Raw genomic sequence first — 126,793 nt, 5'->3', positions numbered from 1 at the left:
ACAGGTAATTTTATAAATCAGTGTCTTGGGAGCTAACCTTATCACATTGACTGTTAGAGGATTTTACAGATGTTATACTTGGTGGAGAAAGTTGATACCTTAATAGCAGAAGTTGAGAAGTGCCTTCAATCCAGACAGATCAGAGTTTGTGACTCAGTGCCTGTACTTAATAGCTGTGTTACTCTGGGTAAGTTGCTTCACTTCTGTGCCTTATCTGTACAACAGATAATAATTAGTGCCTACTTCCTAAAGCATAAACAAATGTATACAAAGTGTCCCCTGCTTAGTGAGAATTCAGTAGGTTGCAGTTACTGGTATTAGTAATACTGTGGCTAGTAGTAGTCAACAAATGAAAATACAGGAAAGAGCATTCCAGGCAAAACCAACAACTCATACAAAAGGACCTGAGGAGTAAGAAAGATTAGATTGTTGGTTAGTGATCATGCAGAACTGAGCAGGGATCATATCACAGAAGTCCTTACAAGGCATGTTAAAGGATTAGACTTTTTCTTGAGGGCAATAGAAAGTTACTACAGGGTTTTAAAAAGTCAATGACATGATCACATTTCCCTTTAGAAGAAAAATTTTGATCCTTCTAAGAACGTATAAGGAAAGTAAAGAAGAAGATGGGTTATCACGATTTTGTAGATGAACCAAGACTTAGAGTTATACAAAATTACCAGCTGAAAATTGCAAAACCAGGACTTTAACTCAGAACTTCCAATTACAAAACATGCACTTTAATTCACTACACATTTTGCCATTTCTAAATGAAAGTTTACATTCATTGATGGGTTGGAAGGTGGTGTCTTATGGTGAGACAGCAGAAGTTCATTAAGTTCATACCAAATTAAGCATGTCATTCATGCTTAATGAATTTCAAACCTTTACTGAGAATCTACTATATATTATACTACATACCAATCAAGTTCTGTTCTAGACTCCAAAATACAAAAATGTGTAAGGTATAACCTATCCCCAAGAGTTACTGAGAACAATGAGGGAAATGCCAAAAATGAAGTAAATCATTCCTCAGAACCACATTTGACAAAGTTTCCTATTAAATCCTCTGGACAAGATGGAAGAAAGTAGGCTGGGATACTACAGCTAGGTGACTTTAGTACTCTAATTAGTCATAAAGTGTTGATAAAGATGATTTTGGAGCTCCCTGAACAATATCCAAAGAGTATTAATAAACTGATCTATTTCAACGTGGCCATTACCATCTTCTTGTGGACTCTACCCTTAGCCTGCTTTTATGAAAAAAAGTGTTATCTACTGCCTAGATGAAGAAATAGACAGCATATTTAGCAGATCTGCAATATGTTATAAAACCGGTGGTGATAGATAATTTAATAAACAGCAGATTAGGATTTGTAAATCTCCATTAGCTGGAAAAATTGACTAGTGCTAACAAAACCTGAATTAAATTGGGGAAAACAGGGCTGTCGCTTTAATATGCTGTTGATGCAATCTCTTCCTCCACCCCACTTCATTCCAGTCATGTTTGCAGTGTTTTTTTCAAAAGCCCTTTAAAATGTGCATTGCCTTTGAAATAATTATTATTCTACTTGGCAAATAATTCCTAAGAAAATAACTAAGAAATTTTATGTTCCCATGTACTCATTGCAATATTACATGTGAAAGCTAAAAGAAAAAGTTGTAAACAACCTAAATTCTAAAAACAAGGGGAATGGTTAAATATTGAACTATTTAACCATTAAAAATTATAGCATTGGAAATGTACAACAGTGCTTATAATGCAATGTAAATATTTAACATAAAATTATATATGCTGTGTTACTGTGATGATGTAAACAACTTAAAAACTGTAATAGAAATGAAGATTCAAGTAACTGCCTCAGAACATTAACAGTGGTTTTACTGAGGTGGGAAGATGACAAAGTAGGTATTTCCTTTTTTTTCCTCTACTTCTCAAATTTGTATCACAACATGATTATTTCTATAACAGAAAAATAAGCATTAAAATTTAACTTAATTCTGAGGAGTCCATGGATGCTTGTTAATTTGTACTCTGTATTTTGGGTTTTTTTCTTTCATATTAATTTTATGAAGACAATTGGACACTCATTGTTGGCCATTTCTTCAAATTTTCATTAGTCTAGTGTTTCTCAAAGTATAGTTCATGGAAGGCTGGTTCAAAATCATATTACTTGGTATTACACAAAGAAAGGTTCTATTGTTGAGAAAGTTTGGGAAACACTGAATTACACTTTATTTACCTCGAGCCTTTTTCTGAGCCTTTAATATGATGTGCTATAATTCTCTATTTTTAAGTATATTTTATTGATTATGCTATTACAGTTTTCCCAGTTTCTGCCCCTTTATGCCCCCTCCACCCTGCACCCCCCAACCCTCCAGCATCCCCGCACTTAGTTCATGTCCATGGGTTGTACATATGAGTTCTTTGAGTTCTCTGTTTCCTATACCATTTTTGACCTCTCCCCATCTATTTTATGCCTACCAATTATACTTCTTTTCTGTACCTTTCCCCCCTATTCCTCCCTTCCCACCTCCACTGAAGTCCCTCCATGTGATGTCCATTTCTCTGATTCTGTTCCTGTTCTAGTTGTTTGCTTAGTTTTTGCTTTCGTTGTTTTTTTCTTTTAGGTTCATTTGTTGATAGCTATGAGTTTGTTGTCATTTTACTGTTCATATTTTTTATCTTTTTCTCAGATAAGTCCCTTTAACATTTTGTATAATAAGGGCTTGGTGATAATGAACTCCTTTAACTTGACCTTCTCTGGGAAGCACTTTATCTGCCCTTCCATTCTAAATGAAAGCTTTGCTGGATAGAGTAATCTTGGATGTAGGTCCTTGCCTTTCATGTCTTTGAATACTTCTTTCCAGCCTCTTCTTGCCTGCAAGATTTCTTTTGAGAAATCAGCTGATAGCCTTATGGGAACTGTTTTGTAGGTAACTCCCCTTTTCTCTTGCTTTGAGGATTATCTCTTTATCTTTAATCTTGGGTAGATGTGCCTTGGTGTGTTCCTTTTTGGGTCCAACTTCTTTGGGCTTCCTGGACTTCCTAAAAGTCTGTTTCCTTCACCAGATTGGGGAAATTTTCCTTCATTATTTGTTCATATAAGTTTTCAACTTGTTGCTCTTGTTCTTCTCCTTCTGGCACCCCTATAATTAGGATATTGGAACATTTCAGGTTGTCCCAGAGGTTCCTCAGCCTCTCTTCATTTTTTTGGATTCTTATTTCTTCATTCTCTTCTGGTTGGATGTTTATTTCTTCCTTTTGTTCCAAATCATTGCTTTGAGTCCTGGTTTCCTTCCTGTCACTGTTGGTTCCCTGAATATTTTGTTTTGTTTCATTTTGGGTATTTTTCATTTGTTTCTTCATTTTTTGACCAAGCTCAATCAGTTCTGTGAGCATTTTGATTACCAGGGCTTTAAATTCTCCATCAGATAGGTTGGCTACCTCCTCATCACTTAGCCTCTTTCTGAAGCTTTTCTCTGTTCTTTCATTTGGGCCCTATTTCTTTGTCTTGGTGCACGGGTCTGGTTGTTCTAGTTGACTGTTTCTTTAATTCCTTGGTTGTTGGACTTCCATACAGTTCAATTTTCTATCAGTCCTGGTTGTTTTTTGTTTTTAAATTCTTGTTGTCCTCCTTTTGATTGTGCAAGAAGGGACAGTGAGTCTATCTACACCTCCATCTTGGCCAGAAGACAACAAGAATAAAATGTATTGCTACTCAACCAAGGAAGGAGTCCTGGTGCGCTCCATGGCTACTCAGCAGTTTCCTACTGAAGCCTGGAGCACTCAGCCTGCCACTGACAACTGGTCTGCAGCCCTGACTGCTCAGGCCACTGAATGGGTAGGAACAACCACCAAGTGGTCCTAAACTACTGTTTAATGTTGGGAACTGCCCTGCCTGGTTTCAGAAGCTGTAACTCCCACCTACCCACCCCCACACACACACCCCCCCCACCATGGCTAAGGCTGAGTGACAGACCTTGGGACCACAAGCCACCACAAAGGAGACAAAGCTTATCTCTCTAGCAGGGGCACCCACTGCCTCTGCCCCTTTTACTTCACCCTGCCTGGCCCCTAGTGCATGATCCGTTAGCCAATGGTGGGTAAGATTCCTCAAGGGAGGGACAACCTAAAACAGGTACAATCATGGGGGGGGGGCCCAGGGAAGGATTTGGGGGGCTATAGCAAAAGAGGGTGATAGACCCTCGCCCCTCAGCTTTGACATAGTCTGAGTTCTCATTCTGTCTGTAAGAAGTCTCCTAATCTCTTGGCTGCCTTACTTCCCCTGCCTAATTTAAGCCTGAAACAATGCCGGAGGGTGGCACAGCCCTGTGCTGGAAAGGGCAGGTTCCCTGGGGCAATCAGGCCTAAGAAAGAATACAAAAAATCCTGTGAAACCTGCTTTGCTAAGAATGCTCTCAATTAAATGATAAGGGTCAGAGCAGAAAATGAGTTTGTTTCCCAAAGTTTTATAACCCTTTAGCTAACAGACCCTGACTCAAAATAAGCCGTAGTAGTTCTTTGTATGCTATCTATTGTTTGCTTGATCATTACTGCCTGACAATGATTAATGAGCTTTACCTGTATTCCTGTGCAAATTGAACCCAATAAAAGCCCACTAGGGAAAAGGCTCTTGACCCTTGTCCTTTGAGAGATCAGCCACCTTTCCTCCCCAAGCAGATCATGTCTTGGTAGAGGCATGGCGGCCGGAGGGGAGGGCCCTGCGGACAGAGCCCCTCCACAGTTCAGCAAACACTTAAACAGGAATTGGAAATAAGGATGGTGGAAAATAAAGTTTCTTAAAAAAAAACTTACAGTCCTGACTGCCCTGTGTCAGTGGCTTGGGTGTTGTTTCACAAACCCAAAAGTCACTGGTTGATTCCCAGTCAGGGTACATGCCTGGGTTGCAGGCCAGGTCCCCAGTTGGAGGTGTACAAGAGGTAACCAGTTGTTTCTCTCCCTTCTCCTCTCTTTAAAAATAAATAAATAAAAATTTTTAAAAAAAAAACCTTTCAGGCCCTGGCCAGGTGGCTCAGTTTATTGGAGCATTGTCCTGTGTGCACTTAAAAGGTTCCAGGTTTGATCCCAGCTTAGGGCACATACCTAGATATCAGGTTTAATCCCCAGTTGGAGTGTATAGGGGAGGCAACCAGTAGATGTTTCTCTTTACCTCTCTCCCCCCCACCCCTTCCTCCCTTTTTTCCTCTCTCTAAAAATCAAAAACCATATCCTTGAATGAGAATTTTTAAACAAAGCGATCTGAATCAGAGGCTGAGCTTCCAGTCAAGATGGTGACAGGCAGACATGGCTTGCCACTTCACACAAGCACATCAAAATTACAACTACAATATAGAACAACCATCACTCAGGAATGTCAGAAATTGAGATGAATGGAAGTCTGACAACTACAGAATTGAGGAAAACATGTCCATCCACACTGGTAGGAGGGGTGCAGATATGGAACAGGCTGGCCTTACACCCACATGAATAAAAATTCAGGAGGGCCCTGGCTGGTGCAGCTCAGCAGGTTGAGTGCTGGCCTGTGAACCAAAGGGTCTCCAGTTCAATTCCTAGTCAGGGCATAAGCCGGGGCCCCTGTAGGGGGCACGTGAGAGGCAACCATACATTGATGTTTTTCTCCCTCTCTTTCTTCCTCCCCCCTGTATAAAATTTGGGAGGGATATCTCAGGAGTAAAGAATCCTAGACTGACACCATGCCCCCCAGACCAGGTTTCCAGTGCCAGGAAGATAAGTCCCCACAACTGGCTGCAAAAGCCAGCAGGGATTGAGTCAGTGGAGGAGGCTGCTGGAGCCCTAAGGAGTTCCTCTTAGGGATCCCACACAGATTCACCCACTCAGACTCACTCCCTCTGAGCTCCAGCACAAGGGTGGCAGCTTGAAGAACACCAGTGGCATACAGGGAGAGAGACTGAAGTATCTGGCATCAGGTCAAGCAGAGACCATTGTCCCTTTGCTGAGCCCTCTTCCCCACAAAGCTGGTAGGCTCATGGCATATCTGAAACCACATCAACCTGGCTAACACTAGGTGACCCACCTTGGAGATCCACAGAGGCTCTACAACCAAATTACAAGCCCACCCAAGCTGCTTTTCCATACAAATGGCTGGTCTTGGTTTCTAACTCCTATCTAACAAGCAACAGCTGGCTTCAGAGCCCTAGTGGCAGCCAACTTAGACTCACAGCTTGGCTTTACCTGGGAATCTCCAAGCCCAGCACAGGTAACAGCCATCTAAGATTGCTTTACAGCTCAGGCAGGGTGCCTCAGGCAAAACAGGAGGGAGCTGACCCTGGCCTGCACCACCTAGGAAACCCCAAGGCCAGCACACCCAGTGGACAGCTATAGAACATGTCAAACCACAACCACCCTGCCCTTGCACAGCTGATCCTCCACAGATGGCGGAGGCTGGTGGTCATAGCCAGTCTTTGCAGCTGACTGGCATGGATAAATTCCTCCCACTGATCTGCCAACAGCAACCAAGGCTCAACTACAAGAAGAGGGTGTACTCAGCCCACACAGAGCGTGCACCTTGAGTACCCAGCTTGGGTGGTAGTGGAGGCTGTGCCACTGTACCCTGCATGACACCTACTACATTAGGCACACTACCAAGACACAAAGTAAAAGCACCTCTACCTAATACATAGAAACAAACACGGGGATACTGCCAAAATGAGGACACAAAGAAACATGGCCCAAATAAAAACAGATCAGACCCCCAGAAAAAGAGCTACATGAAATGTAAATAAGTAATCTATTAGATGCAAAGTTCAAAACACTGTTTATAAGGATACTCAAGGAACTTAGCGAGGTCCTCAGCAGCATAAAATAGATCCAGTCAGAATGAAGTATACACTAATTGAAATAAAGAAGAATTTACAGGGAAGCAACAATAGAGTGGATGAAGCTGAGAATCAAATCAATGATTTGGAACATAAGGAAGCAAAAAACAAACAAACAGAACAACCAGAAGAAAAAGAAATAAAAAAAGTTTAGTTTAAACTTAAACTAAAAGAACTTTAAACAGCCTCTGGGATAGCTTTAAGAGGTCCAATGTTCACCTCATATGGGTGCCAGAAGGAGAAGAGAAAGAGCAAGAAATTGGAAATCTATCTGAAAAAAATAGTGACAGAAAACTTCCCTAATTTGGTGAAGGAAATAAACATGCAAGTCCAGGAAGTGCAGAGTCCCAATTATGATGGATGCAGAGGTCCACTTCAAGAGACATCATTATTAAAAAGCCAAAGGTTAAAGATAGACCTTTTAAAAGCAAGAGAAAAGAAATTAGTTGCCAGAAAGTTGCCAGATGGGGGGGGGTGTAGAGAATGGGTGAAGAGGTGTGGGGACTAAGAAGTACAAGTAGGTAGTTACAGAATAGCCATGGGGATGTGAAGTACAGTATAAGAAATAAAGTAGCCAAAGAATTTATAGGCATGACCCCTGGACATGAACAATGGTGGGGGGATTGCCTGAGGGAGTAGGGGATGCTGGTGGAAAGGGGTAAAGGGGGAAAAATCAGTACAACTATAACAGCATAATCAAAATATAATTTTAAAAACTCTGGTTAAATTAAGAAAAAAGATGATATTTGTATCAATCAGAGAAGCACTGACCACTGTGAATGGTGAAGAATAGATCTTACACAATTGGGGGCATCTAAGCAGTGCTGGTGTTTGCATCTGGTACAGAGCTGAAGCCACTATGGGTTGGCCTATCCAACGATAACAAATGCGTGCTGAATGTGATTAAGAACAGGACAAGCTGGAACCTAAAAGGATAACTGGAATTTGTGAGGAAGAACTGGAAACCCCATGTGTTTCTCACTGAGTTCAGTGGTTGTCATGGTGTTGCACCTGTTCTTGGCCCAAGAATCATAAAAATTGAAAGAAACTAAAAGAACTTCAGGCCCTGGAAGTTCTCCACACCAAAAGGGTGGCTTGCCAATCAGTGGCCATAATGCCTAATGCCCTTCTCCTTCCAAATTACATGCACATTCCTCTTGTGCTCAGCACTAATGAAGAACCATACTGGGAAATAAATTTTGCTAAATATAAGTTCCAGTTTAGCTAATTTGACATAGAACAAAGCCGCCACAGTCCTTGACATGTCAACTTGGTATCTGTGCATGCTTTTCCTTTAACTTGGAAATAAAGATGATAGCAAAGTGTGGTTCCAGCCAACATGATCAGCTAACCATAAACTCAAAACAAGCAAATTCACTCCTAACTGAATTACACATTCTCTTGTTGATATCCTTACTATTAACATAGATTGTGTTAAATGGCAGGGGAATCAGAAGGGAGAGGAAAAGTTTGTTTAATATACACAAATATATTCAAATCAAAAGAAATTGCTATTCCAACCTTGTTTGTTCAACTTAATCTCACATGGTCATGGCTGTTTATATTACTGCCTCCCTCCATTACCAATTCTTTATTCCCCTGGCCTCAGCAAGCACCTTTTGCTGTTCATGACTTCTTATCTATTGAGGTGACCCAAACCTTCATTCCTGAGAGGTCTGGACCTCTAGCAGTCCTGCCTATATTGGGTAGTTATAGTTTGCTATTGGCTTTAATCAATGGGTAGGGGAATACTATGAAATGCCCCAGGGTATCTCCTGCATTCTGAGCATACTCCCTAGCTGTTTGTATAGTACCAATACAATTTCCCCTGATAGCTAGGATCAGTCACCGGAGCTACTACATTCATTCCTTTCTTTGATTTGCAAGAATGAAAAGCTAAATATGGTCAGCTGCTGTCTCAACCCCTAATTCAATGGATCAGTTAACATGTGCCCTTATTACCAATGCAAACAGTAATTAATATTTTTAAATATAATCAGGTCAGAGAACTAATCTAAATAATCTAGAACAATACAGCTAATCCATCCATAAGATTCCATTTCCTTTCTGCTTGACAAACCACACCCAAAACAGTGTTTGACCACTATAGCAGTCATTGATTTCTCCTCATGAACCCACAATTTTGGTAGTGTTTGTCAGGAATTGCTCATCTCTGCCCCCATGCAGTCAGCTAGGACAGCTTGTCTGGGAACTTGGGATCTACAATTTAAAATTTATTTGTTTTTAATTTTTTCCATCACCATTTATCCACCCTATACCTTCTTCTACCTCCACCCACACCCCTTGGGAATCCACTTTCAAGATATCTCACTCACATGGCTGGCAAGTTGTTGCTAGTTGTCATATGGGGAAACCACTCAGGATTGTGGGCCAAGGGTCTCCATTCTGTTCTACCATATCTCAACCTGGGCTGCTTGGGCTCCCTCATAGCTGGTTGTCTGGGTTCCCAGAGTATGTGTCTGATATGAATTGGGAAGAAATTGCATGGTCTTTTGTAACTGAGACTAGGAAGCTGCACAGAATCACTTACACTACACTCTGTCTAGGAAGCAGGTTTCCACTCACCCAGATTCAAGGCTAGGAAATTACTTTTTGATGAGGTTTCTAGGAGAGCATGTGGGATGGGATATATTGTTGAAACCATCTTTGGAAAATATAATCTGCTACAATATGCTACTTTAAAAATCAGGAATCAGCACTGCCCAGGTAGCTCTGATGGTTGGAGCATTGTCCTTATATGCCAAGGTTGTAGGTTCGATCCCTAGTCAGGGCACATACAAGAATCAACCAATGAATAGCACAACAAATCAATGTCTCTCTATCTCTCTCCCTCTTACTCCCCCCAAATCAATCAATAAATGGAAAACCAGGAATCAAAAAATTGCAAGTAAAAGGATTGAAAATATGTATAACAACACAATAAGAAGTACTTCCAGAGACAAAGCAGGACATTTCAAATTGATAATTTAAAGTCACTAATAAGATTTAATAGTTCTAAATTTGTGTATATATATATATATATATATATATATATATATATATATAATATACAAGGTCTTTCCATAAAGTATACAGCCATGTACTATGAAAAATAGAGACATTTATTGAAGAAGATACAAGAAGACAATGATGTCTCTGTACCCTTCAAAGTAGGCACCCTGGCACCTCACACAGTTCTCTCAATCTCCATCAGCTGCCCCGTCGTAGTTTCCTAAATCTCATCAATGGTCTGAAATCTCTTCCCTCTCAAAGGTGATTTTAGTTTGGGGAAAAGCCAGAAGTCACAGGGCGCCAAATCTGGGCTGTAGGGGGACTGAGTCACCTGTATGATTTGGTGTTTTGCCAAAAAAACTCTGCATAGATGTGATAACATGAGTGGTTGCATTGTCGTGATGAAGCTGCCAATCACCAGTTGCCCATACCTGCAGGCTTTTGAATCATCCAAATACTTTCTGCAGAGTAATGTTCAAGCTTAATGCAAAGTTTGATACAGATTCATTGCTCTACTTGCTTAGTCATTTTGAATGTGACAGCCACACAGTACACATATTCACCCAATGGCATCTACAACCCCCACGGACTAGTGCAGTGAAGTCATCATTGTTCCCACATGCGCATTCCAGTTCACTCTCCTTGGCTGCCAGGTTACATCAATGTTGCACAAACCATTCTTGTTATATTAACAATGGCTGGACTTTTTCTGGACAGACCTCGTATACTCAAAATATGTAATATAAATTGTCCAAACTGAAAGGAGAATATAGAGAAATCCCCATTCAAAATGGGAAATTTTGAACACATATCTCAATAAGTGATAGACCAAGCAGGCAAAATCAGTAAGGATACACAAAATGTAAATTTGATGAACCAATTTGCCCTGTTAGGTACTTCACCTGCAGTAGCAAAATATATATATTCTTTCCAAGTGCATACAGAACATTTATAAAACTGACCATATGCTGAGCTATAAAGCAGCTCTCATCTCACTGAATTTCAAAGAATTGAAATTATATATTGTCTCTAATCACAAATTTAAACTAAAAGTCAGTCACAACAATATCTATAAAAGGGTAAACCAAATGTATACCTTCAGTCTGATCTCTTGATGTGTATGTCATTATTACTTGAATTTTCACAGATATTTCAACCATACCATGTCTAAACCACATTCTCACTATTTCTCCAAACTTCTTCCTCTGCCAGCCTTCCTATCTTAGTAAAGGGCATCTCCAAACAGCCAGTTTCTTAGGACAGAAAACTGAAAGTCATCCTGGGCACTCCTTCTCCCTACCTCCCTTCACCCTACCTTCAAAATACACCAACTCTCTTCTCTTCCCCTCCACTATCATGGCTTTTGTTCATATAACCATCACCTCTATCCTAGAAGATTGTGTTGGCTTCCTACTTTAACTTCTACAATTCTTTCTCCAAAGAAACACCAATCAACATTTAAAATATATAAATTGTCAAAGGGTACAAAATTCCAGTTATAATTTGAATAATTTCGTGGATCTAATATTCAATGTAGTAACTGTAGTTAATAATACTTTGTTACATGCTTGAAAATTGCTAAGGGTGTAGCTCTTAATTGTTTTCACAACACACAAAAAAATGTAATTATGTGAGGTGATAGATGTGTTAGCTAACCTAATTGTGGTACTCATTTTACTATATACATGTATCAAATCACATTGTACACCTTAAACTAACACAGTCTTATACATCAATTATACCTTAATACAGCTGGGGGAAAATAAATAAAAAGTAAATATTGTAACTGGAGGATCAAATTACACCCCCCCCCCCGCACTCCCATTAAAATCTTCATTCATCTCACATGGAATTCAATATGTCTCTAAACTCCTCGAACCTGTGGAGGCCTAAATGATATGATACATTCTCTAGCTCATTTCCTGTTAGTATAGCCCCTTGGCTTTATTTGAGTTTCTTGGCACACCAAACTTTTGTATTCAGGGTCTTCATACACACCATTTCCTCTGCCTAGAATGCAGCCTCCCACCCTCACCTCAACACACATATACTTTGTCTAATTAACTTGTACAAATCCTAGATCTCAGTTTAAATCTCCTTAGGGAGTCCTTCCCTTACCATCCTATTTAAATTAGGTCTTCATTATATAATCTTTCATTAACACCCTACATTTTCTTCCTTTAAGCATACATTATAATTTGTAATTACAAGTTATTTGTTTAATATTTGTCTATCCTCCTTGGCTATAAGCTCCATTAGGGCAAGAACTGTTTCTGTGTAGCTCAGCAATTGGTAAACAAAAAGCTCTTGATAAATATTTGTTGACTGAATGAATAAATAGCATAATGTCTAATTAAAATTAAAGCAGCCTACTAAAAGTATGGTATAGGATTAGAAGAAAATAATCTCTGCTCCTACTATTATCTTTTGGTCTTCATGTCAGTATTGTTTGTGAGCTGAGTGCCAAATATTTTGCCTTTTCTCAGCCTGACAATACTTACTATCAGTTGAATTATAGACTCTTCAATATTAAAAACCTGTCTAGAGCTAGAGTAGCCATATGGGTGAAAAATAGAGAAGTTGTGACCTGCTAAGTTTATATAGTATGTGAATGATACACCAGCTCTTGCAATAATGGCTATACCAGTGATTTTTTTTCACTAGGAAGTAGCAAAGAGCTGCAGGAAAGGGGAGAAAGCATGAAATTGTAAATGCTAACTACACTAATAAAAATATTTTAGGACACAATTTTTACTGCTATAATATTTCAAACTATTTTGAAGTCTGTTTAGTAAATACTGACTTTCTGAAGAAAGAATTTTTAGATGTTATTATATAATAATTGAGCATTTCAATATTTTTAAACTACCTATAGGAATATATGACAACTTTATTAATTTAAGATATTTTAGAACATCTTTATACTAAAAAATTACTATGTAAATTGGATTATTATATTCCATCAAGTATAAGGAGCTATTGATTATAAGAAACACTGCTATTTTATGTAATACTAACAAAACAGTCTTCTTACCATTTCAAATTTTTATTTTATACACATCATTAGAGCTCTTTTAGACTTATTTAGACATGTTTTTCTTTAAATTATATACACTCTTAGCCTACATAAAAAGGAAAATAAAAGCAAACTTAGCACCTATTTATGATAAAAACTGAGCAAAGTGGGAATAGACAAATCATACCTCAATATAATGAAGGCCATATATGACAAACCCACAGCCAAACTCATATGCAAAGGGCAAAAACTAAAAGCGTTTCCCTTAAGATCAGAAACAAGACAACAGTGCCCACTTTTGCCACTCCTATTCAATGTAGCACTGGAAGTCCTAGCCACAGCAATCAAACAAGATGAAGCAATAAAAGGCATCCAGATTGGAAAGGAAGAAGTAAAACTGTCATTATTTGCAGATGATATGATACTGTGTATAAAGAACCCTACAGATTCCACACACAAAAAAAAACACTAGAATTGATAAATAAATTCAGTAAAGTAGCAGGATACAAAATTAATATTCAGAAATTGATGGTATTTTTTTAAGATTTTATTTATTTATTTTATAGAGAGGGGAAGGGAGGGAGAAAGAGAAGGAGAGAAGCATCACTGTGCAACTCTCCCATGCCACCTACTGGGGACCAGGTGGGTAACCCAGGCATGTGTCCCAACTGAGAATCAAACTGGTCACCCCTTGGCTCACAGATCCATTTGAAATCTACTAAGCTATGCCAGCTGGGGCCTCAGGGCAGAAGTTTTTATATACCAATAATGAACTATCAGAAAAAGAAAGAAAAAAAACTAAGAAAACCATCCCATTTACAACTGTATTTTTTAAAAAGGGGGTCTTGAGTGGTGTAGCTCAGTGGGTTGGGCATTATCCCACAAATGAAAGATCTACTGTTCAATTCCCAGTCAGGGTACATGCCTGGGTTGCAGGCCAGGTTCCTGGTTGGGGGTGAGTGAGAGGCAACAAATCTATCCATGTGTTTCTTGCACATCAATGTTTCTCTTTCTCTCTTTCTCCCTCGCTTCCCCTCCCTATAAAGAAATAAATAAATAAAGTCTTAAAAAAAAAGAAAAAGAAAGTACCTAGGAATAAATTTAATCAAAGGAGTAAAAGACCTATACTCAGAAAATTGTAAGATACTGAAGAAAGAAATTGAAGATACAAACAAGTGGGAGCATATACCATGTTCATGAATAGAAATAATTAACAACATTAAAATACCCATGCCACCCTGGTTGGGGTGGCTCAGTTGGTTGGAGCAGCATTTTGTAAACCTAAAGGTTGTGGATTTCATCTCCAGTTCAACCTCCTTGGTCAGAGCATGTACAGGATGCAACTAGTCAATGTTTCTCATGTTGATGTCTCTCTCTTTCTCTCTCCCCCTTTCTCTATCTCTAAAAGCAACAACAAAAAATGTCCTTGGCTGAGGATTTTAAAAATAATAATAATAAAATGTCCATACTGTCTAAAGCAATTTATAGATTTAATGGAATTCCTATCAAAATACCAATGGCATATTTACAGAACTATAACTAATAATCCAAAAATTTATATGGGACCATGAAAGACCTGAATGGCCTCAGCAGTCTTGAGAAAGAAGAACAAAGTTAATGGTATCACACTACCTGATATCAAACTATACTACAAGGCCATAGTAATCAAAACAGCCTGGTGTTGGCATAAGAACAGGTATATAGATCAATGGGACAGAATAGAGAGCCAAGAAATGAGCCCATATTTATATGGCCAATTAATATTGGGCAAAGGAGGTAAGAACATACAATGGGATAAATACAGTCTATTCAATAAATGGTATTGGGGAAATTGGACAGACATGTGCAAAAATTTGAAACAAAACCACATTCTTAGACCATACACAAGAAAAAACGCTTGTGAGTTTGGTCCCCAGTCAGGGCACATACAAGAATCAACTAATAAATGTGTAAATAAGTGAAACAATGAAATGTTTCTTTTTCTCTCTCAAATCAATTAAAAATATTTTAATGGATTAAATACTTACATGTAAGACTCAAAACCATAAAACTCCTAGAAGAAAACATAGGCAGTAAAAACTCAGATATTTCTCACAGCAATATTTTTTCCAGTATATCCCCTCAGGCATAGGAAACAAAAGAAAAAAAAAAAACATGGGACTACATCAAACTAAAAAGTTTTTTCACTGCAAAGGAAACCCTCAACAAAATGAAAAGTCAGTCTACTGAATGGGGGAACATATTTTCCAGTGATATATCTGATAAGGGGTTAATATCTAAAATTTGTAAAGAAGTCATACAAGTCAACACCAGAAAAACAACCCAATTAAGGAGTAGGCAGGAGACCTGAATAGACACTTCTCCAAGGAAGACACACAAGTAGCCAATAAACATATGAAAAGTTACTCAACATCACTAATTACCAGAGAAATGCAAAATAAAACCACCTCACACCTGTCAGAATGGCGATCATCAATAAATCAACAAACAACAAGTGTTGGCGAGGACATGGAGAAAAGGGAACCCTCATGCACTATTAGTGGGAATGCAGACTGGTGCAGCCACTGTAGAAAACAATATGGAGGTTCCTCAAGAAATTTAAAATGGAGTTGCCTTATGACCTAGAGATGCCACTTCTGGGAATATATCTGAAGAAACACTGGTTCAAAAGAATATATGCACCCCTGTGTATTCATTGCAACATTAATTACAATAGCCAAGATTTGGAAGCAGCCCAAGTACCTCAATAAATGAGTGGATAAAACAGCTGTGGTACATTTACACGTTGGAATACTATTCAGCCATAAAAAAGAAAGAAATCCTACCTTTTGCAACAGCATGGATGGACCTGGAGAGTATCATGTTTACTGAAATGAGCCAGTCAGAAAAAGACAAATACCATATGATTTCACTTATATGTAGAATCTAATGGACAAAATAAACTAACAAACAACATAGATACAGACTCATAAATACAGAGAACAGACTGACAGCTGTCAGAAGGGAGGAGGGTTGGGGGGCTGGGTGAAAAAGGTGAAGGGATTAAGCAAAAAAATAATTCATAGACACAGACAACAGTATGGTGATTATTAGAAGGGAAGGGGGTAGGGAAGGTAGAAGAGTGAAAAAGTGATAAATGGTGATGGAAAGAAACTTGATTTGGTTGGTGAACACACAATACAATATACAGATGATGTGTTATAGAATTATACTCTTGAAACATAATTCTATTAACCAATGTAATCCCAATAAATTAAATAAAAACCTGAAAAATAAATAAATAAAAACAAAAAATTGAACTGACTTATGACCCAGTGATTCTACTTCTTGGAATATATCCAAAGAAACCTGAAACAATAATTCAAAAGAATATACGCACCCCTATGTTCATTGAAGCATTATTTATAACAGCCAAGATACGGAAGCTAGGAAACATGGAAGTAGCCCAAGTGCCTATCAGTAGATGAGGAGATAAAAATCTGTGATACATTTACACATGGAATACTACTCACCAGAAGAAGAAAGAAGAAAGAAAGAAAGAAGAGAAAAGAAAAGAAAAGAAAGAGAAAGGGAGAAATCTTACCTTTTGCAACAGCATGGATGGACCTAGAGGGTATTACGCTAAATTAAATAAGTCAGACAGAGAAAGACAAACAGCACACAATTTCACTAGTACATGGGATCTAACGAACAAAACAAAAACAGACTCATAGATACAGAGGACAGACTGACAGCTGTCAGAGGGAAATGGAAGGGCTGGGTGAAAAAAGGTGAAGTGATTAAGCAGTACAAATTGGTAGTTACAGAATAGTCACAGAGATAGAGATTACAAAATAAAGAACATAGTCAATAGCATCAAGATAAATATGTATGGGGCCAAGTGGGTACTTGAGGCAGTGGGGAGACCACTGTGTAAAACACATGATTTTCTAACCGCTTTACATCTGAAACTGATACAGAATAATATTGAATATAAAATGTAATTGAAACATAAAAAAATTAATTAAAAACAAATAAAAATAATAAAAGACAATTTAAAAAAGAAAAGAAAAACTATGTTTATTTAGACCTTAGGATATTGCCATTTTTTTCTAATAAATGAAAGGAGTCTTTCACGGCAAAAAAAACAACTGACAGTATTCATTGTCAAATACAAAATTCAAGCTTTCAAGCAAAAATTGGAATTTTAGAAAATGTATATCCACCTCTATGAACTTCACAACTTTTAAACACTTCCCATACAATAAATGGTGGCTTTAATTAATATGATGTCTTATATTATATAATGAAATGTGTCAATATTTAGAATATCTGCATAATTCAATAAATCAATATTTCCCTCATAAAAATCAAAGCTTTAATCTGTTTGGTAATAGTCTCTTATTAGGATATTTATGGAAAATTAAATACCTTAAAACATCAAAGAGAGGAAAATTAATTGGTTATTTTTTCTTAAATTTCTTCACTTTTAGATCCCAAGTCTTCTGAATCACTTCCTGTCTCAGAGTTGTGTGTGTCTGTGGTTTTTCCACCTAGCACTTAAAAAACTCTGGGAATTTAGATTTGGATTTTTTAAAAAAGATTTTATACATTAACTTTTAGAGAGAGGGGAAGGGAGAGGGAAAGAGAGAAAGAGAAACATCAATGCGTGAGAGAACCTCCATGGGCTGCCTCTGGCACATGCCTCAACAGGGATGTAAGCCGCAACCCAGACACAAGCCCGGACTGGGACTCAGATCGGTGACCTTCGATCCATGGAGGATGCCCGACAGACCAAGCCATGCCAGGCAGGGCTAGATTTAGATTTTTAAAAGGAATTTTTTTCTCTGACTTTTTAATTTGATCTCCCAACCAACAAATCAAATATTTTTCTTGAAAAGCATATAAATCACCTCCTTAGAACTAAGAAAATGTATATCTATCTAACTAAACAAAATTTCAAAGTCAAAATGAAAACAGTATAATTATTAGGCAAGTGACTAGGGGGTGGATGGGGAATTTCTATCACTGAAGGGAAAGTGTTTGGTGCTAGAACTGATACTATTACACATATATACCCTCAATTTGCAGGACCAGCTTAGCTTTAAATGGTTGGCTTTTAATTTATAGATAGGAAGAAAAGGAGAAAGAGAAAGAAAAAAGAAAGGGAGAAAGAAATGAAGAAAGGAAAAAAGAGAGCGAAGATTCATGGCCCTTTGTTTTTCTTTGTCTACTTTGAAATTAAGTTTTATTTGAAATAAGCCAGTTGGTGAAAAGCAAATACCATATAATCTCACTTATAAGAGGAATCTAGTAAACAAAATAAACTAACAAGCAAAATAGAACCAGAGATATGGAAACAGGAAACAGACTGACAGCTGCCAGAGTGGAGATGGGAGGGGATAATGGTGGGAAGAAGGGGAAGGGGCTAGTCAAAGAACCTGTATGAATGACCCATGGGCATGGACAACACTGTGGGGATGGACTGTGGGAGCAGGGAGTGGGCTGAGTGGAGGAGGGCAACAGGAGAAAAAGTGGGACACCTGTAATAGAATAACAATTAAAAAATAAAAAATCAAAGCTAAAACTTTATACACCCTTTTAAAAACATGAAAATTCAAAACTTATTAGGCAAGTCAATCACACAAAGTTGTTTGCAGCAGTAATTAAAGAAGTGGTAAAATTTTACCAGTGTGAAATGTCACAGAATTCAAATCACAACTTGGGTCTTCTTCAATGATTCAAGTTCCCTCACAATAAGGTCTGGTCAGTTTTAAGATAAAATTCCTCCTCTGGATATTCTATTCTCAATCAAGTCCTTCTTCATCACTACCACATGATAGGACAGCTGGCTATGATGGTGATACCACAATGGTTGTTCAAGTCTTTGGCCATCTTTATGTGGCTATTCATGCCCCAGCCTGTAACCCAGCTGTTCTTGACAAGCCAATATTTACTGTTTATCTTATCTGCTCCTTCAAAGTCAAAGCCACCCACCAGAATGCCATGATCCAGGTGTTCGCTGCTACAGTCTGGATCGTAATAAATGCCTTCTTTATAGAATTTGAAGGTATCCTGGACTGCATCTATACTAACAAGATGGATTTGATAACTGCCACTGCCCTCAAAAGGGACTTCTCCCACTTACGGGTGTCCACAAAGCCAATGCCATTGGCAGCAGAATATTCAGGCTCATATTTGCAAGATTCAGCCTTTGCATAATACCAGGCTTCTTCTCAGTCTAGCCCTCATTGTCCATTATGGAAAGCATAAGCCTTATAGTCACCATTGCAGCCCTCCTGGTCTTGAGACTGAGAGCAGACCACTAGGTTCTGCTCACCAAGTGGAATAAGTTTGCACATTTTTCAGAATATCTGTCCTTCCAGGGCACCAGTTGCACTAAAAGTCCAACAAAAATCACGCAGCCCCTGGCCCTTCACAGAAGTTACATAGCCTTTCTCTCTTCAGTCCAGAAATGAAGGGCTCTCTGCAAGGAAAGTTTCTCAGAATACCATGTATTCCCCTTACTGTGCTTCTGGTGTTGAAGGCCAGTCTAAAATCTTCATTGACCATGTCACCAAAAGCATTTGTTGTCATGGTGAAGCTGTTTCCTTCAGCTGTATTTCTGACTGTGCAGTTTAGTCATTCCCATATTCTCTCGCAGTGCTCTCCTCTATACTTCTTCATTCACTCCACATTGTTCCCTGTGTGTGGCTGCCTGCTGGTGTATCATTGTGCATCTAAACTTCCATCAACTTTTGGGCAGTCAGAAAGAGTGAAGGATTCATGTTTTAACAACTGGCAGCAGGCACAGCTGCACAGGTGCAGTCAGCTGGTGTGGGTCCATGGGTGTCCAAGGCCCACCACTACATTTTTGAAGTCTTAACCCTCAGCTTAGATTTGAAAACTCAGCCTAAGCTTAACAGTCTGTCCCTTGTTACCAAAGGGACAGAAATGGCTTTAGCTTCAGAAAGGGAATGGAACTGATAAGATGAACATTCTATGCTTTTCTATGCACCACTCTGTTAAATATCCAGAAATAGCCTGTGTTTACTCTCAGTCTTCTATTGTCTTTCAAGTGAACATTGTACCCCAACTTGGAGAGTAAACTTCTGATCTATCCATGGAAGATGAGTGTGTGTGGATGGGGAAAAATATTGGTGTGGTTTTATAAATATGCAAAATCTGTGTAGTAAATTTTTTATGTAAAGGTAATATTGGTTGCAATATTTTTGAAAATTTACTTGTCATTTTAACTCTTAAAATGGCTTTTTCTTGCCATTCACAATTCATTAGTCATTTTGACTTTCATCCCCATACCTATTAGTTGAGAATTTTAAGTCCCCAAAATATCCCAAGTCCAAAATACAAATAAATGTTATCAATGAATTTAAACATTTCAAAGGTAGTCCCTGGTGACTTAGAGTTCAAATTTTACTTTGTAGAAGAGCATGCTGGGTATTAACAGAAGTAAAAACACACAATACTGAAAACATTCTGGTTGATACTAATAATCATTACTAATAACTGTTTTTCTGGAAGAAATTCCAGGCAGCCTTTCTTCAGCTTAACTCATGGCTATAATTTAGTTGGTAAAATGATGTTGCAAAGTTCATTCATCCAGCAGCCATTTATTGAAAATATACTATACATCAACTGTGTGCGATACAACACCATAGCCACCAGCCACACTACTGAGCACTTGAAAGATGGCTAGTGTGATTGAGCATTTAATTTTTTTTACTTATTTAATTTTAGTAAATTTAAAGTTAGGAAATGATACTCAATTCAGTTATTGGAAGACTTTTAAGCATGTTTGGAACAACTTGGGAGTGCAAATCTACTTTTTAACTCTAAATTATATGAAGTGCAAGTATAGTTCAAGTATTTACAATAAAAACTTAGCACTTTTTCCAAATTCAGAGGTACTGTAAGTGTAAAATACGCACTAGCTTTTGAAGATTCAGTGCAAAAATCACTGAAATATCTCATTAATATACTGATTACATACTGAAATGATAATATTTTTATATTTGGGGTTAAATAAAATCTCTTATTAAAATTAATTTTACCTGTTTCTTTTCATCTTTGAAACATGTGGCTACTGAAAATTTTTAAACAACATATGTGGCTTGCATTATATTGCTATTGGACAGCTCTGTGCTAGAGACCAGAGATAGAGTTGAAAATGATGTTGTCTATTCCTTGATCTCAAGAAGCCTATGACTTCATTTTTTAAATTTTAATTGTTGTTCAAGTACAGTTTTCTACCTTTTACCCCCATCCCAGCCCAACACCCCCAGTCCTCCCCACCTCCCTCTCGTTTCCACCTCCCCCCTTGTTATTGTCTATGTGTCCTTTTAAAAAAAAAAGATTTTATTTATTTATCTCTAGAGGGGAAGTGAAGGAGAGAGGAAGAGAAATATCAAAGTATGGTTGCCTCTAGTGCGTCCCCTGCTGGGAACTGGCCTGCAGCCCAGGCATGTGCCCTGAATGGGAATCGAACTGTGATCCTTTGGTCTGCAGGCCTGCACTCAGTCCACTGAGCTACACCAGCCAGGGCTGTCCATGTGTCCTTTATACTTGTTCCTGCAAACCCTTCCCCCTTTCTCCAGAAATTCCCTCCCCTCTCCCCTCTGGTCACTGCCAGCCTGTTCTCAATTTCAGTGTCTTTGGTTATATTTTGCTTGTCTGTTTGTTTTGTTGATTAGGTTCCTGTTAAAGGTGAGATATATGGTATTTGTCTTTCACTGCCTGGCTTATTTTGTTTAGCATAATGTTTTCCAATTGCATCCATGCTGCATCCATTCAATTGCATCCATTCAATTTTGATTAGCCTGAGCTATTCTCACCATCTTCTTTAGCCATTCGTCATCCTGTACAGCCCAACTGGTACCCAAATACTTGTGTGTGCCATTGAGCCTAAAGATTGATGTATTGAGCTGGCCTGGAGGACCACAGAATTTTCATCCGGCAACTATGGCCCAATTTGTCTGTAACCTTGCAGAGAAGGCCCCAATGCTGGTAAATGCTGCTGTGACTTACTCAAAACCTCGACTGGCCACATTTTGGCACTATGCCAAGGTTGAGCTGATTCCTCCAACTCCTGCTGAGATCCCAACAGCTATACAGAGCTTGAAAAAAATAGTCAATAGTGCTCAAACTGGTAGCTTCAAACAGCTCACAGTTAAGGAAGCTGTGCTGAATGGTTTGGTGGCCACTGAGGTGTGGATGTGGTTTTACATTGGCGAAATCATAGGCAAGCGTGGCATCATTGGCTATAATGTTTGAAGATCAACCTTTAACATCTATTTCTTTTCGGTTATTATTTGAATGTTCTTGGACCATGAATAATCAGAATGGTATTTGAATTAAAAAAAGATATTTCAAAATCAGTGTTTTCTATATCAAACACTTCATGGAAAGGTCAATTTCTCTTGATATTAGGTTGGGTTGTCTTTTGTTTTAATAACGTTAATACAACCTTTAACGGGAACCTAAACAACAAAACAAACACACAAGCAAAATATAACCAAAGACACTGAAACACAGAACAGGCTGACAGTGACCAGAGGGGAGAGGGGAGGGAATTTCAGGGGAAAAGGGCAGGGTTTACAGGAACAAGCATAAAGAACACATGGACAAAAACTAGGTGGGGGATGGAAGTGGGAGGGAGGTGTGGAGGGCTGGTGGGGGTGGGCTGCAATGGGAGTAAAAGACAGAAAACTGTACTTGAACAACGATTAAAATAAAATAAAACCTTAATACAGCTCTAAAAAAATTGATGTATTGATGAGTCAACACAAATACATTCATCTTACTAAAATAAATCAATCCAAAGGAAATTTATACTGATGCTAAAATAAAAGCCATTTTTACATACTATTACTAACATATTCTCATTGTTCTTTATTTTCAACACATTCCAACTTTCGTCCTTTCATAGAATTTAATGATACCCTGCTTGACCCAAGTTCCACACATTTCTGAACTTATTAAGATTTGAAAGTAGTCTAAAGAAAGGAGACTTTATTAGGTATCTATTAGTGCTTAACAGATCACCCAAATATTTAGCAGCCGAAAACAAGGAGCAGTTGTTATACCACAGTTCCTCAGGGTGAGGAATCTGGGTGTGGCTTAAGTGAATTCATCTGGCTCAGAGGCTCCCGCGGATTTTGATTAAAGCCAGGCCTGCAGGACCCACCTGGGAGGATCACCTTCTAAACTCACATTCTGTGGCTGTCATCAGGCCTCGTGTCCTCACTGGCTGTTGGCCAGAGACATTTTTTTTGTCAAATGGATCTCCTCATGAGGAAGCTCACAATATGGTGTTGGACTTCCCTCGGAGCAGGTGAATGAGAGGGGGTAGAGGGTAAGAAAGATAAAAGCCTTCATCTTTCTGTAACCTAACCTCGGAGATGTTATCCTGTCACTTTTGCCGTTTTTGTGCATGTTAGAATTGACTCATCAGATCCAGCCTACAGTCAAGAGAGGTAATTACACAAGGGCATGGATACTAGGAGGCGGGGATCCTTGGGACCTTTTAAAGGCTGCCTACCACAGGGAACAAACTAGTCGTGAACCATTTCAACTTTAACCCAAATCGGATAATGAACCCTTAAGTAAGAGTGATTGAAGCAAAGAAAGTCTTTAGTTAAAGCAACTCTTTTTAAATGGTTAACCGTAAATCTGGAGATATAATCAAATGTCTTGATACCTATGTATGTATATAGTGTAGTACTAACCGAAGACATTTGGTTATTGTTTGCTGGAATGCTGGGACTTTTAGGATTATGTTCATAGTATTTGAGGAAGAAATATATGAAATATGGTCCATCTCTAAAATCACAATTGTGACATTGAAATTCTCTGAAACTTGGGAGGTGAAAGAGGGCAAAGAGGGAATAAATGGGGGTGGAAGGAGACTGTGCAGATGATGTGTTATAGAACTGTACACTTGAAACCTATATGGTATCATTAACCAACATCACTCAATACATTCAATTTAAAAATTCTCCAAAACTTGTATTTCTTAAAACCTATAGCCAGAAGTGCTCAGGAACAGTTTTGTTCTTGGCAAGTGATGGTCACTCACCCTTAAAGACTTTCCCTTGTAACTGTCAAAGTTTAAGCCTTCCTACTGTTTTTTCCTAGAATGAAAACGTGCTGCTCTGAGAATGACACCCAATTCCCATTTCAAAGTAAAGCCCTTATGTAAAATCGCCCCCCCTCCTTTTGTTTAACTAACTCATCTTTCATTATACCCCAAGAGGAGTTTTCCATGATGACCTGACTCCTCCACTGATCTCAAGATGACGTAACAGTCATCTTGATTGATAGCAGAGCCTTTATATTTCTCTCTGTCAAAATACATTTGACCTTCCCCTTCCTTTAAAAGTCTGCTGAGGCTCACTTTCCAGATTAACTCCAGAAGATCATTCTTCACACAAATCTAATTAGACTTGATTAAGGAGCAGACCAGGGAGGGGTTGAGAGTTGCTGTTAGTTTGGTGTATCAAAATTTAAGATTTCATAGGTAAAGGATTTTCAAGAAGTGATCATAGAAATGAACTAGTAAATTGTGAAGAAAAGACTGGCAGTAGCTAAGAAGAATATATAGTGTACTAGATTTTAATTTTAAAAAATGGTTTGAAGAAGTAGTGGGCAAAATAAAGACTGGCCTGTGTGAATTATTGTGACATCTTCTCATCTCCTGATGCCAAATCTGTGAACTATGATCTTAAATACACATTGCAGCCAGCCTGAGCTTCTCTTGGATAAGTAAGCTTGCAAGTCTGGGAAAGTGCAAAAATAACTTTTTAGATGGTAAAAAATTAATGTCAAATTATAGTGTTAATCTTTTTCTACAGATCTTATGATAGGTTTTGTAATCATTGTTACAGTTTCTATATTTTATTCATCATTTGAAATATTTGATATGTAAGAAAATCTTACATTTTAAACTTATCTTTTTATGTGGTGGGTATGTACACATATTTAACAAATTGAATTCATAAATAATGTTTATTTTTTAAATCTACAAGTTTTACCTCATTATGCACATAAATACTCAAAAAAGTTTGATTAGACTTTATTAGGTATTTGAAGTGCTACAGAGGAATACATTTACTAAATGTGTGACTTATGGTTTGAAATGCCTAAGAGAATTTGATAAAAGTGTTAAATGTAGCCCTGGCTGGTGTAGCTCAGTGGATTGAGCGCAGGCTGCAAACCAAAGCATCGCAGGTTCGATTCCCAGTCAGGGCACATGCCTGGGTTGCAGGCCATGGCCCCCAGCAACCGCACATTGATGTTTCTCTCTCTCTTTCTCCCTCCCTTCCCTCTCTAAAAATAAATAAATAAAATCTTTTTTAAAAAAGTGTTCAATTTCCCAAAATTAAAAAAAAGTTAAATGTTTAGAGAGATTTAATAATAAATATTAAGTTAATAATTTAAATTTATAAGATCATTATTAATCAGTTACAAGTAAAAGGTTGTCTTTTAAATTTATGGACAAATTATATCAGATTTATAAATAAAATAAGATGTGTAAGTTGAGCTCAGAAGCTTTGAAAAAATTAAATCCTAAAATTTGCAATGATAACTGAATATTAACTAAAATAAAAAGAGCAGTAAAATGCCCAACAACACGGATTGGTTACATAAATTATGACTCATCCATATTATGGAATTTTTAACTATTAAGAATTACTTTGTGGAAAAATCAACATGGACATTTGATTTTTGGAAAAACAAGCTATGAACAAGCATATATAAGATGATCCTATTTTTCAATACTAATTTTTTTAAATCTACATGTATGTGTACATACATATATAGAGAAAAATCTGGATGGACTCAGATTGGTCATAATTACTAGTTAGTATTCATAGGTATTTGTGTATGACTGTACTTCCCAGTTTTTTTTGTATTAAACATGTATATTTTTATTCTATTTAAAAGAGAAAAAAGAGGTAATGGTGTGTAAGTAGCAATGAAGAGCTAGGAGGATACCCACATTCCAGGCTCCAGTATATATACTCATGTACTATTATACTATCTAGTTGATATGTCAACTGAATTCACAGGACTCCTATTCAAATATTTCCTTTGCTTGACCCTTATTTTAAGAAAAACATAAAGCTTTGTATTATTTTTAAAACTTTGAATTTTAAAAAAATAACATGGAAGCATTGCGCCTATGGTTGCCATTGAAAATATATCACGATTTGTGAAGGGAGATATGTGTGCAACTGAGATGCTGGAGAGATGTTCATGAAATGGATGGTCATGCACTCATGGCTGTGTAGCCCCTAAGCTTCATGAGGGTAAGAATCTAGATAAAATGTTTCACTTGTAGGGCTAAGGCAAGATGTTCCATTCAACCCTCACACAAACTTACTCTTCTCTCTTGTGATTTTTCCCCCATATTATTCCTCCTGGTTGTTTCCTGCACCTTTTAACAGCTCATTTTTATAATAGCTGTCATTAGTATCACAACCTCTGGAAACAAAATTTTACACTCGGGTGTTCATAACTAGTATTCTAAGGCTCTAGACAATGGGGGGCTGCCTTCCTTAGAGTGTCGTCATGAGGAATATATTAGGTACCATGATAGGCATGACTCTGGCACACTTCAAAGAATGATTGGCATTCTCTCAACTTCTAAATGGTAGCCTATGCCTCATCCTCCAAAATTTTTCAGTCCATGCCATTTACTTTTTCTAGAATTATTTTTCTCCACCAATTTCCAGGGGAAATCAGGTGCACTTAGAAACCATTCCAGATTTCTCCCATTTTACCATTGCTTTACAGAAATTTCTGCCTTGCATCCAAGATTCTTTGAAAAAGCAGCTATAGCATCATGACTTTGTGTCCTTGAACAGTGCCTCACCCAAACTGATATTTTGCAAACTTAAAATCACCAACTTTTTTTTTAACTTTGCAATAATCAAACTATAAGTGAAAGGTAATGCATTAGGTCTGGATAATTGGAAGTCTCACTAGCTCACATTTCTTTCCATCACCAGCCAAGTTCCTGTCTCACTTAACTCATGCCTCTTCCTCTAGCTATGACCTAAGACAGACACTTAAAGACTTTTTAAACTTTTAACTGTGGCAAAATGCACATAACATGGAACTGAGCCCTTCTGCCATTTCACAGTGCACACAGTTCAGCAGTGCTCAGCAGACCCACATTGCTGTGAAACTGCTGCCACAGCCAGTCCCAGAACTCCTTCTGTCCTGCAAAACTGCATCTCTGTCCCCATTAACAACCACTCTCTATTCTCTCTCTGTCAGCCTCTGGAAACCCCCATTCTATTTTCTGTCTGTGTGAATTCGACTACTCTAGGTGTCCCATATAAACAGAATTATATGGTTTTTGTGACTGGCTTCCTTCACTTAGTATGTCCTCAAGGTTCATTCATGTTGCAGCATTTCAGAATTTCCTCCCTTTTTAAGGATGCATAATGTTCCATTACATGTATCTACCACATTTTGTTTATCCATTCGTTCAATTTTGTTTATCCGTTTATCTGTGGATGGGCACCCGGGCCGCTCGCATCTTTGGGCTATTGTGAATAATGTTGCTATAAATATGGATGCACAAATATATATCTTCACAACACAGCTTTTAATTCTTTTGGGTAGATACCCAGAAGTGGAACTGCTGGATCACATGGGAGTTTTATTTCTTATTTTTTTGAGAAGCTGTCATACTGTTTTCCATAGAGGCTGCACCATAGGACACACTTTTAAACAAGTTTCTGTCTTGCCCTGGGAGGGGGATCATTTTACTGCAGATGAGAGCCAAGTAAAAGGATTGTATGTCCAAAAATGAACACTGTCAATTTTCATACTTTATTGGCAAATTATTACAAGCATGGAGTTTCTGGAATTTAGAAACAATATAAACCATTTGATCTGTTCACCTCATTTGAAGGTTACGTCCAGTGGGAGGTGGAAAAGATGAGGCTTGTGAAAGTCAAAGCGCTAGATAACTGAAGAGTCAGAATGGGCATTCTGAGCTTTCCAAACTTCAACTTACTGCACTTGAAATATTATGCGATGAAGAAAAAGCATTAGGGAGTGGATTATTCAGACCGACTTCTGGGACATACTGTATTTTGCTTTTGTTTCTTTAGCTGGTCATCAGCCTGCCGAATTGCCTAGGTTGACAGTGAAACCGAGCCTGCTTTTCTTGCTGCCACTGCTGACCCGGCCCCGGGATTGTAGAAGATGGTGAGGAAGACAAAGTAGACCAGTGGTCAGTTAAGATCCACCCAGAGTGGATCGAAACCCTCTGTTAGCCTTCGCACTGGCCAGGGTTGCAGGTGTAGCCGGATTTAGCTCCCATTCTGGGTCCTCAAGGACCCCGCGCGCGCACGCAAGGAGGAAGCTTTCTGGTTCTCTGATATCCCAAAGAGGTTGTTCAGGGACTCATGGAGCCTCCTCCCCAACCAGAGTCGCTGAGCCTATATAACTGCCTTGGTAGTGCGGTGCCCAATCCCCGCCACCACCGCCGCCGGGAGCCCCAGGCTCCGTGGAGCCGCAGGCTGCGGACACCGGGCACGTGGGCTCGGCAGCGGCCGCTGCGCAGCGCCAGGCTCCCGCTCCTGGCTCGGCCCAACCTCTGCGCTCCCGCCCGCCTCGGCCCCTGTCAGTACTAAGAGAGATCCAGCCCCTTTCCACTTTGCACCAGTCCGAGGGAATTTGCGGTCAGTGACGCGTATCCTTAAGAGTCACCTGCGGTGCTGGGCGCGCCGCTGTGGCAGCATCACAGGGCTGGGCCGGTACGGCCTGGGGACCCCGGGCTCCGGAGGCCATGCCGGCGTTGGCGCGCCTCCGCGGCCGGCTGCCGCTGTTCGGTAAGGCCCCCGCTCGCCCACTCGCAGCCCCCCGCAGTCCCGGCGCGGCCTCAGCCCCCGGCTGCACAGTCGCTGGCTCACGCCTGGCCATCCCCTCCGCGCGCGCCTCCCAGCGCCTTCCCGGGCTCCCGCGCCCCTCCCCTCTGTCACGCTCTCCTACTCTCCCCAGGATGGCCCAAGGACCCCACCCTGCCCACCCCATGCCCTCCTGCCTCCTCTCTAAAGTCGCTGACCCGCTCGGACGGCGCCCCGCCGCCAGGACTCTGCAGGCGGCCTCGCTGAGGATCTGCCCGGGGCAGGGGGCTGGGCCGCCCCACCGCCTTCGCTCCTTCCTGCCGCCGGGTGGGCTGGCTCGCTCAGGTGCTGGGCCCTCCACCCGCTGTCTGCCACCCCAAGGGTTGCGCCAGGTGGCTCCGGACCTTGATGGGACCGACCCAGGATCCTGTAGGCTCCTGGATGGTGTCTTGAACTTTTCCCGGGGGGAGGGGGGGGTATGTATGGAGTGAGCTCTAGCAAATTCGCCCGCCTTCTCTCCCAAAGCGAGTCATTCCGAACAACAACCCCTTCCCGTGACGAATTTCAGTTGGATTAAAGATTCAGTTACTTGGGGAATATTATGCAAACAAGATTTACATATTAAGACTCTAGCTGCTCCTTCCTTCGCTATTCAATTTTTATTCTGGCATTAAAACCCGAGGGAGTTTTCAAGGACTCTGCCAAAAAAAAAAAAAAAAAAAATCCCCAAACAAACAAGAAAACCCCAATCCATTCGATGTACTTCATCTGTTTGCAAAGGTGGGAGGGTTGCCGGAGTTTCGGGTGAAGGAGACAGTTCTGAGAGCCCAGGAGCCTCAGATCCCTGTCCTCGTTCTGCGGTCTTAGAATTGGCAGGCACTGCTCCCAAATTCTAAGGTTCTCCCTTAAAGTCTCTGTGCAGGAATTATGTCCAATAGTTTTTGTTACAAATAATTCAGAATAACAGTAAGAAATGTGACCTAAGGGGCAAAATGTGGGGGGGAAAGAGTTGTATTTCTTGAGAGAAAGAGTTGTAAACATTTTTACTAATTGGTAAATGTGTACACTTGAAATGTATAGTACAGTATGTTTTTCAGTCTATGAATACAAAAAGTTAACTTTCCGTTAAGTATAATGCTAGGGAGTTTTTCAGTGGCCTACAAAGATTTTTGAAAAGTATAAAGATTATGATTTACAGCTATATTTAATCTGTATTGAGTTATTTAGGAAAGGGCCCCCAAATTTCTACATCTCTGCAGATTTTGGTAAATGATATATAATGTGCATATAGCAAATATGCACAAGTCTTAACAGTACAACTCCATTAGCTTTTATTATGTATGTACCCACATAATCATTGGATCAAGATATAGAACAATTCTAGCCCAGCCCTATCTCCGTCACTATCCTGCAAAAGTAGCCACTGTTTTGACTTCTGATATCATCAGTTCGCCTGTTTTTGAACTTCATGTAAACCAGATTGCCAACCATTATGTTCTCTTTTATGTTCAGCTTCTTTTCATTCAATCATTCAATGATTATGAGACTCAACTTTGTTCTCAGTAGCAATGGTCATTTTTTAAAATTGTTGGGTGCTATTCCTCGGTATGGATTTACTGTACAATTTTCTTTATCCATTCTATTGAAGAACATGTAGGTTGTTTTCAATTTTGTGTGCTATGCATAATACTGCTGTGAACTTTTTAAAACATGTTTTTAGTGTACACAACACCCATTTCTCCTAGGATGATACCTGCGAGTAGAATTCCTGGATTATAAGGGAAGGCATATGTTCAGTTTTGCCAGATACTATCCAGCAGTTTCCCAGAGTGGTCATACCAGTGTACACTTCTACTCGCAGCATACGGGAGTTCCAGGTCCTCACATCTTTGCCAACACTCAGTATTACAGATTTTCTTGAATCAAGAAGCACAAAGTAAGATGCTAAAAAGTAAGGGCTTTAAAAAAGCTTTAAATTCCTTGAATTATAAGAAGCAACCACCATTTCCCTTATATTATAAACTACCTTTTATGAGTAATAATGACGTTTTCTAAGTAGTGTGTAAAGAATGGAAGAGTACTCACCATGACTTAACTGTTTTGTGTGCTGATACTGGATAAGAAGGGGAGAAATTCAATATTTTAGTAACTGTGATGTAATTTATCTCACTAGTGTCAGAAAATTCATATTCAGAGCCTTGAATTACACATTTCAGTTGCTATCTTTTGTCCTTGTTGTTTATCCTACTTTACTTGCCTTCTTGTGAGCTGCTAGCCTCAGGAGGAGGTAGAGGGAAGAGATACTAGGCCCAGGTTGGTCTAGGCTGAATAAGACGCCAGACCTGGTGACCTGATATTTAAGGTCCTTTCAATTGTAAAAGTCTAGTTTGAATTGGTGCCTTTATACTCATTTAGATGCCTATTCATTTCTCTGTAGGTACTGTACATCTGTCTATAATAAATGATCCTCTTGAGTTTAATTGTGAACTTGCCTTCCATTAGAAAATGGCTCTACTTTTTATAACTTAAAAGACACTTTTGGTAACTCTTAAGTATCAGTAAATATTTTGTTGTTATTGTTGTTCTTGAATTCTGCCATTTAAATGAAAAACAACCAGGTAATGAGATAGTAAAGTGAAGGAGGACCACTCACTTACATCCCAGGGAAGAATTCAGATAAGAAAGACAAGAAGGAAGCATGCATAAGAAAGAAATTTTCTCTTTGACAAGTTTTTATTGAAAACCTATTCCTGTGCTAGGCACAAGGGGTATAGAGATGAAAAGGGGTGGGGGGGGGAAGGGGCACTTACTAGAAATCATGAATTCCATTCTATTTAAGTAAATGCATGGACAATGGCCTATCTCTAGGGGAAAGCATTTGAACCTGTAGCTTGCTTTTATTTAGTTCAACCTTCCAACATAGTTCTTGTGACCATTCAATAGCCATAGACAAAAAATAGCATGCTTCAGTGAAGGAAGCTTCAACCAGGTCAGAACAGGAATCCAGGTTTCTTGTCCCCTAAAACTACATAAACACATCCTGGTCCAGTGAAGACTATAGTTAATGGTTATGGGAAAGAAATCACTCTTCCATTTCTAATGAAACAAATGGGCTGTTCCATAATTATGACCATCTTTTAGGTTGGGGACAAAGTTTCCAAATGTTCTTTGAACAAATGTGTTGACTACGTTTTATTCCCAGAGAGCATTTCTGCTGACTGGAGAAGCCCACGGAATGGCTCAGCCGTATTACTTTCTGCACATCTCTTGTCCTCCTTATCTTGTCATTCTCTAATGAAACTCAGAAAGCATGGCACAGAAGTGCTTACATTCAGTGTTGAAGATTACAATCTTGCTGACTCCTCAAATACCCACCAGATACTGCCTTAACCTTTTGGGTCAAGATTCTGATTTGACAAAAAGCAAATAATCTTCAAAGTATTCTATTTTGTCATTTTTCTGGATGTTGAAAGAGACCTTGCAGAGAATAGGGGTAAGAGGAGTAAGACATTGGAGAGGGGCTATTGAGGGGCTTAAAACTAGCTTTGCCTGCTTTACCATTTAATTTGCTCAGCATTGTCTTGCCTCTATGCTGTATCCTTCATTCACTCTGAAATAGCAAACTCTTATGAATCTCACAGTAGGTGGTTTGTTTGAGTGGAGCTCTTGGTTTTCACCAGATGACTTTGTGATCTCAAGATTTTCACCCTGATTTCCAAAATAAGCTTTCGCCACTTCTCAGGTAGCCAGAGTTATGTCTTTCTGTCTTTCTGGGTTCTATGAGCCTTACATGTAGGTGATTTCATTACCTTTGGTTGATACCTTTTACAGGTGTATCATTAGTGGTCCTCAAGGGATGAAAGCTGTGGTTGCACTTGCTGATGGTCGTTAATTTGAATCATGCATTTCTGTTCTAAGGGTACCAACACATGTGGAGGAAATTTAAAAATAATATAAAGTACACACACAGTGTTCTTTTGTGGCTAGAAGAATTGCATAAGACTCTAAAAGAGGAACTATTGTTATTTTTTAGGTTAAACAGTAAAAATATTTTTTTACTGCTGTCATTATAAGTCAATTGGTAGCCAAGGATCCTCCATAAAATTATTTACAATCCCAATTAAAATAGGATATTATTATTTCTTTAAACTATTATGTTTTAGTTATAAGATATCCACTGAATTCATTCTTCAAATGCATTGCTGTTTGAGTTCAGATTTTCCTAATGTGAGGGATTCTCTTTTGGGAGGGATGCAGGTAGGACTAACAACATGGGAATTTCTCTGCACTCAAGTTCCTCATTTGTAAACAAAAAAAGGAGACAAGCAGTATCTTAGTCCTTCATCAGATAATGCCTATAAAGCACAGCTGTGTTCCTCTTCAGACAGGTGTTTTGCAGAAAGAGAAATGTACAAAATCTGGAGCAGTCATTAGGATTTAGAGTCACAGGACTTTCCTCCTTCCCTTTTTAGACATGTTGAGCATCGACTATGTCCAGGACTTGTGTTAAGTGCCACATAGAAATGGTTTCTTCCCTCCAAGAACTCACAGTCTAATGGGGGTGTCAGCAGAAAAGGGTCAGGAATATAAAAGGAAAACAGCAGTGCAGTTTTAAATATAGGCACAGAGGTGGAGCCTCTGACTAGACTAGGAAAATAAGGCAAGGCTTTCAAGAAGTAACACCAGAGCCAGCACTAGAAAGCTAAGTACAGGTTGACAGGGAAAGGGAGGATAAGGAGATTCCAGGCAAAGAAAACTATACAGAGGTAAGGAACATGAAGTAGACAGAAAACTGTAATTCCCTTCCTGGTTGCTGGGACTCGATGTATAAGGCCTCCAGGAAGACAGCAGCTATCATTTACTAAGTTGTGACTCAGAAAATTGCCTGCAGACTGTTCAATGGTTAGCATTTAAAGAATTCAGGATTGCCAGAGGCTCAGTCTGTCCTTTGTGAGGAATGTTGTAGTGATGTGATAAGGAACTTGGACTTTAGCATGAAGACCAAGAGTCTCTGGATGGAATTCAGTGGTCTATTGTATCTCTCAGGGTGTGTGTCTGTGTATGTGTATACATGGTATTATTTTGGAAAGAAGCAGCCAATGAATGCATAAATAAGTAGACCAACAAACTGATGTTTCTCTCTCTCCCCTGCTTCTTCTCTTTCTAAAAAAAAAATAAATAATTTTGAAGAATTTTTATTGAGCTTAATCTGTAGTCCCCTGCCCCTTTACTTTGGCCAGTGGTGGGGCTAAAACTCCCACTCTCTTATCACGTGGTCTTTCTGGTGACCAGCCCCATCTTAAGGCTATGTAGGGGCCCCACCCTAAGTTACCACATTAGCATAAACTCAGTGGTGCTCTGAAGGTGACCCTTATGAATAATAAAAGACACTCTGTCACTCAGGAAATTGAGGGTCTTTGGAGTTTTGTGCCAGGAACCAGGGCTAAGACCAAAAGTACCATACTAGTCTACTGCTCTTTTTAACTTGAGGAGGAAAAAGGGTCCCAAAGAGGTTAAATGACTTGTTGAAATTCAAAATTATCAAAGTGAATAAACCTCATGAGAGGGACTTGGGACTCAGGTCTTCTGTCTTACCCAGTTATCTTTGTGCCTCACAGAGGACTCTGGCAGGAGGATGTGTGAATGAGGTGCCCTGACTTCCTGTGATTTGTTTTGTAATGCCTAAATCCATCACTCTTTTCAATGGAGTAGATTTTACTTTTACCAGAAATTTTATTTTAAATTCATGCCAAATATTTTTCTCCACCCGCCCCATCCCCACCCCAGTCCTGTCCCTTTAAAGCAGATGACTGCTGGAGTGCTTTTCCAATTCTACAGTTGTCCTCCCTGTTCAGAATGGGTTTAGAACTGGACTCTGGGAAGTGCTCCTAGGGTTTAGGAATGGATTCCCAGGAAGAGCCTATCAATGGTGGCAAATTCTTCCTCTGGCTTTTCTTTTTTTTTTTTTAAGCAGGTTTACTGTGGTACGATTTTCATATAGCAAGTTTTACCTTCTTCAGTGTATGGTTCCACTCATTTAACTAACACATATAGTCACATAACTACCACCACTAGCAAGATACAGAACATGTCCATTTTCTGCCAGACTCCCCTTTTACCCCTTTCTAGTCAACCCCTGTGCCCACTCCCACCCCAACAACCAGTAATCTCTATTCTGTCCTTGCCACTTTTCTTTTTCCAGAATGTCTGTAAGTGAAATTTAACAATATGCAGCCTTTTGGGCATGTTTCTTTTACATAGCACAATTCTTTGAGATTTATCAACGTTGTTATGTACTCAGTATATTTTTATGTATATCAATATATTTTCCATTTCTATTGCTGAGTAGTATTCCATTGTATGGATGTTCATCGATTAACCAGCTGATGTTCATTTGTTTGCTTCTAGTTTCTGGCAGTTATGAATAAAGCAGCTACAAATATTTGAGTATAGGTCTGGGGCAAGGGTGGGCTTTAATTTTTCTTTGGTAAATACCCAGGAATGGTATTGTATTACTGCACTGGATTCCAGTCTTTCAGAATAATTGTACCATTCAGAATCATTGTCGGCACTTGGTATGGTCAGTTTTTTGGTTTTGTGTTTTAGCCATTCTAAAAGTGGGGTAGTGATGTCATTGTGGCTATAATTTGCATTTGCCTAATGACTAATAATGTTGATCATCTTTTTGTGTGTTTAATTGCCATCCTATTTATTTTTTAAAGCTTTTATTTATGTTTTTAGAGATAGGGGAAGGGAGGAAGAAAGAGAAGGAGAGAAACATCCCTTTGTTGCGTCTCCCATAACCCCAACCAGGGAGCTGACCCAAAACCCAAAACTCTGGCTTGGAATCCAACCTGTGACCTTTTAGTTCACAGGCCAACGCTCAATCCACTGAGCCATAACAGCCAGGGTGTGTGCCATCCTATACTTTGGTGAAGTGTTTCCTAAAATCTTTTGCCCATTTTTTTTTTAAATCAGGATGTTTGTTTTTTATTAGTTTTTTGTGTATTCTGGAGGCAAGTCCTTTATCAAATATGTGTTTTGAAAATACTTTCTCCCAATTTATGACTTGCCTTTTCAATTTTTAAATAGTCTCTTTTGAAGAGCATAAATTATTCATTTTGATGAAGCCCACTAGTGGAAAAAAATTAGCTGTAGGCTGAACACTGCTCTGGTCCCACCCAAAAGCTTAAACACAAGAAACAAAATGTTTACAATGAGCTTAACTGAATCTCAGAGAAAAAGTTCAAGAATATTTAACAGAATACAAAAACCAGGTAAAAACTAGGTAAAATTCACCATGCAATGTACATCATGGTGACTATATGAAATTTGAAAGTTGCTAAGAGTAGATCTTAAAAGTTCTTATCACAAGAAAAAAATTGTAACTATGTGAGGTGATGGATATTAAACTTATTGCGTAACTATGTCTCAAATATACATATGCCAAATCATTACATTTTACATTATACATACCTTAACCTTATACAATGTTACATGTTGATAATGTCTCAACAAAACTGGGGATGGTGGTGAACTCTCAAAACTCAATCATAAGAAAATAAACAACCTAATTTAAGCATCACAGTGCAGCAACATGGGTTGTCCTGTCCTGGTGAACACCTAAGGCTCTGCCCCTTACTATATAACAGGCGTGCCCAGACAAAAAAAAATGGCCCAAATGAAAGAACAAATCAAAGCTTCAGAAAAAATATAACTAAGCAACGAAGAGATAGCCAACTTATCAGATGCACAGTTCAAAACACTGGTAATCAGGATGCTCACAGAATTGGTTAAGTATGGTTGCAAATTAGATGGAAAAATGAAGGTTATGCTAAGTAAAATAAAGGAAAATGTACAGGGAACCAACAGTGAGAGTAAGGAAACTGGGACTCAAATCAATGGTGTGGACCAGAAAGAAGGAAAAAAAATTCAACCAGAACAGAATGAAGAAATAAGAATTCAAAAAAATGAGGAGAGGCTTAGGAACCTCCAGGACATCTTTAAAGGTCCCAACATCTGAATCATAGGGGTGCCAGAAGAGAAGAGGAAGAACAAGAAATTGAAAATTTATTTGAACAAATAATGAAGGAGAACTTCTCAGTCTGGCAAAGGAAATAGACATCCAGGAAGTCCAGGAAGCTCAGAGGGTCCCAAAGAAGTTGGACCCAAGGAAACACACACCAAGGCACATCATAATTACATTAGCCAAGATTAAAGAGGAGAGAATCTTAAATGTAGCAAGAGAAAAGGAGACAGTTACCTACAAAGGAGTTCTCATAAGACTGTCAGCTGATTTCTCGAAAGAAATCTTGCAGGCAAGAAGGGGCTGGAAAGAAGTGTTCCAAGTCATGGAAGTCAAGGACCTACATCCCAGATTGCTTTATCCAGCAAAAGTTTCATTTAGAATGGAAGGGCAGATAAAGTGCTTCTCAGATAACGTCAAGTTAAAAGAGTTCATCATCACCCAGCCCTTATTATATGAAATGTTAAAGGGATTTATCTAAGAAAAAGAAGATAAAAATATGAACAGTAAAATGACAACAAACTCACAGTTATTAACAACTGAATCTAAGAGAAAAACAAAAACAAACTAAGCAAACATCTAGAACAGGAACAGAACCACAGAAATGGAGATCACATGGAGGGTTAGCAACAGGGGAGTGGGAGGGGGTGAGAGGAGGAAAAGATACAGAGAATAAGTAGCACAAATTGTAGGTAGAAGATAGACAGGGGAAGTTAAGAGAAGTATAGGAAATATTGAAGCCAAAGAACTTATAGATAGGACCCATGGACATGAACTAAAGGGAGGGAATGGGGGTGGGAAGGGGTGTGGAGGATGGAGAGGAATCAAGTGGGGAAAATGGGACAACTGTAATAGTATAATCAATAAAACGTGTTTTTAAAAAAAGAAAATAACCCAATTTAAAAGGACTTGATTTGGGTAAAGCATATGAACAGACACACTATGAAAGAATATATAGGAAGCCATGTAATTACCTGAAAGGACGCTTCACATCATTAGTAGAAAAATGCAAATTAAGATGACAAAGAGATATAATACACCTATTAGAATGGCTAAAATTAAAAATTCTCATTATACCAAGTGTTGGTGAGGATGTTGCACCACTAGAAGCTACTAGTAGAAATAGAAAGTGATACAACCTCTTTGGAGAACAGTTTGGTACTTTCTTAAAAAGTTACAGATACCTCACATATGACTTAGGTATCTACTCCTTGGTATTTACTCAAGAAGAATGAAAGCATATGTCCACACCGAGACTTTTATACAGATGTTCATAGTGCTTTATTAATAAGATCTTCCAAATAGAAACAATCCAAATTCTATCCACAGATGAATGAGTTAAAATATTGTGTTGTATCTGAATAATAGACTACTACCAACAATTGAAAGGAATGAAATGCTGATTATATTCAATATGGGCCAAGCTCAAAAACAAAACAAAATGAAACAGTGAAAGAAGCCAGACTTCCTTCCAAAAAGAAACAAAAAAAGAGTTCATACTGTATGATTCCATCTGTACAAAATTCTAGAAGTTAAAACTGTAGTGACTGAAAGGAGATGGGATGTTGCTTGGGCATGGGTGTGTAGGGTGGGTAGGAGAGAGGGATTACAAAGAAGCATGCAGAAACTTTTTGGGGTGATGTCTGGATTCAATATTTTGATTGGTGATGGTTTTACAGATATATGTGTTCGTGGGTATTTATGTCAAAAGTTATCAAATTACACACTTTAAATATGCTTAATTTATTCTATGTCAGTTATACTGAATACAACTTTAAAAAAGCATAGGGGGAAAATAATATTTGGGAATAAGGTAGGAAAGTATCCTTCCTTCCTTCTTCTCCCCCTCCCCTTCCTTCCCCTCCCCTCCCCTCTCCTCCCCTCTCTCTGCCCTTGCCCTTGCAGTTATGCTCATTTAGTTTCCTTTAAAAGACTAGGAGCTCTCTTAAGAGAAATAAAAATGCATAATGCCTAGACACTAATGTGGTTGTAAATAAAACAATTACCTTCTCACCTTCCAATTCACAACATAAAATGGTATAGCACCCCTGGAAAACAAGAAGGCAGTGCATACCAAGAACCGTTGAAATATATTTATGTCCTTGATCCACTTATTCCGCCTCTGGAAATTTATACTAAGGAAATAATATTTTTAAAGTGAAAGGCTTAGTGCAGTATTTTAAAAGGCAGGGGAAAACAGTCAAATGCAAACAAGGGAACGATTGGGTCATTTTATATCCACTAAAGGAATGCAAATCGATTACACAAAGAATTGTAAAAAATGCTTATATTGTGTTTAAGTCAGAATATAAAATTATTTCTACTCTATCAATACAATTAATTGAAAAGTATGTACAAATTAGGAAAGGTTCTAGAGAAATGAAAATGATTACATTTGTTAGGACATCAGGATTTAGAGTAAATTTTTACTTCTAGTTTCACTAATATTGGTATAATGTGTATTCTTTAACAAAGAATAAAATAATAAAGACAGATTAAAACAAACCAGTAAATGTATCTTAACATGTAGTTCCCGTAGCTGAAATACTGAGATTGTAAAACAGATTACAAGGTACGAAGGTGGCTGAGCCCATACACTTACCTCCTGTCTACCAATAGTTCACTCAAATGATAGTAAAAGAAAAAAATTAAGACATAAACATAACATGACAGAGATAATGGGGATGGAGAAAATAAAATTTTGAAAGCATTAAAGTGCATGAAGAAAGCTGAATCATAAGGTGGAGTTGAGAAAGCTGAGAAGCAACCTGATTTTCACTGCAGGACCCCAAAAGAGTATAAGTTGTCAGCACCAGCTCCCACAGTGTGGGCAGCAGGCAAGAGAGAGAAGGGTCCTCTCTGGGGAAGCTGACCAGCCCCTCAGAAAACCTCAAGATAACTGTAGGGAGAAGATCAGGCAGCAGGTCACACCATGTACACTGAGCTTACACAATCATTTTGTGCTGCATTATTATACATGAGCAAACTGTCAAGGATCATCACTTATTTGGGGAAAACATCCCTATAATAGGAGAATGGAAGTAAAAGAGAAGGAATCAAGGAAATAATTCAAAGGAAACTTCTCTAAAGAGAAGGATATGAGTTTCTAGATTGAAAAGGCCCACTGAATATCTAATACTGCACATGAATATAGAGTTCCAAAAAAGCACATACTCTTGAAAGTTGTAGTGCACAAAGATCGACAAGCATCTGTAAAGGAGAAGAAATGGTTTGTACACAATCAGCTCCTCAGTTGACCAGTCTCTTTTCAAGTGCTTAATACTCACATGTACCTAATGACAACCACCTAGAACAGCACAGATAAAGAGTATTTCCATCGCTGCAGAACATTCTGCTGAACAGCACTGATCTAAGTGCCTCTGCTCCTGATGTAGAGTTAAGACTCACCCTTCTGAAATTGTATTTCCTGCATACTTTCCTGCTGGCCACTCGTCCTTGATTACCTTTTGTTGTGTTGTTTTGTTGCAAGCTAAGTACATAATTTTCTTTTTAAGGTGTGCACGTATCAACATCATTGTTTTTATTTTGTTTTACAGTTGTTTTTTCAGCAACGATATTTGAGACTATTACAAATCAAGATCTGCCTGTGATCAAGTGTGTTTTAATCAATCATAAGAACAGAGATTCATCAGTGGGGATAACATCATCATATCCCACGGTAAAGTAATATTAATATTATAAATTTAACTACTTTCTGTGTAATCTATTGATACCTACAATGGCTATATAGGCCTTTCTTTTCATGTATTTGAGTATATTATGTACTCATATCTGGGGCATATGAGCATCTACACTCACTGCTACCTGGCATTCCATTCCATCAAGTCAAGTTCTCTTCCAGTTTGGTTTCAGGAAGGACACTGATGCTCAGCATGAATAAGTAACAGGAATTTCCCTTTCTTTTTAAAGAGAATCCAGATTTCTCTCTCAAGCCTGAGTCTCCATATTCTAACTACCTCCTGGATATAGATAAAGAAATTTTCCATTTGCTTGTTAAAATTCACCTCCATAATTCCTTCTACTTCTATTTCCCCAAATCCGCTCCCATTCTTGTATTAACTGATTTCTATGTATGGCCCTGTCTTATTCGCAGGCTTGAAGGCTTAGTGCTACTTTGGAGTACCTAGTGTCCTTTGCTTTCACATGTGATCAGTTACCAAACCTTGTCAATATCCATTTTTCACTCGTTCTCATCTAGTCACCTCAGATTCTCTAAATCGCACTGTCACTTCCCTAATTCGAGCCCTCATTAACCCCATCTTAATCTCAGTCATATCCTACGTGGCTTCTCCCTTTCGCAGGTCATCTCAGATGAGATGTCAGACTCTTCTTGAAGCACAGCTCCGTCTCCTGCTGCCCACGTACAGACCGTACAGACTGTCAGTGACCTCACTCAGATTAATGTACAAATTGCTCCATAATCTGGCTCTGGCTCCTTCAGATTCCAGTCTCTGTTTTCATTACTCTTCTCCTTCTTACTATTAATCTAACATAACCTAGGTATTTATGCAAATAAAGGAAGCTTAAATGATAGACAACTGAGAATATTAGAAGCCTATGTGCAATAAAAAGCGAACCTAAATTAGTCAATTCTGTGGACATTTCCAGTTAAGGACTTATGCAAATACAGAGTCACTATTTTCTTTTGCATAGGTGAACATGTAATCACATGATACGATAACCTATGTGCCCCTCAAATCAGAGATATTAGAAATATTCTAAAATTTTTGAATCAATGTCAAATAGGTTTTAATGACATTCTACATGAATAAAAACACCTACTTTACTGTATGATTTTTTTTATGCCAGAAGCATGATTGATTTCAATTTTTAAATAGCTATTGGTATCATAACACAGTGACTTATTAACATTATTTGCATACATAGCATTTAAGTGCAGACAAAAAATTAATATTATTTCTATAGTGTTTTAAACTTTTAGTGTCTTTTCAACATCAGAAAATAAATGCACACATTTAAGTGTTTTCTTATAGCACAATCTTTTTTGTAAACTTTTTATTTTATTTTCAGAGAGAGGAGAAGGGAGGGAGAAAGAGAGGGAGAGAAACATTGATTGGTTGCCTCTTGAACACTCCCAACTAGGGACCTGGCCTACAACCCAGGCATGTGGTATGACTAGAATTGAACTGGCGACCTTTTGTTTTGTTTTGGTGACCTTTTGGTTCAGCGGCCTTTTGGTTCTCAGGCAGGCATTCAATCCATTGAGCCATGCTAGCCAGGGCTAAAACACAGTCTTAAAAGAAATGAATGATGATTGGTTTTGGTTGCTAGTATTAAGTCCTGCATTATTTTTTTCATGTAGTATAAATTATATTTTTATGCAATATTCAGGATTATATTGAGACCCAGTAGTTCTTAAACAACATTAAACAAACAACCATAGGAATTCTAACTGTGGCAAAGATGAACAGTCCTCATCATGCATGTTCATTTCCTTGAAGCTGAAGCTGCTGCATTTGGGCATTTCTCCACTTCAATGTGGAGTGGAATGTCCTAGGGTGTCTGTAGCTTTGCATTTATTTATTTATTTAATCTTTATTGTATTTTTTCCATTACCATTTAGTCTCCTTATTCCCTCTTCCCCCCAGCAATCACCACACTGTTGCCCATGTCCATGAGCCCTTTTTCCTTTTTGCTTAATCCCTCCACACCTCACCCTCTACCTTCCACCGCACCACTAGCTGTCATCCTGCTCTCCATCTATGAATCTATCTCCATTTTCCTTGCTAGTTCAGTTTGTTCATTAGATTCTACATATGAGTGAAATAGTATGTCATTTGTTTTTCTGTGACTGGCTTATTTCACTTGGCATTATGTTCTTCAGGGCCACCCATGCTGTTGCAAAGGGTAAAATTTTCTCCTTTTGCATGGGTGAGTAGTATTCCATTGTGGTAATGTCCCATAGTTGTTTTATGCATTCTTCTACTGATAGACACTTGGGCTGCTTCTGTATCTTGGCAATTGTAAATAATGCTGCAATGAACTTGTGGTGCTTATGTTCTTTCAAATTAGTGTTTGGGGTTCTTTTGGATATATTCCCAAAAGTGGAATCTCTGGGTCAAAGACAGATCCATTTTTAATTTTTTAAGATATCTCCCTACTGCTTTCCACAGTGGTTACACCAGTCTGCATTCCCACAAACAGTGAAAAAGGGTTCCCCTTTCCCCACATCCTTACCAGCACTTGTTGTTTGTTGATTGATGATAACCATTCTAACAGTTGTGAGGTGGTATCTCATTGTGGTTTTAATTTGCATTTCTTTGATGATTAGTGATGTTGAACATCTTCTCATATTTCTATTGGCTCTCTGTATGTCCTCCTTGGAGAAGAAGGGCCTCTATTCAAGTCCTTTGCCCATTTTTTAATTGGATTGTTAGGGGAGTTTTTTGGTGTTGAGTTTTGTAAGTACTTTATACATTTTGGATATTAACCTCTTATCAGATATATTGGTGAATATGTTCTCCCATTCTCTGGGTTCTCTTTTTATTTTGTTGATGATTTCCTTTGCTGTGCAAAAGTTTTTTAGTTTGATGTAGTTCCATTTGTTTATTTTTTCTTTTGTTTCCCTTGCCTGGGGAAATTGCTCTGATAGAAAATTGCTATGAGCAATGTCCAAGATTTTGCTGCCTATGTTTTCTTCTATGATTTTTATGATTTGGGGTCTAACATTTACATCTTTGACCCATTTTGAATTTATTTCTGATTGTGTTGTAAGAAGGTGGCCCAGTGTCACTTTTCTGCACGTATCTGTCCAATTTACCCAACACCATTTATTGAATAAACTGTCTTCAGTCCATTGTATGTGCTTGCTTCCTCTGTCAAATATTAATTGACTATTAAGGTGTGGGTTTATTTCTGGGCTCTCTATTCTGTTCCCTTGATTGATGTATCTGTTTTTATGCCAGTACCATGCTGTTTTGATTACTATGGCCTTATAGTACAGTTAGTGTGATTCCTCCAACTTTGTTCTTCTTTCTCAGCATCTCAGGATGCTATTGCTATGTGGGGCCTTTTGAGATTCCATATAAATTTTGAAATATTTGCTCTAGTTCTGTGAAATATGTCATTGGAGTCTTGATAGGAATTGCATTGAATCTTTTGATTGCTTTGGGTAGTATGGACATGTTTGGGTAGTATGTAGCTGATGTTGTACCAACCTTGAATTCCCAGAATAAATCCCACATGATCATGGCTCATGATCTTTTTGACGCATTACTGTATTTGGTTTGCTAATATTTTGTTGAGGCCTTTAGCATCTATGTTCATCAGGAATATTGATATATAATTTTCTTTCTTTGTAGTGTCTTTGTCTAGTTTTGGAATTAAGATCATGTAAATGAGTTTGGTAGCCTTCCCTCCTCTTGAATTTTATGAAATAGTTTGAGAGGGAAAAGTGTTAGTTCTTGTCAGAATGTTTGGTAAAATTCACCTGTGAAGCCAACCTGTCTGGGCTTCTGTTTCTCAAGTTTTTCAATTACTGTTTCAATATCACTAGGTATAATCTGTCTATTCAGATTCTCTGATTCTTCCTTACTTCGTTTTGGAAGACTAAAATTCCATTTCATCCAGGATGTCCAGTTTGTTGGCATATAATTGTTCATAATATTTTCTTACAATTCTTTGTATTTCTCTGGTGTCAGTTGTTATTTCTCCTCTTTCAATTTTTATTTTATTTATTTAGATTCTTTCCCTTCTTTTTGTTGATGAATCTGGTTAAAAGTGTGTCAATCTTGTCTATCTTTTCAAAGAACCAGCTTTTACATTCATTGATCTTTTGGTTTTTTAGACTCTATTTCATTTATTTCTGCTCTGATCTTTATTATTTTCTTCCCTCTACTCACTTTTTTTAAAAAAGGGATTTCTATTTATTCCACAGTTCACAGTTCTCAGGTGAGACATCTTTCTGGAAACATTATAGTCCAAGGGTGTTTTGAATAACCAAACACTCTTTAGTAGACAAAACTTGCCCATGTAAACATCCTTGGCTATGTTACCAGTATATCCTGTACCCAAAATAAGATGCTGTTACTATTCCCACAATCCACCTAATAGTTGTTTAAAATCTGAATATTTTCATCATTTTTTATTTTTGTTTGAAGATTAAGATGTTGTGTGCTGGGTTTCTCCACTGCAAAGTTACTTTCTTTGTAATTAACAGATATTTGAGGGGAGACAGAAATATCCTTTTTCTCCTCCAATTTTCACCTGCTGATTTTAGCTGCCATTGATGGACTTTGTCTACAATTACTACTGTGATGTTTGCCTGAGGGTGATTTTTTCTTCCCCCTCATTCCCTCTACATGTATTAATTGGCATTTTTCTGTGAGGAATAGCTATCCCTTCTCTGGTTTTTTTATTTATTCAATTATTTATTTATATCAGTATGGACTCATATGGATATTTATTTTATTCTATGGGTGCTAACCCAAAACTGTCATTTTTGTTTTGTTGTACAAATGGCCCCGCATATGGCCATTGAGACCTACTTCAGGTTGGCCTGTGTCCCCTCAGCACGTCCTCTTCTTTTTTCAAGCGCTTCCTTACATTTCAGCACTACAACATAATTGAGGCTCACCTTGTGTTTTTCTGGCCTCAGCCCTGGAGTTAACTACTTCTCCAAGGAGCACTGGTTTCTTGGAGGACAGTATTTAGAAACCAAGATCTGAGAGCTGGAAGTACTCATTGCTACTGGGATGTCATTGCTTCTAGTTCCTCTCAGCTGGCAGAGCTAGGAAATGTATGTATGTATACTAACCCCACACATACTATATTAATATTTATCTCTATTGTGTCTGCATCTATCTGTGTGTTATCTGTCTGTCTACCTATCTATCAATCATCTATTATCTATCTCTCCATCTATCACCATAGGTCAAGCTGATAACTCTGATTTTAATTTGGCACCAGTGTTCATTACAGCTTTCCCTCTTTCTTTAATTATATTTCTCTTGGACAGTAAGAAACCTAGCTCTCATTATCTATAATACTTACTTATGTATTCAACCCAAGCATATGCATAAAGTAGTTTCAGAATCATTAATCCACATCCTAATGAGAAGCAGGCATCCTAATTAGAATACTGTATTTGTGTTTCAGTTATTTTTGTCTTTAACCTTATTGTATCCAAATTGTTATTTTCCAAAGTTCCCTAGGTTAATTCTTTACTCTCCTACCCCCTTCACTATGGCTATGTTATTATTTATTTGTTACACATTAAATTTATTTGGTTTGTGTTCCATTCTGAGTTCCTCTCATATCCTGGTTGGTGTTAACTATTATTTTTATAAGTATATGAAACATGATTATGGTTCTAAAAACAAAGCAATATAAAAAGGTATACTCAGAGACGTATCCCTCCCCCCATCTTTATCACCAAGTTTCCATCTTTTTTCTAGTTACTTCCTGTACTTAACTAATTCCTTTAGAATTTTATTGTTATTACTGTATTTCTTGTGCACAATTAAGCAGATACATGTATATTTTCTTATATCTCCTTCTTTTTTGTATGAAGTGTAGCATACTTGAAAGTAGATACTTTTTGTCCTTAGCTTTCTTTACCTTACAGTATATCCAGGAAATCGCTTCACATCAGCATGCAGAGACCGTTCTTTTTCTTCATTACAGCTCTGTAGGTCTCCATTGTACGAGTGTGCCATAGTTTATTCGACCACTCTCCTATGTATGAGCATTTAGGGTGTTTCTAATATTGTACAGTTACAAGTGACACTATAGTTAATTGTTGGAGGTATATTTCTAGAAGTGGGATTGCTGGTTCAAATAGTGAGTGCACATATAGTTTTATCAGGTATTGCCAAATTCCCCTCTAGAAGGGTTGTAGCAGTTTGTAATCCTCCAGCAATGTATGAAAGTAACCGTTTCCTCACAACCTCACCAACACAATGCATTGTCCTACTTTAAAATCTGTGCCAGTCTGATAGATGAGAAGCGATAGTTCAGTGTTGTTTCAATTTATATTTCTCTAATTATAGGCATGGCTGAGCATTTTTTCATATGTTAAAGGACCGTTCTTTATATTTTGTGTGTGAACTGTCTATTCATTTCATTTCCCCATTTTTCTACTCTGTTTTTTGTCCTGTGTCACTCAATTTTTAAAACGTATTTATATCTTAGGGGTATTTGTCCTTTATTTGTAATATATATTGCAAATACTTTCTTCAAGTACATCAGGTTTTTAAAAATTTTATTCAATACCCATCTTTTAAGATTTAGCTCCATTGCTGGACTTCAGTGAGGCATGCCCACCACCCCAGCTTGGAAGCTACCTATCCCTCCGCTGAATTCTCAGAGCACTTAATTTTACCTTTTAAAGTAGTCGGTACCTTTTTATGGTTGGCATTCTATTTCAGTTTTACTTCAGTTTATTAGTAGACTCAAAAATCTTTAAGGCCCTGGCTAGTGTGGCTCATTTGGTTGAGCATCATTCTGCAAAACAAAAGGTCACTGGTTCAATTCCCAGTCAGGGCACATGGTTGGGTTGCAGGTTTGGTTCCCCATTAGGGTTTGTGTGAGAGGCAACTGATCCGTGTTTCTCTCTCACTTCAATGTTTTTCTCCCTTTCTTTCTCCCTCCCTTTGCCTCTCTCTAAAACTAAATGAATAAAATCTTTAAAAAAAAAAACCTCTTTAAGGACAAGATCAGTATCTTTTCTTTCTGGTTTCATAGAGTGCCTGGCAGGTGGTTGAGCACTTACCAGATATTAATTACATGAATTTATCTGATACTACTGAATAAGTGAACAAATAAAACCAGAAACATGGTTTGTGACCAATAGCAGAAGAGCTACCTTGCTCTTCACCTGAAGAAGCTTTAGTCTATGTGTGTGCATGACATGTACTACATGTTAGAGGGTGGGGGTTAGGGTTCCAGAAGCAGAGGCTGCTACCCCATCCTCCTCTCAGTATATCTCAATTTTTTGAAGCAGACAAGGAGTGTGGTGGTGGCAGTGAGCCTATAGGGAATATCTGCCCAGAAAATAGTTTAGCTTTAAATTCTCTTTAACACAGATACCAATTTATTATTACTATGTAGATTCTTATGTTCATATATTACAAATTTTGTGATTCTTGTCTGTATATTAATTTGCTAAAGCTGTCATAACTAAGATTCACAGTCTGGGTGACTTAAACTACAGAAGCTCATTGTTTCATAGTTCTGGAGGCTGGAAGTCTGAAATCTGGATGTCAGCAGGGTTGGTTCTTTCTGAGGGCAGAGTGGGAAGGCTCTGCTCCAGGCCTCTCTCCTGGGCTCGTAGGTGACCATCTTCATGCTCACATGGCATTCTCCCTGAGTGTCTATCTTCTCCTAATTTCCTTAAAAAAGATTTTATCCATTTACTTTTAGAGAGAGGGGAAGGGAGGAAGAAAGAGAAGGAGAGAAACCTCAATGTAAGAGGGAAACATTGATTGGTTGCCTCCCATGTGCCCCAACTTGGGGGACTGGGGCAACAACCCAGGCATGTGGCCTCACTGGGAATCAAGCTGGTGACCTTTTGCTTTGGGGGGACGTTGCTTGACCAACTGAGCCATGCTGGTCAGAGCCAAATATCTTCTTTTTATAAGGACACCAGTCATACTGGATTAGAGCCCTCCCTAAAGGCCCCATTTTAACTTGATTACTTCTGTAAAGATGTTATTGCAAAATAAGGTCACATTCAAAGGTCCTGGGGGTTAGGACTTCCACATACGAATTTGGGTGGGGGCACAACATTCAGCCCATGAGAGCCTATAAAACATTTTAGAAATGTAGCTTAAAATTCTCTCTCCTTTTTTAGAGAATTATAATTAATGGAATTTTCAGTCAGCAATATGTTCTCAAGGGGTGTTATTGCAGCATATCGACATGTATGTATCAATATTTGGTAAAGGTTTCAAATAAGAGGCTGCATTCAACATGCACTTGTGCCCTTTCTGGTGTGGCTGAGTGGGTTGAGCACTGGCCTGGGAACTGAAAGGTTGCCAGTTCAGTTCCGGTCAGGGCACATGCCTGTGTTTCAGGCCAGGTCCCCAGTTGGTAGAGGCGACCGATCAGTGTTTCGTCTGTAACACAGGCATCAGAACCCCCAGAAGACCTTGGCTGTGCCTTGAGGCCTGCGAGTGCGGAGGAGGCAGTCTATGAAGCAGCCGCTGTAGAAGTAGACAAGTCTGCGTCCATCACACTGCAAGTGCTGGTCACCACCCCAGGGAACATTTCCTGTCTCTGGGTCTTTAAACGCAACTCCCTGAATTGCCAACCACGTTTTGATTTACAAAACAGGTAAGGGAGGGGTGTGGATGTGCAACCATAAAGATTTATGGCAGAACACTTTTTTGACATAAAAATAGTTTTTGCTTCATTTAGAGTTTATTTGTAAATTTCTGTACATACCTACTATAACTCTTATCTCCAGTGAAATAATGAACTAAAAATATAGTTAGGGCATGGATGTATGGCATTATATATTTGTTAAAACCCTAGGATGTACAACACAAAGAGTGAAGCCTAATGTAAACTATGAACTTTAGTTAATGTAAATAATGGATTATCAACTGTAGCAAATATACCACACCTACCAAGATGTTAATAATAAGGAAACTGGGGGAGGAGGGTGCGGGGAGTTGGTAGGCAGAAGGATGTATGTGGAATTTCTCTGTACTTTCTGCTCAATTTTTCTTTAAATCTAACATTGCTCTAAACAAGTCTATTAATTTAAAAAATTATACATAGATATATAGGTAAGTATAGTTAGGGCCTATAAGCTAGGGCAAAGCAGTGAGTAGGCTGGTGAAATATAAAATGAATAGTGAAAAGACTATTTGGGATTTTTAAAGTGTCTTGGTTTTTAATTATCTTAAAGATAAAAAAGTTGGAGAGTTTTCATTACATTCTAGTTCAAGTAGCAAGAAGCTTCTTTCTGGGAAATGCTTGGGAAAAGAACATCTAGTTTTATCTCTTGCCTCACAACATGACGAACAGAATGGAAATGTGATATCCACAAAATGTTTTAGCAAGAAATTGATCTCTGTGTGAGGAACATCAGTCTCATGATCCAGAAAAATATCTTAGCCACTCTTTGTGCATTGACATCCAAGCCTGTGTCTAGCTGTCCTGGTTGCTGTTACCTGCCGGCCCTGTCCTCTTGCTGAGATCAGATGGGGGCAGGAAGCAAGGGGCACGGATATCTAAATGTCCAGTTAATCATTCTAAGACTGCCTTTCTCTCTAATTCCTGGAGATCTTTTGGTGCCCAAGAGCTGTAGAAAAGATACTGTCTTTCGAAAACAAAATGACAGTAAATGACACCCAAATGACATAATAGGGGGACATCTCTGTGGTGGACTTGTTCCAAGTATTTCTATTGTTTCTTTAAGTTCATGCAAACTCTTAAGTAATTTTCAGGACAGTGACTATAATTCTGAATTCTGGTTCTAAATCTTTGAACACATTCATTTTCTTTTCCTCTTTTGAGACTGTATTACTCACTTCTGTTTTTTGGTTACCTTTATCTCTGGGTTGAACCAAAACACTCTTGTATTAAGAAGTTTGGCTTCAAGAAATGATCTGGTAATCTTATTAAAATTTGATGCCAGTGATTGATACCAAAAAGCAAAGTAAAAAAGTAGGGTTCTTTTCACTCTGTGAGAGGGGGCCTTTTTTGCTTTAGAATGGGCAGCCTTGTTGTTAGCCAAAGTCATAGGTAGGTCTTATGTGGATTAGTTAACTTAGTAACAAAACATTTTTAGAAACTTTTTCACAAATCATATGGGGAAAGGGAATGGTTCAGAGAAAGAAGGCCCATCACAAAAATATCTGTAGAAACAAGTCAAATGCATATATAACCCAGTAATTTGCTGTCTATATGAGTTACACTCTGCCGCCTGGAGCTCTGAGGCAGGACTTCTCTGATATGAGGTACATTTGAATGCTCTGGGGGTCTTGTTACAATGCAGATTCTGGCTCAGTAGGTGTGGGTGATGCCTGAGATTCTGCATCTCTATCAACCCCCAGCTGATGCAAACTCAGGGAAAGACCGCACTATGCGTAGTAAAGATCTAAATGTCAGAAAGTGTCCATTTAAATCCAACATTACTTAACAAACTGCTAGAGAAATGCTTCAAGCTTTAATGAGAATGAGTATTGCCAAACACACACCAAAGCTGTTTCTTTGAAGTGAATGCCACTAGCCAAATTTATTTTTACCGAATATCTGAAGAGTTAAAACTACAAACATTGAGGCATCTTCCTCCTTATGTCTATGTGGTATGTCAGTGTCATTATTACTTCATAGAAAAATGTCTTGTGTCAGGTTTTGGCTGAATTCTCTTATTTAGAGAGGCACAGACTGTCTTTCTCAGTGTATCTTGCTTACACAGTGGTCTGGTTCTGAAAATGGGAACTGAGTCTGGGGGCCAGGCGACTGGGCCAGTGTGACTGTGAAGGGTGTTTTGTCACAGAAGGGAACGGCCTGCTTGCCACAGCCAGTGGGAGTGCGCCCTGCACATTTGTGGTTTTGGATGGAAGATTTCCCTCCAATGGGCTTGGAAAGCATGAGGTGAAGGTGCTGGAATGGAAGTCCTTCACTTTCAAGGGAGAGGCTGGTTAAAAATCAAAATCAAAGTAACAGGGCCCCGGCTGAGTGCTGGGCACAGGACAGAAGCTGTGTTCTCCACAGAGCAGCAGTCCACGCCACAGTCAGAGGCAGAATGTGGGAGACAGCCGACAGGCTTCTGACTCAGTATGAAATATTTTGTTTTTAGTTTCACACATTTTACAAAATAACCAGTTCTCTTTCTTGCTTTTTCAGAGGCGTTGTTTCCATGTTCATTTTGAAAATGACAGAAACACAAGCTGGAGAATACCTACTTTATATTCAGGGTGCTGTGACCAATTATACTATATTGTTTACAGTGAGTATAAGAAGTAAGTGCACCTCGCTACTAGGTCTCCACCATAGATGATGATACTGTGTGGAACTCATGAGTTTTTCCTAGATGCTCTGCACACAATATGCAGGTTTCCCTCAATGTGTGGTTGAATTGATTGAATTCAGTTCAATCATCCATATAATCTATTGAGACTCTCTGATGGGACCCATGGAGTACCAGAGTCAGCATTCTGAGAAACCCAGGCCATCCTCTTTTCAGTGACAGATGGCGGACAGGGAAGAAATGGAAAACATTTTGATCTTGGAATCAGAAGACCTGGGTTCTTATTCTGGATCTGCTGTTATCACCTCTGGCAGGTCACTTAGTCACCCTGAGCCTCAATTTCTATATCTGTAAAAAAGGGATAAAAATACATGCCTCATACACTGTAAGATCTTAAAGCGAGCAATCCATCGTCTCTGAGACTGCGCCTGCTCTTTCCAGTATGGTAGCCACTGGCCACACATGTTTGTCAAACACTTGAAATGTGACCAGTGTGACTGAGGAACTGAAGTTTTAATTTTATTTAACGTGAATAAATTAAAATTTTAATTTAAAATGCTGAATCTAGCTAGTGGCTGCTGTATGTATACAAATGCCTGATCACTCTGCAAACTGTAAGGAATAATCTAAATGTTCTTAACCAGAGAGGTAACTGTGTGGCAGAATCATTACCTGTGTATGTCTTCTGCCTTCTCGTTTCCTCTTAATTGCATACCAGCCTAGTAAGCGTGCAGTTGCACGGTACACACACTGAACGCTTTACTTCCTGTGACAGACAGCACTAGAGGCAGGTGCATTCCCACAGGTCCTACTGCTCTTAGGGGCCAGGGCGGGCCTCCCAAAATTCTGAGTCTGCGCCACAGTAAGTGAAGATCCCTGGTACACATTGGTAGGACTTGTTGGGGCCCCCTCTTCCTTGTCAGTGACTAGAAGGCACCAAGCCCAGGTGTGGTCTGCATGAGTCTGGCCCGCAGATGTGCCGAGGCTCAGGATCAGCCTCTGTGACAGTGTTCTGCGCGTACCCTCTCCATCCTCACAGTGATCCCGCCTACACATAGGAGAGAGAATGGACACACCGAGAGGTGTGATGAAGGGCACAGTTAGAGCTGAGTTTAGCCAGGTCTGTACTTCCTGCACCACACTGCACAGGGCTTGCAGTCAAAGCTGCTGACAGCAACAGCACTTTGGGTTCCCAGAAGTGTCATGTTACTGGCATTAGGGATGGGCTGTAGGCTCTAAAGTTATCCTGTAAGGCAAAAATTAGGTTAAGTCAAAATTAGCCATATTTGTTCTGAAAAGCCCTTCCACTACTCTGAGATTTATGGAATCAGAGCCTTAAAAGCTCAAAAGACAAGAACTACCTTCTGTTGCTCTTTGAGTTTGGTCTTGTTCTCTGTTCCCTCCCTGATCCCTGACCCCCTTCTGTGGGACAGTGACTCCGTGTGCCTCCAGATGGAAGAAAATAAGAGATTTCTTGCTTGTTTTCATTCTTTCTCTCAGTGTTAATATTTGAATTTGTTTAAGGTAAGTGGGCATCTGCTGTGTCTGTAATACTTCACATATCTTCTTTTCCCTTAAGACTTACAGAAATTTTAACAGCCATCCAAATACATTGTAATCTGTTTTTAGCATTCACCTGAGGGGCAAGGTTCAAAAGAACCAGGTGAGACTTGGCAACAGTCAGTGTGAAAAAGAAAAGAGGGTTTCGTGAACCACAGGTTCTGTGTTAACTGCCAGCATGGTGTGGTCGGTAAAAAGGAAATCTGAGCCTTGGCAGTGTTCATAAAAATCTACTGTCTAGGTTAAGGAAATTAGTATAAGATTATTATTTTCAGTTCTCCATTTTTCCCCCAGATGAATATTGATGAAACAGAGCGACCAGGATAGTGAAGAACTTGGAATTCCTGAAGTTAGGAGCAGCAGAAGGAACTGGCAGCAGTTAGTGGAGAGGAGGGAGTGTTTCTGAGGCGAGGGGGAGATGGGCGGCGTGTGAGGACGCTGAGGGAATTCTCAGACGTGTGACTCAGGACACCTGGTCTAACTAGTTAGAGTTCCTTGGATGGTTTCTAATTTTGTTTTTCTTTTAGTAGCAATTATGTTTTTTTAAATTTTTCAGTTCCAGTTGACATTTAATATTATACTAGTTTCAGGTATACAGCATTTCCATAACTTGTGAAATGGTTGGTTTCTAATTTTGAATGCATGAAAGATTTACATGTGGAAGCCCCATGTCTTCTGATTTTTTAAAGTGTAGTTTTCTACACTTTAAAAAATTTGCTCTAGAGGGGTGAATTGGGGCCAATGGTCAGAAATTACAGGGAGAAAACATAAAAACCAATAGAAAATGGAATATTTGCAACATATAATCAACAAAGGATTAATAGTCAGAATAGATAGAGAACTCCTATACATCAATAAGAAAAAACAGAAAAATGAACAAAAGACATGAGTGGTGATTTTTTTTTCAGAACCTGAAAACGAAATGGTCAGAAAATATGTTAAATTAATAATCAAAAAATACAAATTATTACCATGACGAGATATCATTTTATACTCACTAGATTGTTGAGAATTCAGGAGTCTTAGGAACACTAGTCAATCTCATGTCCTGAGATGTAAGTGGGAATTAGTATGAGCACTTTGGAAAACATTGTTATTATGTGTAAAACTGAACCATATAAACCATATAAACCAGGAGTTCTACTCCTAGGTGTATTACTAAAGAAGCTTACACACTGCCTCAGGAGGAATGTACAAAGTGTTCATAGCACCATTGGTGGTAATATGAAAAACTGGAAACTACCCAAATATCCACTGCAAAAAAATGGAGTCATAGACTGTGATATATTCGCTGATAGAATACTATGTAGTAGTAAAAAAAATGAAGTACAATGTATGAACTAAAAACATAAGAGTGGATAAAAAAGGAAGTTGTGCAAGACTACATATTGAGTGAACTTTCTGTGGAAGCTCAAAAACAAACAAACGAAACTAATATATTTTTATGGCTACATGCCTATGTGTTGAAAACATTTTTTTAACCCTTACCCAAGGACATGCCCACTCATTTGAGAGAAAGAGAGAGAAAAAGAAATATCAATTGGCTACTTCCTGTATGTGTCCCCACCAGGGATTGAACCTGTAATTTTTTTGGTGTATGAGGCAATGCTCCAACCAACTGAGCCACCCAGCCAAAGCAGTGAAAACATTTTTAAAAGCATGGGAATGATAAACAAAATTTAGGATAAAGGTTACCTAGGGTTGAGAGAGGGGAAAAAGCACAGAAGTTGATTCAAAGGGGCTTATTAGTATTCTGGATATTGACCTGGGTATGAGTCCATGGGTATTAGTTTTTATTATTAGGCTCCAAAATTCATATTTCATATATTCTTTTGTGTATATATATGCATACACATACAAACACACATATGCATAAAATATGAAGTACTTTAAGATAAAATTTAAAGATGGGAGATTGGAATTTAGCATAGGGAAACTTTTTTTAAAAAAAGGTTTGTTGAAAAATGGAAGGATCTATTCAGGGAGATAGTAAACTCCTCTCCCTGGAGGGGCCCGAGGAGAAGCGAAAAGAAAGTTTATACATTCGGCATTGCGAGAGTGGCAGATGGGGGTGGGGGGCGAAGGTGTAGTGGTCCACTGCCAACGGGAGGCCAGTTTGTACTCTCAATTCAGTTCCAGTTCTTTTTATTTTTAATTTTATTTTTCAATTATAGTTAACACTCAGTATTACTCAGTTCCCATTCTAACTCTATCCTATTATACATTTGCATTTCTAAAACCATATATTTCTGCCTAAATCTAGATAAAATTATTTGAAAACAGCTGGGTCTTCAATCATAAAAGTATGGGTTTTAAACTTCATGTTATTTCCAGTTTTCTTTTACCTATTGTGTCAATATTTGTATTTTCACATGGCTTCACCCCATTTGTCTTTAGTTGTCTGTGGATTTATGAAGTGCCCAAAGAAACTGGCTAAGAGTATAAATGCTAAAGTTGGCATGTCAGCCAGAGTTAAATTTATTACGTTGGTCAGAAGGGGTTATATTATTATATATATTTAGAGTGGAGCAGAAGACACTGCTATGATATAAAACACTAGCTTTTCTTAATGATGTAGAATTTTTCTGAGGGGGCTGCTAAGATAATTATTTTTAAAATATTAAAATGTTAATAATTTGTGATGCTTTAGATACACAGCTTTACACATTAAGGAGACCATACTTTAGAAAAATGGAAAATCAGGATGCCCTGATCTGTGTGTCTGAGAGCATTCCGGAACCAACTGTGAAATGGGTGTTTTGCAATTCACAGAGTGAAAGGTATGACATATAATAGAGATAACTGCTAAGATTTCTTTACTTGTTTGGTCTTTTTCTAAAACAGTTGACATCGTACTGGATGCACAGTTAAATCTGTCACCATGTTAACAGGAAACTTTGGCCCCCTAATGAATGATTAGTGTGGACTTTCCAGGGAGGATGGGGGGTGCTGCTTTAGCAAGGAGGCCTTTCGAAACGCTCCTGGGGTCTGGTCACTCAACTGCAGGGTCCTCCCTGGACATAGAAGCCCTTTTAAGTTTTAGGGTTGTTAGCTCCCTGAGTGTCTGGTTAGAGAAAAAGAAACATAGGGATTTTAGTGTATTGTTCCCTATAAGTAAGAACTTACCTGTGAATAAATGCTTAATTTGTGATTATTCTTTTCATTTTGGAAGAATAGTTGAATATGATTGTTTAAGGACTTAGAATCTAGCCTGAGTTTGAACCCTAGTTTGCTTACTACCTGCATGGCCTTGAAGAATGGGGATGGTAGTGGTACTTACCTTGTAAGATTGCTATGGTGGATAAATGAATTGAAGTTTTTGAAACACAAAGAACAGAGCCTAGCAGATAGTAAGTTCTGTATAACTGTTTACTTTTGCTTTTTGAATGTGCCCTAGCTAAGTTTTCACAAAGTAAGAATTCATGCAATTTGAACTAATTAAAATTTGCGGAACAATTTTTATTTAAAAATGGGACTAAAGAGGAGAAAAAGAAATCAGGTTATTAAAGGACATGCATGTGATTCCAAATTTTCGATGGGAAAGAAAAAGAGGTTACCTGTAGATATACATATACTGTGTGCATAGACTACCACCACCACGACAACAAAATTAGAGAGCTGCACAACAAAATCTAGGTAATTAAAACTCTTCGATTTTTCCCCTAAATTTTCCAAAATTCCTACAGTGAATCCAACTATTGTTGTCTTATTGTCCCTAGAAACAGACTGGCCTGGGATGGGTCTGCCTCAGGCTAGCCTAGAGCATGTGTGTCCTTGACTTTGTGCAGGAAGGATTTCACAACACCTGTCCAGGTGATTCTGAGAGTATGTTTATGAAAGCTGGGGGCAGTGAAACAAGAATGGGCTTAGGACAGAAGAAACAACAGCAGAGAACCTAAGGGGTGCTCTGCTTTAGCTCCCTGGAAACATTATAGGAAAGTGAACCTCGTGGGATTGAGGGCTGTGTGGACTCACCGAGAAGTAAAAGTTACAGTGACAAAAGTGAGCCATGACTAGGCTGCTTAAATTTAGCTCATTGACAAGGCAGAGAAAATGGGCCGTAGAGACAGGTTCAGAGAGTTAGCCTGGGACGAGCTGCCACTGCTCGCTGCTCTCCTGGTTGCAAGTCTCTTGGGGACCCTTGGAGTTTAGGAGAAAGACAGCAAAAGTACAAGCCCAAGAAACGGAGGTGTGCTGCATGGACAGCACTCACAGGCTTCCTTTATCCTGAGGGATTTTATCTGTTTTCTAAAGGCAGGAATTTTAGGGGAATCTCAGGGGAGGATCTCAATAGAGTATTCATCAGCTTTCCAGGTGTGTCCTTCTATATGCTGTTGATCAAAATAAGTGTATAGAGGGGTCAGGGTCATTCTCTGGTCAGTTTCACCATCAAAGAATGTCACCCTAGAGGGACTGGGATTGGGGCGGGTCTGCCCCAGCATGCTCTGGAATGTGTAACCATATGCTCCTAAGTGTCCTTGGTTAGGCAAGAGAAGACCTTGTGATTTATTATCTGGCTGTAAATTGCTCAGCCAGTTTGTTCAGCTTTCCATCTCTGTTTCCCCATTCCACTTGCTAAGGAATTATCCTAGCTTCTTACCTTCCTGCCTCATTATAATAAGGAAAAAAAAAAGCTCTCAAGGATTGATGCACAAACGAAGAAAAGAATACCTCTGACTAAAGTGATAAAGAGGGGAGAAGTGACAATAACTAGACTCCAAAAGCTGGATCTGTTTTGGGAAAGGTCAAAGTTAGGGAAGCTCTGAGGAGGAACCAAAGTCCATCTTCTGCTAGGGGAGAGGGAAGGGCTTGCTAAATCCTGAGATGGGGCTGAGGGCTGACAGCATCCCTCTGGAGGGATACCTGGCCCTCCCCAGTCAGCTCTGGGAACTGAAGACTTTGCTACTCTCCCTCTCACTGCTTTGTCCCCTTCCGTGCTTCAAAGAAAAGACACCTACCTTGTTAAGCTGTATTATAAACTTCATCATGCTTTCCTTTTCTCTCTTCCTCCCCCTCACTTCTGTCCTCTTTCTCAATTCTTTTTTTCTCTTTAAACAACAAGGAAGGAGTCACCAAACACACACACACACACACACACACACACACACAGAAACTTTTATTATGTAATTCTCTCATGTTATTCTAATTTTTGAGATAATGAGTAGCTAGTTCCTTATGGACTCTGCTGAAATCACAGATGTGGGCTTTTGTTTGCCTTTTGACCTCCCTTCTTTGCACTTTTAGGCAGGCTCTTGATAAAACCCTAGACAAAACTCTTAGTAAAACAAGCTCTAGAACCTGTAACTATGTTCTTCTGAACATTCATTTGTAATTTGAAAGCATATTTAGTCAAATGACATTTATTTTCTAATTGTAGTTGTAAAGGAGAAAGTCCAGCTGTTGTTACAAAGGAGAAAAGCATACTTCATGAGTTGTTTGGAACAGACATAAGGTGTTGTGCAAGAAATGAGCTGGGCCAGGAATGTACCAAGCTGTTCACCATAGGTAAGACATAATGTTATGTATTTCTTTTTTTAGTGACTATTCCTTAGAAACAACCTGAGACTAACCATAAACATTTAGGTGATCATTCAACTTCAGAAATTCTATGGTCCCTTTATACCAGTTTAAATGTAATATTATGGATCTGTAAGTGCTATAAGATTTAACAAAAAATGAAAGATTTTTAAGATTAATAACATAATAAGAGGCTCATAACATTTGTGATGACATCAAAATCTTAGCTCTTCAGAATGCTCAGTATATATTGTGTGATGAAGACAAATCACTTTTTTTCTTACTTGGAATGCTTTTGTCTTGTAGACCTAAATCAGACTCCCCAGACCACACTGCCACAATTATTTCTTAAAGTGGGGGAGCCCTTGTGGATAAGGTGCAAAGCTGTTCATGTAAACCATAGATTCGGGCTCAAGTGGAAATTAGAAAATAAAGCCCTGGAGGAGGTAATATGTTGTGTTTGCATTCTGAAAATGCAGAAACAGCAAACTGATAGTCCCGGTTGAAATCATTAAATTCATTTTGTTTTATTAAAACCTAGGGCAGCTACTTTGAGATGAGCACCTATTCCACAAACAGAACTATGATACGGATTCTGTTTGCTTTTGTGTCATCAGTGCGAAGAAACGACACTGGATACTACACTTGTTCCTCCTCCCAGCATCCCAGTCAGTCAGCATTGGTCACCATCGTAGGTAATGCAGGCTGCTCACTCAATCTTTATTCTTATTTTTAGTTGCTTTAGTGTGGACTGTGAGGTACGTGCTGCAAATTCGGATTTCAATATGTTAGTGTCAAAAGCTGATAAAGACACTGAATCAGAATAGCTTTGCAAACGTAAGCTGCTCACTGCCTTCCTTTTCCAGTTAAACTGAGCTCTCTTGAATGTCACTGTCTTCGTACTTACTCCATTGTAATGTGATCATCTGTTTGTGGAGTTTTGTATTCCAGTAGACTGTAAGTTTCTTAAGGACAGGAGTAATTCTGTCCTTGTAGTCCCAGAACATGGCAGAGAGCCTGACACAAAATGGGCTGTTAATGCATGCTTGTTCTAAGAACTGAGAGGACAGTGGACAGTGGCTGAGAGATCTAGACAAGCACCTACATGCTTTGAAATTTGGGTAGACTAAGGAGGATTTGAAAATAATCATGCCTTAAGTAATTTCAGATTAGTTAAATGCTAAGATGTGAAGTGATTCTCTTATCACACTGATAAGGAAGTGTTCCACAAGGAAGCCTTGTGAGTAGTGCTGGCTATAGATTGTTCTTTTGTTCTTTTTCTTGTGCCCTGAGGTTGCTTTACATGACATGTGTCACTGAGAGAGCCAGTCTGTCTGAGGACCCCTACTCTGTACATGGCCAGCTGTCATGTACACAACCTTTCAACCCTTAGAAATTGTCTGCAAAGAGTTTTCTTGCATTAAAAATGATAAATAACAATGTATTCATTGTCTCAATATATTTTCATATGGATCTCACCTAATTTATAAATGCTTTTTTTTTAACAGAAAAGGGATTTATAAATGCTTCCAAAACCAATGAAGATCATGAAATTGACCAGCATGAAAAGTTTTGTTTTTCTGTCAGGTTTAAAGCATACCCACAAATCAGATGTACATGGACCTTCTCTCAAAAATCATTTCCTTGTGAACAGAGTAGCCTTGATGATGGATACAGGTAAGACAACACAGAGCTCCAGGTCTCGGCATCATCTTAGCACAGCTCTCCTTGTTGCCCTAACAGAGGAGTGACTTTGTGTTATGAGTTCGTGTATTATTGAGTTGACACTGGAGACAGCAGATGTGAGGACACAGTAAGAGAGGGTTTTATAATCAGTTCAGATACTGTAACCACCACCTGAAAAACGGAAAGAATCCTGTTAGTTTGAGCAAGGTTCTGTGGTGTTTTCTGAGTCACCAGATTGTCACTTCCTGTTGGAGAGTACGTGCTGCAGTGAGCACAGGACTCTCCCTCAGCAGATCTGCAGAGGATTGAGGAAGTAGAGCCCTTGAAAGACGGGAAAGAATAACCTGTCAGTGTACTGATTTGTTTTCAAAAACTGGTGCAGAAATTGCCTAATAATCAATGCTAAAGGAAAATTTTGTTTTCCCCTGGTGTCAGAGAAGCACTTGGCCCTATGGGATTCTCTTTTTAACCTAATTCAAAGATTTAAAAAATCAATTCAATTTAGTTCAGTGAATATTCCCTTAATATCTTTCTTGATGAGTTTGATGCTCTGTGGGGCTACCAAGGTGAATAAGGTAGTGTTTCTGTCCTCCTCAAATGTAGAGAGGCACGTGTAAGCACCAGAGGCCACCTGGGAGATCATTGCTACTGTGCTGGTGACACCTGGTACATCCTCTTAAGATTTTACAGATTCATTGATTAGAGGACATGTTTCTGATATATGGGTCGTGGGCTAATCTAGTAGGCAAGTTAATTTGGTTTCTTTCCATAATCAAAATCTATACTCCTGACTCTAAGTAGTTATCTTATAACTATCTAGCTAAATGAATGAATCAAGGCAGGTCCTGATTCCCATAGTGGTTTTTGCTTTTCATTTAACATGAACTGGTGATATAGTTAAGCTCTTTGTGTGTTGAATCTCACCATTGAGTTTATATGCTCCATAAGTGTTGGCCATCTGTCATTTCTCTGTCTTTGTATAATGCCTCCTTCAGTCAAGGGTGTTTAATAAACGAACAAATCGTTGTCACCCCAGGAAGGCAACTCCAAGTGTAAAACCTGGGCCAAAGATGAGTCAGTGCATCCTTTTTGCACTGCAAGGACCACACACAGCACTCAGTGTTCATTTTATTTTAAAAAGTTCTTGAAGAGCTATAGCATTTGTTGATGATAATGATTCACCACTTAATACAAATGCAAAAGGAATATGCTGCCAAATTCATCATGAAAAAGTGGTCAAAATATTGCATAAAATGAACAACAGTCTTGACTGGTGTGGCTCAGTGAGTTGAACATTGTTCTGTAAACCAAAATGTTGCTGGTTCAGTTCCCGGTCAGGGTACATGCCTGGGTTGCAGGCCAGGTCCCCATTTGGGGGCCTGCAGGAGGCAATCAATCGATGTTTCTCTTGAACATCCGTGTTTCCTTCCCTTTCTTTCTCCCTCGTTTCCCCTCTCTCTAAAAATAAATAAATGAAATCTCAAGAAAACTCCACAAAATATGTGAACACTAGCACTCTAAATGTCTTTTGCTGTCTACACGAGGCTCAGTGTTGAGATGGGGGTGGCAGACTAAGTTATAATCTGAGTTCTTTTCAACTTTTTATCATAAAAATTTCAAATTTACCAATAAACTCCAAGAATAGTACAGTGAGCTTCCTTTTCCCACCACATAGATTCAACAATTTATTCAGACTGAATTTTGTTTGTCAAGTACAGTATTTTACTATTTCAAGACGTGATATAAATTTTTGTGCGCAACTGAAAGGTTTATATAATAACATGACTCCTGAAAGAGCTTTGATGTGGTGACAGTGTGTGCACCAGACGCCTCTCAGGTTCCCCTCATTCGCAGCTTCATTTCTGCAATCTACTTCCTCAAATATTACCCCCCGAGTTCACTACGGCTTGCCTTTATGTGTTCACAATTTATCAAACTGTAACTTTCCAGCAGTTCTGATAGCCTGGTCTTGAGAAAAGGTTCTAGGATAGTTTATCTGTTAGTTTCTACAATATTTTATCTCTATAAACTGAATTACAAACAAATCTACCTTTGCTTTTTCTAGTTTGGTGGTAAAGAAAAAAATCCCAAATTATTAGAATTTTATAATTATTTGGTAATTTCCTCTTAAAGACACTCCTTTGGCCTCCATGGAAACTTGAGTCTGAGGAAGACAGGATCATCTGCTTCTTGGTAAAGCACCTCAGTCCATCAGCTCTCTGCTCTCTAGTTTCCACAGGGCCCATTTTATTATTCTCGGCATTTCGATTTGACTGCATAATCCCTTGTTTTTTGAGTAAAGCATTCTTCACTTTATAGTCAAATTACTTCCTGAGCTACTAGAAAGAGGCTGCCCTTTCTCAACTCCTCCCTTTAGGCGCTAAATGGAAAATAAAAATGACCTGTATTTTGATTGTTCAGAGGAGAAAACCCTCTGTACTGTGCAGTGAGAGAACATCTTAGTCACTGAGATACTATGTCAATGTAAACCCCAATTCCCTCATCTCCCATCGTCTCATACCAGCTGACCATTTTCAGAAAAACACTGAGGGAAAGAGGAAGCTTTGAACCTCATAGCCACCTAATAGGTTAGTCCCTTTGGAATTTCCAGAAGAGGTTCAGCAATGCTGTTGTTTCTACTGCTATGACTGACTCATAAACAGGAAGACAAGCAGCTTAAAACAACCCGGATATTCACCTCTGCCTTCAGGTTATTTATGTGACCACTTTCCTACCTGAGATTGAGGACATGCAAGGTGCTATCTGCTTGATACCAGGGCCAGTCACACTCCATGAAGACAGCACAAAAGACTTAGGAGGGAAAGAATTTACAGAACACTTTGTTTTGGACTGCATGACAATCAATAGTTGTATTGGTAATTTCTTCCTCTATCAAATTAATTTGTGCTTTTGGCATGGTCCCTGGCTAGCCACATGGCTTTTTGTTTTCTTCTTCTTCTTAATCTTCTCTTGTTCCTTTTCAGTGTCTTTGGCCATTGTCTAGTGAGAATTACATTTTCCCTTATAGTGGCTCACATCTTTCTCTTGGACCACTTAAACTCTGTCTTGCTGAAGTCTGGAAATCACATAATTTACTTTTCTCTCTAGTGTTATAAATTGGCTTTCCCCTAATCTTTCTACCACTTGCACTTCACAGTCATTTCTTCTTGTTGTCCAGAAGTAGGTCAGGATAAAAAGTTCCCTTTTTACTATTTTTTGATAGGTTTAAAAATTTTTTTATTGTTGTTCAAGTACTGTTGTCTCCATTTTCCCCCACCACCTTTTTACTTTTTAAAAAATGTTATTTATTTATATTAATCCTCACACAGGGATATGTTCATTGATTCCAGAGTGAGAGGAAGGCGAGGAGAGAAATAGAAACACTGATGTGAGAGAGAAACATTGATCGGTTGCCTCTCATATGCACTGTGACTGGGGATTGAACCCCAAACCTAGGTATGTGCCCTGACTGGGAATCAAACATGCAGTCAGAATTACCTTCCAGCTTCGGAGTTAAGGATACCCAACATTGGTGTCAGATAAATACAGGTTCAAAGCTACTCATCCATTGCTAGCTGTGCAATTTGAATCTTAGATATCAGCTGGTGTTCTGTTTTCTCCTTCATCTCCATATCCAGTCCAGCACCTGCTTTCTCTTTTTCCAGGTACCTTTCTCCTTTCCCATTTTCCCTACCTTAGGCAATGCTCACCTTTTTATGCTCTGTTGAAATCTGAATTTTAACTTCTCTCCTAGGACTTCCCACATAATACTGTAACTGCTTATTGACTTATCTGCCTTCACCCCCAAACTATAAACTCTGTGAGAACAGAAATCTATTTTTTCTAAATCACTGTTATATTCCTGATTCCTCCCACAAATAGGCTCTACCAATGACTGTAGAATGAATGAATGAATGAATTCCTGGGTTACAACGACTGCCTCCAGATTTCTCTCCAATAAACTTTTCCTATGGCCATTAGTCTAAATTAAAATAGTGTTCCTGATAATCCTCCCTTGCTCAGGAGTCTATAGCATCTTCTGCTTTCTCCATCAGTTCTAAATAATCCAATGAGTTTTCAAGGTCCTTGATCATTGGCTCTCCCCCACCCATTTAGCCCTCTTTTCTACCCATATCCCAACGAGCACTTCTGCTCAGTCCATTGGCCTCCCTATTACTCTCCTTTGTGGCTGTATGAATTTCCATCTCATGTCTTAAATCCTGCCCTTGCCTTCTCCTCAGAAATCTTTTCTTTTGCCCTACCATTAAAACTAACTCATTCGTGGAGATCTGGCACAAGTCCCACTTCTAGGAAGCCATTGATATTTGGCTCATCTCTACTGGCCTCTGATCCATTTATCTTCTGCTGGCCTTATTATATTGTTTAATGTTATAACTATTCTGTTTATGTAGTTATGTCCACCTACCTGGGTATATTGTTGAGGACAGGAGCCATATTTTATATGTTTTTTGCATCTTCTATAGCTCCTAGTTTATGGCTGGCCCTCACTCTGGTCTTCCTGTTTATGTTTCTACCTTGTCCACACCCAGTCTTCGTTTTTTGGGGTTTTTTTTTTTCATTTTAAGCAGACTGTATAGGCGAAGCCTAATTAAATAACCTTTGAAAAAGCCTTATTTTTTTTAATCTAAGAAGAACCTTAAAAAATCTTTATACATCCATATATGTATATTTTAGAGAAAGGGCAAGGGAGGGAGAAAGAGAAGGAGAGAAACATAGGGCATGAGGGAGAAACATCGATTGGTTGCCTCTCATGCATCCCCAACCAGGGACCTGGCCTGCAACCCAGGCATGTGCCCTGACTAAGAATCTAACCAGTGACTGTCAACCTATGCTTTGTGGGAAGACACCCAACCTGCTGAGCCACACCATTTAGGGAGGGGAACTTTTTTTATTTCTTCAATGCATGAAGGCATAGTCAACAGGTCCTCACTCCCCTACTTCTCTTATACTATCCCACATCCCACTACAATAGCCAGCATCTCATATACATGACAGATATGGTGGATAACCCCCAAGATCAAGTTATCTATGTTAAAATGTGTTGAGTGGTTGATGAGCATTCCAAGTAGATATTAGAGCTTGCTGAGATTGCCCAAAGATTTTGTGCACATTCAATTGATTTGAGTCCTCATCACTGTTAATTGCTATTTAAGTCAAAGGTTGGTTATAGGTTTTGCTTTGGACCCATGCCAGAGAACCATTCTTTTAGGAAGCAAGGGAGTTACGGGCTCCTTCAGCACAGAGGTTTTTCCATATTTCTGGGAGTTTGGACTAGTCCAGAGTGTGTAGAACAGCAGGGGTGGGAATCTTCTTGTCTCTCTAAGGAGCCTCAGCCAGGGTCAGTGTGTCTCAACTTTTAATTTGCATAGGAATCACATGGAAATCATCTTAAAATTTAGACTCTGAGTTAGTAGGCTTCGGTGGGAGCCTGATTTTATGTTTCGAACAAGCTGACAGATAACACAGGTGCTGCTGCCGCCTGCCCACAGACCACACTTTGAGTAGCAAGGGCCCAGCACATAGACACTCCTTGCCCATTGAACTTTAGAGAGTGAATATGTGAGGGAGATTCCTCCCATGCACACCATCATTCATTTTAGCATCTCCTGTAAAAATTGTGCTAAGTCTGTCTTCAATTCTTTTTAAAACAGTGTATCTGAGTTTTGCAACCACAAATACCAGCCAGGAGAATACATATTCCATGCAGAAAATGATGATGCCCAGTTTACAAAAATGTTCATGCTCCATGTAAGAAGTAAGTTAAATTATCAAGAAATTTAATTTTAGCCTTATAATTCCTTAACTATTAATTAACTATGACCTGAAAGAGCTAAGTAATGACTTACAAGCACTGATGTAAAACTTCTCATATACTGAAGTGTTTTGAAATTTCACTTTCATACCTACTGGCTTTGTTTTTACATATATCTTTTTCTGTGCTCATCCTTTGAAGCTAAGAGACTTATTCCATGTGCTCTGTGAATGTGTTTAGTGTTGTGACTGTTGACTTTAGTACTTTGAAAGGTCATGTTAAGGAAAGGCCAAATGCCATATTACCTGCTTTTTACTCATTTTAATATTTTTGTTTCTCTGATCTGTAAAAAGATAAGAGTACATTTCACTGGAAGTATTGTAGCTACTTCTGAAGCTAAGAATCATCTTGAGGTAGATAGAGGTCTATACCTTAGCTCTCTATGGAGCCTAGCAATGGGAAAGTGGTGTTATGTAGACAGGCAGTCAGGCTGCCTATGCAAAAGGTTACATGGTGGGCAAAGAGGAAATAACCAGAAGCCTTGTGTCATCCTGCATGAGAAACCCTCCCAGAAGCACAAACTGCTTGGAGTAAATGAGTCACCTGTACAAAGCTGACTTGGAAACCATTTCTATAAAGTACTGTTCTCTGTGAGCTTATTTTTCATGTTATTCTCTGCAGGGAAACCTCATGTGTTGAGCAAGGAATCATCAGCAGGTTACGCCTCTTGTTCCTCGGATGGATATCCATTACCATCTTGGACCTGGAAGAAGTGCTCAGACAAGTCTCCCAAGTAATCAAGACACTGGCATCTTGTTCCTGATCTTAGTGGGAAAGCTTTTAGTTTTTGTCCATTGAGTATGATGTTGGCTGTAGGTCTCTTGTATATGGCCTTTATTATGTTGAGGAATGCTCCCTCTATTCCCACTTTGCTGAGTGTTTTTATCATAAATGGGTGCTGTACTTTATCGATTGTGCTTTTTCCACGTCTATGATATGATCATATGATTTTTGTCTTTCCTTTTGTTTATGTGATGTATTATGCTTATTGATTTGCAAATATTGTACCATCCTTGCATCCTTGGTATGAATACCACTTGCTCATGGTATATGATCTTTTAACGCATTGTTGAATGTAGTTTGCCAATATTTTGTTGAGGATTTTAGCATCTTTGTTAATCAGCGATATTGGTCTATAGTTTTCTTTCTTTGTTGTGTCTTTATCTGGTTTTGGAATTAGGATGATGCTGGCTTCATAAAAAGAGTTTGGGAGTCTTCTGTCTTCTTGGAGGTTTTGGAATAGTCTGTGAAGGATAGGGGTTAGCTCTTTCTTAAATGCTTTGTAAAATTCTCCTGTGAAACTGTCCAGTCCAGGGCTTTTGTGTGCTGGAAGTTTTTTGATTACTGCTTCAATTTAGTCAGCTACTATTGGACTGTTCAGGCTTTCTGCTTCTTCTTCATTCAGTTTTGGAAGATCATGTTTTTCTGGAAATTTGTCCATTTCACCCAGGTTTTCAAATTTCTTGGTATACAGTTCTTCATAGTAGTTTCTTACAGTCCTTTGTATTTCTGTGCTATCAGTTGTAATCTCTCCTCTTTCATTTCTGATTGTGTTTATTTGGGTCCTCTCTCTTTTTTTCTTGATGAGTCTCCTTAAAACAGGAATGTCAAAATCATTTTCACTGTGGACCACATCAGCCTCATGGTTGCCTTCAGAGGGCTGAAAATCATTTCAACTCCTTAACAGTTAAGGAGTAGTTATATTTATCTTTAAAAAAATTATATTTATACAGTCCTAAAATTATTTCAACCCTTTGAAGGCAATCTCAAGGCTGATGTGGCCCCCAGTGAAAATGAGTTTGACACCCCTGGCCTAAAGGCTTGTTGATTTTATCTTTCCAAAGAACTAGCTCCTGGGTTTATTGATCCTTAGAATTGTGCTTTTGGTTTCTATGTTGTTTAATTCTGCTCTAATCTTGGTTATCTCCTTCCTTCTACTTGCTCTAGGCTGTCTTTGTTGTTATTCCTCCAGTTCTTGTGTAGTTTTTGTGTATTATGTTGTTTTTAGTTTGTAAACTAACCTTATAGAGACAAGATAACCATAGAAATTAACTGGGAAAAGATAGGACCACTCAGGTGTTAGAGTTTAGCCCTAATTGATAGGCTTAAGTGATTAAAGCTATAACTTCATAAGCGACAGTATCTGCTTTCGAATAAAGACTCCTTTTCTTTAACATCAAAAAAAAAAAAAGACACTGGCATCTCTTATATTGGAAGAACATGACATTCACACTCTTCTTGACATATTGGCTCTTTCTTATAAAAACAGTTTAAGAAGAAATGATGAAATACTTAAAATGCATACCTCTGAATCCACCATAATTCTATGTGGTCATAGATTATTTCTGATAACTCATGATAGATGAATATCTTTTCAAGCTCACTTAGAGAAACCCCAACTTCCAGTCTGATGACAGCCCCACCTATCTAACTTACCTCTCTGTCTATCATTTCTTTTCAGCTGCACAGAAGAAATCACGGAAGGAATTTGGAATAAAAAGGCTAATGGAAAAGTATCTGGACAGTGGCTATCAAATAGTACTCTGAACATGAGTGAAGCCATCGAAGGGTTTCTCGTGATGTGCTGTGCACATAATTCCCTGGGCACAGCTTGTGAAACAATCCATTTAAGCTCACCAGGTACACAGCAGCTGCTATTGTAATGCACCACCTTCAGGAATTCCCCACTAGAAATTAGTCCCTGTTGTTCATTTTTGTTTGGGGGATTTTGTAAGAACGTAGAGGTTCAGTGTGTGATACCAGAAGGATTTTTGAGTCAGGCAGGAATCCCCACTGAACCTACATTGTTGTGTAGTTCAGGGACAGAGTGACTTCAGTGGAACATTATTATGACTCACGGGTTAGAGTGATGTAGGTAGAACCACAAACTTCCAGAGCAGTGAATACCTCCCGAGAGGCTCCATTTTAGAAAAACAGATTTAGTAATTTGGAGTTGCTGCCATTTTTCCCTTTTGCTTGATCTCCTTATTTGCCTTTAGCTTGCTGTTTTATAATTTTTAGTTTTGGTTCTTTTTAGAGCCATCCTAAGTTAATTCTGAAACCTAGCTGCCTACACTTATTCACAATCAAACCAACATCCTATAACTCATTCTCCATATTCATACAATATAATACCTTCAATATCTTTTTTATCTGACTTGTCTATCCTGTGGGTTGAAGTAGATATAATTCCTATAATCCCATGATTTTTAAGAATGGGTGCAGGATCATAAAAATTTCCTAGGGAGGAAACTTGTCCTTTATACTACCATGGCCTGATTTTCTGTGGGGAGTAGAACATTTGTAGAGAACTTCAGAGGTTGCAAGTCCTGATGACTCAAGCAGGATGTGTGAGATCGTGCTGTGCATTCCCTGTCAGATCAGTCAGGAATCCTGTCACTGCTCGGTGACACTTTTGTTTTGTTGTTGCAGGTCCCTTCCCTTTTCTCCAGGACAACATTTCATTCTATGCAACCATCGGGCTCTGTCTCCCCTTCATTGCTATTTTAACCGTGCTACTTTGTCACAAGTACAAAAAGGTAAACAAACAAACAAACAAACAAACCCTAAAACTAGAAGGTAACAATTTATCATGGTTTCCTCTCTCTGAAGAGCTGCCTGTTGCTAACTGACTTGTTATTTCATCTCCAAAGCAATTTAGGTATGAAAGCCAGCTGCAGATGGTGCAGGTGACTGGTTCTTTGGATAATGAGTACTTTTACATTGATTTCAGAGAATATGAGTATGATCTTGAATGGGAGTTTCCAAGAGAAAACTTAGAATTTGGTAAGAATGGAATGTTCCAGATGTTTCCCCAGCATGTCCTTTCTGTGGGAAAATCTCAAACCTGTGCTCACTCACCATTTATCTTACAGGGAAGGTACTAGGAGCAGGTGCTTTTGGAAAAGTGATGAATGCAACAGCTTATGGAATTAGTAAAACAGGAGTCTCCATCCAGGTTGCTGTCAAAATGCTGAAAGGTACAGTGGAATGATAGCCACAAAGATGGGCGGTGCAGGCTTCCTCCTCCCCTTCTCTTTTCCACCATTTTTGTGGGCACTGCTTGCCATTCTTCAAAGCTGAAAAGGAAGTGAGTTGGGGTTAGTGCCAACCAAATCATGAGTACAGCGTGCAAGTCATGAATCCAGAACTGCACCTCTTCTTCCTCTTCTCCTTGTTTAGTGATTGTTGTTGTTGTTGTTGTTGTTGTTGTTGGGTGGGGGAGGGAGTCAGTATTCGGGAATACTGTTACTATAGGAAGATGTTGTTGATGCCATTTTGACATAGACTCTGGGTAGAAGAACATATTGGAGCTCTCTGTATTGTTTCTCACCCCTTGCTCCATCCAATCCCATCTGGCTCCCACCTCCATCACCCTCCTCAGCTTTGCTCCCTTTGCAAGACCCCCCTTCCCCACCCTGCTGGCTTTGCTAAGGTGGTCAGTGACCTCCAGTGAACTGAAGTCTAATGGGCATTTTTCAGTTCTCATGTGACTTGAATTTTTAACATAAATTGGCAGGATTGACTTTTCTCCTCTTAAAAGCCTTTTTTTCTTTTGGTTTGCTTGTCACCATTTTTTTTTCTGGGTTTCCTCCTAACTCACTCGCTGCTTCACAGCCCTTGGCCAGCTTGCCTTCTGCCCAGCTCTTTGTGTGGAGTTCCAGGAGGCTTGCTGCTGCGTCCCCTGCCATCCTCACTCCACATGCTCACCATAGGCCATTTCAACCACACCCAGGACTTTACCTGGTCCACCAGTGGTTCTCATGATTGCACCTTCCTCCTAAGCCTCAGGATCATATGTCCAAATGCTTAGCTGTCTGAGAAGTCCCTTTAATTCAGCTCACTGAAACTGAACTCCTCCAACCCTGGCCCTCCATCAATACTCCCTCTTCAGTAATTGGTATGAATACCCATGACTTGCCATGGTCCACACAATTGGACAAACCAGAAACCTAGGACTCATCCTTTAAACCATCCCCATTCTAACACCACAGAAACTATTCCCATCAGATTTCTGCTTAGTGTCTTTTGAGTCCATCCTCTCTCTTATCTCTATTACTACCACACTAGTCCAAGGTTATCTCTTCTGAAAAGCTGCCATAGCCTTCCAATCAGCTACTCCATATGTATTCCTACTTCCTTTCAGATTCTCTGTACTGAAGTTCAAGTGATGGCTATGAAAATGCAAGACAGATCCTGTCATTTTCCTATCTAACATTTCCACTTGCTTTTAGTTACTCTTGAAACACACTACACAACCCTGCCTGATTTGTTGTCTGCTCAGCACCCCACCCTGCATTCTCAGACTTCTTTCAGTTCCTCCAGAGCACCATGCTCCCTCCTGTCCGGGAACCTGGCACAGTCTGACCCTCTCTCTCACCCTTCCCCTTCCACAGAGTTCTGTTCCACTCCTCCTTCAGATCTCAGCTTAAATATCACTTCCTGAGGGAAACTTACCTTCATACCAAAGACAAGATCAAATACCTTGCTAGATGCTGTCTTAGCTCTCTGTAGACTCTTTGCCCACAGAATTTATCACAATGTATAATTATATCTTTGTTTAATTACTCAATCAATGTCTTATTTGCCACAATAGTCTGTAAGCCTCAGGAGGGCAGGGTCTGTATCTGTTTGCTTTGGTCTCTTGTTCCTTAGTCTCTGCCTGTCCTGTTCTTTCCATATAAAGTGTTCTTCTCTCTACCTCCTCACTGTGCATTCACCTGGTTAATTTTTGACCACCTAGGTCTCAACATAGACATTTGGTGTCTCTTTCTCCACCTTTCTGAAGGCTAGGTTAGTGTCCCTCTGGTGTGACCCCACAGCCTATTGTAATTGTTTGTTCACGTGTCTCCCTTTTCCAGGAGACTCTAAGCTCCAGGAAGGCAGGGGATCTGTCTTGTCTATCATTTATTCCTCCAGTGCTTGACACATTGCTTCATATACAGTAGGCACTCAGCAAACACTTGTTCAATGAATGAATGAATGAATTTCAGGTAATGGTATATGAAAATGCTTTGAAAATGTTAAGCATGCCATAAAATGTATTATTTTGGTTATGAGGAATAAGACATGGACAATTGAAAGCCATGAGTCCCTACAAAACATGAAGCAGCAGAAGACATGAGGTGCTAGTGGGTCACAATGTACATGGTCCAAAGTGATGGATCTCACACCCAAGCCCAGATGTTGGAGATATGATCCCCCTGATGGCATCAGCACTCTGGAGAAAACCACAGTAAAGGCTGGGATGTCTTCCAGGAAAAAATAAAGAGACCTGGAAATAGCTAATTAAATCTTCATTGAATATAAAGAAAAGACTATGTTCATAAGAAATAATAAGTTAACAGAGGTGTGGGTGTCTGGTGCCTGGAACCTAGAACCTGGAACCTGGAACCTGGAACCTGGAACCTGGAGAGAGGGAACTCCGAAGACGCTGTTGTTGTCTCTAGGACTCCAGCACCCACCTGGACAAGGGTTCCCTGGCCAGCTGGCACATCAGCCTCAGTGATACAGGACCTTTGAGTTCCTCAGTGATTACCCCTCTGCTATGCTTCTAAGCATAAGTACAATTTGCCAAGCTATCTAGACTTTTTCTCCAGGGAGAGAATGCGTAGGCCAGTGGATACATTCTAGCCTACTCATCAGTTCTGTTTCTCACTATCAATTAATGAGTCTCTGGAGAACTTAGTTACTGAGAAGTGGTCCTTCTCAGCCCTTCACCATTGACCCCACTTACAGATTTAAGGTTGTAGACCTGAGGGCCAACAGGCTGGGGTCAGCCACCCCACTGACATTACTGCCTTGTTTCTCAATGAATCCAACAGATTCAAGAGCAAAAAAAATGTATGTTTTTTCCTTCGACATTTGTATTAATTTCTGTGGAGGAAAAGCTATTGTTTTTATTTCATTCTGTTTTGCTTTTTGAGGGTCAATATTAAGGATATTTATTTTGGTGGAGGGATACCCAAAAGAAAGGCACATTTTAGATTCAACGTTCATAGTAATAAAATCTTTGAAATCTTTCTTAAAGCAGGATATTATTCAATATTCATGTAGTAGTTTATATATTTTTAAAATGTTTCTGCAAATCTGCTCTGAACTGTGGAAAGTTTTAATTCATTAAATGACCTACAATTTCCATTTTACTTCAGTTTTACATTTATTCTTTTCCATTGATAGAAAAAGCAGACAGCTGCGAACAAGAAGCTCTCATGTCTGAGCTCAAAATGCTGACTCGGCTGGGGAGCCATGAGAACATTGTGAACCTGCTGGGGGCGTGTACACAGTCAGGTAATCAATTCCCACTGAAAACTCCTAGTCCAACATAGGTTAGCCTAAAGACAAAGGGGGCATTTGTTCTCATGTGTTTCTCTTCTCTCAGTCACGTTGTAGGTCCTCAGACCCAAGTGGAGTTAGACATGAGTGTGCTCTAAGCAGATGACTCAGTGTAGACGTAGGGGATGCCTCTCTTTATTGGGATGTGCCTCATGATTCTAACCTACGTAAAAACAGTCACCACGTTGCAAGTATACAGTTTGTAGGTTTTCCCTCTACATTCTTCCCAGCTGTGAAGGGCTACTGGGCTCAGCTGCCGCCCTCATGGGCTGCTTCAAAGAAGCACAACCCAGGTGGGATGTCAAACTTTATTTTCTCAGAATCCATTGGAACACACACCCTGATTCTTTCACTTCTGCCTAGAAATAACCCAAACCAGGGTCATTCTTTCTGGGACAGGTGGCCTGAGACTGGGACTAGAAGAGCAGAAGAGAAAATGGATCTCTGAGGAGATTAGGCCAATCACAGATTTCTCCCTCCTCAGGCCAAATCAGCATCTATTTACCAAGTGCTCATCATGCAACTGGCTTATGATTTCCAGTTGCAAACTGAAGAATCTAGGTGGACAGTGATTATCAGTGAGGCCACATGTACAAAGGCTAAAGTGGAAGGCAAGAACAAACTATTGTACTTTCCAAAGGAGTTTGAATGAAAGGCTGACACTGAATTTAAAGTGTAAGAGGCAGGCTCAGAAAAAGTTGTACTCTCCCAAAGTCAGGAGAGAAGTGAGTCCTCATAGAGATGTTCCCTGCTGCACAGATGTCTGAAAAATTACTTGGTATTCCTTTACTTACCATTAAAATTGTCACTATTTCAGGGCCAATTTATTTGATTTTTGAATATTGTTGCTATGGCGATCTTCTCAACTATCTAAGAAGTAAAAGAGAAAAATTTCACAGGACATGGACGGAAATTTTCAAGGAACACAATTTCAGTTTTTACCCCACTTTCCAGTCACATCCAAATTCTAGGTAAGAGAACAGGCCAAGGTTTCATGAGGATGCGTCTAGGACACACGCAAAGTGCGACAGTTAAACATCCCACAGACTCTGGCCAGCTGCTAAAAGCCATACTCTAGCATTGTGGAGTAGGGGGGTTCTAAGACCTAGAAAAGTCACTTATCATTCCTAGAGTTTCCCTGTTGACTTGGAACAATGAGACCTTTCTTGCATGACAGGCACTGGATCTGAGTCAATCTCTGCCCACCTGTGCCTAAATGACATTCTACGCACATATTTAGTTCTTACCACCTGATTAACACACAGGTATTAGTAAAAGAATGAACACTTTTTCCAAAGTCCTGAAAATGTTCATAGAGGTCCTGGGAATATTGCACAAAAGAGCTCTAAACCTATAAATTGGATGTATTTATTTATTTATTTGTTTATATTTTTATAAGTGAGATTTTTAAAAAAGATTTCATGTATTCTTTAGAGAGAGGAAAAGGGACGGAAAAAGAGAGGGAGAGAACCATGGATGTGTGTGAGAGATACATTGATAAGATGCCTCTTGCAAACCCCCAAATGGGGACCTGGGCCACAACCCAGGCATCTGCCCTGACTGGGAATTGAACCGGTGACCTTTAGGTTTGCAGGCCAGTGCTCAATCCACTGAGCCACATTGGCCAGTATAAATTGGACTTAAAAAATAGGGTAGTTCCATTGATGTAATGTGATGGGGACAGAATAAAGTTGTGGTAATGTTGGTCTCTGCTCTGCATTGTATACTCCCCCATCTGTGGGCATCCTGAGGGACTCTTGGCCCTGGCAGACTGCTTGTTCTAGTGCGTGTGGATGAGGACTGGAGAAGTTTGGTGGGATGCTCGTCCTTATCCTTAGGAATTCCTTACTAATTATTGAATACTTGAACATTGTAGCTCTATAACACCTTTCTCTGAGTAAATTTATAGGCTCTGATAGAATCATTCCTCAATCCATGGTGCTTTCCTGTTCCCCTGGATATGGGAATGCTCTCCCTTATCCTAAAGACAAATTTATCAGAGTCATTCTATCTTTACTGGGGGAATTTTGGAGAGCGCATTTGAGATCCAGCTTTGTTTTCTTAGCATACGTTTCAGTGTAGGCCTTTAGCCTTCTAAGGCCTGAGACAGACCCAGCATCTAGAGCCGTGAGGCCCCACTGAGATCCTCTTGTATGCCTTGGTGCAGCTCCCTTCACCGATTTACATGGTTCACACTAGTTCATTTCTCAGTTCACATCCTAACTGAGGCAGTTCTACTGTCACGTGTGTATTGGAACAGAGAGGCTTTCCTGATGCGTCAGGTGTGCGTGACTGGCCGTCCTTGGTTAGTAATAGCCCAGGCTGGTGAACTCAGCGTCTTTGATTCAGTCAGTCACTGGGCTATGAAATACACCGAAGCAGTTTCTTTTGGAGTATCTGTGGCCTAAAAGCTTTAAGCCATTTTCCAAAGATATGGCAACTGTAAATTGGGGTAAATTTATATTCTGGAATAAATTGAATCATTGTGTGTATATAATGCACACAAAGTTCCTCAGTGAAGAGTTCTGTATCATGTACCGTAAAAGAATTGGCATTATTACTATTTATTAATTTCACAAGAAGAGGAAATGAGCTTTGCAAAGGTCATCTTGAGAAGAGGAGGATGGGAGAATATGTAAGGGTCCCCGTAAGAGCTTTGTATTACTTGAGCTGCTAACGGAGTTTAGAAACAGAGGACCGAGGTGCAGTTGCAAATCTTTACTAGTTTCATGATTTCAACAAATCATATCCATCTCCCTAAGCCCAAGTTTTCTTTTACAAAATATGACTTTGACACCCACGTGTAGTAAGATCTTCTTGTGGTAAGAATTAAGCAAAGTCATCTTTGAAGTGTTGGGCTCTGTACAGAGACCAGGCTCACTCCTTGCCTAGTTAGATGGGCTCAATTACACAGGTGTTTTTAACTCCACAAAAAATGGACAAGTTGGTGCTGTGCTTTTAATTTAAAAGTCCATTTATGATTGCAAGTCATTTCTTTCATAAATTGTATTTTTAAAAATAAAATGTCTACTGAGAAGAAGTACATAAATAATGAAATAATATTTTTCTAATAGTATGCTTGGTTCACAAGAAGTTCAAACACACCAAGACTCAGATCGCACCTCAGGGTTGAATGGGAGTTCATCTCAACCCAAAGGTAATATTTTATCCTAATTAGTAGCACTTAAAAGTAGAAATGAACACAAGAATTCTGTGTTAGCTGTCTTTTATTTTAATGTGTAAATGCAAAAGCTTGTTTTACTTTGCTACAGTTATCTATAGGCTTGATGAATGCACACTTGCTTTAAAAGTAGTTAAGAATCTAAAAGATAGCTTTGTTAGATAGAATGGAAGGGCCGAGGAAGTGCTTCCCAGATAAGGTAAAGTTCAAGGAGTTCATCATCACCAAGCCCTTATTCTATGGAATGTTAAAGGGACTTATCTAGGAAAAAGAAGATCAAAAACATGTACAGTAAAATGACAACAAACTCACAATTATTAACAACCACACCTAAAACAAAAACAAAAACAAACTAAGCAAACAACTAGAACATGAACAGAATCACAGAAATGGAGGTCACATGGAGGGTTATCAGTGGGGTGGAGGAGTGGGGAGAATGGGAGGGGAGAAGTACAGGGAAGAAGCATAATTGGTAGGTATGAGATAGAGAGGGGGAGGTTACAATGGTACAGGAAATAGAGAAGCCAAAGAACTTACGTGTACAACCCATGGACATGAACTAAGTCGGGGACGGAGATTGGAAGGTAGTGGGGTGGAGGGTGGAGGGGCATAAAGGGGAGAAAAATTGGGACAACTGTTATAGCATGATCAATAAAATATACTTTTAAAAAAGCAGTTAAAATCAATAGTTTATGTATTGTGAATCTTATGTCAATGTTTAGCTAATAAACACAGAGGGCTATTTTATTTGGTCACATTATTCTTTTAAAAGTCATAAATTAATTAGAGCCATGCTATTACCTGAGAAGTAGAAAAGGTACTGAGTTCTGGAGTCAGGTGTTGGGGTAACCTATGGTTCCTTCATATTCTGGCTAAGTGACTTTGGATGAATTATTTAACGATCCAAGCCATAATTTTCTAATTTGTAAAATGGGCCTAATGATACTTCTCTCATCAGACTATTAGAAGGTTATATGGAAGAACATTAAGTGTACAATGTGTTTGATTGATGTGAATTACTTTCCCAATGTAACAAAACTACCTAGTGCAAAAGAAGAACATCTGAGACTCCTTGGCTGATCCAGAGGCCATCTGTCACCAGCCCAGCTAGAGAATTAGTAATTTATCCCTCTCACCAAAAAAAATCTTTAGGGTACTCTTCAGAGGCTGTATAGCTCTCAGCGTAAATAGCCCTTGTGTTTCCAGGAACACGGTGTGAGGCCTGCACTCATATATCTTGGCACCTCACCTAACTGTGGCTTTAATAACCTCATGGAGATTTGATAAAGCAACTTCTTAGAGTCTTGACAAAAATGAGGACCAGTTCTATTTTACAGATGAAATTGAATATGAAAACCAAAAAAGGCTGGAGGAAGAAGAAGATTTGAATGTGCTTACATTTGAAGATCTTCTTTGCTTCGCTTATCAAGTTGCCAAAGGAATGGAATTTCTGGAATTTAAGTCGGTATGTTCCTTAAAGAAGAAACTAACAACAACAACAAAAGATAATTCTGAAAAAGAGAGTGTTTTTCTTTCCTGTTTATTTGAACTTATGTTCCTTAGTCTGTCTTTCCCAGTCTCTTCCACTGTTGGAGTCACCTAGAATGTTGCCTGGCTCTTGGCTAATTATAATATAAATGCTCAGGGGCCCTTCTTAGATACTGGTTATTAGAGCCCTCCCCAGCTATCCTGACAGGGCCACACAGGAAGTCCTCAGGAATCCCTCCTCGCAGCAGCGAGGTACAGCAGTGTCGGCCCTCCCTCAGGCATTTCAGGTTGCTAGGCTGTGCCTCACACAGGGGCGTTCAACCGGAGGAATGAGAGGAGGCTCAAATGCAGATTTCTCTGCTGGCCAAGCCAGCCACCATGGGTGCCTTTGTCTACTCCGCAGTGTCCCAGAGGCGTGCCTACTGCCTCCCCACTGCTCTTACTAGATCCTTCAGGGCTGTGATGACAAGGTCCAGGAGCCTGCCACCCACCGCGGCTCTATCTCACCTTTGTGTTGTTTCTGTAACTGCTTTTCAGCCCCGCTGTTCTCTGACATTTCAAGTGTCTCCTGCCTACAAGCAGATTCAGACCATTCCCCCAGCTACTTTCTGTTCTCGTTTGCTTACCTTCCATTGCCCTCTCTGTATTTCCCAAACTTTTTCCTCCTCTTTTTTTTTTTTGGGGGGGGGGTGTCTTTTATTCTCTTCCTCCCTCTCTTCTCCACTTCCCCCATTTGCTTCCCCTCCCCTCCTTCTCTCTGAATTTGGAGAAAATAATTTCAACAGTATTTTTCTCCTTTAAAAAATTAGTCTCTAATATAATGTTACATGTCAGTTATATCTCAATTTTTTAAAAAATTAACAAGAAATAAATCAATAGCTTTGAAGACTAGAAGCAACTAAACTTCTAAGACATCTTGAGATAAACAACAAAAACATCTTTAAATAAAAGAAACCTGTGAAATTTCACCAAAGGACAAAAAATAAGGCCCAAATAAATGAGTTCTACTATGTTCATAGGAGAGAATTAACGTTTAAAGGTCATTTTTCTCCAAATTAATCTGTATACAGAAGTGGGCAAGAGTAGGCTTACAGTTTTTCATATGGAAAAAGACATGCAGGTTATGATTATTACAATGGCTTTATTAACTCTGTGTTTTGCATATCACAACTGTAAGCCTACTTTTGCCTACCCTAAATTGGGCACAACCCCAGTTAGGAGTGCATGGATTTCCCCCACCTCTCCCTTAGGGATATTAAAAGTGCTTGTTACCTTCTTTTCCAAATTTAGGCATCCTTACTTAAAATGGTTTAAAAAAATTACTGTCTCATAGTTTTTCCCACCCCTCATCGTTGAGGCACAATTCTTCTCTCCATCTTCTTCCCTGTGGCTGGATTTCTCTTGTCCAAGTTTCTTTATCCGTATCGTCACCTGCACGACTACCATATGTCTACAATAGTACTTTCACAGGGACCTTTGTAGATGTTGGAGAGTTATCCACCTGGTTCGTCTGGCCTGGTTGGCTGCCTATTACATTAAGTAAATATTCAAACTTCTCACAATTGGGGGTCAGGGAGCATTGTTATTTCTTCCTTTGGGCTTGTAATAAGAATTTTTGAAGAATGTCCATCTCTCTCCCATTGTTTTCCATGTAGCCTTCCTCCTAAGTCATGATGGCACTGGCTCCTGCTTTTCTCCCTCTTTGGTTGTTCCTCAGGTCCATCTGTAAGCTCTGTGACTCCCTCAGACAAGGGTCCCCACCCCCAGGCCATGGACCGGTACCGGTACCGGTCTGTGGCTTCTTAGGAACTGAGCCACAGAGCAGGAGGTGAGTGGTGGGCTAGTGAGTGAAACTTCATCTGTATTTACAGCCGCTCCCCATCATTTGCATTACTGTCTGAGCTCTGCCTCAGACAGATCAGTAGGGGCATTAGGCTCTCAAAGGAGCATGAACCTTCCTGTGAACTGTGCATGTGAGGGATCTAGACTGTGTGCTCCCTATGAATGACTTAAATCAGTGATTAAACTGTAGCATGATAAATATTGTGTTCCAGCAAGATCTGGGAACCCAGTGGAGGGACACACACAGACCTGGGGAGAGGCAGTGCAGAAAAATCTTTCCAAAAGAAAGCCAGCAGGGAACATGGGATGGGGTCAGGAATATGGAATCAGTATGGACAGAAAGAAGTTTGTTGAGAAAGGTCAACATGGGTTTTTTTTTTTTAAGATTTTAATTTATTTATATTTAGAGACTAGGGTAAAGGAGAGAGAAAGAGAGGGAAAGAAACATCAATGTGTGGTTGCTTCTCACATGGCCTCCACTGAGGACCTGGCCTACAACCCAGGCATGTGCCCTGACTGGGAATTGAACCAGCAACCCACTGGTTTGCAGCCTGTGCTCAATCCACTGAGCTGAGCTCTGCCTCCCATCAGAACTCACCAGGGCGAGTTCAACATGTTGAATGTGAGATTAAAAGTAGAGCTCAGTCCAGTAGACACTTGGCTATGCCTATCTAAAGCTCAAGGGAACTGCTGGATTGGAACTGGAGATCTGGGTGATGGTAGTTGCATCCCTGGGTTTGGATGAAGTGGTTTAGGAAAAGATGTGGAACCACTAGAGCAGTAGGAGGAGTGAGCTGTGTAACCCACAGAAGGAGGGCTGGCCTCCTTCAGGTCAAATCAAATCTTGCCTGGATTGATGCTATGCAGGTCATTGCAGGGCTTGGCCAGAGCAGCCTGGGCAGCCAGTTAGGAGGCGGGCTGCAGGGCCTGGTGGGGAAGTGGGTGAAATGTAAATGGAACATGCAGGCTGACAACACTCCCAGAAAACCAGATACGGAGAAAGGAGAGCTACAGGAACTTGAGTCTTTATGGTTTTTGCTTTTATTTTTTAAGTATTGAAGATAGACCTTTGGACCTTTGCTACTAGTGCCCTTGTTCTTTTAAAAATCTTTCCTTTTAGAACTAACGTTCTTTTTTTTAATATTTTTATTTATTTATTTTTAGAGAGAGCTGAAGGCAGGAAGGAAAAGGGAGAGAAACATCGATGTGTGAAAGAAATATCAATCCAGGCATGTGCCCTGACTAGGAATTGAACCAGAGTCCTTTCAGTTCACAGGCCAGCGCTCTATCGACTGAGTCACACCAGCCAGGGCTAGAGTTAATTTTCTTAACAGACCACCAGGATTAATGCCACACCATGTTTCAATTTAGGGGTTCCTTCTAATTCCAGTTTAGTCAACCATCCCAAATTTATTTTTAGAAATACCCTTCTGAATATTTCTTTTGAGGTTACTCCATTTTATTGCCAAAGCTATTTTCCAGTCAGAAAGGAGATTATTTTCCCCACCCTCTCAATAAGAGTGCTGGAAGGCAGCCTCTGCAAGTCCCTTTGGGAGTCGCCAGAGGGCCCTGTCTCATTTATAGCAAGACGTGACATTGGCTAAGTCTGATCTCCTTCCTGAGAACCTGTCCCCTTTAGCCTCTGGGAATGTCCCACACACAGCACAATGTCTGCATAGCTGGAGAAGGGAGCTCTGGATTCACTGACAGACTTGGTGACATTTCATGATGACTGCTCATGCCCCAGCAGAGATAAGGCACCGCATGAACCGTACATTTGTCATCTGTAACTCCATCTGTAAGCCAGGAGAAAGACTGAATGCTCTGAGCCTCTACACCACAGCAAATAACACTCCAATGCCATTCCTTACAGTGCATCCACAGAGACCTGGCGGCCAGGAATGTGCTGGTAACCCGCGGCAAAGTGGTGAAGATATGTGACTTTGGACTGGCTCGAGATATTATGAGTGATTCCAACTATGTCATCAGGGGCAACGTGAGACTGCCGTTTCTTCCCATTCTTCTGTTGTTTTGTATTTTGTCTTGCAGGGTGAACATCTACACTCACTGCAGGGTGTTGATTAACATCCAAATGAGTCCTCACAGCAGTTTGCCTTCTTATGCTTAACAGGTTTTCCCATAGCTTCAGGGAATATTCCATTTGTGATAAAAGTTGAGCAAAACAGCAACACGTCCACCCTTGGGCTAGTCAGAATAGATTAGGGCCCTTTGAATGCCAACCATACTTAACAACATCATTGCTTGCATTTATCTCAGTTCCCTTAACTAAAAAGTGACAATTAAGTTATGTTTCTAATGATGGAAATAGCTAATAGTTACAATAGAGCACTTAAAAATACAACATGTAAATTAAATATTAATATACATTTCTAAATGTATATTAATGCGCAATATTTAAATTAAATATTAGTCAGTGAATATTCATCATCCTACTACTGTCACACAGGGAAACCTAGAACATGACTAAACCTACTTGTTTTAAAAGATGAGGACAGGTGTGTTATTACAGGAGAGCTGTGAGAAATACTAGATGACAACATCGGGTAGCTAGTCGAAAGAGTATGGTTGTTAAAAATTACAAACCTGGATTCAAGCCCTTATTTTTCTTTTTGGCTCTTCATATTTGGGAATTCTAGCTGCTTTATTGTCCCTACTTGTGAAATGATAATAACAACAAATGCTGATATCATGCTCACTGTGTGTTAGGGACTGTCTAAGTGCTTTGCGCATATTAACTCAGGTAGTCCTGTAGTACCCATTTGTGTGTGAGGAAACCGAGGCACAGACATGTAACCTGTCGGTGATCACACAGCCTATGGTTAGAACATGAAAGGTCTGAGCCTGTGTGGCCACAGTCCTATGACATACAGTATTTCACATGAGGATTATACACTGACCTCAGCATTGTGTGGGGATGAACTAATAAAACGCACATGAGAGCTCCTGTCCAGGGTAAACATCCACTAAATGTCAAAAGCCAAACTCAGCTGTATTCCCACTAGACTCACATAATCATCTCAGCTGATTTTGTGCCTCGCCGTAGCTGAAGTCACAGATATGATGAATGCTCATCTGTGGCTGTGCAGTTTCTGCCCTACCAGCTGGCAGTCTCTTGTGTAGGAAGCTGAATCCCATTTGCAACCACAATTAATTCCTTCAGTTGATCAAATTGATTCTATCAGCTTGTCAGTTTGTGGAGGATTTAAGATAGGGTTTCTCTCTTGAGTTTTGATTTTACTTGGCAGAATAAGTGTGCACTGTGAAGGGCTCCTCCACCCACGGAAAAGAAGCTACTACACAGTGCTCTTCATCCCTGTCTCGATTCCAATCTGAGGCCGGATTCATTCAAAAGCCCGTTTCATGCTACTGGAAACTGTTAAAGCCACAGAAGCCAGCCTGCTATCATTTCCGAAAGTGAGGACGTGTGCTCCCTTCACCACGTTGTAGTGGAGAGCATTTTCACTCTAGTTCTTCCAAGGAATGCTTTAACAAAATAGTGCCCTGATTCGCTAGTATATCCACTCACCTCTGGGCAACGGACTGGCTACTCCTTCGTGGAGAGTTTCTACTGTCAAACTTCCCAAATGCAAGCACAAGTTTTTCTTCAAATAAGTTTTAAAGAAAGATGGGTGTGGTTTTTTTTTTTACAGCTACTGCATTAAAATGTTAATTTTAAGTGAAACACTTCCGCGTGAGGAATAGCTTTTCTCAAGTAAGCATTAAGAGTGTCCTTAGGAAGATAAAATTTATTTTCTAGTTCACAATAGATAAGAAGTAATGACTGTCCCCGTGGAAACCTCACCACTGATCTCCTCTTGGATCTTTCACAGGCCCGCCTGCCTGTGAAGTGGATGGCCCCTGAAAGCTTGTTCGAAGGGATCTACACAATTAAGAGTGATGTCTGGTCGTACGGAATATTACTCTGGGAGATATTCTCACTCGGTAAGTTTGACAGTTTGCTGCCCTGTCTGGGCCCAGGCCTTCAGGACAGGCTGTCCCTCTCCGCCCCTCCCCAGCTCCCAAGTCAGAGTGGGTGAAATGCCACCTGTAATGCACCCAGAGCCCCCGAGCCTTCCTTCTGTTGCAACAGGTGCCACTTGGTGTTTTACTTGCCAGTGTCAATAGTTCTGTCTTCAGCCTGTACCCAACTTGAGAGCAGGAACCATGGCTTTGCCTTATATAGCAGCCTAGCATAGTTCACTGTCTGGCCCACGGGCACTCACCACACATGCTTGTTAATTGAGTGAATGAATAAAGAAATGAAGAATGGTAAATGCTTGCATTCCCCAATGTTTTCCTCAGGTGTCAATCCTTACCCTGGCATTCAAGTTGATGCTAACTTTTATAAACTCATTCAGAGTGGATTTAAAATGGACCAGCCATTTTATGCTACAGAAGAAATGTAAGTTCACACAGGCTGTAAAGTGGCTGAAATCAGAAATGTGCGGTCTGTCTAGTTCCCAATGCATGACAAAAAAAGTAAAACTTCTTACTGCAAAGCTTATATGATTCCTCTTAGAAAAAGAAAACTCTTCCTTTGTGTTTGGTGGAGGGGGTGGGGGGCAGAGGGGGTGGGGGGCAGTTCTGAACAAAACTGAACCTTTCCTGCCCTGAGGTACTCTCACTTCTGGGTTTCAGTTCCTCTGCTTGAGGGATCCATGAGGGTGATAAGACTCCATTTCCTGACTTCTGTTCATGCTATATTTTTTTAAATGCATTTCTGTTTATTGTTGCATTTGTCCTTTCTGGTGTGAGTTCAAAATCTAGTCGAGTACTTGCTACAAAACAAGCGTGCCGTAAACAAGCAGCTCCCTGGCAATCAGTGGTATTTCATTATGTGAAAAATGCTTCCTATTTCTTTGTTTAGATTTCCTCATCTTGCTGCCTGCTCTGTTACTCTTACAGATACTTTATAATGCAATCCTGCTGGGCTTTTGACTCAAGGAAAAGGCCATCCTTCCCTAACCTGACCTCGTGTTTGGGATGTCAGCTGGCAGATGCAGAGGAAGCGGTATGTGGCAGCACTTTCTCCCTTGTGATGAGAAGGAAAGCAGTGAGAACACTCTTTGCTGGTTTCCTAAGAACCAAAGGCACCAAGTTGTCTTCCTCACCCCAACTTGTCCTGGTCACTCTGTAAAAGTTATGTGGGCTGATATCAGGGCTGATACGCCTGAAACTAATATAATATTATACATCAAGCGTAATTGAACACTTTTACGGAAAAATTAAACTTAATTTTAAAAAAGAGAAAGGTAGTTTAGGTAAGACATATTTATTGATAAATGATTAGGGGGGAGGGAGGCTTTTCCTGGAAATATCAGCCAATGGACTAAGAAATTAAATGCTTTTAAGCGTCAGGTGCAGAAGACTAGACAAATAACTAAAACGTAATCCCTGGCCTACCGTTCCTAATTCAATGTGAAGCTTTGTACAGTGCAATCATGCAATATAGTAGAGTGGGGAGAACACGGACCCAGAGCTGTGAGAGCCAGATACCAGCTCTACCATTCTGCCCACTAATAGCTGTGTGCTTTATGGCAAATCACTTTATTTCTCTGGGCCTTAGTTTTCTTACCTATAGAATGGGTTAAGCTAGATGATCCCTGAATTGCAGGAACATGGACTTACTTTGAGGACTCTTCTTCTTATCAGTACCACCTGGTGCAGCAAAAGGAGCCGTTGCCTAGGTGAAGTGAGCAAAAGATAGTGTCTTGAATTCTGTATACCTAGGTTCAAATCTTGGCTCCATCATTTGCTTCTAATAAGACTTAAGTCATTTAGCTTTTTCTGGGATCTCAGACATTATCTGAAATATAGGATTAACAAACCTTACTTTGTGAAGTTGTAAGGAATACTTAAGGTGAGATATGTGAAAAGACTTACCACATAGTGGGTATGTAGTAGTTACTCAATAAATGTGACTTAAATATAATTATGATTCTTTAAATGAATTGTCTGTCTTCTGTTTTAAAATTATTAAGCATCCATTTTCAATTCTGTGTCTCTCTCAAGGCCTGTGTAGATGGTGAGTGTCCCATTCTCCTGCTCTGACTTTTTAAAAATCACATATAGAAACAAGGTTATTGCCAGGAAATTATGTCCAAGAGGTTGGGGGACATAGAAAGCCCCCAACGGACTATAAGCTATTGAAAAGATGACTTGTAAACAGTTAATGAAACTATGAAATAAACTGAAAGAAGAGTGATAGAGAGAAACAAGAAATGAGCTGTTTGCATAAAGAAAAAGGGTCGAGTGATTTTTACTTGCCAGGGGGTTAGGTATGGATTTGCAGAGGTCTTTGAACTATGGTGAAGAATGCATAGTATTTTGGCCATTGGAGAATGGAGGGTTAGTAGTGTGTTCCATGCTAGATGAGTAATATAAAGGGTCAACGTCGAGAAATCAGAATGGGAAATAACTGGTTGTGGCTGCGGTATTGGGTGAGGGGGGAGGGTGTGGGAGGAACAAGACGGTGAAGGCAGTGCAACCAACTGCCAGGTCCGGTCCACAGAAAAGATGTGTTGTTACCACTCATCCTGAAGGGCAAAGGCACACTGTCGTTATGCAGACTGGACAGAAAGGATATATGTATTTTTTTGTTTTCTAGAAAGAAAAATTCAGAGTAGGAAACAGTCCATTCATTTAACAGTATAACTGATTGTCTAAAACAAATGAATAACAACAAAGACAGTAGCAAGGAGTGGGGAAGTGGAGGAGTCTGTCAAACTTAAAGAATGCACCATCTCTACCTCATAAGGAGTTCTTATAAATAATAAGGAAAACATGTCAGCCCAATATACAAGGGCAAAGGAGATAAGCAGACTATTCACAATTAAATGCAAAAAGCCATTGAATACAGAAAAAGATGCTTAACTTTGCTTATCATGAAACATATGCAGATAGGTAGGGAAATAAAACATGTTGCTGGACGAAGGGCTAGAGACTAGAAAGATTGTTACTACCCACTGTCGGTGAGGCTCTGAGAAAAAAGTTTTCCCACACACAGTTGATAGGAGTACAAATAAGGAAACTCTTCCGTAGGGCAGCCCAGGTCAAGTGTATCACAGATCAACTGTGCATCCCCTTTGGTCACCTCCCCCACTTCTCCCAAAGACAGACATGGTCACATGTGTACTTTTTCACTTTATATCATATAAATAGTCCATCAAAAAGTTAATTGTGGTACATCAGTACTACAGAACCCTAGGCTGCCATTAAAAAGATATGTGTTTGGTGCTTGCTTCAACAGCACATATACTAAAATTGGAACAATACAGAGATTAGCATGACCCCTGCGCAAAGATGACATGCAATTTGTGAAGCATTCCATGTTTTTAAATGACAACCAACTCATAACTATCAACAACTGAACCTAAAAGACAAAAACAAAAACCAAGCAAACAACTAGAACAGGAACAGAATCCCAGAAATGGAGATCATATGGAGGGTTATCAGTGGGGAGGGGGAGGGGAAGAATGGGGGGAAAAGGTACAGGGAATAAGAAGCATAATTGGTAGGCATCAAGTAGGCAAGGGAGGTTAAGAACAGTATAGGAAATAGAGAATCCAAAGAACTTATATGTATGACCCATAGACCTGAACTAAAGTGGGGGGAGACTGGTGGGGGTGGGTGCAGGGTGGAGAGGGATAAAGAGGAGAAAAAATTGGGACAACTATAATAGCATAATCAATAAAATGTACTTAAAATAATAAAAAGATATGTGTTCATGTTTAGTAAATAGTGAAAATATGTAGCATGTAAAGTGAACATAGTTGACACATGTAACATATAAACAACACACTAGTAATTAAAAATAAGGTTCTGAAACAGAATCTGCAGTCTGCACTGGCTGATACAAATTCATATGCATGCATAGCAAGCTGTCTATAATGGAGAGTACCTCTGATGGTCTTAGCTTTTTCTATAGAACATTCTATATTGCTTATATTATCTACATAAACATGTATTAATTTGATAATCAGACAGAAAAGTAGAGATGTTTTCATTTTTACAGAAAATAATTTCAAAAAAACAATTAAAAGTCACTAAATTCCCAAGTGAGAACTGAAGAATCAGTCTCCTGTATTATTTGCATAATGAACAGATGTCTTTTTTTGTGGACTTTCTCTTTTGTGGTTTTTCTTCTTGGCCTTAGGTTTTCTAGATGAAGATATTATATCTAAAAGTAGAAACAATAATGAAATAAAATATTTGACTATGACTCGATTTCTCCATTAATATAAGGACCAAAATTGCTTTGTCAGTTAATGCACAGAATAGCTTCTAAGGCCTGTGCACACTGAAAACAAGTAATACTTTGTGATGTAGGCACATAACATGGGAAGTCTTCCTCAGATGATGGGTATTCTGTCTCTTTCCCATATTCAGATGTATCAGAACATGGATGGCCATGTTTCCAAACGTCCTTCTGGCTACCAAAACAGGCGACCTTACGGCAGAGAGGTGGATGCAGGGCTACCCTCTCCTCAGGACCACACTGAAGACTCATAGAGAAACAATTTAGTCTTAAGGACTCCTCCCTGCACCTGCCCACCTTCAACAGGTTATCGATTACCAAAACAAGATTAACTTTACCACTAAGAGGAAATGTATTCTCAACTGCTGCTTCGCTGGATTTTTTCTCTAGAAGTTCTCTGTATTTACTCTTGTTTTCAAAGGAACTTTTGTAAAACTGAATTTGCACAAGGCAGGAAGAGCTTATTGGAGCATCTACCTACATCCAGAGGCCTTCCCAGGCTGGCTTGAGGGAAAATTGTGTACCTAAAGTATAGTATATTCTTGTAAATACATAAAACAGAAGCATTTTGCTAAGGAAAAGCTAATGTGATTTTTTAATTCTATGTTTTAAAATAATATGTAACTTTTATAGCTATTTAGTGATATATTTTATGAATGGAAATAAAATTTCTACTACAGAAATGTTTGTTACTGAATTGTTTACACAGTATATTTAGGGCAAGACTCACCTGGAGTTCATGAACCTACTGAAATTGTGTGTGATGTTTTGTTGGTGCATGTGTATTTTTTTTTCCTACTGAGAAGGCCCATTGTTTCATCAGATTCTTTTTTTAAAGGTTTTATTTATTTAGTTTTACAGAGAGGGGAAGGGAGGGAGAAAGAGAGGGAGAGAAACACCAATGTGTGAGAGAAACATTAATCAGCTGCCTCTCATATGCACCCCAACCAGGGACCAGGCCCACAACGTAAGCATGTGCCCTGACTGGGAATCAAACCAGTGACCCCTCACTTAACAGGATGATGCTCAACCGAGCCATGCTAGTCAGGGTTCATCAGATTCTTAAAAGGACTCGTATTCCTGCCTCCTAGACTAGAACAGCTGATGTTGGACATCCGCTGTCCTCTCTATAGAACTGCTTTGATGCTCCCTTTGTCCTTTGAAACTTAGCACTCTCCACCCCATAGGCTTATAAACTTGGACTTGTCCTCTTTCTTACATGCCAGGTGTAGTTCTTGGTGAAGAATGTGGTGAAGTTCTGCCTCCTCTTTCTTCTTGTCCTCGCTTCTAGTATAGTGGTTACAAATAAGAGCTCTCTACCACTTTTTAGCTTTGCAATGTTGGGCAAGTAACTGAACTTCTATAGGTCCCAGTTTTCTCTTCTGGAAAAATCAGATAATAATGGTATCTATCTTATAGGGCTATTGTGAGAATTAGATGAATTACATATATCTATATGTATACATATATTACACAAACATATAAATCACTTAGATCAATGCCTGGACAGTAAGATAATCTAATGTCATGTGTGCTTCCTTTTCTGCTTTTAATTTTTTGCTGTAGATCAGGCCTCCACAAACTCACTTAGAATACACTGATTTCTTCTTCACCTAACTCTGCTCCCTGTCTCTCCACCACCCAGTGTTTTCTGTGAGCCACAGACATCTTCATCTTCCCAAAGTATTGATCTACATCTATTACTCCTGGGTTGGAGAGCTTTCAGTGGTTCTGTGTTCTACCTGCTAAAGTCAGATTCCCAGCATTCGGGCCCCCGCAGCTGGTTCAACTGAATTTCTTATATTAGATAACATGTCCTGAATCTGTCTAGTCCAAACCTCCCAGCCCTGTTCAGTGAAGATGCCAAAAGCATTCTCATCTGTTTCTTCTCTTCACCCTCCCTCTACTTGAGATGCCAACTCCCTCCTCCTCTCTCTATTTAAGCCTTTGCTTCATGAGCAGACTGGTGCTCTGTCTTCTGCTCAGGTCTTTCTCAGCTCTATCCACCATTAGTGATGGCTCCCCTCACTGAAATTTTGTACGGGCTTTGTGTCTGTATCGTCTGCTTGGCTCTGAACATATAGTCTACCTACCTTACATGACGATGTGTTTTCTTTTTTATTTTATTTTTATTTTTTTAGTTTATACATAATTTGTTTATTTCTTAATTAAAACTTCTTTATGGGTTTTTTTTTACTGTTCAAGTACAGTTGTCCGCCTGATGACTTATTTTCTTAAGTAAACATCCTTTTGAAAATGAAGATATGATTTGTGCCAAGCTGTGTGCCTCACTTCTATTTGTATGTCTAGTCAGGACACAATATTTTTTATCTACTTAAAGCATAAAATATGGTTGATATTAAACATTCAAATAATTTTATGTTTTTACTTATAGTAATAGTGAAATTTCTCCTTCGTGTACTCAAATCCCAAAATGCTTCTTTGGGAGAACCACTGTTCAAATTTAAGGTATATTTTCTCCATCTTGTTTAAAGATCATTATGTTACTCACATGTGTTTACACACAAACACACATGTGGAGGTCTTTGGGGTTTTTAAACAAATATTTTTAGAGAGAGGGAAACAGTGATGTGGCACAGAACCATTGATTGGCTGCCTCTTGCAGACACCCCGACCGGGGACAGAGCCTGCAACCCAGGCATGTGCCCCTGCTGGGAGTCAGGCTGGCAGCCTTTCACCTTGTGGAATGACGCCCAACCAACCGAGCCACACTGGTCAGAGCCAGAGGTCTTTGTTTTTACATAAATGGAATTATACTAGTCATACTGTCAAACAGATTTTTTATTTTTCACAAGATGCTGATATTTTTCTCAACTATGTAGTTTGTGTGCTAAGCATTTGCTAATTTCATATGCATGATCTCATTTCACCTTCATAAATACCTTATGAAATAGATACCAAAATCACACTAATTTTTTTCTAAGGAAATTGAAACAGGTTAATAACTTGCAGTCAAGTCCCTGTTAACATTTACCTTGCAATTTCTCTTGGGTTCTATTATTATTTTATTTATTGTATTTATTATATTTATTTTAAATTATGATTAAAAAACCTAATATAAGACTTACCATCTTGAACATTTTTAAAATTTTATTTATTTTTTTTCTAGAGAGAGGGTAAGGGAGGGAGAAAGAAGGAGGGAAACAATGTGTGAGAGAAATATTTTTTCTAAAAATATATTTTATTGATTATGCTATTACAGTTGTCCCATTTTCCCCCTTTATTCCCCTCTGCCCTGCACACCTCCTCCCAAACTCATTCCCCCCTTAGTTCATGTCCATGAGCCATACATATAAGTTCTTTGGCTTCTACATTTCCTGTACTATTCTTAACCTCCACCTATTTATTTTGTACCTATCATTTATGCTTCTTAGTCACTGTACCTTTTCCCCCATTACCCTCTGCCCCTCCCCACTGGTAACCCTCCATGTGATCTCCATTTCTGGGATTCTGTTCCTATTCTAGTTGTTTGCTTAGTTTGTTTTTGTTTTAGGTTTGATTGTTGATGGTTGTGAATTTGGTGTCATTTTACTGTTCACATTTTTGATCATCTTCTTTTTCTTAGATAAGTCCCTTTAACATTTCATATAGTTAGGGCTGGGTGATGATGAACTCCTTTAACTTGACCTTATCTGGGAAGCACTTTATCTGCCCTTCCATTCTAAATGATAGCTTTGCTGGATACAGTAATCCTGGATGTAGGTACTACTCTTTCATGACTTTGAATATTCTTTCCAGCACCTTTTTGCCTGCAAGTTTTCTCTTGAGAAATCAGCTGATAGTCTCATAGAAACTCCTGTGTAGGTAACTGTCTCCTGTTCTCTTGCTGCTTTTAAGATTCCCTCTTTATCTTTAATCTTGAGTAATGTAATTATGATGTGCCTTGGTGTGTGCTTGCTTGGGTCCAACTTCTTTGGGACTCTCTGAGCTTCCTGGACTTCCTGGAAATCTATTTTCTTTGCCAGACTGGGGAAGTTCTCCTTCATTGTTTTTTTTTTTCAAATAAGTTTTCAATTTCTTGCTCTTCTTCTTCTCCTTCTGACACCCCTATGATTTGGATGTTGGAACATTTAAAGTTGTCCTGGAGGTTCCTAAGCCTCTCCTCATTTTTTTTAAAGATTTTATTTATTTTTAGAGAGGGGAAGGGAGGGAGAAAGAGAGAGAGAGAAATATCAATGTGTGGTTGCCTCTCACATGGCCCCCACTGGGGACCTGGCCCACAACCCAGGCATGTGCCCTGACTGGGAATTGAACTAGTGACCCTTCAGTTTGCAGCCCATGCTCAATCCACTGAGCTCCACCAGCCAGGGCTCTCCTCGATTTTTTTTTTAATTCTTTTTTCTTCATTCTGTTCTAGTTGAATGTTTATTTCTTCCTTCTTGTCCAGACTATTGATTTGAGTCCTGGTTTCCTTCCCTTCACTGTTGGTTCCCTGTACATTTTCCTTTATTTCACTTTTCATAGCCTTCATTTTTTCCTTTATTTTGTGGCCATACTCAACCAGTTCTGTGAGCATCCTGATTACCAGTGTTTTGGACTGTGCATCTGATAGGTTGGCTATCTTTTCATTGCTTAGTTGTGTTTTTTTCTGGAGCTTTGATCTGTTCTTTCATTTGGGCCATTTTTTTTTGTCTCAGTGCTCTTGTTACGTAGCAAGGGGAGGAGCCTTAGGAGTTCACCAGGGCAGGGCAACCCACATTGCTGTGTTGTGACCTGTATGTGGGGGAGGGGTCAAAGAGGGAACAATGGTGCTTACTCCGCTCACTGCCAGCTTTCTGTCACTTCCCCTGCTTCCCACAAGCAAACTGGGCCCTTCTGGTGCTGATTCCTGGTGGATGGGTTTGTATACATTCTAGGACTCTCTCCAATGAACTCTCCTGTGAGGCTAGGAGTTTCTCCTGCTGCCTCAACCCCCACAGGTGTTTCCAGTCAGAGGTTTTGAGGCTTTATTTCCCTGCACTGAAAGTCTGGGTTGCGTGGTCTATCTTGCTCCCCAGTTGTTCCTCCCAGTTTATTTGCACGCAAATGTGGGACCACGCCCCCCCCTCCACCATCTGCCACCTTCCCCACTTTCATCCTCCAGCCGCTGCCTTGCTATGTGTCCTCTCTGCCCTGGCTGCACATCCCTTCCCCTCCTATCTGTCTGGATGAATATTTCTTCTTTAACAACTTGGTTGTTGGACTTCCATACAGGTTGATTTTCTGTCAGTTCTGATTGTTTTTTGTTTTTAAATTTGTTCTTGTCCTTCTTTCAGTTGTGCAAGGAGTCACAGTGTGTCTACCTACCCCTCCATTTGGCCTTGCATGAGAGAAATATTGATCAGCTGCCTCTCGCATGTCCCCAGCCAGGGACTTAGCCCAAAATCCAGGCATGTGCCCTGACCAACAATTGAACCAGCAACCTTTTGCTTTGCTGATCAATGCTCAACCCACTGAGCCATGCTGGTTAGGGCATTTTGCCCAATTTTAAGCTTAGTAGTGTTCAATATATTCACTTCGTTGTAAAACAGATTTCCAGAAGTTTTTCATCTTGCAAAACTGAAACTCTCTACCCATTAAACAATCCCTCTCCCCCAATGCCCTAGTAATGACCACTCTACTTTCTATTTCTATGAATTTGACTTCTCTGGATAACTCATACAAGTAGAATCATACAGTATGTGTCTTTTTGTGACTGTCTTATTTCACATAGCATATTGTCCTTAAGACTCATCCATGTTGTAGCATGTGACAGGATTTCCTTCCTTTTTAAGGTTGAATAATATTCCATGGCATATGCATGCATATATATATGTGTGTGTATACACACACACACACACACACATATATATATATCTCACATTTTGTTTCTTTATCTGTTAATGGACATCTGGTTTGCTCCCACCACTTGGCTATTGTAAACAATGCTGCTATGAACATGGGTGTGTAAATATCTTGTTGAAACCCTGCTGTCAATTCTTCTGTATATATACCCAGAAGTAGGATCGCTGAACAATGTGGTAAGAGTGTTTTTAAGTTTTGTTGTATTTATGATTTTTGAAGACTCTGTTGTAGTGATCACATGTTTCTTTAGCCATCCAGTATCAATTCCCATTTCTTTTGGTAACAGCACTGTGAGTTGTGGTATCACTTCTCCCTGTTATATGCAATGCAGTAGAACTTTAGTCAGGGGGCTTTGCTTTCTAGCCAAGGGGGGCTCTTACTTAAGGTAGGTGAATAAACACCCTCTCTTATTGTGGAACTTTGTACCTTGACTGGATTCAGGCAAGAATGGAAACAGGAGTTGGAGCTTATCACTTACACAGTACCAGTCCATGCCTTCAATGACAAGCACTTCCCACTTTTCAGTTCTATGGAGCTGCTTTGGTCCCCCTTCTTGCCCAAGCCTTGGTCTGCAGCCTTCCTGTCAGATCAGTAAGTCCTTCTCTGAGGCAGTGAGCCCAAGTCTGCCCCTGTTGCATACAACCTGAGGACCTTGGCCCAAACACCTGCACTGACTCAGTCTCCTTGGCTGAACTGGGGGTTTCACCTGCTTTATCTTCTCTGGAGAGTCCTCTCTGTTTTGGTTGCCAGTAGTCTTCTTTGATCTTCAAGTGCCATGCTGATCTATCTTCACGGGCATACTCTTCTACCATCCTGATAGAATGGGAGGGAGTGGAGTCCCAAGCACTGGTATGCTGTCTAATAGCTTGTCCAAAAACATTGGTGGCTACAAGGAGGAACAAAAAAACAAGTTAACATGTATGGGGATGCTGCACTTTTCCATTGGCCAGAGTGATTTCAGGATGCACACACATTCTGAACCTGACTGCTCTGTGGATGGAGCCGAGTGAATACGTCTTTCCATGGAACTGTCTATCCAGCACACCCCTTGCTGTTGCAGTATTAAAAGCACCAGAGGATTTGATTTCCTTGAAAATGAATATTCTATTGTTCATGAGCTTTAGAAAATGGCAGCACACTCTATACAGACTTCGAGATCTTGCTTCATTTTTTTAAAAATCAACATTACGCCTCTGAGATTCACTCACGGTATTACATGAACCTTTGGTTCTTTCATTCACTGTTGTACTATGTGAACACAGAATCACTATTGTTTAGTCACTCTCACACTGATGACATTTGGAGTGTTTTGGATTGGTTAGGGTAATGGATTCACAAGTGTTTATTTTATCATTTTACTTTTGTAACATCTGTTATACCAAATAGGATATTTAAAAGGCAACATTCTCTAAGGACAGATGGCGTTTACAGTGAAATAAGATTATATTAAGCCCAGCTTTTACAACAGATTGGGTTTTGGTTTAGGTAAAGCTGTGTCTCTGCCAAGGCTACACAGAGGTGAGAACACAATTACACTGATTTTGGAGATGTTCCTGCTACTGCTTGGGCAGCCTCTTCAGCCAGGCCTTTACAGTCATCTCACCAGTAGGTGGCACCCCAGGACTGCTGATTGTCAATTAATCTCTGCCTTGGGGCCAGACTTCATTATCGCTCCCCGCCCCAGGAAAGACACATTTTCAGCAGGATTAAAAGAAAGGTCAGTCACATAATTACAAAGAAAAAACCCTCTGTAAAGATAACTTCAATCCATGTATTCAGCATTCGGTTGTTTCTTGTCTAGGATAACAATTATGCATGCATTTTTATGTGCATTACTTATTTACCACATTCCTGACATGAACTGAGCAGCCCCATGTCAGATTCTTTTATAGAATCTGGTTTTTACCACTCTGTCCCACAGAGTGCCTTCCTCTGCACAAGGAATTGACTTTTGAACTTCTTCCTGGATCACCTTCTTTGCTCAGTGTTGTCTGAGGCTGGACTGACTTCCTGTGCTGACATAAAAAGCCTATTTCCTGGAGATTTTTTGGAGTAAGAAAAACAGCCAGAGGCATTTGGCCTGCAGCAGGAAGATGTCCTGGGTGATCTCTTATCGCAGCCCTCAGTTACCCGCATTCCTTTCTGTCCCTCCTCCCCCCACCACTGCCACTTGGTTTTCTTCCTGGTCTCCCTTCTCTCACCTTAGTTCTTCATGAGGGACTTTCTCAGTAACAGATTGATCTGAACTCCTCTGCTACTCCCACTATCATTTTTGTCACAAGTAAGTGGCATGTCAATATTCACATTTGTTTCTGTCAATGCCACAATCACCACCAGCAACGAGAGCAACGAAAGGTAAGGGGAGATTTCTCACCCTCCACAAAAAAACACATCTTTTTAGCTCCCAGGGGTTCAAACTTATATTAAATTTCGACTTGTCTTAACAAGGCTGAAAAGGCTTTGATGATTTTTTTTGTGGCAAAATAGACATAAAATAAAATGTGTCATTTTAACCACTAGGTACATTCACATGGTTGTGCAGCCATCCCTACCGTCCGTCTCCAGAATCAGTCCCTCTTCCCGAAATGAAACTCTGTCCCCGTGAGAAACACTAATTCCCCACCCACCCTTCCCCTAGCCCTGGTGCCCATCATTCTACTTTCTGCTTCTATAAAGTAGATTCTGTAGATACCTCATAGAAGTGGAACATATAGTATTTGTCTTTGTATAACTGGCTTGTTTTGCCTAACGTAATGTCTTCAAGGTTTGCTTTGATGCATTCTTTATATTAGCATTTATGGAAAACACATGTATCCTAGAGCGGTTGCTAAAGGCTTGATAGGCATTGTTTCATTTAACAAATTGTGAGGTAGGCCCTTGGAAGTTGAAACACACAGAGGAAGCGCTCAGCGCAGGCCTGGCCTGGACCCCCTGCCTGTCTTCTCTCAGCCACACCGGCCTCCAGAGGGCTCCTTCCTGCAGCCCTTCCTTCCTTTTGCTTTGGGCTCAGTCCTCAGCGAAGGAAAGCCTTCTAGTAGCAGCAAGATTATAGGGTTTCCAACTTTTAGTTTGCCTCAAATCATGAATGTATATGCAGGAAAGTGAATTGTCTTTCTGGTATCTTATTGAGAAAACCCTCCTGCATGGGCTCATTCATGGAAAGTTAACAGCTACAGCTGAAGGGAGCAGACATGAAATGTTTCAACTAAAAAATGAAATAAAAATTTAACTGTGCCTGTTTAAGAATTTTCTGCATGTGCTGCTAAAAGTCTCTTAAAAGAAAAATTATAATAAAGTCAACTATAATACATTCAGCAATTAGAACATAAGAACCATGTATTGTATTGTTAAACACAAATTATGAGACTACATTTATATATAAACTAACTTTTACAAACCTAGTTTTTGGATATATAATTCATATACCACCAGTTTACCTATTTCTCACATGCAATTCAACAACTCAGCTTTATGCTTTTATGCAATTCAACAACTCATCTTTATGGATGAAAATTGCCTCACCTCTGACCACCTTACATTACGCTGATTGAGTTGATTGGTGAGAGCCAGACAGGAAAAGGTGAGCCCCAGGGAGCTTCTGAGGTGTGGGCTGCCGTGTTAGCTCCATGTTAGTAATTTGGGTTTTTTGTCAGAGTTGTTTCCATATCCATGACTACTTCATTCCTTAACCTTGGTATCTTAAAGTTTCATGTGTTGTAGGTTATTTGGGGCTCTATTATTATACAGGGTCCAGCATAAATAATGCCTCTTTATTACAAAATCTTTTATTACTAAATCATAAGCATGTAATTCTGTAACATAACAATATCACACACACCATATGGTATTTTAGGTGAAATGTTCAAATTAAAATGACAAATTATTACACCTGTATTATCACCTACCAACCACAGTGAAGCAGGCCTTCCTTCTGCCAGACCCTGTATTATTGACAGAATGAAATAAAAGGAGATTTAGGGAAGAGGGTTGGGAGCAGGTGGAAAAGGTGAAGGGGTGAAGAAAACAAACAAACAAACAAACAAACAAACAAGCAAAGAAGCAAAAACTCGTAGACACAGATAACAATATGGTGATCACCAGACGGAAATGCCAGTGGGGGCAAGTGGAAGAGGGCAGAGTTGGGGATAAATGGTGATGGAAGGAGACTTGATTTTAGGTGGTGAACACACATACAGATGATGTGTGACAGAAATGTACACTTGAAACCTACGTAATCTTATTAACTAATGTCACCCCAGTAAATTTAATAAAATTAAAAAAAAATAAAACAGAAGGAGGTTAGCTTTCTGGTCTGTGCCAAAAATGCATTGAGGCAGCCCTTCCCACCAGGTGTATCAGCATTTCTAGGCGTGTGAGCCTGAGCCTCTTCCACCTGTAAATGCTGATGTCTATCTCCCTCTGCTATCAGAAGAACAGACCCCTCCCTGGACTCCACGCCCCAGGCAGAAGCTCCTATGAGGGCAAGGAGACCCTTGGTGTACAGAGATAAGAGGAAATGGTAAGGGGGTCAGGCAAGTAGGTGGGGGACAAACACAGTGGAGCCAGGACCCCCTTCTTCCTCAGTTGCTGCTCCATCTTTTCCCCAGTCACCCAGAGTCTAGGAATCAGGGCGGGGAGCTGGGTGGACTGTTGTGGGGCCATAGACAGACCACACCTTCCCTTTCCCCAGGGCCCACTCTGACATTGCAGGCACTGCACAGGTTGGCTCCAGGATGCACCGAGGCTCAGGGCGGCGGTGGGGGGAGAAGGGCACAAAGTGGTGACTGGACTGTCACCTGGGTTTGTGGCAGAGCCTCAGGGGCAAGGGAAAGTCCACGTGACTGTGGTGGCAGAATGGGAAATAGAGAAAATTCTATTCTAGAATAGAATTCAGTCATAACCTCTAGAATTCTATTCTAGAATTCTATTCTAGAATAGAATAGAATTAGCCTAATGGAGAGACTGTAATAGAAAATGTTATATTAGCCAACACCCAGGTAGTGCTATGCAAAGGAGCCACTTGAAGCACTTTAGTACATTAATTTATTTAACCTTTGCAGAAATCCCATGATGCAAATGCTATTATGATCTTCATTTTACAGACAAAGAAACTGAGGTACAGAAAAGTTCACTAACTTGCCAGATGTCAGATGGTAGGTGGCAGAGCAGGTCAGGACCCTGAAGCAGCATGCATTCCACTGGACCCTACGTGTTTTTACGTATATGTAGGTTGTGACATATAAGTGTTAATCTTCATAGCATCCTTCATGTTGAAGACAAGATCAGTAATGGTGGTACTTCTGGCACCAGATTTTCCCCTTTGAAAAGCAAATTTCATTGGTTTCTTTTCAAGGGATGAGGTCCATCCTTCAGTCATAACCTCGGCCCAGGTAGTGAGGGTGAGACCTGGGCTGGGACATTTCAACAGAGTTAGGATAAAATCTGTAGCCGTGATAGGTTGTCCCATGTACTACTGTCTCTCACAGACCACAGGGACTAAAGCGACTGCTTTCTTAATGTTAACGCAGTTGCTCTCTCTTTGAATTTGATTCAGATGGAAGCAAATGTGTAGCTAATATAAATTTCGGAAATATGTTTGCATTTTTGGTTCTAAAGGGAAATTGCAATATCTTTATTTTTAAATTCTGACCCCTCCTTTTCTTTACTTTATCATCCACAGTGTTTCTGGGGGGTTGTCTGTGAATAATATGAGGGTGACAATTAATCTATATGGTCATTTGATCAACTAATTCAGCCCACAGATTATTGCCAGCCCACCATGGGCACTGTTCTAGGTCCCCTGTTAAATGAGCATTTACTAAATACTTATTGTGTGAAGCATTTGTGATACAGAGAAAGAGTAAAACATACTACCTGCCCTCCACAGCAGCAACAATAGGTGGGCAATGAAATTCCAAGTGGGTTGACTTGTGACCTGTCTTTGAAGTTCTCAGGGAAAACTTATCCTGGATATGTCAACATTAAAATGTTACTGACACCAAAACTGTATGTGGCTCAAATGCTGAGAGTGAAATATGGCCACTGTGGCTTTGATGGTGGAAACAGTTTGATTGAACATGTTTACCACACAGAGGTTGTCACTCCCTGGATTAGAATCCTTAGCCTGTGTTTGCTCATTACACAACTTCTCAGGACCTACTGCTCCAGAGGCATTTGAAACATGCCAACCGGATGTTGCATAAAAACTGTGCGTTCAGCAAATACAACCTGGTGAGCAGAGTTGCTGCCACTCAGCAAGAAAGGGGCCGAGTGTCCCGCTGCCTGCAAGCAATGGACATGGGGAAGGTCAACTCCATGGACTTCAGAGAATTCATGGAAGTGTTTGGGAATGTCATTGAGAGATGTCCTCTGATAGCAGCTGCTGTGTGGTCCCAGAGCCCGTTCTCTGACTGGGAAGATTTAGCGAGGCACTTTTCTGCCTTTATTGATGCTCTGCCACAGTCAGGTAAGACTTCAGTATTATATTCTGAGATTCCCCACAAAGGGGTTGCAAATATTCTTATCAAAACATGTTTAGCTCCTTTAGTTAGTTATAATTGCTATATTTATTTAGCTATTTTTATTGTAAGGGCCACTAAGTTTCCTTAAAATTAGTAAATGGAAATCCAGCACTTGCAAGGTGTTAAGCCAAAAGGTAGGTAAAAGAACGTATATTGGCTCCGGTAAAGCGGCTGTTAAATGTTAAAGCTGTGAGGTCATGAGGAAAGAGAATGGGGCCTCACGGGGCTCAAGAGGCCAAAGGCCGGTCGGAAGGCCTATCTGTTTCAGCTGAGTGCGTTCACTTTGGGAGTGTCCTGTATTCGGGAGAGAAGACTGCTCCGTATCAGGATATCTTAAGAGCCCAGGGGAAAGAGCACGTGGCTGACGTTTTTTACCAAAAAGGGCCAGTTTGACTAGACTGCTGAGGAAAGTAAATACATTCAAATCAGCTTCTCCCAGAGGGGAATGAGGAAGAAAAGACAAAAATTCGGGATGAATTCCTCTGGAGAAAGGGAAGTTGTTGATTTTCTCTGGGTAGATAGAGAAAATGAGGCACTTCTGGGTGTGGGGTTTAGGCAAACCCCAAGTGACTCAGCCTCACAGGGATTTAGAGGCCAAAGAGATTGTCTAGATAACTCTTCAGAGACAGCTGGATGGAACTGAAGGGACAGGCGGTGGGGGGGGGGGGCGGGCAAGCTCTGCCTTCACAGAGGGGCCTTCCACAGAGACCTGGGTGGGGAGGGAGAGCTGACCCTCTCCTTGCTTCCACGAGGCTGGCAGTCTCGCCTATCCACCTATCCGCCTAGGCCTTCAACATCTGGGATGGTTTCCCATTGTCAGACGAACATCTCACAAGTAAGAAGCTCATTTTAATTCCTTTTAGGCACATCTAGGAAGAGTGGAGGAGAGTGTTACAAAATCAAACTAATAGAAATGTCGGGGCCATGTTGACACCCATTTCTCAGAGCCTCTCCAAAGCTGAGCTCTCCCTCCATCACTGTGCTCAGGTGCTAGGGGAGCTGACGGACCACAGGGCCCTCTGACTGATGACCCACCAGCACAGTCGGCCAGGCCTGCAGAGCAAGCTGGAGAGAGCAAGAGGCCTTGGGAGCCCAGGTTCAAAATGTCTGGTGGGAAATGGATGAGGCCAAATGAGAATCTCCGAATCTGGAGGGGAAATGATTTTTAAAGCATATGAATGCTTTATGAATGACATTTATGCTCTATCAGGAAAAGGGAAAAAAAAAGGAGGAGGAAAATCCTATTATCTGTCTCAATACCCAAAGTGGAGGTAGGGCCAGGGAAGGAATGTATTTAGAGAGAATGCTGTGACAGCATAAATAACTTCAGCCTCGTATTCATTGCTTTATCAGTTATTCTACATTTATTTGGAGTTTGCTCTGTTCCAGGAGCTTAGATAATGAAATTAAAATTTCCCTATATCGGTCTTCTTTCCTACCAGCAGTCACTCCAACCAGTTGGTCTAGAAGCCCTAGTTAAGGTTAGTTAAGTTCTAGTTAAGGGACCTCTCTGCTAGTGGAGCCTGCTTCTCAGCCCGATGCTGGCATCCACACCTGTCTTAGGCAGGCAGCTGGGAGCAGAGCCTCCTGCTGCCTGGGTGGTGGCTCCACATCTAATCACCTTAATGATCCCCGATAGGTGAGGCTAGCAAAGTAATAATAATAACAGTAGTTAAAATGTATTCAACCCTTACTATCAGTGTGTTTCAGACACTTTCCCAAACACTTTGCATTTGTTAACTCATTTGAACCTCATAGTAATTTATAAAAAAAAGTGTTATCATTATTATGTCCACTTTACAGCAGTGGAAACTCAAGCACGGAGACATTAAGTAATGTGATCAAGGACACACGGCTAGAAAGGGGCAGGACTGGGACTCAACCCCTGATGGTCAACCCAGCAACCTATGCAGGATTCTTCCAGAGAGTCAGAAGCAAAGCCTAGAAACAATTTCTAGGGGTTTTATTAATTTGTTTACTAATTTATTTAATTAAAATAAATGCTTAATGCCACAGACCTCATTTGGGTTGTTTAAACAGTCAAATAAAAGGGGATTTCCTGCACAGTCTAGCCTTATTCCTTGAATAGCAAGAAACAAGCTGGGGGTAATAGTCTTTGTATCCTAAAACTAAAAGCGACTTTGAGGAGATGTGCAGGCTGTGGTGATTTACCTCATCAAACATTTGTTTTGAATAATCTAAGAAAATACTCTACCACTAACAGAAAACTGAAGATCCTGTTTTTACAGTAAACCAAGGTTGACAATCCATTGATAATCCATTTAGATTATGCTATGATGACTGTTAGCCAGTAGATGGCAGTCCAGGATTAATATTTAGCTCTAGCAATAATTGGCAAAGCTTCCTTTGAAGCCAACCTCCTGATTTCCAGGAAAGGGGAGTGGCAATAGCAGAGGGAAGAATGGTGAAACACGTGGGGCCAATAATGAATTAGTTCAGCACAAACACTGGTTTGTGTTAAAAATCAAAGTGCAAAAAAACTGTTATGATAGAGTTAATCATGCATCTCTTCGTGGCATCTCACAGTTGCAGTAATGGCATAATTCATTATTTAATACTCATTTCAAAACAGACTTGTTGAATTAATGAAGTTAGATACTAATAAATCCCTTGAATGCAGGCTATAAGGTAGAAGAGGCTATTAAAATGTGTTCTGTCAAAGAATATATTAAATTCCTTCCCAAGAGTGATGTGTTGGTTAACAAATACTTCTTGAGTGCCCACTAGCCCCAGAAATTGTCCCAGGCACTGGGGATTGGAACAGTGACCAAGATAAGTCCTTGCCTTCAACGAGTTTACATTCCAGCGAAGAGAGACAGAATTAGCATAAATAAATAATTTCAGGTTCTAGGAACTATTAGAAGAAAATATGTACTATTATAGAAAATACATAAAAAGAGGTCTTCCTTAGAAAATGATATTTGAGTTTAAAACCAAAGGATGAGAAGGAAGCCGTCAAAGATCTAGGAGAAGGCCACTCTGAGAAAAGGAGCCTGAGACTTCTGGCATTTGGGGGCACCGAAAGATCAAGATGGCTGGAGAGTAGTGAGAAATGGAGAAATACGAGGAGAGAGAGGTCAGCGAGCAGAGCTGCTGTGGTAGTAAAAGTGAGAGGTCTTGGGACAAGGATTGAAGAAGGACAGATGTGGCCGGATTCTCAAAATAGATGTTAGCATTAGAGCCAACGGGTGTTTGAAATTTGTTGGGGGAAGGCAGGTCAAAATCTAAGAGAAATTAAGGATAACTCCTAAGTTTTCAGTCTGAGCAACTGGGTGGGTGGGGGCACTGCTTTCTACAATGAGGAAGACAAGAATCCAGACGAGCCCTGGCTGGTGTGGCTCAGAGGATTGAGTGCCAGCCTGTGAACCATGGGGTTGCCAGTTCAACTCCAGTCAGGGCACGTGCCTGGGTTGCAGGCCAGGTCCCCAGTGGGGGCCATGTGAGACGCAACCACACATTGATGTTTCTCTCCTTTTCTTTTTCTCTCCCTTCCCCTCTCTCTAAAAATAATTAATTAAAATCTTTAAAAAAATAATCCAGAGGACAAGGTGGAGAACGGGAGTTGGTTAAGTGTGAGATGCCTGGTATTCACCTGGATGAAAATATAGCAGGTTCAGGTGGGCCATAAAAAAGGCACTCAGTGAAAAGCTGAGGGATGGCATAGATCTGAGTGTCACCAAAGACCTTATATAGCCTCTCAAGCAATGGGACTAGATGAGAAAACATAGGGCATCAGTGTAAATACAGAAGGGGGGAGATGTGGGTCCTTGGTACTTCAGTAGTAATCTGGCCGAGCAAGATGGTGAAAGTAGGCAAATGATGGTAACCCTTCAAGAGGGAAAGAGGGCCAACCCTGTGACATGCTCCCAAAGAGGTAAGAGAAGAGGCCAGAGACCTTGTCATGGGTTTAGGCAAAATGTCCATCTTCTGTGACACCCTTGATGAATGCAGATTTGTTGATGGGTGGGGCTGAAAGCTTAGTAGAGTGAACCTGGGGTGGGAAGTGAAGAAGTGGAGATCCTGCGTAGACACTAGCTTCCCTGTGTTGCTACAAGGAGGAGCAGAGACTCAGGGAGAAGCTAGAGGACAAGAGGAACTCAAGAGAGGGATTCGATTTTGTTTATGGGATGAGTGATTCTGTGGCATGTTTGTATATCAATGATGAGTTGAAGGAAGAGAAATTGATGTTTGAAATTGCAGTCTTTGAGATGAAAAGGGAGACTGGCTTCAAGAACACCAGTGGAGAGGTCAGTCTTTGCCCGAGGGACTAGATGATCTATTGTACGAGGAAGGTGCACACACTACTTGGCACAGATGTAGGGACACAAGTGGACTGGAACAGATTTTTAATCCAATTGCCTGCTCTTCAGTGGCCACTGTAGCCTGCCCTGTCTTCTTTTATTGGAACAGAGAGTATCAGCTCTATGCTAGGAATTCTTCCAATGCATAGATACATGTCTCATGACTGCAGCAAACAATACATATCCACATCTCTACACATGGCATGTCAGTGGCACAGGGAGTGAGTGGCAAAAGAACAGGCAGAATTGAAATGGCCCTCAGAACCAAGGGGCATTCAAGTGTCTGGTTAGAAGTTTGGCATTCCAAGTGGGAGGATCTGCAGGACTGAAGGCAGGGAGGTGGGAAGTACCTGCTACTCTGGAGTTTCAGGCCAGGGCTGGAAGTGCTTCCAGGGTGCAGCGTTGGGAGGGGAACAGAAGCTTTGCTGCAGGCTGGGGGACTGGATCAGGGCCATCCCCTGATGGCCCTGGGTTGGGGCAATAAAGACAGACGACAGGACCCCTCATCAGGTTCTATTTCTTGCAGCTGAGGTTTGTGTGTGTGTATCTTCCAGTTTAGTTTTCAGTCTCTTCTTCCCTGTGCTCTTCCCCTTTTCTCATCTTCCTTTCTCTCCTCCTGCAAACAGTGGAAAACACAGGCTCAGTTCTAGGCAAACATTAACCCCAGGCAGTGTTTTCAAGAGAGGAGACAAACCCAGGGGAATTAGAAGCAAGGTGCAAAGGCAAGAAGACAAGAGGCAGGTGGGGCCCATGCAGGACAGTGAGGCCGTAAGGGGACAGGCCCTGCCCCCACACCGGGGTCTCCCACAGGTAACTAATTACTGTCCTAAAGCTAGAGCTGAGCCTCTGAAAAGTTAAGAAATAGGAGGAAGGGAAGCAAAGAGACTAGGAGTCTTGAGAAAGGACTGGGGCTGCTCCCCCTCCTCCGAGCCTTCTTCCCTAGAGGCTGCTTTGAAAATCTGAATATGCAAAGATGGGGCGCAGAGTGGGAGCTGATGGGTGGGGACCTGCCGAGTCACCCCGGACTTGAAGTTTCCCCTCTCCCAGCCTAGTGGCCTGAGGGTCCCAGGGCTGAGGGGATGCGGAGCAGAAACAGATTCAGTAGTCTCGTGACACAGCCAGCTCTGATTCAGGGATATGGGGAGGAGGACCCCCAGGCACCAATTTTAACATCTACATTTTCACACCACCTGGACAGGGCTGGATGCAGGAAATGAGAAAGCACCATCTTCTCTTTGCAGGGCCCAAGGGGCAAAGCTCGTGAGAGGGATTCTAAAACCATGGTGATATAGACGTGGAATTATTGGTGACAATGGGTTTCCTTTTAAACTGCCCCTAACCTTGTAGAGGCAGTCAGTGCCCCAAAAGATGCTCAGGATTTGGAGTCCAGAGTCCAGGTGCGATCAGCCTCTGGCTAGGTGACCATGGGGAGTCTCCTAACCTTTTCTGAGCCTCCACTGAATCCTCTCATAAATGCAGGTGGTCCCCCACAGTTCTTCTCACTGCTCAGGACTCCGGTCCATGAGTTAGATAGAGCAATCACAATCATCTTTTAATTGGTCAGAAATGATAAAATTTGAGTAAAGGGGTATTTGCATCACAATGAAGGGGGATTTTAAATGATCACCTTTTCCAGTAGAACCCCTTGCCTATCCCCAGTGCCAGAGTCAGATGCTTCAGGCCCTGCCTTAGTCATTTACGAGTTTACTATGAGAATAGTGGCCGTTGAACTCTGCCGGCATTGGGCACGGTGTTTTAGATAGATGAGTTGTCTCTACTCCTTACAACTGCTCAGCAAATTCAGCCACACACTCTCGCTGTGCAGATTGTGGCTCTGAGGTTTCCAATCCCCCCTAGAGAGCTAAGTGGAAAGAGTGGCCAGGTCCCCGAGAAAACCCCTGGGTTGGGATTTAACTCCCAGGCATCACACTCAGTCCCATTTCACTTCCAGGGGAGTAGGAAAGAATGTTGCTCCGCGGTCTACTTGGGATCCACCGCTGAGAAAGGGGAATGAGCCTCAGATAGGGTGTGTGGTGGTGAGTGTGTGCTGTTTTCCTGAAAGGAGGAAAGCCTCTTTCATTCAAAGGGCTGCAGAATTCTGGCGGGAATTCCCCCCCAGTTAATCATCTGCAGGGCTCTTTGGAGGCCTGATTCTAGAAGGGCCACAAAACCCTGGGCATTTTGCCACGCCCCATGGATGTTACCCCCGTGGACCCTCCTCGTCCTTCTCCTTTGGAACAGAACGAACCCCGTTCCTGGGCCTTTGCAGGAAGTCCTCAGGCCTCCGTCCAGCCCTCTTCGACATCAAAGTCCCCCTGAGAGCAAAGGACTTTGAAAAGACACGAAATGCTCAGGCTCCTTATCGCGTCTCTGCTCCCTCCCGAGCAAGTTGTAAATTCCGAGTCTCAGCAGCCTCACCCCCTCCGCTCTTCTTGCCCTAAGGTCTCAAAGGACAAATTTGTCACTTCCCGCCCCGCCCCTGGGTCCTAGCGAGGCCGAAAGAAGCGGAGGCGGAGGGACGCAAAGGTCCAGATATGTTTGGGGGGCGAGTGCAATGGAAGCCCCTGTTCCTCCAGGATACTCCTTTTTGCCCCTCATCATCTCCCGGGGGCCTCGGTTCCCAACCGAAGCCTCCTCGGGGCAGGGGAGACGGTAGAGTCCCTTCCTCTGCGTCAGCGCTGTGGTAACGGGCTCCCGCCGGTGTGTCTGTGCTTCTCCGCAGGCAAGGAGGGCGTCCTTCGCTGCTACCCGGACCTGGCGGGCCACGACCTGCATCAGGGCACGCTGACTGCGGAGTCGCAGCGGGAGCACAGCGTCGCGGGCCTGATGAGCTTGGGTGCCAACGAGGGGCTAAGGCTGGCTGAGCTCAACTCGCAGTACCGCGCGCGCTTTGGCTTCCCCTTCGTGCTCGCCGCGCGCCTCAGCGACCGGGAGACCGTGTTCCGCGAGCTGGAGCGCCGGCTGCGCTGCCCGTCTGCTCTGGAGCTGCGCACAGCCTTGGGCGAGGTGAAGAAGATTGGCCGCCTGCGGCTCGCCGACCTCTTCGGCGTGGACCCTGCCGCCCGACTGTAGCTACTGCCCGCGCCCGGGCCCAGGATGCGCGGAGACCGCGACCCTGCACGGTGCGCCCTGGGCGGGAGGCTGGTACAGTCCCAGACCGTGTCCACAAGCGCACACAAAGGAGGGGAGGACTGAGGCAATCATACGAATAATGAGCCCTTTTGTTCACCTCCCCACATCCGTACGCGTTGCCAAAATATCTATGTAGTTTCGTGCTTTGCCCCATTTATCCAGCTCACTGCTTCACGTCTTCACTCCCTTTGCAGATCGTTGACACCACCAGCTTTTGTGGTTTCCAAAGCGCTTATCCAGCTCTGGCTGCCTACCCTTTCCTGCTAAGCTGGAGCTGCCAAGCAAAACGAACGGAGAATTAATCTTTTATTCCATTGGGGTTTGCCTGTTTGTTTGTTTTTTTTTCTCCCTTCCTCTCACCTTATTTGCTGCACCAACATTTACGAGTGAGCGGAGCAGCGTTCTCACTTGGGGGCAGGGAGAGGAGCCCGTGCAAGGAAAGCAAGCGGGGGGTCTCAGTCTGCGGTGCAGGCGCCGCGCGGAGGTCGCCGAGTGTGGGAAAGATGGGTGGGAGAGAGCACCGCGGCAGGCCAGAGCTGGGAAGGCGTCCCTTGCGACAGGTCTCTCCTGGAGGTGGGCTCCTCAGAACTTCAGGCTGCCCAGGAAACCCATTAGTCATTTTTAAAATTAACAATAAAAATTAATAATTTAATAATACTTATTGAGCAGTGCCGGATATTGTGGGATGAAGATTGAACGCCATAGCGCTGATACAGTGGGTAATGGAAGAAAAGCATTGCCCAAAGAAATGTTTTTGGCCAAGGTAGGTCGGCTCAACAGAGTGTGTCATGCCTGGGTCTCCAGAGTGTCCACTCATGCAGGAGGAGCCCATCTCTCCCTCTCTCTCTCTCTCCCCCCTCCCTCCCTTCCTCTTTCTCTCTGTCTTTCTGTCTTTCTGCCACACACACTGGAAGATCTAACAGACGCCAACAACTGCTACTTATGTTTCTTCTGGCAGAGGAGAAACTAGCCACGTGTACCCTCCCCATCACCAACACGCTGGAAGTGAAGGCAGAGTTGGTCCTCTTACAGACAAGAACCTCCACTAGTGACCCGCTGGGACCGGCTGGTCTGGGTTAGCAGCAGCAACAGCAACAAGAATACCTTCTTTCCCATACAAAGTGATCTGGCTTGTGTGGCCACACCCTTGTTTGGGGCTGAATCCAACAGAAAGAAGCCACTCCAGGAACACTGGAATCTTAATCAAGTAACCTCATTCTCCCTTCCCATCTTACAGTTGTTCCTGTTAGTGGTAAGGGTGAAGGCATAAGTGGGGGGACTAGGGGAGGGAGCTGTGGTCACTAGTATCTTTGTAGCTGGGGTCTGTGCCTGATGCCTGCTCGGGGGTAGGAAGGTCAGGTGCAAACCACAAAGGGAACTCAATGACTTGGTATCTGTGCTGTAGGCCCCAGGGGCAATGGTGGAGCCCCTGTGCCTAGGGCTAGATGCCTGTCTCTCTCTGGCCAGGGTAACTTGGCAGTTTTCCTGACATACCATACACAAGAAACCTGCTGCTTGGCCCAGGATACAAGTGCCACAGGCTGGCCGGGACACTCAGAATCACGCAGTAGCTGCAAAGCACCCTGTCAAACCCTGGCTGAGTCCAGCTCTTAGACAGATGGGCCCCCAAATACAGAGTCTGGGCTCCCTCTGTGAATGTGCTCACTCTAAGACAGGCAGGCCTTCCAAGCGCTGTTTTTAGAACGAGTGTAGAAGTGATCTAGACCTCTGAGGAACGACCTGGTGTCTCGATTTCACAGCTACGTTTCAGCGGTTCAAAGCCTGTCGGGGAAATTGTTTATTTCTGCAGAAATAAGGGAGTACGCGTGGGGAAAGACGCTGGGTCCGCCCCTTCAAAGGAGCTGTGGGTGCAGGGGAGGGAGAGCCGGCTGCCCTGTGCCTCTTTCAAAGCAGCCCGAGCCTTCGCGGTGGGAGGGCCGGACTCCGGGCTGGGAAGTGCCTTGGCCGAAGCCGCCGGTGGCTCCTACTCTCTTCACCGGGAGGAGCAGAGGCAAGGGGACCTTTCCTCGCGCGCAGGCCGCCTGGCAGTGCAGTTTTCTCCAGCTGCAATTTGGCTCAAACAATGAGGCTCCTGGGCCTCGCCGGCCTCGGTCTGGCGGAGTCGCTTTCTCGGTTCCGCTCGGGTGCGCAGGATGCGGGAGACGAACCGACAACAGGGACCGCTGCGAGAACTTGGACCTCCGCCTGTGCGCACCCACCGAGGAGGTTTGGGTGACCAGAGCGCACCCAGCGCGTGGCGGGGGCACGGAAGTAGTTGGTGCAGGTTTCAGGGTGAATAATAATACTTTACTTACCAATTCGTTACAAAAGCGCGATGGCAACGCTGAGGCCGAGGACCTGGATTCAGGATCCGAAACCCTTCGGCCCCTACAAGCACATGCCCTTCTGAGCAGGCGTTGCTTTGTCCATCTTCACGTCCCCTTAAAATGTTCAAGCCCAGCCCAGGTGTTGCCTGAATGAGTGGACCCGACAGCTCCCATAGCTCCCGTTACGAATTCACGGGCCCGACGGAGCTGGGCTTTCACCTGTGTAGCCGGAACCCGAGTGGGGGCTTTCTTCACCTCCCCGCTGAACAGGCTTTCGGTCTGTGTCCAAATGCTCCCCTCGGACACTGACGCTGGACGAAGGGAAGCCGGGGAAGGGAAAGGCGGCACAATTTCTTTGCAAAACCTTTACTCATTTTACTTTGGACACATTTCCAGAGAACAGCCACATGATATCAGTTTTCATTAAAAAATAAACATCTCTTTTCAGAAAGTATTGACTGCGGGACAAAAGTAAATGGATACCTTCTTTGGCAACTGGAGAAAAATCTGAGATGGAATTTGTGGAAAAGTCACCATCCAATAAACTCATAAACCGCAGTTAGCAGGTGCCTGTGAAAGGGGGAAATCAATAGGATGGGAGAAATCACTCGACCTGTCCTAAAGGAAGAAGTGGGTTGTTCTGGCAGAGTTTGGGGTGGGGGTGGGCAGTTGGGGTGCTCCTTGGTCTCCTGTTGGGGAGACAGTGTTTCCAGGGCAGCACCAGCAGCCTTAGTAATAATGAACATGGGCGCGGAATTACAGAGAATGCATGGTAGCAGAGATTTTCAACCTTTTCCATCTCACAGCACACATAAATTACTAATATTCTTCAGCACACCAAAAAATAGTATATTTTTTTGCCGACCTGATGGCTATTGTTGTGTTGTCTGTTGCCTTTTTAAAAAAAAAAAAAAACAACTTGATGATGTATGGGAAAAGAGGTCAGTGTCCCTGACTAAATAGTCAGGTATTGCATGTTTTAAAAATTTTTTTGGTGCCCAGGTGAAAAATTGCTGCACTGTAGCAACTCATTTAATTTTAGTGACTGAAATAGTTAGCTGTGTGGTCTTGGGAAAGTCACCTAACCTTTCTGGGCCTCTGATTTCTCCTTTGTAAAAAGCAAGGGCTACACAGACGCCAAGTTCCCTGTCTCCTCTCCAGGAAGAGTAGCTTTCCAATGGGACCAGTGACTCAAGGAGAGCTGAACCTTTACTGGAGCCCCTTCCCACAGCCCCATAAAGCCTACTGTGTAGGACTTCCTAGGAACATATTTTCATATGCTACACAAAGGTCGCTGGAAGCAGGAGGCACTGGCGAGTGAACAAATGGTAACTGAAGGCTCTGTGATAGCCTCTAGCCACTGCTGGCCTGACAGTCTTGTTCTCCCAGCATCAAGGGTTTTCCTCTGTGGTGAGAACCCACCCCAAGTCCCTCTCTCTCGGGGGCCAAACCAGATTTCTGTCCCCAGGTTCCAAGCCCTTTCCTGGGGCTCTTTATTTTCCCAGCTCTCCTGGCTTTGAGAATATATATATCTTGGATAGAAGAACAGGAAAAGAGGTATTGCTTGCCTTGATCTGAATGCTTGGTGGCACCTCCATGAGAAGAGTAAGGCAGCTGTTTTCCCCACTGTCTGGGACCCCAGCCCCTGAGGACACCAATGACCTCCTACAAATTCAGGAACTTTTCTTTAGGTAGAGAGGACCAGACATTCAGTCTGACTCCACTGGGCAGGGACGGACCTGCTCCTGGGCAGCTTTGGATGGCTGTGGTCCGTCTCTGCTTTTCAGGATGAACACGTCGAGCTCCACGTGGCCTGATGGGGCTGAGCAGATGGTGGACTCTGGGGAGGCCCCACAGAGAGGACACTCTGATCCATTTCCTTTTCAGCGAGGTTAGCTAAATGGGCTGTGTGGCAGGCTAGGGTGGGGCCGCTGGGGTCAAACCAACCATTATCAAGCCTTCCTTCGAACACGTGTGGGGGTGCTGGTTGGATGCAATGGCTGAGGAACTCCCTAAACTCCGGTGAAGTCTGAGTCACTTTCCCAACAGCGGCATATATTGCCAAGCAGAACAATTTTATCAGACATTTTCTTTCTTCTCACTGTCCCTTAATTATCCTGGGAACTCAAGTCAATGCAGGGTGAGGGTTTCCTGTGCAGGGGTGAGGAGGGAGTCGGGAATGGTGCACTATTTGGATAATTTCCCTGATCTTAAAAGGGATTTAGAAAGTAGACTTGCATGTGAAGGTAGATAGAGCCAGCCTGCCCTATCTAGGTGACAAGGGCCACAGACTCCATAGTTTCCAGGAACCACAAATAAGGGGGAAGGCAGGGTCCCCCAAGGTGGAGCAAACACTGGGGACCTTTGAGCAGGGAGGGAGCCCTGTCAATGATCTGTGGATTAAAGGAGTGTCTCATCTGCCTGGAGAAACAGCCCGCCCCTTCTGGAGCCTCCTGCTTCCCATCCCCCTCTGCACCCCTGCCCTTGCCAGGCTGGGTTCTGGAAGCCCCGACCTTCTCTGAGGAATGTAGAATGACCTCTACGATGTCAGTGACAGGGAGAAATCCCTTTGATGACTGAGTCATGGCTGCCCATGTAGTCTTCCTAACACTTTATTTACCTGGGTCCCTCTTCTCACCTTTGTTTGCCTTTAAAAGCCTGCTCTAGCCCTGGCTCCATGGGGCCACCATAGCTTCAGTCCCAGGCCAAGCCCAGCCCCAAGCTCTCCAAATAAGCTGGCTTCTTCCAGAGTGACTTGCTGAGGGCTTCTCTGGTGGGGCAGCCAGCTGGAGACCAGGGGTACTAGCTGGAAGGAGCCTTGAGCAGCAAGCTTGGGGTTGACCTTGCTGGGTGCTTCTCAGCTCAAGCCAAAAGGCTCTGAGGAAGCTGTCAAGCACCTTAGAGAAAGCACCGCCTGGGGCCCTAATGCAGGTAGCACCTGCATTCCCCCAGGGCCACACACCTGCACCCAGAGGCTGGAGGAGCTGCCCTATCCACAGCAGGCCTTAGAATAAGCACCTGACAAAGAACTGCCGGAGGCTAAACCATCAGCATCGGAAAGAACACCTCCACCCTTCTCAGATTGCTCCACCATCCCACCGCTGTAGTATGCTTAGATGTGAGGGGACAATTTCACTCCGTGGAACTTGTCTAAGGACATCATTATTGGTTTCCTTTCCCCTCACCCAACAGCCTAGACCTGAGGCTCAGGGGTGGGGCCGTGCTGCTACCACAGGCCCCCTTTTCCAGGAAGGAAACTGATTGGTTTTCACAATTATTTCCTTTCTCCAGTCCTCCAACCCAAAGTGAGCCTAAGGTTTCCCTGAAGTCTGGCCAGTTCTGGGGCTAGGCATGACCCCTGCAGCCAGAGCAACCCTGGCCACCCCCAAAACATTTGGGTGGGCAGTCCAGAGCCCTTTCTCTAGGCCAGAGCAGAGACACAGCTGGAAAGGCGGGACAATTAGCCAGTGGCTGGCAGTCGGGCCATAAAAACGCAGGAAGTGGCCACCGCAGGGTGGAGGGGACGGCTGTCCCCAATAAAGTGATTGTTACAAAGAATGCCCACATTCCGAAGACACAGGCTGAAGACTGTGCCTCGGCTGGCTTCCAGAGCTAGAGGCCTGGGAGGGGGGTGTGGGGGTCGGAAGGAGGGACTGTGTCTCCAGGAAGAGGAGGAAGATGTTTACTAGATCAAAAGTCTGCAGTGCCCATCATTTAACCTCTCACATTCCTGCCACATCAGGACTGCAGACACCCCTCTCACACCCACCCCACACTCAATGATTTGGCTTTTGTGATGGCGCTTGCAATTTATTTTCTATTTTTTTTCTGGAGAGGTCCCGATGACACTCAGCTGTCTGCGCTAGGCCCAGGGGTCCGCATGGATGACCTGCTTGGATCTCCTGCCTCTTGAGTTCTCAGCTTGCTGCCCTGCTCCCACCCTCAATTTTAACCTTCTTCCTCAGGAAACACAAAGAATGGGAGGGACCAGCGAGCAGGAGATCCTGAGAAGCCCTGAACCTGCCTGGGCATGGTGTCTCTGCAACACGCAGCTTGGTGGGTAGGTATCATCTGTAAAATGAAGAGCTTGACAACAGCTTTGTTCTGGATCAAGGGAGAGGTGCGGATCGGGGAGATAAAAGTCACTGGAAAGGGCCCCAGAGACCACGACATGAAATGACAAATACCAGAGAGTGATTGACAGTGAGAGCCAAGTGCAGATCTGGAGGAGAGTGGCCAGCGCCCCGCGTTTCCAGAGCAGGCGCAAAGCCACCCAGTCAGCCTGCACTGACTGCCGAACCAGCCCTGCGAATCCTCACGTGGCATTGCCATGTGGACTGCGAGAGAAGGCCGACGGTGACCTCGGCCGTCTGTCTCCCTGTGGTCACTCAGCTGAGAGCACACTACCAGAGTGGAATCTCCTGGGCCTGTGCTCCTGTAGGTGCAGATCTCCAGCTAGGCCCCGCAGCAGAGATCCCCGCAGCTGCCACTTCCAGTCCCTGGCTCCTTGAACACAGTGCTTCAAAAACCAAGGAAGATCCTTTCTCAACCCTTCCCCACTCGGAGCTTTTCATTAGTAATCATTAGTAATGGGCCACGGTTCCCTCACCATCCCCTCCCAGATGAAAAATAATTTTCTGTCAAGAATGTTTTACTTTGTAAAGGAAAGAATGCTTTTAGGACTTAGGCACACATTAGCAGACATTCTAGGCTCCCTTTTCCTTGATTTTTAGTCACTTATTTCAGTATAGTAAATTTAAAAGTGTAGCTCGCTGAGTTTTCACAAACACACAGTGTGACCAGTATCTGCACTCCAGCAACCCCCTGCCCCATCACTGCCCTCCCCTAGCCTGATTTCTAATTTGGTTTGTAGTAAAGGCTTTTGATCTTAAGTGCAATTACTTAAAAATTGCTTTAACTTAAATCCCAAGTATTAGATGAACTCGGAGATGCAGCCTGTAGCTAGGGTCATAGTTTATCTCCTGCGGAGGGCGAGTGGTTGGTTTCCTCGGGGAAGAAAATGAATGATCAGCAATGACAGTTGTCTGGGGCGCGCAATCGTTCCCGCCAGGGACGCAGAGCGGGAAGGAGCCTGAGCCTGCCTTCCCGCTCCGCTCTCCACCTCCCGGGTCGGTTAGAAACCTCGTCATCGAAGCAATGGCTGCCCTTTACTCTGGGAATAGAAGGAGCGTCTTGACGACCCCCCCCCCGCCCCGTCTTTGCATAAACACAACTCCTTAGTCTTCAAGTCCAGATACAGCCGAGACAACTTTTCCCCCTCTCTTTTGTAAGTTTCTTGATTTCGTTCTCTGAAATTGGAGGTTAAAGTGCACCATGTCGGAAGGAGGAAGTTCTTAACAATAAAGGTTTGACTATTTAGCAGTGATCAAGTCGCTGCCATCTCGCGAGCCCCCTCCCCCCTTATCTTTTAAAATGCAAATCATTATTTCGGGGGGTTGTGCGTGGGGTGCGCGCTTCGCCTAGACGTCTCCAGCCATTGGTGTCTGTGTGATTACTAATAAAGTCCTGTAAACACTTGTTCATCACGTAAGGCTGCGGGCTCCGGGCTCCCGGGTCCGTACGCCAGCCTGTGGTGCGTCTTCCCGGTCTCTGCAGCTTAGTGGGTAGGAGGTGGGAGGAAAGAAGGAAGAGAGGGAGGGAAGGAGGGAGGAGGGAGGGAGGGAGGGAGGGGGGAGGAGACAGGCCAGTGGGAGGGACTGCCTTAGAGGCAGAATTGCCGCGAGTAGCCAGCGGAGCACCGCAGGCTGGGGCGCAGCCACCCGTGGCTCTTCGTGTCCCCGCGACCTTTCCCTTTTGCGCCCCGCGGCAGTCCCCAGCGTCCGTCCCCAGGCAGCATGGTGAGGTTGGCTGTCGGGCCTTCGCCACCATGTACGTGAGCTACCTCCTGGACAAGGACATGAGCATGTACCCCAGCTCCGTGCGCCACTCGGGCGGCCTCAACCTGGCCCCGCAGAACTTCGTCAGCCCCCCGCAGTACCCGGACTACGGCGGCTATCATGTGGCGGCCGCGGCCGCGGCAGCCGCGAACTTGGACAATGCTCAGTCCCCGGGGCCGTCCTGGCCCGCAGCCTACGGCGCACCACTCCGGGAGGACTGGAACGGTTACGCGCCGGGTGGCGCCGCAGTCTCCGCCAATGCCGTGGCGCACGGGCTCAACGGGGGCTCGCCGGCAGCCGCCATGGGCTACAGCAGCCCCGCCGACTACCATCCTCACCACCACCCGCACCATCACCCGCACCACCCGCCCGCTGCACCTTCCTGCGCCTCAGGATTGCTGCAGACTCTCAACCCCGGCCCTCCCGGGCCCGCCGCCACCGCCGCCGCGGAGCAGCTGTCCCCCGGCGGCCAGCGGCGGAACCTGTGCGAGTGGATGCGGAAGCCGGCGCAGCAGTCCCTCGGAAGCCAAGGTAAGCGGCGGCGCGCCCCGCGGGAGGGCGCCCGGGGAGGCGCGGACCCGGCGCCGGCTGCCGGGCTGGTCGCGCATCCAGTGCGCACCCGGGCGTCCGGGGCTACTGGGGGCTCCGCGCCAGTAGGGACTGTAGGGGAGACGACGTCAGGAAACTCGGGCCTTCGCGGCTTCTCTAGCTTCTAGGCTGGCGAAGGTCGGGGGTGAATGTTTTGACCTTACACCTCTGGCTCCGTTTAAGGCAGAGGCGAATCTTGGCTGTACCGAGTGGATCGTGTCCTCCCCACTTGCAGCCTCTGCTCCCACGCGGTGCGCCGCTTCTAGCCACCGAGAAGAGGGAGCGTCGAACTCTACGGCCCGGGCGGTCTGCTCTAGGTCTCCGTGCCCTCCTTCCTCATCTGCCTGCTCAGGAAGAGGGGTGGCCGGGGGACCAGGAGAGCGGCGCGTGGGCCCAGGTCTAGCCATTCGGGTCCACTCAAGGGACCGGAGCTACGGCAAGTCTGGAGATCGGGCAGACGTGCTGTGTCTGAAAAGGAGATGTTGGCCACGGGAGCTAAGGTGAAGGGGGCGCGCCCCGGTCTTTGAACTTTTGATCTGCAACGGGGTTATTTCAGCCTGGAGCTGGAGGTAAGAACCCCCGGGGAAAGAAGAAACCTGGATGCGGATTCAGCCGCTGCTTCAGACAAGGATCATTTGCTCTGAATCAAGGATCTAGGCGTGTGTGTGCACAAGTGCTCGCGCACACAGACGGTCAAGACGCTTGCTCAGGAGATGTTCCTGCAAAGATGCTAGATTTGCCGGACTGTGGGGCTCATTGGTTCCGGGTCTGCCCCTTCAGGTGTAGCGATGCGGTTCAGGTTGGAAGGAAGGGCGAATAGGTGTGTTGCGGAGATTCCTTTTGGCGTCACCTTTTTACTCCAGGAAGTCTTTCCAGCCCTCTGCACTTCCGCTTTTCTCTCTTCCCTCTTTTCTGCCCCAGCCCGGCTGCATGCAGGTTATGGCCACTTCGAAGAGGTTTACAGCCAATTACAGACGTATAAATCAGAGCAGCCGTTGGGGGCTGTCTTTGGGGATCGGGTTTTGCGTCACTGGGCACATGCCGGTATCTTTCAGGTGGGAAGGCCGCAGGGCCAGCCTTGCAACCTCTGCTTGGCCCCTTCCCTTAGAGGAGGCACCCTGGTCAGAATGGAGCGCGAGCCCAAAGAAGGCTTTCTCTTCAGAGCCTGCCAGGGGCGCAACTGGCAGCGACCCGACGGCCTAAGGGAGACCTTTGGCGCGTCCCGGGAGAGCGCAGAGGTGTGGGAGAGGGAGGAGAACCGCGGGAGCCCGGGCCTCGAGGTCAGCAGATGAGAGGTCGCTGTGAAGTCCCGCGCCAAGGTGGCAAGGCCGCAGTCGGCGCCCGGCGCCCTTATGATGTTAATGTAGGAAGGCTGCGGCCCGCCGGCTGGACCCGGGCTTCTCTGCGGAGCTTCATCTGTCAGGGGGCGAGGGGGTGGTACTCGGCCCGGTCCGCTTTGATATACACCTTCCCAGCTCTGCCATTGTCTCTTTTAGGGCCCGGAAAGAGGGTGGTGACTTTCGCAGTCAATAATGAATTCTGGCAAGTCCCTCTCATCTCTCCCCTCTTCCAGCCCCTTCTTCGGTTCCCAGGGGGTGAGGGGCGCCTGCAAGGCCCTTGGGCGCGGGCCGCGGCGCGCAAAGGGTCCTCCTGGCCACCGCGTTTCCCAGCCCCTCCGGGGTATTCAGCACCCGAACAACAGTGACTCCCGAGCGCCCCAAGGTGCGTCACTACTGGGGAACTGGACTCGGACGACTCCTTTGCGTCCCGCTTCCCAGCCCTGGAGGTGTGTTTTGTAGCTTCAACCTGACCAAGGTGCCAGTCGCACCTTTACTATCTGCATGACATCGTCTGATTTTCAGTTTTCTCATCTGTAAAAAGGGGCGACTACCACTTGGCAGCCTCGAGTGGTAACCGGGGGGGGGGCGGCAGCGCGTGGGAACGCGCCTACCTCTAGGAAGTCCCTCGCGACGTGTTAGTTCCCTTCGCTTTCTTTGCCCGCGCGGGGTCGGGGCCGCAGCGCCCATTCAAATGCGCCTGCCGGGCGGTGTTTATGTTAATGCGCCTGGCGGGGAGGGGGATGAAAGCCGGGGCCGCCATTTGCTCAGTAGTGGTAATTCAAACAGAATGCGGTTGTTATTAAGGCATTGAAAGGGCTTTTCTTTGATAAGATCGCCTTGTCCGGCATTGTTTGCGACCGTGTCCCCTTTTCAGAGGCTTGGGGGAGTTCCCTCTGATCCAGCCTGTATCTTCCCAGGGCGCTTTTGTTGTGCTTTGCAAAGGGTTTTACCTGAACAAAGTCGGCCTGCGGGGCATTAAACACCTCCGAGCAGCTCTGAGACCCTTTAGATCTTTCTGTCGGACTGGGCACTGGGCGGCTGGACCGCTCTGCTGCCAGAAGACAGGAGGAGCCTGGCCAGGGCTTTGCCGGGGGTTGACTCTGGACAGATGCAGCGGAGACGCCAGTCTCGGGTCTGCTCCAGCTGAGGCGGCACCATTTGTCAAGACCCTTCAGTAAAACAATCAATCCGAGGTTTAATATGTTGACTCAATCCCGTGAATATGGATCCCTGGTCAGGATAGCTCTGCAGGGTTTGACGCAGAAATAAATGGGGCATTTAAAAACGAGTGGGAAATGCCAAGCCAGGTATCTCCAGTGTTCCCCGCAGGCGGGGCTTTCTGCCTGTGCTGCCTGCCAGGCCCAGCTCGGTTTCCGCAGACGGGCCTAGGGTGCTGGGGGGTGATTCTGCCGACCTGAGGGAACCTGTGAGCGCCCGCACCCCCCTTTGCACTTCTAAAAAGCAGACAGAAAGTAATCTCCACCCCTCTGCTACTACTAATACATACCCACGTTTTTAGGAGGGCTTCTATTTCTGGTGGGACTGAAAGTCTGAATATTCCCTGGGCTCTGGACTCCTTCTCCTGTTCTCTTTTCCTCGCGGGCTCCGGTGCCGTATTTGGTTCACCAAAGTGGAGGCTGGGTTCTGCTTTCTTCTGTGTGTAGAAGTTTTAGTTTTTCTCAGTTTTTAAAAACCACTTAACCCCAAGGTTAGTCTAGTGTCCTGGAGAGCCCCACACCCTCCCCCCAGGGCCCTCTTGGTGGGGGGGGGGGTCTTGTCAAACTGGCAGGAACCAGCCAAACTCCGGCCTCCCAGGGCGGTGGAGGAAGAGAAATGGCCCTTGGGTTAGGGAGGTTTGTCATTACCCATGACTGATGGGCTGCCTTGTAGCTCTCAGCTCTGACTTCTCCTTCCTCCAGTGAAAACCAGGACGAAAGACAAATACCGGGTGGTGTACACGGACCACCAGCGGCTAGAGCTGGAGAAGGAGTTTCACTACAGTCGCTACATCACCATCCGGAGGAAAGCTGAGCTGGCCGCCACTCTGGGGCTTTCCGAGAGGCAGGTGGGAACTGCCCTTCCCCTTCCCCACCTGGTCACTGCCTGGGGTTGGGAGTCGCATGGGGAGACTTAGAAGCCAAACTGCAGATTAAAACAGCAGGATGGAGAGCATTTTCCTTCTGAATGCTTAAAAAGGAAAGAAAGAAAAGGCTTTTTCCACCTGTAGTTGTCTTATTTGATGATGTTGAATATTTCTTTTTCTATTGTGAGAGGCCTGGGCGATGTAAGAAAAAAAAAAAACAGCACTGGTTTAATACAGAATTCTATTTGGGTCACTGTACCTGGAAAAAAATTAATAGACCCCAGTCCCTGCCCATAAAAACTATAATTAGGTGGGTGAGGCTTGGCTCATGAAATCTCTGTATGGTCTAGAATAAAACAGGTCAAATTCACGGCCAGGAAGCCCACCTTAAATCTCATTCTCTGCCCCAAGGTGAGGAATATTACTTTTTAGTTTAGTTTTGAGGGGCCAAAGGTTGTCATGTGAAGTCCATCCAGCCCTGGCTTCCTCTTGCTTGGTACAGAAAGGGCCTCGTGGCTTCTGTTTTCCTTGGTTTTGAGACTCTGAACTTTTCTAGTAAAGTTGTAGATAAAGGCAGCTTTGGAAAGAAACCTGGTGAACAAGGTGAATGGGGGAGGCTCTTTTCTCAGGGTGCTGAATTGAGCTTGGGAGGGGCTCCAGAGGTGGGCTGTTATGGAGATATCCCATGAAAGGCAGAGAGGGTTAGGGGGTCCTTGCTTAAGAGAGACACTTCTTTAGTTGGCAAGAAAAATAGGGATGCTAGTGCTGATACCAGTTCTCCCCCCTACCCACATCTCTTTTTCACCATCCTCTGTTTTATCTACCTGCCCATTTCCAGGTTAAAATTTGGTTTCAAAACCGCAGAGCAAAGGAAAGGAAAATCAACAAGAAGAAATTGCAGCAGCAGCAGCAGCAGCAGCAGCAGCAGCAGCAGCCTCCACCGCCTGCAGCCCAGCCTCCCCAGCCACAGCCAGGTCCTCTGAGAAGTGTCCCAGAGCCCCTGAGTCCTGTGTCTACCCTGCAAGCTTCTGTGCCAGGCTCTGTCCCTGGGGTTCTGGGGCCAACTGGAGGGGTGTTGAACTCTGCTGTCACCCAGTGACCTACAGTGGCCTGCAGCAGCAGAGCAATTCCAGACTGAGTGGTGAGGAGCATGGACTCTGCTTGAATCCTCAGGCGAGAACCCTCTCCTCCTGCCTACAAATGTACACAGTGCACCAATTTATCCAGCTCTCAGGAAAACTGAGGGCCAGGAGTAAAGACAAGTGGGGTTGGGGGCCTCAATGAGGAAGACATTGTCCCAGATTTTGACTTTTTTTTTGGTCTGACTGCCAGGAAGGAGACAGGAAGTGACAACAACTGGGATTCCATGTAGTGCTGGCAGAAGCAGTGCTGGCTAAACAGACCAGGCTCTCAGCCCCCCTTCCCCAGCTCTGTACCTCCAAAATCTTCAGGATGCATCTCTGGTTGGAGCTGAAGGGGGAGAGGAACTCAGGGGAATGCCAATGCTTAGAGCCAAGTTGGCTACTGCCTACTTACTGCCATCTGATGACCAGCTGGCCTCTCTGGCCTCAAGAGAAGGCAAGATTTAAACTGTGGAAGCTAGAGACAGCTAAGATAGAAACCTGGACAGGCCGAAGACTGCAGAATCCCCAGGTCTTTGTCTTTCTTCTCTTCACTCCCCAGACCAGAAAAGGCTTGGCTGGCGTATGTGTGGTGGATGGTGTGAGGGGGTGGTTTTGGACTCTAGGCCTGACAAGAGGGCCCAGGGCTGGACCTTGTTTAGCAAACCTGTCACCAGAGCTTCTCTGAGCTGAATGTATGTCAGTGCTATAAATGCCAGAGCCGACCTGGACTTCCTGTCATTTTCACAACCTTGGGGCTGATGAAGAAGGGGAGTTGTTGTTGCTGCTGTTTGATTTGTTGGTCTGTGTAGCATCCAAGCCAGTCTTTAAAAAGCCTTCTGGATCCATGGGGAGAGAAGTGATATGGTGAAGGGAAGTGGGGGTGTTTGAACACAGTTGAATTTTTTCTAAAAAGAAAAAAGATAAATGAGCTTTCCATATTTCAGATTCTGTATTTATTGTTTTCAGATTTTTTCCAGAGTTATTTTTTTTAAGAAAGGGGAAATCTTTTCTACTTGCCAAGAGAATTAGCAAAATCAGGGCAGGGTGGAGAAGGTTATCTGGACAACCTCATTTTACCCCAGAGCGTCAGAAGCCAAAAAAAAAAAGGGGGCAGGTTGTGAGACCTTCCCTGCCCCCAAGCTTTAGCCCAGCCTAGGACTGTGAAATGTGTGATTCCCCTGGGTGTGCCTTTGGGCAAAATACACATCTAAATGGGCCCTGGCTCTCCAGCTACAATGAGTTTTGGGGGCTGGCGCGGTGGGGTTGCGGGGAGCGGTGCCACAGACCCCTTCATAGCGTCTCATCAAATTCACGCCAAGGCAATTGCAAACATTTCCTTCAACAGTGGTTTCCTCCTTCCAAAGAATGCCCCACAAGCCAGCTAGTTAAATATGAACATTGAGTACAATTATTTTATTTTCTGATTTCCCAGGGAATATTTCCACGAATATGGTCGGTCTCCTGTTAATGGCCAGGCATTGACGTGAGCCCTTTCTGGTTCCACCTCTTGCCCTCTCCCACGCAGTTTCCTTATCCCACCGCCCTCGTCCCACCGACCCCCATAAACAAGAATTCAAGAACCAGTATAAGAAGACACTTTCAGTGATGGTTGCTTATTATCCAGCTGATTCGCTGGGGACCTGGCTGTTGTCCTTGTGGTTCTTGGTTCTGGAAGCCGCTGGGCTGGCCATTCTGGGCAGGACTTTGCCCTCGATTCCAGCATCCCCCCAGGTCTTTCTTTCGAGTCCTACTTGGCGCCTTCACACAGAAAGGAGGTGCGCTGAGGGCTGGGGAGGATGAGCAGAGAGCTTGGAGACATAACCGTCTCCTCCAGCATCTCTCCAATTCCGTGGACTTCCTGGGCGGCGCACTGCACTCCAGAGTTGGGAAAAGGGCTCTGGTGGCTGAGCCCCTGAGCGCCAGGGCCAGTGCGGGGGAGAGCGGGGGTGGGGTCTGCTGAGCAGGGGGCGCCCGGGGGTATCCAGGCGCCGCTAGGGGAGCCCGGAGCCCAGGCGGGCCGCGCCCTCACGCCCGCCTCCTCACCGCGGTTGCTACGCGTTGCTGCGAAACACCTGTCAATAAACCCTGTTTGGACATTGGAGCGAGAGCCCAAGGGTTGTTTGCTTAGTGGTTAGAGGTTCAAAAGTCGGCCTTGTCCCGCCGCGAGCGATTACAAGCTCTTCCTTCCCCCGACCCGACCCGACCCGGTTCCGAAGCCGGCGGCGGGTCCGCTGCGCCGGGTGCTTCCGGGCAAGGAAGGGGCGCTCGGCGGCTCGGACGAGCCGGCACCCGGCTCGGGCCGCCGGCCGCCCGCCGCCCGCCGCCCGCCAGTCTTTACAGCCACGGAAAGACTTGCGGGCCCGCGCCCGCACCGCGGGCCGCCGCGCTCCGACGCCAGGACAGCTCCCCTGGAGCGAGCCCGGAACAGGCGCACGTGGCGCGAGTGGGCAGAGCAGCGTGGGGAGACAAAGCGAGGTCGGGGCCGCGATCCGCGGACTTGTATTTGGCGGGGTGACTGCCGGGTGCGGGCGCCTCCAGCGCTGGGCCAGCGTGGAGGACCCCGGAATCCCTCGCTCTCCGGCACCCTACTCTGGGCTCGGGCCGCCAGAGGGCGCACGCGCTCCAGGAAGAGCGGGGCCGAAGCCTGAGCTCCTCGCCGCCTCCGGCGCAGACCCGGAAAGGGACCGGGCTCCGACCGTGCTGGAAGGCGCCAGCTCCCGCGCTTCCCCCACCCCAGCCGCTGCCAAGCTTGGGTCGGGCGAGATTTCCCCACTCTTGCCGCGGGCCTTTTGAAAACAAAGTTCAAGTAAGATAGGCGTAGGAGATTGCTGCATCTGTTCAATGTTTAAGAAAAGCAAATTTGGCGGAGGGGAGATACCCACCACTCTAAAGGGTCTTTTGGCACAAGATGTTTCCTTAAAAAATTACATTAGTTTGAGTAAACTGATATACGCAACGACTGAGAACTCAAGATAAACAAGGAGAGGGAGTACTACCAGCATTGTGGAACTCTTGTAAAAAAAAAAAAGTATATATGGAGAGAAATCAACCTGAGTCTTATTTCTTTTTCTGTGAACAACTCATGGCTTTACAATATTCATCCAATAAAGTTAACAAGATGCACTGCTGATGAAGGCAGTAAAAGTTTCAATGATGTTAACTTCTTTCTGGTAAGCCACCTACGCTAGTCAAGAAACCAATCTTAAATAGAAATCTAAATATATAAACAGCAATATTCTTGCTGTTATTCACAACTACTCAGGAAAAAGTAAAAGAATACTGAAATGAAGGAAAAATCAGCTGCAGAATCTTAAGAGATGATATGGTTTTTAGGGGTATTGTTTTCATATGATTTTAGAGACAGGCTGCTATATACAAGTTTAATGACCTTGGGGAGATCACAAACTCTGAGTCGCCACTTCTGCATCTGTAATATGGAGACCAAATGAGGTAATGATGTAAGCATACACATATGATTAGATCTCGACAATTACAGCCGCTCCTTCTTTTTATCGAACTATCTTCTCTGCAAAGTGCTCAAGGGGCCTTCCAAAAAAACTCGGAGCAAGGATAAGGTCTCCAATAACGATAGATTAACCCCATTCCCAGAATTGTTTCTAATGCATTCATTGCTTATTTCAAAATAGCCTCAAGTCTGTTTTCTCTGGTTTCCACAGTGTCAGAGTCTTCATGAAATCTCAAGTGACAAAGCACTAACATTCCAGATGTGAGGATGATTGCTGATCTACATAGTTTACTTGCCCTTTCATCTACCAGAAGATATGTCCCCACTTAGAGTTTTACCTAGGAGACAGATCAGTTGAAGATGTAGTTGGGAACCTCCTCATAATCTATTAGGGCACTTTTAAAAAGTTTCTTTATTTTGAAACAATTTCCATCTGAGCATCTCAAAATCAATTCCGTACTCTTAATTTTGCTATTTTAAGTATTTAAGTTAAAATTTAAATTATTTTCTTAAATCACTTTTAGATCATATAAACTCTTAATCCCCATAACTCTTACATTTAGTCATTTATCCCTTTGCCTTTTTTCTTTCTTCTCTACTCTTCTTATTTAATATGATGACTATGATTTAGGAAATTGAGGAGCTTTCATTGGTAACTGGGATGAACTGAGTGATACTGGGCCAAAACAATCTCTAAATTTACTTAGCTACAAATCAAAGAGAATATATCTTACCACTACTTATTTCAAGGTTATGAAATTGGGTCAAGGGGCAAAATAACCTGTCAAATTCCAACAAGGAAAGTAGAATCTGTCCATTACAGAGGTTATACCAACATTTACCTTGAAGAATCAGTTTAGAGAAGATGAAGGCAATTGCATAGAAAACTTTGGCTACTATATCTCTAGTACCCAAACATTACATTTGTTTTAACAACAGTTTTTCCAAATTGGAATTTGTCATTAATCTCAGTGAATATAGATAATATCAACTAACTTTCCAGGGCCCCAAAGTAAAGTGACCCGTTTGTTCTTCCTTCTGCAGGATCCTGGCAATTCTGTCCTAGAGATTTAATCCATAAACCAGAACACAACCAGTTTTGATTCATGAAGAAGAGTTCCCTGAGTTCAAATGATAAAAAAACTATTCCTTCACATACTCACATTTACTTAAAAATAATATTCAGGTCATGCATTGGGTTTATATGTCCAGTATTTTATTGATATGAACCCAGGCATTCCTGCATTGTAATACTTGTGTTTTAATTTCTAGGAAAGGAATTCTTTTCTAATTGTTCATGTGTTATCTCAGAACTTCCAGGATTGACAATCTGCTATCACAACACTTGGTATCTGCAGTGTGACAATAATAGGTTTTATCCAAGTGGTAGTTGATAAATTCCTCTCCAACCTCAGGCAAGTAAACAATGAGAAACAATGTGAGAGCTAAAGTACAAATATACAATGACCTGTTGTGTAGCACTTAAATAATTTTGACTTATTCTTGATTACTAGAATCAGCAACAGAGATTAAGTACCTAAACCACAGATTAGAAGTTGTTAAAAATGACCTGGGCAGGCTCTGTCTTTTACTCACGAGAGACACAGTGTATTGTTCTTTAATTCTGTGTACCTAATGTATTAAAAACAACCAAAACAAAACTCAACATAATTAGATTCTATTTGC

At 42.0% G+C, this 126,793-nt stretch overlaps 4 protein-coding genes, 1 non-coding gene and 1 pseudogene across 7 annotated transcripts; 5 read left to right on the top strand and 1 right to left on the bottom strand.

The window, feature by feature from the left end:
• Window positions 1-18,697: 18,697 nt before the first annotated feature.
• LOC123822682 lies at window positions 18,698-19,556 on the bottom strand (annotated as a pseudogene).
• A 2,291-nt stretch (window positions 19,557-21,847) lies between these two features.
• LOC123822751 (ATP synthase subunit g, mitochondrial-like) lies at window positions 21,848-22,211 on the top strand. The gene has a single exon (XM_045844872.1). The coding sequence runs from the start codon at window positions 21,848-21,850 to the stop codon at window positions 22,157-22,159; it is 312 nt and encodes a 103-aa protein (XP_045700828.1). The 3' UTR covers window positions 22,160-22,211.
• A 6,408-nt stretch (window positions 22,212-28,619) lies between these two features.
• On the top strand, window positions 28,620-89,129 carry FLT3 (fms related receptor tyrosine kinase 3). The gene is made up of 24 exons (XM_045844837.1): window positions 28,620-28,737; window positions 40,336-40,457; window positions 48,888-49,093; window positions 51,620-51,735; window positions 55,954-56,083; window positions 58,681-58,808; window positions 59,127-59,266; window positions 59,362-59,515; window positions 60,329-60,497; window positions 66,179-66,282; window positions 66,961-67,072; window positions 68,801-68,979; window positions 69,772-69,878; window positions 69,993-70,125; window positions 70,215-70,319; window positions 73,519-73,629; window positions 74,492-74,645; window positions 76,749-76,831; window positions 78,193-78,320; window positions 82,059-82,181; window positions 84,037-84,148; window positions 84,509-84,608; window positions 85,112-85,217; window positions 88,595-89,129. The coding sequence occupies exons 1-24, from the start codon at window positions 28,695-28,697 to the stop codon at window positions 88,715-88,717; spliced, it is 2,988 nt and encodes a 995-aa protein (XP_045700793.1). The 5' UTR covers window positions 28,620-28,694; the 3' UTR covers window positions 88,718-89,129.
• On the top strand, window positions 87,440-87,542 carry LOC123822810. Its single transcript, XR_006786431.1, has one exon. It is a non-coding gene; the product is annotated as a U6 spliceosomal RNA (small nuclear RNA).
• Window positions 89,130-100,524: 11,395 nt separating the features above from the next.
• Window positions 100,525-108,939, top strand: URAD (ureidoimidazoline (2-oxo-4-hydroxy-4-carboxy-5-) decarboxylase). Of its 2 annotated transcripts, XR_006786404.1 has the most exons (3): window positions 100,525-100,773; window positions 107,873-108,272; window positions 108,477-108,939. XR_006786404.1 is itself a non-coding variant. In XM_045844821.1 (2 exons), the coding sequence occupies exons 1-2, from the start codon at window positions 100,599-100,601 to the stop codon at window positions 108,220-108,222; spliced, it is 525 nt and encodes a 174-aa protein (XP_045700777.1). In that variant the 5' UTR covers window positions 100,526-100,598; the 3' UTR covers window positions 108,223-108,939. The 2 variants fall into 2 exon arrangements, 1 of the variants encoding a protein (XP_045700777.1); XM_045844821.1 differs by having other exon boundaries at window positions 100,526-100,773; window positions 107,873-108,939.
• A 7,376-nt stretch (window positions 108,940-116,315) lies between these two features.
• CDX2 (caudal type homeobox 2) lies at window positions 116,316-122,584 on the top strand. 2 transcript variants are annotated; one of them, XM_045844724.1, is made up of 3 exons: window positions 116,316-117,037; window positions 120,354-120,495; window positions 121,356-122,584. In XM_045844724.1, the coding sequence occupies exons 1-3, from the start codon at window positions 116,497-116,499 to the stop codon at window positions 121,498-121,500; spliced, it is 828 nt and encodes a 275-aa protein (XP_045700680.1). In that variant the 5' UTR covers window positions 116,316-116,496; the 3' UTR covers window positions 121,501-122,584. The 2 variants fall into 2 exon arrangements, with proteins under 2 accessions (XP_045700680.1, XP_045700679.1); XM_045844723.1 differs by having other exon boundaries at window positions 116,322-117,037; window positions 120,354-120,499.
• The last annotated feature ends 4,209 nt before the right edge of the window (window positions 122,585-126,793 follow it).

This window comes from Phyllostomus hastatus, unplaced genomic scaffold, assembly GCF_019186645.2.
Source record: "Phyllostomus hastatus isolate PE091 unplaced genomic scaffold, TTU_PhHast_1.1 phas_contig_41, whole genome shotgun sequence".
NCBI lineage: Eukaryota > Metazoa > Chordata > Mammalia > Chiroptera > Phyllostomidae > Phyllostomus > Phyllostomus hastatus.
This window is presented reverse-complemented; position numbering and strand designations above follow the sequence as displayed.

Coding starts and splice junctions, on each gene's coding strand:
- URAD (XM_045844821.1), top strand. CDS start 100,599: ATGGACATGGGGAAGGTCAACTCCATGGACTTCAGAGAATTCATGGAA. Junction 100,774..107,872: donor TGATGCTCTGCCACAGTCAG/GTAAGACTTCAG, acceptor GCTTCTCCGCAG/GCAAGGAGGGCGTCCTTCGC.
- CDX2 (XM_045844723.1), top strand. CDS start 116,497: ATGTACGTGAGCTACCTCCTGGACAAGGACATGAGCATGTACCCCAGC. Junction 117,038..120,353: donor GCAGTCCCTCGGAAGCCAAG/GTAAGCGGCGGC, acceptor TCCTTCCTCCAG/TGAAAACCAGGACGAAAGAC. Junction 120,500..121,355: donor TGGGGCTTTCCGAGAGGCAG/GTGGGAACTGCC, acceptor GCCCATTTCCAG/GTTAAAATTTGGTTTCAAAA.
- LOC123822751 (XM_045844872.1), top strand. CDS start 21,848: ATGGCCCAATTTGTCTGTAACCTTGCAGAGAAGGCCCCAATGCTGGTA.
- FLT3 (XM_045844837.1), top strand. CDS start 28,695: ATGCCGGCGTTGGCGCGCCTCCGCGGCCGGCTGCCGCTGTTCG. Junction 49,094..51,619: donor CGTTTTGATTTACAAAACAG/GTAAGGGAGGGG, acceptor TTGCTTTTTCAG/AGGCGTTGTTTCCATGTTCA. Junction 66,283..66,960: donor GTTCATGCTCCATGTAAGAA/GTAAGTTAAATT, acceptor TATTCTCTGCAG/GGAAACCTCATGTGTTGAGC.